The sequence below is a fragment of the Embiotoca jacksoni genome, unplaced genomic scaffold (assembly GCF_022577435.1).
Source record: "Embiotoca jacksoni isolate LCO1_2020_lvr unplaced genomic scaffold, fEmbJac1.0.p SCAF_88, whole genome shotgun sequence".
NCBI classification, from domain to species: Eukaryota; Metazoa; Chordata; class Actinopteri; family Embiotocidae; genus Embiotoca; species Embiotoca jacksoni.
Window position 1 is genome coordinate 612,751 of NW_027185445.1, and position 144,179 is coordinate 756,929.

Genomic DNA, 144,179 nt, shown 5'->3' on the forward strand with positions numbered 1-144,179 from the left:
CTTCACTGTGGTCTGCTGGGGGAGCAGCATTGGAGCCGGAGACACCAACAGACTTAACAAACTGGTTAAGAAGGCCGGCTCCATCATCGGCTACAATCTGGACAGTCTGGAAAAGGTGGTGGAGAGGAGGACGCTGAGGAAACTATTATCCATCTTGGATAATCCTGACCACCCTCTCCACCTGCTGCAGGGACAGAGGAGGATGTTCTCCAAAAGACTCATCCAGCTGCTGTCACAAGGACAGATACAGGAGATCATTCCTGAGACAGGAGATCATTCCGGATACAGGAGATCATTCCAGATACAGGAGATCATTCCAGATACAGGAGATCATTCCAGATACAGGAGATCATTCCTGATACAGGAGATCATTCCAGATACAGGAGATCATTCCAGATACAGGAGATCATTCCTGATACAGGAGATCATTCCAGATACAGGAGATCATTCCAGATACAGGAGATCATTCTTGCTCACTACAATAAGACTGTACAATAACTCACCTCTGGCAAAATCCATCACACAACAATAACACTGTTGACTGTGTTTCTTGGTTGTTTGTATATAATATATATAGATATATACTGTACTGTATATACTGTGCATTTTATATTTAATATTTTTTTACTGCTATTTTACTGCTATTTTATTGCTTTCTATTATTCTATTATTATCTTATTGCTTCCTGTATGCTGCTGTAGCGAAAAAAATTCCCCTCGGGGATTAATAAAGTAACTACCTAACCTAACCTAACCCAACCAAAGCACATGGCAAACAACAACAAATACACAAAGGAATGGCAGGACACATGAGGAGAGGAGATCTGGGGAACAAAGGTCAGAACACAGGGTCAGACAGGGATCCTGACAGCTGCACCGGCAGCGATGAATTCACAGCTGACCGAGGCGACGGGAGGATCGTGGAGGTGGACAGCAGCAGTCTGTGTGCTCACAATCAGATGCAGTCATCAAAACTCTTTGGAAGTTTCATCATTCAGGAGCACAGCAATCCTGAAACATCCAGTCTGAGGACCAGATCAGAGGTGGAAACTCCTCACCTCAGCAGAGCTGAAGGTGTTTGGATCACAGCACGGTTTGGATCTGAAGATACAAAATGCATGAAGCTGGACCCAAAACATAATCCAGACTCCGTGTTTGTTTTTTGTTTTTTTTACATCTGTGGTGCAGATGAGTCATGAAAGAGGGCACATAACCATCTGTAACAAGAGTGTAGGCATGGATCCACCCTGAGGCCCACAGGGGGAGGACGACCAAGACGATGAACGAGGTGAGAGACGAGTCACAGTGGATCTGAGGTGACAACGAGTCTTCATCTCTGTGACGTTCTGTTTAAAACCACAGCAGCTCTTCAGACTTCACCTGCTGAGAAAACATGATTAAGATAGAAACAGAACACCCCTGTAGGAGGTGGAGCACTGTTGGAAACCACAAATATAAAGAAGCAAAGGTAGATAAATAACAACAAAAAGAAACACAATGACCACAAAGAGAAGAGCGGCCATGTTGTGTCTTTATTTGCATTTCAAGACAGATGTTCGGTAATAGCACGAGATATTTATTCCAGACACGTTTACTATCACATAGTACATATACATAGAACTTAGTACACAGTACTTCGTACACAGTACATAGTACACAGTACACAGTCCATAGCACACAGTCCATAGTACATGTACATAGTACACAGTACATAGTACACAGTCCATCATACATGTACATAGTACTTAATACTTAGTACACAGTACTATGTAGCGGCCATTTTGAGCGTCTCACCATGAAACTAGGAGTTCCTTTAAATCTTTTGTACATGGACTGACCTTCTCCAAACATCACAGGTATGATAACAGCCCCACCCTGAAGACCCCTGTGGGGGAATATTCACTCATAGTCATAGCGCCCCCTGTTGGCCACTGGAAATGACACTTTTCATACTTTCACATTCTACGTCGAGCTGGTTGATCACATGAACGTAAAGTCGGGTCACAATAACCTAAACATGTAGTTCGACTTTGTCAATGGGCGTCGCTGTGACGATGCAGCAAAGTTGGATGTCTCGCCGTGACACAGGAAGTTGATGTTTAAGGTCAAAGGATGCTTGAAACCTCACGAAACGTGTGACATACGTTCGGCGTGGTGAGACGATACATCTGATGTGTTTTGCGAGTGGGCGTGGCCAAATGGCTCGCCAGCGCCCCCTGCTGGAGACAGGAAATGAGACAAAAATAGCAACAGTAAGCGGGTATACACGGTCCCTCGCCTGCTGCACATCGGGGCCGTACATCACTGCTTGCAGTTTTAATTTTTCTTGTTTTTATTCTTCTTGTTTTTCTTCTACTTCTTCTTCTACTTCTTCTTGTTTTTCTCCTTCTTCTTCTTCTTCTTCTCCTTGTGGGTGGAGCATCAGCGCCACCAACTGTCTCTGCGACTCAGTCGATGTGACGTATCTTCTGCAGAGGATTGTGGGTCAGAACATCCAGAGAGAGAACATCCTGGTCCTGGGTTAGGGTTAGGGTACTTCCCTCAGTCAGAACCAGCTGCAGGTCCAAATGAGCAGCTTTGATCTCAGTGGATTGACACACTTGGAAGGGTTAGTGTCAAATATACAACCGCTGCTATAATTAAATACAGTAAAAGGCAATCCTGTTGTGTTAAAACATCCACATATAACGAGGCATTCAGTGTCCTGTGTGAGAAAACAACCAGCTCATGAACTGGTGGACATGCTGGAAGCTTCCACGCATTAGCTGTCACACTAATCCAGCGAGCCGGCCAAGTTTGCATACTAAAGTCTTTTTCTAATTACAGCCCTGTGATCTGATTTGAGAGCCTTGGTCCTCGGCTGATGTGTTAGTGACCGTCATGGCAGCCGTTCAGGCTGAGGAAACACTTCTCACACACATGACACTCATATGAAAAAGTAGCGGTCTGTCCTACCGGCACACAGCTGGTCTGAGAACAAATTCAGTATTTACATTTTGGTGCATTTTGGTGCAAGAAGCTTGTTTGTTTGTTTGTTTATTTAGTGATCTACCATCGGTGAAACTCCACCGGGTGTCACATTGTTATTTACACACTGAAGGTTCGAGTAGTTTACTCACTGCAGCTGCAGCCATTTAATTAATGATGGGAACGTAAAATAATAAATGAGTTGCATCGGTAGCTTTAAATGTGAATACTTTACTCCTGTTCACTCCTCAACATGGTTTCAGATCCTGACTTCACTGCATTGAGGAGTGTTCTTTCTTCACATTTAATTAATGTCAGTGTTTATTGGTCTTCTATCATTGAACCTCTTATGGGCAGCGGTTCTCAAAATACCAGTAAAGAGTTCTTTATAATATTAGTTCCCTCTTCACAGCTGTTTAACATCATCATGGTGGAGGCCGACTGCAGCACCATAACTTCAGAGATCAGAGCCTGAACCTCCAGACCAGTCTGTCAGGTTCCTCCTGGTTAAAGTCTGCTGCTTCTTCTCTCTTTACAAACTGACAACACGCTGCAGCTCAGAGGTTTGAAGGAGGAGAGATGATCTGATTGGACATGATTGGAGCCAGCTGTGACACCTTCTGATTATTGGCTCCTCCTACTTTACTGAGCCAGATATGGATGGTTGGATGGATATATACTTTATTAATCCCGCAAAAGCAATTTTTTTTTCACTAAAGCAGCATTTATAGATACAGGGTATCTATTTGAGAAAAATATCAAATATAAAAATGCACAAAACATACAATACAAATAGAATAATATTAAACTAACTCAACAATAGCGCAACGATTTGAACAAACAAACAACCAACAGTGCAACAGTGTTATTGTTGTGAGATTGATTTGGCCAGAGGTGATTTATTGTATAGTCTGACAGCAGTGGGCAGGAATGATCTCCTGTATCTGGAATGATCTCCTGTATCTGGAATGATCTCCTGTATCAGGAATGATCTCCTGTATCAGGAACGATCTCCTGTATCTGGAATGATCTCCTGTATCAGGAATGATCTCCTGTATCAGGAATGAGCTCCTGTATCTGGAACGATCTCCTGTATCTGGAATGATCTCCTGTATCTGGAACGATCTCCTGTATCTGGAACGATCTCCTGTATCAGGAACGATCTCCTGTATCAGGAACGATCTCCTGTATCTGGAATGATCTCCTGTATCAGGAATGATCTCCTGTATCTGGAACGATCTCCTGTATCAGGAATCATCTCCTGTATCAGGAATCATCTCCTGTATCTGGAATGATCTCCTGTATCAGGAACGATCTCCTGTATCTGGAACGATCTCCTGTATCTGGAATGATCTCCTGTATCTGTCCTTGTGACAGCAGCTGGAGGAGTCTTTTGGAGAACGTCCTCCTCTGTCCCTGCAGCAGGTGGAGAGGGTGGACAGGATTATCCAAGATGGATAATAGTTTGTTCAGCGTCCTCCTCTCCACCACCTTTTCCAGACTGTCCAGTTTGTAGCCGATGATGGAGCCGGCCTTCTTAACCAGTTTGTTAAGTCTGTTGGTGTCTCCGGCTCCAATACTGCTCACCCCACCCCCCACACCCTCACCCCAGCAGACTACGGTTTGTTTGTGTTCAACACATTCGACACCTTCAGAACTTGGACCTGGATTCGTGCTGCAACTAGACTGATGAAAATAAACCTGTTGTTATGTGAAGTGTTAAATTGAATAAAGCAGGTGTGAAGAGTGATACTTACTTTATCACCTGCTAATTCCTGTTTACATCTGATTTTACAATCATCAATGAACTCTCCTGCTCAACATGATCTTCACTTTTTGCTCCAGGTGTGACTGCTGGAAGAGAGGAGAAGTGAAGAGCTGGTTCTCCTGGTTCCTCTGCAGTCTGACAACAGAACCAGACCCACAACACATCCTGGTCCAAGTCCTGGAGGGACCCATCATTGGACCCATCATCGGACCACAGAGTTCAGTGACTCCCAGCATCATGATCTTCAGAGACAGGAGAGCATATTAACAGATCTTCTGGTCATCCTCTGGGAATATATTGGATTTCCAACCCTTCGTCTGATGCTGACCTGCAGAGTAGACCAAGCGTTGGATGTATGTCCGTCTCCAACCTGGAAGTAAGCAGCTGTTTGGACTTTTCACTCTGTTTTTATTCACAACGATACTCCCTGATGATCACAAGGGAATATGTCACTGTATTTCTGCTGTGCTCCTGTGTGCTGTTGGACTACAGCTCCCAAATCCCCCTGCAGACTGTGCTTCAGAGCAGAACTCATAAGGGTGCAGTGATGTCATGGAGGGGAGCGACAGGAAGTCCGAGTGGGAGGCCGTCTTTGGGGGAAGTGACATCACTGGAAGGCGGGATGAGGTTTAAAAGACATGGGAGGCCGAAGGTGCAGCGGATTAAAAGAGGCTGGGTGTGGAACCAGTTCTTCGTCCTGGAGGAGTACATGGGATCAGAACCTCAGTATGTCGGGAAGGTAAGCACACCTTCATCCCCTCTGACCTCTGCTGGGTTTCTGGAGTCATGCTGCTGGAGGCAGCAGACCCACTTTGTCATCAGACTTGAACAGGGAGACGGTAGCTGGATAAGATTCAGATCTGAGTGTTACCACACAAGAAAAACAGCCCACTGATCGTCATGTGAACCAACAGAGTCCAGTGGTGTGTCGGACACACAGACTTCAGCTGTAGGCACCAAAACCAAGTGGTCAGGTTCAGGAAGTCATCAGGATTCAGATTAAAATATTTCTATTCCAGTTTGCTAAGGAGGTGTTCTAACCAGCAGCAGGTTACTGCTGCCCTGCTTGGTGATGAAATAGTCAGCTGAGAGACTTCTAGTTATTGAGGTATAAGTGAGCATCGTTCAGTGGCTGGAGGAGGCTGTGTGTTATTAACGGACATTAAATTAGTGCCTTTTTCACAGAACATGTCTGCACAGTGTAATCATGGTGTAATTAATAATAATTCCCAGTAAACACCGAGACATTTTTCCCTCTAACCACAGAGATCCCAGCTGTGAGACGCACTTTAGACTCCACAGGACGTTTGTGATGCAGAGCAGAGTTCAGATGTGATCAGTTTGGCAGATGGATGTTGCAGCAGCCAGGAGACGGGCAGCAGGTTTCCCTCTGCAGGGTGTAGCTGGCAGGATCAGACAGAGAGGGTCACAGCACAGACCAAACATCCTGGATGTGTGTCAGAGCGCGTCAGCGTCACAGGTGGTCCAAACAAAAAGACATCAGCCCGTTGTGATCCTGGAACAACATGTCTGCTCACACAGCGTTGAGAGCAGTAAACAAACAATACTCATTTTTTCATCAATTGAGTTTTCATGTCTGTTGATGAAGAAGAATAGTTTTTGTTTCTGACAATTTTTCCGTGAATTATAGATGATGAATATTCAATATCAATATTTGTTTGACTCTGCGTGGGAACTCGGTGTGGGCTCTGTTCTGGTCATCCATTACTCATAAAACCCATCAGAAACGCATCGCTGTACAGGTAACCACACTCAGTTAGTGGTACAGACTCGGTGTTACGAGGTCTGATTAGTTCATCACGTTAGACTGGTAATATTCCCTCTGAGCCTCTGTGCCGCTGCACATTAGATGGACGGTTCACAGTTACATCATGAATTGAAACTCTTCAAAGACTTCACTTTGTTTCGTGATGTGGTTTTTACCTGAAGCTTTGCTGTCTGATGTGAGGAGCCAACATGTTGAATTCACCCTGACTTGTTATCTGTGATCAGCTGCTGCTGTAACTCATGCTGACAGCTCAGACCCAGTTTATGAAGCACTTCATTCTCATGGGAGACGCTCAAAACAAACGAATCATTCAGATTTACAGAAGTATAAAATGTCTTTGAAGACGAAAGGTTTCGAGCTGCAACAAGTCCCATGATGCACCTTGATGATGTCTTTGAAACTCCAAGTTCAGTTTGTAATTTGGGACAGGATCATGTTCACCACTGAACTGAATGTTCACCACTGAAATATGAGTTCATGTGAACTCATATTTAATTACAAATACACACAATACAATGTTTAAAATGTTGAAACTGAGAAATGATGTTGTTTTATAAAATATATTTTCTCATTTAGAATCTGTTGCAGCATCACGTCTCTATAAAGTTGTTCCAGGATCATGTTCACCACTGAGCTGCATCACCTCTTCTGTTAACAACACTCTGGAAACGTTGGGGAACTGAGGAGATCAGTTTCTGGAGTTTTGAAAGTGAAATGTGGTCCCATTCTGGCCTGATAGAGGATTTCAGCTGCTCAACAGTTCAGGGTCTCCTTTGTTGTATTGTTCATGTCCTGATGCTCCAGATGTTTTCAATGATTGACAGGTCTGGACTGCAGGAGGCTAGTTTATCAACGGACTCTTCTACTAGAGAACCATGCTGTTGGAATACGTGCAGAATGTGGTTGGACGTTGTTCTGCTGAAATAAACAAGACCTTCCCTGAAAGAGACGTTGTCTGGATGGCAGCATATGTTGCTCCAAAACCTGAATATATCATTCAGCATTAATGTTTCCTTCCAGATGTTCAAGCTACCCATGCCATGTGCACTAATGCATCCCTGTACCATCACAGATGCTGGCTGTAGAACTGAGCTGATAACAAGCTGGATGGTCCCTCTCCTCTTTAACCTGGAGGATGCAGCGTCCATGATTTCCAAACAGAATCTCAGATGGTGATCCATCAGACCTCAGGACAGTTGTCCACTTCACCTCAGTCCATCTTCAATGATCTCGGTCCAGAGAAGGCGGCGGTGTTTCTGGATCATGTTTCTATCTGGTTTCTTCTTTGGAGAGTTTTAACATCATTTGTGGACGCAGCGATGAACTGTGTTCACAGACGATGGTTTTCACAAGTGTTCCTGAGCCCATGCAGTGATTTCCACTCCAGAATAGTGTGTTTTTAATGCAGTGCTGCCTGAGGGCCCGAAGATCTGCTACACGCCGGATTCACTGTTTGTCTTTATTAACAGTGCTGCAGCTCAGAGTGCAGCAGGAGAAACAATGAACTGAACTGACAGAGCAAAGTGTGTCAGTCATGCTAATAAGTTTAATACAATACATACTCACAGACAAACACACACACACACACACACACACGCACAGCATATCAAGCATCAAACCAGCAGCACTCCTTTCTGTCATCATGTTACTGGAGGTAACAGTGAGCGTCTTTCATACAGACTGAGACAGAAAAGTAAAGAGCAAATAATACATGAGAAAAAGACGACTTCTATTTAAAGTGGACGTGACTGCACAGTTGTTGTTCCTCTGGTAAGATTTAAGAAGTGACTACGCCTGCATTTAACAGACACTTTATACTGAAACATCACCTTGATATCTCCTAATAAGCCTAAATAAGCCATCATCTTTTTATTTCCAATCATGTTGCTGATCTGTTGCCATGGCAACCTAATTAGTTGTCAGATGTTCCACCAGATGTGTTTTTCCAGTCTTTTGTTGACCCTGTCACAACTTTTTTTTTTTTTTGTGACGTGTTGCTGCCATCAAATTCAAAACATATTTTGTTGTCTTTGGTCCACTTTCAATTAAATAAGGGTTTATTTTAATTGCAAATCATCATATTCTGTTTTTTATTTACACTTTACACAGCATCACAACTTTTCTTTTGAAACCAGGTTGTACTGTGAACGGACGTGGTTTAAATGCAACCTCAACTTCCATCAATTGTTGAGTCCATGAACTGCTTTCACACAAACACAGGCTGATGGATGTGGTTTTTCGGCTGTTGCTGTTTTGCTGAAACCTTCTATGCTAGTTGTAAGTAAAGTCCTCTTTTCTCTGTGCTCTGCTGGCACTACTGCAGGCAGCAGTTGGAACACGTGCCGGTGTTAACCAGGCAGACTGAAGCTGTCAGGCTCCACTGGTGCCCAGCCAGAAGGACGTGTGCCCAGGGGTTTCTGATTAATCTGCTGCTGGTGCTAATAGCAGGGTCACAGCTTGATTATCAGCAGAGGAGGCAGGGCTGCGTGGAAGGAGGGGGAAGAGGGAATCAGATGACCTCGTGCCACTTGGACTTTCAGTCAGCTTTTAGTTTTAAAAGCCCTGCTTGCATCTGTGGAGGCCGGCAGGTTTAGAGGCTTAAAGCAGAGCAGAGTCCAGCTCGGACCGAAGGAGCTACAGCTCAACACGCACATCTTATCACTCACCGAGCAGCAAACAGGCCTCACACGTTGTCCTCCACTGGTCCTCCTCTGAGGTCGTCCTGAAGACACAGTGTCCCCGTAACACCGTTCCACTTTAAGAAGACATGTTCTTTTTCCCACATTGACTTTCTTGCTGATGATCTCCTATAAAGCGTTTTGTTCTTGTTATATTTATATTTCTTAATTTCAATGGGATCAGATTTCCTTTTCCTTTTGCAGTCGCTCTGTTTTCCATTGCTGGAATCACTTTAACTCACAAACCCTCATTTAAATACAGAGATTTGCACCTGATTTCAATGAAGCAGTTACTCAGTAAATCACCCACAAAACAGGTGCAAAATAAATGTGCAAACTTTTAGAAGGAACACACAATTTAGTTCCTTTAGTTGACATCTTAGTCAATCAGGCCCTGAGTGTGTACTTCTGTTCCTTCAGATACCGATAAGCCTAAAAATATTTAACATGAAGAAACACAAAGATCATCATCCAGTGTCTCTGTAAACAGGATTTGTTTTGGTGTTTGTGAAAGTTACAAAGTTCACTTGAACAGGAAGTAACTGTCTTCCAGAAGGTCAATTTGTCAGGAGTTCAGTTTTGTCCTCCGTTTTGCCCCCGATCACCTCTCCTCCTGTGTCCCCTGTCTTTGTCTGTGGCCACGCCCCTCACCTCCCGTGGCCACGCCCCTCACCAGTCCCAGCAGATGCAGCCACTCACCCCTGATCACCACCTGCAGGTGTGCTGCATCTCCCTGATCACCTCCCCAGACTATATGTAACCTGCCCCTGCACAACTCTGGTTGTCGGTGCATTTTTGTTAGCCACCCGTCCGTCCTCCGTCTGCTCCCCGTCCGTCTTCCGTCTGCTCCCCGTCAGCTCTCCGTCAGTCCTGTACCTGTTCCCGTTCCTCCGGCCTCTGTGTCTCCTGCGGATATCCCCGTCAAAATCACCAGTCGGTTGAGTTGCCCTCCCGACTGGACGTAAAGTGGACACGCTCGGTGCCACATTTTGGTTTGTAGTTTTTTGTTTGTGTTTTGGACAATAAAGACTGTATTTTTGGAATTTGAAAACCTTGAGTCTGTGAGCTTGCATTTGGGTCCTGGAAAAACACCCCACCACATAACACAATTCGAGAAACTTTTAGAAGGAACACACAATTTAGTTCCTTTATTTGAGATCTTAGTAAATCAGACCCTAAATGTACTAAAATACACACTGATCGCTTCTCCTGTTACTACTGTCAGGTTTATTAAATATCATTGCGGGTACTAAATTTATGTATTTGTATTTCTCCTCCCAGTATTTTAAACATTCAAGTAAAAATGCCCAATATGACATAATGTGTTCATTCAAAATATATATACACCACCAGCCAAAAGTTTTGAGAATGACACAAATATGAATTTTCACAAAGTCTGCTGCCTTAGTTTTTATGATTGTAATTTGCATATACTCCAGAATGTTATGAAGAGTGATCAGATAAATTGCAATTAATTGCAAAGTCCCTCTTTGCCATGAAAATGAACTTAATCCCCCAAAAAACATCTCCATTGCATTTCAGCCCTGCCACAAAAGGACCAGCTGACATCATGTCAGTGATTCTCTCGTTAACACAGGTGAGAGTGTTGACGAAGACAAAGCTGGAGATCACTGTCATGCTGATTGAGTTAGAATAACAGACTGGAAGCTTTAAAAGGAGGGTGGTGCTTGAAATAATTGTTCTTCCTCTGTTAATTTTTTTTAATTTTTTTATTTCACTTTATTAATCCCCGGTTACCTGCAAGGAAACATGTGCCGTCATCATTGCTTTGCACAAAAAGGGCTTCACAGGCAAGGATATCGCTGCTAGTAAGATTGCACCTAAATCAACCATTTATCGGCTCATCAAGAACTTCAAGGAGAGAGAGGTTCATTTGTTGTGAAGAAGGCTTCAGGGCGCCCAAGAAAGTCCAGCAAGCGCCAGGACCGTCTCCTAAAGTTGATCGAGCTGTGGGTTCGGGGCACCACTAGTGCAGAGCTTGCTCAGGAACGGCAGCAGGCAGGTGTGAGTGCATCTGCACGCAGTGAGGCGAAGACTTTTGGAGGATGGCCTGGTGTCAAGAAGGGCAGCAAAGAAACCACTTCTCTCCAAGAAAAACATCAGGGACAGACTGATATTCTGCTAAAGGTACAGGGACTGCTGAGGACTGGGGTGAAGTCATTTTCTCTGATGAATCCCTTTTCTGATCGTTTGGGGCATCCGGAAAAAAGCTTGTCCGGAGAAGAAAAGGTGAGCGCTACCATCAGTCCTCTGTCATGCCAACAGTAAAGCCTCCTGAGACCATTCATGTGTGGGGTTGCTTCTCCGCCAAGGGAGTGGGCTCAGCCCTGAATAAATCAGACAGGATTCCACCATATTTCACAGGATGTGGAGACTCTGTGGCTCGTCGACCTCTCCAGGTCTCCGTCTAACCATTAGACCACCAGGTGTTGGGCAAAGCTGAACATTGGACTCCTCAGAGAAGATGACCTTCCTCCAGTCCTCTCTGGTCCAATCCTTCTGGTCTTCTTCAAACCTCAGCCTGGCTCTTTTTTGCTTCTCATGATGAAGGGCTTTTTTCTATCTTTGCCCGACTTCAGCCACCAGCAGCCTGTTTCTAACCGTCCTCACCGTCCTCTTCACCCCAGCTGCCGTCTGCCATTCTTTTTGGAGGTCACTTGATGTCATCCTACGGTTGTTGAGTGACATTGGAATGAGTTGGTGGTCATCCCGGTGAGCGGAGTCGTTTTGGTCCTCTGCTGGTCTGTAGCTTTGTTGTCCCTAATGTCTGTAGCTTTGTTGTCCCTAATGTCTGTAGCTTTGTTGTCCCTAATGTCTGCTGCTTGACCTCATTCTTCTGAACCGTCGTCTTTGACATTTGAAGGATGGAAGCAGCCTGACGCTCACTGTATTCCTCTGCCAGTAAAACCAGAGTTGAACTCTTTTTCTCACTCAGAACTTTTCTTTTAAACTCTTTTGGTAAATAGTCACTTTTTTTTTTATTCCAATTACATTAGAAGGTTCTACTAGCACCGTTTCTGCCATCCAGCTGGTCCTATTGTAAGAGGACAATGATGACCACAGCACTGGTTTTATACTTTTCTTCATTAAATAAGTTTTGGTTCAGGTGATCACCTGATCAGTACCTCATTAAGTAGAATCAGGTGTTCCTGTATTGGAATTCAACAGACTGGAATGGAACGGCTGCCGTACACGTAGAGATGCTGATTTAAGAACAATTTGGAGTGGTCTCTTAATTTTACATACACTGCTCCAAAAAATAAAGGGAACACTTAAACAACACATCCTAGATCTCAATGAATGAAATATTCCAGTTCAAATCTTGATTCATGACATAGTGGAATGTGTTGAGAACAAAATAACAGAAGAATGATCAATGGAAATCAGAATCATTATCCATGGAGGTCTGGATTCAGAATCATACTCCAAATAAAAGTGTAAAAATCAGATCACAGGCTGATCCAACTTCTGTGGAGATTCCTGAAGACAAGTCCAAATGAGTCTCAGTAGTGTGTGTGTCCTCCACGTGCCTGTATCACTCCCTACAACACCTGGGCATGCTCCTGATGAGACCACGGATGTTCTCCTGAGGAATCTCCTCCCAGACCTGGATCAAAGCATCGGTCCACTCCCGGACAGTCTGCGGTGGACGTGGCGTCGGAGGACGGAACGAGACGCGATGTCCCGGATGTGTTGGATTGGATTCAGGTCTGGGGAACGATGCCTTCATAACATCGATGCCTTCATCATGCAGGAACTGCTGACACACTCCAGCCACATGAGGCCGAGCATTGTCCCACATCAGAAGAACCCAGGACCCACTGCACCAGCAGATGGTCTTCAATGGGTCTGAGGATCTCATCCCGGGACATAATGGCAGTCAGGGTACCTCTGGCTAGCACACGGAGGGCTGCGCTGCCCTCCGAAGAAACGCCTCCCCAGACCGTCGCTGACCCGCCGCCGAACCGGTCCCGCTGGAGGATGTTGCAGGCAGCAGAACGTTCTCCACGGCGTCTCCAGACTCCGTCACGTCTGTCACATGTGCTCAGTGGGAACCTGCTCTCATCCGTGAAGACCACAGGGCGCCGACGGAGAAGCTGCCGATCTTGGTGTTCTCTGGCAAAGTCCGATCGCCCCGCATGGTGTTGGGCTGTGAGCACAGACCCCACTTGTGGACGTCGGGCCCTCGTACCGCCCTCATGGAGTCTGTTTCTGACAGTTTGAGCAGAAACATGCACATTAGTGGCCTGCTGGAGGTCATTTTGTAGGGCTCTAGCAGCGCTCCTCCTGCTCTTCCTTGCACAAAGGAGCAGATAGCGGTCCCGCTGCTGGGTTGTTGTCCTCCTATGGCTCCCTCCACGTCTCCTGGTGGACTGGCCCGTCTCCCGGTATGTCCTCCGTCCTCTTGACACTGTGCTGACAGACACAGCAAACCTTCTTGCCACAGTGTACATTGATGTGCCATCCTGGATGAGCTGCACTACCTGAACAACTTCTGTGGGTTGGAGACACCTCATGCTCCCTCTAGTGGTGAGGACACTGGCAAAATGCAAAAGGGACAAAAATCATCCAGAAAGGACGAGGACAGAGAAACAGTCTGTGGTCACCACCTGCAGAACCGTTCCTTTATAGGGTTGTCTTGATAATTGCCTCATTTCCACCTGTTGTCTGTTCCATTTGTACAACAGCAGGTGAAACTGATCCTCAATCAGTGTTGATCCTAACTGGACAGCTTGATTTCACAGAAGTGGGATTGATTGGAGTTACAGTGAGGTGTTTAAGTGGTCCCTTTATTTTTTGGAGCAGTGTATAACTGAGTATCTGGCCTAAGACTCCCCTCTTCACCTTCAGTGATTGTTGATGATAAGATTCAGCATTAGTTCTTCACTGAGAGGAATAAAGATGTGAGTTTGTAGTTTTCAGGGAGTGAACTGTTGTTGGATCAGATGAAGCTACAATTTGTCATTTGTGTGATTCTGATCATATAACTTCTGCATGGGTTTATCTTGTATGTTTGTTTGTACTTTATGATGATGATGATGATTTCAGTGAGACGACCTGATTACATAATGTCACCGGTCAGTGGCCATAGTGTGAGAATATGATCAGGCAGAATCTAAAAACAAGTACAGCAGTGTGTGTGTTTGGAACTTCTTGTTTACTATACTGACCAACTTTCACCAAAAAATGTTGACTCCAAAATGTCTACAATAAAAATATCTACTAGGAAACAACCTAATGAAAGTGAAACACAAACTTCTTTAATATGACTCATCATTTCACATAAAGATGAAGTTTTTATGTTCAGCTTTTTGAGGCAAATATCACATCAAAATCTTCTAAATAGATGATATGATATACATATACTTGTACAGTACAACAACAATCCCCATGTGACCTATGTGATACATTGAACCATCACATCATTCTAGTTTACAGAGTAAGATCAAAGCAGTCTGTAATTTACTGAACACATACACAACTTACACATGAAACACAGCGTATTATATAACAGTTCAGTGCACAACAATGTGATCTATTTACTACCTCTATGACTCCAACATGCTGAACGTGATCTGTCTGTCAGATTATAATTTTACTTCCTTCGAAGATTAGGAGGTCAGGGTCGGTGTTTCTGGATGGAGACACTCACGTCTGATGACAGATGGCTCACTTAGGCTTATTAGGAGATATCAAGGTGATGTTTCAGTATAAAGTGTCTGTTAAATGCAGGCGTAGTCACTTCTTAAATCTTACCAGAGGAACAACAACTGTGCAGTCACGTCCACTTTAAATAGAAGTCGTCTTTTTCTCATGTATTATTTGCTCTTTACGTTTCTGTCTCAGTCTGTATGAAAGACGCTCACTGTTACCTCCAGTAACATGATGACAGAAAGGAGTGCTGCTGGTTTGATGCTTGATATGCTGGGTGTGTGTATATGTGTGTGTGTGTGTGTGTGTGTGTGTGTGTGTGTGTGTGTGTTTGTCTGTGAGTATGTATTGTATTAAACTTATTAGCATGACTGACACACTTTGCTCTGTCAGTTCAGTTCATTGTTTCTCCTGCTGCACTCTGAGCTGCAGCACTGTTAATAAAGACAAACAGTGAATCCGGCGTGTAGCAGATCTTTGGGCCTCTCAGGCAGCACTGCATTAAAAACACACTATTCTGGAGTGGAAATCACTGCATGGGCTCAGGAACACTTGTGAAAACCATCGTCTGTGAACACAGTTCATCGCTGCGTCCACAAATGATGTTAAAACTCTCCAAAGAAGAAACCAGATAGAAACATGATCCAGAAACACCGCCGCCTTCTCTGGACCGAGATCATTGAAGATGGACTGAGGTGAAGTGGAAAACTGTCCTGAGGTCTGATGGATCACAATCTGAGATTCTGTTTGGAAATCATGGACGCTGCATCCTCCAGGTTAAAGAGGAGAGGGACCATCCAGATTGTTATCAGCTCAGTTCTAAAGCCAGCATCTGTGATGGTACAGGATGCATTAGTGCACATGGCATGGGTAGCTTGAACATCTGGAAGGAAACATTAATGCTGAATGATATATTCAGGTTTTGGAGCAACATATGCTGCCATCCAGACAACGTCTCTTTCAGGGAAGGTCTTGTTTATTTCAGCAGAACAACGTCCAACCACATTCTGCACGTATTCCAACAGCATGGTTCTCTAGTAGAAGAGTCCGCTGATAAACTGGCCTCCTGCAGTCCAGACCTGTCAATCATTGAAAACATCTGGAGCATCAGGACATGAACAATACAACAAAGGAGACCCTGAACTGTTGAGCAGCTGAAATCCTCTATCAGGACAGAATGGGACCACATTTCACTTTCAAAACTCCAGAAACTGGTTTCATCAGTTCCCAAATGTTTCCAGAGTGTTGTTAAAAGAAGAGTTGATGCAGCTCAGTGGTGGACATGATCCTAGAAAACTTTATAGAGACGTGTTGCTGCATCAGATTCAAAATGTTTTAAAAAAACAATGAAATTACTCAGTTTCAACATGTGATACGTTGTCTTTGGTCTATTTTCAATTAAATATGGGGTTACATGATTTACAAATTCTCACATTGTGTTTTTATTTATATTTCACTTTTTTAAAGTGACATTCATTAAACAATCTGTGTTAACAGAAATGTACCGTAAAATAATAAGTGCTTGTGATGGAGCTGTGATGAAGCTTTCCATTTCTTGTCTTCATATATAACGTTCCCTCCCTGCTGCTGACAGTGTGTAGAACTCGCATCTCCCAGTCTGTCCTTCTGCTGACCTTCTGAGGGACAGACGTATCATCTCAATACATGTTTACCTGACATCTGCAGTGCACCTCCATCTGCCACACCGGCTGATCAACTAAATTACTGCTGGACAGCACAGTGTGTGGTCATCAGGTTCAACCAGGAAACAAGACTCTGATAAGAGATTTAATATTGAACACTGAAATGAATGGATGAATGTTGTAATGAATGGATGGATATTGTAATGAAAGGATGACTGTTGTAATGAAAGGATGAATGCTGTAATGAAAGGATGGATGTTGTAATGAATGGATGGATGCTGTAATGAATGGAGGAATGTTGTAATGAAAGGAGGAATGTTGTAATGAATGGTTCGATGTTGTAATGAATGGATGAATGTTGTAATGAAAGGATGGATGTTGTAATGAAAGGATGACTGTTGTAATGAAAGGATGACTGTTGTAATGAAAGGATGGATGTTGTAATGAAATGATGGATGTTGTAATGAAAGGATGACTGTTGTAATGAAAGGATGAATGTTGTAATGAAAGGATGAATGTTGTAATGAAAGGATGAATGTTGTAATGAATAGATGGATGTTGTAATGAAAGGAAAGGATGGATGTTGTAATGAATGGAGGAATGTTGTAATGAATGGTTCGATGTTGTAATGAATGGATGAATGTTGTAATGAATGGATAAACAGTAATGAATGGATGAAGATTAATGGATGGATGAATGTTGTAATGAATGGATAAACAGTAATGAATGGATGAAGATTAATGGATGGATGAATGTTGTAATGAATGGATAAACAGTAATGAAGGGATGAAGATTAATGAATGGACGAATGTCGTAATGAAGGGATGAACCGAAATGAACGTGAATACAGTTCATCAGGGTGATTACAGCTGAAGATCGAGTGATGTAAGTTGGGGGAAGAAGGATGGTGTTTGTGCTGCTGTGCCGAGCTGATGTCATGATTCTTTAATGCAGTGATCCGTTTCTTTCAGAGTCACTGAATCCTGGAAGCAGAGCAGTGTTTCCATGAAGTTTATCTGGTTGATGTGGACGATACAACGTCAGCTGGTCAGATGAAACTGTTAAGCAGGTTATTATTGTTGGACAGATCATCAGATATTTAAACAGCATTGCATTGTTTTGAATCCCTTTGTGGTTGTGTTTGGTCTCTTTGTGATTGGATTTGGTCTCTGTGGTTGTTTTATATCTCTTTCTGATCACCTTGTCAACATTTTGTGCGTCTCTTTGCTTTGAATTTAATTTAATTAAATTTTATTTGTATAGCGCCAAATCACAACACAGGTTATTTCATGGCACTTAACATGTTAAATTCCTTCCAGCAAGACTTTATGATATTACACAGAGAAACCCAACAATTCAACAATTCAACAATTCCCACATAAGTTAGGAGAGAAAAAACTCCTCTTTAAGGGAGAAAAACCTCCAACAGAACCAGGCTCAGAGGTGGGCGGAGCATCTGTCAACAGAACCAGGATCAGAGGTGGGCGGAGCATCTGTTAACAGAACCAGGATCAGAGGTGGGCGGCCATCAGCCTCGACCGGTTGGGGTGAGAGGAGAGCAGAGAGAGAAAAGGACAGCATAGAGATAGAAGAGAAGAACTGTTGGTGGAGACGACAATCACAGAGCAGAGACATGCAGATCCATGACGGGACATCTGGAAAAGAAAGAACAGAAACTACACGAGTGAAGGAACTGAATGGAGACAACAGATAATAAGAAGAAACTATGGGAGAGAAGAAGATGGTGAGGTATGAGTCAGTTAAAGAGTAGGAGGAAAGAAAAGAAGCTCAGCATGTAACGAGGTCCTCCAGCAGCCTCGGCCTATAACAGCATAACTAAGGGTTGGTTCAGGTCTACCTGAGCCAGCCCTAACTATAGGCTTCATCAAGAAGGAACGTTTTGAGTCTAATCTTAAAGCTAGAGAGGATTTCTGCCCCTCCAACACAAACTGGGAGCTGGTTCCACAGGGGAGGAGCCTGAAAACTGAAGCTCCGCCTCCCATTCTACTTCTGGAAACTCTAGGAACCACAAGTAGACCAGCGTACTGAGAGAGAAGTGCTCTGCTAGGATTATATGGTTCTATAAGATCTCTAAGATATGATGGAGCCTGGTCATGTAGAGCTTTGTAAGTCATCAAGAGAATTTTAAACTCTATTCTTGATTTCACAGGAAGCCAGTGAAGAGAAGATAAAACTGGAGAAATATGATCTCTCTTGATAAATCCCGTCAGTACTCTTGCTGCAGCATTTTGGATCAGCTGCAGGTTTTTAATGAGTAATTTGGACATCCTAACAACAAGGAATTACAATAATCTAGTCTAGAAGTAACAAATACATGAATGAGTTTTTTCTGCGTCACGCTGAGGAAGGATTTTCCTGATTTTATTAATATTACGTAGATGAAAGAAGGCAGTTCTGGAGATTTGCTTTATATGGTCTCCCACTGATGTTCCTCATTTTCCTCACCACATCTTGCAAATGTGACGAGGTTAGAGGACGCGGCGAAGCGGCCCACGTGGCATATATGTTGCTTTCTCATACTACAGAAAACGAGCCAGCGTGTACTGGTGTCCCATTCTGGTCTTCAGTAGTGCTCCACCTTCCCGTCTGGCTGAGTTGGGGTGTGAACCTCACTTCCCCGAAGGCAGCATGTATCTGTGCATACTGTAGTTGAGACCGCAGTGATGGCTGAGATCTCCGACATATCTTCAACTTCTGACGGCTTCACTGGCAAGGACACTGTCAGACAATTATTGGTCACAAAACCAAGTTTACTCTGTCCGAGCTTTTTTTTGGCCGGCGGCTCATTCATGTTTTTTTTAACTTGCTAATCTGCATTTAGTCTACAATGTATAGCGACAGTACGCTATGCTAGCAAAGACAACAATCGGGACGTGTAGTTTGACAAACACACACACACACAGATACAATCCATAATTCTCTTTATTGGATGTCAGATCACTTAATTACACAATGATTGGATTTAAAGTTCCAACATGATAGAAGCTATTAGCTAAGACATCGCTGACGTTCTATCTCCGGGGTTCTGACGTAATACTTAGCAACTATAAAGAGAACACAAAAACGCTCTCTAAACAGAACTATGGCACATGTGGTGTCCACAGCTTTCTGTGTGTGTGTTTGAGAGACATTTAGACGCAGTTCATTAACATATCACTTGAAAGTATTCCGGCGCCAGTGCCTGTTCAGAGGAGAGTCCGTATGGATGGCGCCCTCTGGTGGTCGTCACCACGTCTGCTCTCTTCATCTTCTATCAGCCTCCAGTTCACCAGTTGACACGTGTTTGCTGATGTTTCCAGAAAGGTCAGAGGTCATGGAGGTTTATGTCCGGTTGGATGTTCAGCTGATATGTTGTAGTTTTAGTCACGTAGAGTTTGTCTTCATAACTTAGATAACAGCCTCCGTCTGAGGAACATGTTGATCATCTTTTCCCTCTTTGTATTTCCTGTTAGCTTGATAAACTGTTAGCCTCTGGGGTTTATAGATGCCGTCCATGTTGCTGTTACTTAACAACGATGTTTTTACATCTTACAAACTGATTAGATTGGTCATCGTTAACACACTCACACTACAGCGACACATCCTCGTGTCAGAATCTCCTAATAATCCTCACAAATGCTCCTTCACTGATTTTAGAACACTGATGACTTGGATTTGCCTCATGAACAGGTAATGAGCCTATTCATAATCGGTCCTTCGGTAATATATGAAAACCTGAGACAGATGGTGACTAAAGGAAGGCTGCGTGGTTATTTAGCTGATGTGTAACAGAACAATCCATCTGTCCATGTGATCACCGATGCAGCAGTACGTAGCAGCGTGGTGCAGATGAATATGAGAGCTGGATCATCGTTGGGTTCAAAGTGAGCGCAACAGGATTAAACACATGAAGAATGCTTCCCTACTTTTAATGAGGAAACCAAATGTAACCTGAATCTTACATTGTCAAACAAGCTGTTGTTGGATGGATGGAAACGAGTCTGACCTGCTGCTGCCATAAGAAGATGTTTCCATAAAGACTCACTGTGTTGAAACATCTCCAAACACGAAAAGTGAGCGAGCAGCGGACTGTGTAGAGATTTCAAGCCTGAAGGACCTTTAAGGCATCATTGAACGTTTTCAGTGTTCTCCAACGAGCTTCAGCCGCCTGCCGGCCGTTCAAACGTCACTTCTCTAAATAAATGTGACTGAAGAGGAGCTTTGGACCCATAAACATCCTGCTGCATGCTGTTTATGTGACAGACTCAACACATGTCTTGTAACCCCTCTACTGCGTGTACCGGGCATATGCTTTCTCATTTCAAATATACATTAAGCTATTAATATTTCATGAGCTATGAGCTAATGTTTGGAGCCCTGTAAAGAAACATAATGAGGTTTCTGTTGGGGTCCAGAAGGTAAAAGGTTCTCTTCCAGATGTAACAACATGTGGTGGATCCGTTTGGAGACAGCAGAAAGAAACCTTAACTCTATTTAATCAGGAACTCTGTTGTTCTGTTTTAATTGGTCTGATCATTGATCTGATTGGGAGAGAACAGTGGATGAGTCCAGAGAGTTTCTGCGTCCTACAACCCATCATCATGTGTCCACTGTGAGAGGACTGAGGAAGGACTGGGGAGGGGGGGAGGGGGGGGGTAAAGAGGTGTGAAGCTGCTGCATGTATCTGGACAAACAAATATAATCTAATAGCAGAATATATGCAGATACAGACTCTGGTGACTCTGTTTGTAACATGAAACAGAACAAATGTAGATTTCAGTACTTGTACACAGGCCATCCTACTTACTCCTTGATCCTGGAACCACAACAGAACCGAGAGCAGTGGTTGGGCTCACACTGATTAAACACGGGCCGGTTTGAATTCTGAGCTGTGATTTCCAGAAACGTTGCATTAATAAATCATATCTGTGAAGTGCTGACCGGTTGATGAGTTTTTCATCAACTCCCTGCTCTACATGGTGATTTATTATCATTTCTACCATATCAAGTTATTAATAACGGACAGCATGACGGACTGTATCACAGAATACATCAAATTCTGTGAACACACCACCGTACCATCCCAGACTGGACACTGCTTCCCCAACAACAAGCCGTGGATCACCAGTGACCTGAAAGTTCTTCTTAATAAGAAGAAAGCAGCCTTCAGGTCTGGGGACAGGGAGGAGCTCAGGAGAGTGCAGCGCCACCTGAAGGAGAAGATGAGGGAGTGCAAGGACTCCTACAGGAGGAAGCTGGAGGCCAAACTCCAGCAGAACAACGTGAGGGAGGTGTGGACCGGTATGAAGGAGATTACTGGGTTCAAGGGGAGAGAGAGACAACCAGGGGGAACCTGGAGAGGAACAATCAGGGGGAACCTGGAGAGGAACAATCAGGGGGAACCTGGAGAGGAACAACCAGGGGGAACCTGGAGAGGTCAAATTAACTAAACTGTTTCTTCAACAGGTTTAGTTCACCGCCCTCATCTGTCTCCTCCACACCTCCCAAACACCTCTGCTGCCTCCCCCCCTCCCCCCTCTGCGCCCCCTGGTGAACTGCATAGAGCCCTCAATCTCAAAGGGCTCTTCCTCCATTGACACCATGACCCCCCCCCCCCCCTCTCTGTGACGACTGGCCAGGTTAGGAGACAGCTGGAGAGAATCCACCAGCGCAAGGCTGCAGGACCTGACGGCATCAGCCCCGGGGTCCTGAAGACCTGCGCCGTCCAGCTGGCTGAGGTCCTACAACACCTCTTCAACCTGAGCCTGAAGCAGGAGGAGGTCCCGGTGCTGTGGAAGACGTCCTGCCTGGTTCCAGTCCCCAAGAAGACGACTCCATCTGGCCTCAACGACTACCGACCGGTTGCCCTCACATCTCATGTGATGAAGGTGCTGGAGAGGCTGGTCTTGGCCCACCTCAGGCCGCTGGTGAAATCTTCTCTGGACCCTCTGCAATTTGCGTACCAGCCTCATGTGGGAGTGGACGACGCCATCATCTACCTGCTGCAACGAGCTCAGTCTCACCTGGATGGAACCGGTGAATCTGTGAGAATCACTTTCTTTGATTTCTCCAGTGCATTCAACACCATCCAACCACTGCTGCTGAGTGAGAAGCTGCGGGTGGTGGGGGGGGTGGAGGGGGGTGGACACGTCCACTGTCTCCTGGATCACTGACTACCTGACAGGCAGACCACAGTTTGTCCGTCTGGACAGTGTGCTGTCTGATACGGTGGTCAGTGGTACTGGAGCTCCACAGGGAACTGTTCTGTCTCCTTCCTGTTCACCTTCTACACAACTGACTTCCAGAACAACTCAGAGTCAAGACATCTGCAGAAGTTCTCTGATGACTCTGCAGTGGTTGGTGTATAAGGGATGGACGGGAGGAGGAGTCAGTGGTCGGTGTATAAGGGATGGACGGGAGGAGGAGTACAGGGCAGTAGTGGAGGACTTTGTGGAGTGGGGGGGAAGGAATCACCTCCTCCTGAACGTGGCCAAGACCAGAGAGATGGTGGTTGACTTCAGAAGGAAGATGACGGCTCCACAACCGCTGAGAGTTCTGGGAGAGGAGGTGGACATGGTGGAGGAGTACAAGTACCTGGTGTCTCCATGACAACAGACTGAACTGGAAGACCAACATCAACGCTGTCTACAAGAAGGGGATGAGTCGACTCTTTTTCTTGAGGAAACTTCGATCCTTCAATGTGTGCAGCGAGATGTTGGAGATGTTCTACCATCTGTTGTGGCCAGTGAACTGTACTTCGCTGTGGTCTGCTGTGGGAGCAGCATTGGAGCCGGAGACACCAACAGACTTAACAAACTGGTTAAGAAGGCCGGCTCCATCATCGACTACAAACTGGACAGTCTGGAAAAGGTGGTGGAGAGGAGGACGCTGAACAAACTATTATCCATATTAGATAATCCTGTCCACCCTCTCCACCTGCTGCAGGGACAGAGGATCACTTTCTCTAAAAGATTCCTCCAGCTCCGCTGTCACAAGGACAGATACAGGAGATCATTCCTGATACAGGAGATCATTCCTGATACAGGAGATCATTCCTGATACAGGAGATCATTCCAGATACAGGAGATCATTCCAGATACAGGAGATCATTCCTGATACAGGAGATCATTCCTGATACAGGAGATCATTCCTGATACAGGAGATCATTCCAGATACAGGAGATCATTCCTGATACAGGAGATCATTCCAGATACAGGAGATCATTCCTGATACAGGAGATCATTCCAGATACAGGAGATCATTCTTGCTCACTGCAATAAGACTGTACAATAACTCACCTCTGGCAAAATCCATCACAGTACAATAACACTGTTGACTGTGTTTCTTGGTTTGTTCGTATATAATATATATAGATATATCATGTACTGTATATACTGTGCATTTTATATTTTATATTTATATTTTCTACTGCTATTTACTGCTATTTTATTGCTTTTCTATTATTCTATTCTATTCTATTCTATTCTATTCTATTCTATTCTATTCTATTCTATTATTTTATTCTATTATTTCTATTATTATCTTATTGCTTCTGTATGCTGCTGTAGCGAAAAAAAATTCCCTCGGGGATTAATAAAGTAAATACCTACCTACCTACCTACCTAATATCCCATCGAAGAGCCAGAGTCCAGAAGACAAATCACATCTGAGCCGTCAGCAGATTACAAATCTCACTTTATATTTTTCAGACTGTGGTGCAGAGTATCTACACTACACACTTCATTCACCTCAGTCATTTAGAAACCACTTAAACACTGGTTCTGGTGTCGGGACCGGACGTTCACCTGCTTCACAATGAGGTGTCAGCAGTGTGATGGTCCTGTCATACATCTCCTGACGCTCTGGTCCAGCTCTGACAAACAACCTGCACAGTTCACAGGAGGTTCATTTTCACACAGCAGCAGGGATGAAAGGAAATGAAACAAGAACTACTTACATGCTGATGAGTGGAGGATCTATGTGTTTGTATAAAATATTGATTGCACTTTGTACTGCAGTTTGATAAATTCCCTTTCAGTAGAGTGAATAGAGTTCTCCTTGAACAGTCACATCAACCTACCAAAAAAAAAATAGCCCACTTTATTAAAATTATGTTTTATCTGCAGTAGTCAGAATCTGGATTAAGGTTCAAAAACAACCTTATTATTTATTAAGAGTTTATTAGTTAATCTGCTTCATGTTTTTCCAACTTCAGAGAACTTTCAAACCTTGAAGAACAACACGAGTACAGACATATGTCACATGATGAAAACAGGTTTCATGTGTTCATGTCTGTTGCTCATAGAAAAGGGACAAAATGGGTGTGCAGGTCCTTTATTTTTTATTCAAAATTTTATTTGGAACAGAACTGAAACATTATATTAAAAAAAACATGATGTTCCCATTTTAACAAGGATGAAAAGGGAAAAGAAATTAAAAGCAAACAAATTAAAAGTACACACATATGTAAATAATACCTATTAAATAAGTAAAAGAACAAATTAACAATCACAAAATTAGAAAATATGAACATTGAACAGAGGAGCAGCTACATGGACCATTTTGGATTACATGAAATCTAAATGCATAATCAATCCAAGATTGCCAACAGCTTTAAAAGTTTTCTTCTTTAAGTCTTAAAACTAAAGTTATTTTCTCCATCATAAAAACATTGTGGATCACATGAACCCGGTCCTCAACGGTGCCAGTTTCAGTTGTCATCCATTTTCTCATGAGAGCTTTCCTACAGTAAAATATTAAACATATATCTGTTTTCAGGACCCTGGACAGCGTCTGGTCTCTTATGTTGGCACAATGTCTTAAAACAAGAGTGATGAACAGCTCCAGAACACCTGGCGGTGATTCACCTTTTCTTCTCCACAGGACCTCCAACATGAAAAGTTGTTCTTTAAGAAACTCTGCTGTGCTGCTGTTTAAAAAAACAAAAACAAACAAAAAAAAAAACTTTCTAGATTCTTCCTCACATTTTCTCCAGCAGTGAGCACATGTGCTTCTCCTTTGTTGTTTGTTCATTTTTTCCAATATTTCCAATTGTAATGTTAAATTTCCTTCCTTTTCTCATTTGTCCTTCATACATGTTGTGTTCTCCCCGTACCTCCCACTTAGCTCAACCAACCCACTGTATAACTGAGAAATAGTTCCAATATCTGGGTGTGCAGGTCCTTTAAAGGAGCTCCTCTTTAAACCACGATGAACTAAATCAGTCACACTTTGCTCATTCATTATGACACAGTGATCGCAAGAGTTTTAAATACCTAATTGATTTATCTTTATATAATCTACATATGAAAGCAGCTTTGGTTTTCAGTGTTTTGTAGATTTTTTGTTAATGAATTTTCAGCTTGTACTATCTTTGAAGAAGCTTTTTACTCACAACAAATGCTGGAAATTACCATAATGTATTTACATATTCATGTAACCCGCCTGAATACATAACACTGATTAAAAATGTGAGTCTGTCCTATGAAGATAAAGATAAAGAGATTTTAAAGTTTTCATGTTGTCGTGTTTCCTTGGTGTTCAACAAAAACACTTTCAACAGGACAGAGGACTGTTTTACAGTTTTGTTTTACACATTATTTAAACTGCTGTGATGAACCTGAGAAACAAGTTGTGTTTTATGATGACTGTTGGAGCCTCTGAGCAGTCATGTGACTTCCTGTTCCTGTCCTGTCCCCCTGCAGCTCCACACAGACATGGACCACGGAGACAGCGCAGTGAAGTACACACTGTCAGGAGAGGGGGCGGGGTCTATCTTCACCATAGACCAGATCACAGGAGACATCCACGCTCTGATGGGGCTGGACAGGTCAGTGACTAGCAATGAATGACACCCAGTGATGCTGTCATTAATGTGGAGCTTCGAATAGAAACATTACTGGCATCAGTAGACACATATTATCATAGGAAGTGAGAGAAGGTAAGAAAAACAATTTCATTTCTGGTCTGGAGGTGTTTCAGTTGCAGCGATGGTCATCATGGACTCTGATACACCACACAGGAACGTACAGTTGTTCCAGTTGTCAACTTTCATGTCCAACCACAAACTGTATTGACGTACATCTGTGTTTGTCACGGCTGCTGTGGAGGACAGAGAGCAGTGATGCAGATCTGGATACTACACACCTGTGGAGGTCAGCGTCGTAATGTTGCTCCCATCCAGAAGTGAGATGTTCCCATTGCCTCCATTGTTTGGTTTCTGTTACTGAAGCGTCGCCTCTGCAGATACAAACCAGCAGAAGATGTTCACATGCAAAGGAATCCTGGTTTCTTCTGGAGTTCAACACCTTTCCAGGTTTCTGAATCAGGATCTGATGTCTGCATGTTCAAACACAAAGATGAGATAAGTGAATGTGTCTCAGTCAGATCTGCCTCACAGCAAATCATCAGCTTTCTTCTAAAGCAGAAACACAAGCTGACATGAGAATACGTCCACAAATACCCTGAGAGGTCTGAGAGACTGCAGAATGTTTATTGGAGTTATTATCATGATATGATGTGTGTAAGTGTACCGCCTGGATGTTTTCCAGAGAGGAGAAGTCCTTCTACACACTGAGGGCCCAGGCGGTGGACCTCCACTCAGGGGTCCCTCTGGAGCCGGAGTCGGAGTTCATCATCAAGGTGCAGGACATCAATGACAACGAGCCCAGGTTCCCAGACGGGCCGTACAGCGCCAGTGTGCCCGAGATGTCCCCGACAGGTACGTCTTCAGAGAGGAGGCAAGGACACCGCAAAGTGTCTCAGTTTAATCAGGACTTTCATCTGGAAAACAAAGCATTGAAAGGACATTAATATGTTATTACTCATGTAACAACATAACAGCAACATTTCACTGTTGACCTGGTTCATGATTTATTACACAAAACACAGGTCAATGCTTCCTGCTGCTCCGACAGACTGACGGTTCTCTCTGAACTTTGGGATCAATCCTTAAATAATGACAGCTGGTCAGCTGGTGTCTGACTAAAGGATTCAGTGAGTGTGTGTGCAGCACTGAAGATGATGACTCAGCAGTAATATGGCACTGAGGAGGTTCTCAGAAGTACCTGGGCTAAAGTGTCAGTCAAGTAGAGCTGAGCTGGTGCCAACCATAGAGAAGCAGCGTCACTAAAATCCAGATAACAATAGTTCTTAATAAGACCGTGTATTTATGCTGAAGGTCTGTGATCAGATGAAGTGTCCAGACAGCAGGTGGAAACGAGTTCATAATTAGTGGAAATCTGCTCAAAAGATTTTAAGAATTCTTGTGAGAAAAATATAATAAAACCATGCTGTGATTTAGCAGCTGGAAGAATGGCGAGAGGCACCAAACTATCAGGAACATGTTCCCTGAGTGTGAGTGTAGAGTATCACCCTGAGGATGGCTGGTGGAGAAACATTGACGAGTTGTGAGACAGTTGCAGTTTAAATACTGACGTTTCCTGTCAATTAAAAACATCCTTTTTATTGAGTTATTTGACATCACTGAGTGCAGCAGCAGCTCCATCAGCTCAGGATGAAGGAGGACAGATGAAGGTGGTGAGATTAGCAGATCTCAGTCGATGACCCTCAGATTGAATTTAATGTGATTAGCTGCCTTTAAATTTAGATTTACATTTATTTCAGTCAGCAGTGAGTGAACAGATGTTTGTGGGACTGAAGTCACAGGGAGGCTGGTGAGTTTTATCCTGCAGACTGTTTGGACAAATTAAGTTGTGTCACGTAGACACACACACAAACAAACACACACACACACACACACACACACACACACACACACACACAAACAAACACACACACACACACACACACACACACACACACACACACACACACGGCTCACTAATCCTTTCTTAGTGTCCATCTGTCTTTCATTACTGTGAGGTAATTTAACAGTGCAGGTCTTTAGGCTGTAAGCTGTTAATGCTCTTGTTGAGGTCTGAGGTGCTCTGAGACTTGAACCCCCGTCTGTCTCTGCTGCATCACACCGAGCAGCCAACAGCAGGATGACACGCTGCTAACAATAGACACCATCATGTTGTCTTGTTGCTCAGCAGGAGGTTTGTTTTCTGTGGCGTCGCTGACTTCTCCCACACTTCCTGACTCTCTTTGAACTTTTACGTCAGACTGCACATCCACTCATTCTGTTGGAGTCGAGCTCCGTCGGCTTTCTACTCAACAGAAGCGTTCACGTCTGATCTGAACTCTTCTGAGCTGAACGAAGTGTTGAGTATAAATCAGTGTGCAGATGAGACTGCAAACCTCCTTCACTTTGGAAAATATGACACTAAATGGAGGGCACCTTTGTATTTGATTTAATTCCTCCTCATGAAACATCTACAACTTTACCTGCTGCAGGACAAAGAAACTGCAGATGTAGTTGAGGGAGTTTATTCATGTACTGATGTTTTATTACAGAATAAGAATGAAATTGATCCATAGACCAGGCTTCAGCACGATTCAATTATGTCGTTATTATAGAGGAAGATGGCTCAGTCAAAGTTAAAAAAAAAAAACAGTTCTGGATAACGATATCTTATTTTAGTTCCAACAAAGAAGTGGATCCTCGCTGTAAAACTGATTTACTGCACGACAGATCAAGTACACTTTAAAACGCATCATTTAACTGTCAGTGACAACAAATCAATTTACACAATTAAATCGTTGACTTAGTGGAGGAGAAGAACTCATGTTGTTTTATTAAGGGTGGAAAGAAAGCCGTGACTCTCTCACTAGTTTAAATATGAAACTCATTCAGTCAAGAATATGAGGATTTAACTTCTCAGCAGGTGAAACTGATGTCCTCCACATCACGTCCTGAAGAACTGCCGCGTCTCAGTCCGTCTGTCCATTTATTATTACATCATCAGGACAGACAGATAATGTCTGTGAGTGGAAGTCAAACACAAACTATTGTCTGATATTAACCTGTGTGTGTGTGTGTGTGTGTGTGTGTGTGTGTGTGCATGTGTGTGTGCGTGCGTGTGTGTGTGTGTGTGCATGCGTGTGTGCATGTGTGTGTGCGTGCGTGTGTGTGTGCATGTGTGTGTGTGCGTGCGTGCATGTGTGTGTGTGTGTGTGTCTTCAGGGACCTACGTGACCCAGGTGACCGCTACAGATGCAGACGACCCCACGTATGGAAACAGCGCTCGTATCGTCTACAGCATCCTCCACGGTCAGCCCTACTTCTCCGTGGACCCAAAGACAGGTGAGAGGAGCGTTCATCACACCATGAGTCCATCATGCAGCAGCAGACTGACTCCTCCATGAGCTCACGCTCCCCGCTGCGTTCACTGCCCTCCTGAGAGTGTGAAACTGAGCTGGCCATGACTCAGCGAAGACTTTCTCCTCAGTCCTCCACCTGAATGCTTAAAGAAGCTCCAAAAGGATGTAAAGCTTGTCAGTCCTCTGACAGGCTTCTCTGTGGAAGAGTAATTACTCTGAATACGGACTGTCATGTTTCATTTTCTCCCTGAGAAGCAGCAGCTTCACCATCTTGCTGCCTGATCAGGACCGACGGTAAATATTCAACCAGTCAGTCTGCTGGGAGGATCATTTCAGAAAGATGCATTCAGATGTAGTTCTGTCACTGAAATGATGACAATAAGGAGAACCTGTCGACCTCAGTGGACAGAAGGTGTTCAAAATGAAACATTCAGATTTACGCGACCCGTTGGCCTCCCAGCAGTTCACCGAGAACACAGATTTATTCATTTGTGCACATTATGAATTTGAAACTGGATATTCAACTTGCTGTCAGAGCGTGTTTGAAGCTTCATTGTACTTCCCTCATTCCCTAAAGTCAGAAGTAAGGTCAGAAGTTTGACTCCTGACTTTAGGTTTCGGTTATGCATGAAGGAGTTCCTGATTCAGCACACAGCAGCTCACCAACAGCATCGACTGGACAAAGAGGAGATGAAAAGCTCCCGGCGTGACTCTGTCAGTGCAGAAAGGCAGCATGAGATCATACAGTGTTCCCTCTTCCCTGGTGCCGTGCAGTGCTTCCCTCTGGAGGAGATGTTTCCTGACCTGAGACCTGTCCTAGTTCACCTCTTTAACCAGTTGTTGTGTGGCAGTAGCAGCTTTCCATCCTTACTCGCTGAGTTCACAGCTTCTCGGTGCTCTGTCCATCCATCATCGTAGAACCACAAAACTCCTGAGCCAGCATTTGATCCGGTTGTTAAAACCACGTTTAACTTCTGGACTGACCAGTTGACCAGAGAGGGCTTCAGGCTGACGGTTTAGAGGTGATATGAACAACGTGGCGTCCTCAGAACCACAATTGTGCTTTTAAGCAAATGGAAGGAGTTTGTTTTTTATTGTGCTCACAAGATAATGAAGTATAAGTTTTTAAAGAGATTTTATATTCACTGAATATTACTATTTATATTCACTGTCTGACACTGAAATCCTGATGTTCTTTGTAATCTATTTTGACATGACAACATGGAGGAAAATCCATCAATGTTAAAGTCGAGCTAAAATCAGATGATTTTCGTTTTCAAATCAGACAGAAGATATTCATATTTAATATCTGTTAGTTTGATGATGGCAGACCTAGTTTGGAAACGTCATGCAGACAATCACATCTTCATGTGTTTTATCACAGTGAACTGAACATAACATGATGCCAGACGTCTGAAACTGAACGAACCGTCACTGAAAATACGTTCTGATGTCAAGATAATTATCTGATCTGCTGCAGCACTTTGACAACAACACACTGCAGCAACAACACACTGCAGCAACACATTGCAGCAACAACACACTGCAACAACACACTGCAGCAACAACACACTGCAGCAACAACACACTGCAACAACACACTGCAGCAACAACACACTGCAACAACACACTGCAGCAACAACACACTGCAGCAACAACACACTGCAACAACACACTGCAGCAACAGCACACTGCAGCAACACACTGCAGCTACAACACACTGCAGCAACACACTGCAGCGACAACACACTGCAACAACACACTGCAGCAACAACACACTGCAGCAACAACACACTGCAACAACACACTGCAGCAACAATGCACTGCAACAGCACACTGCAGCAACAACACATTGCAACAACACACTGCAGCAACAACACACTGCAACAACACACTGCAGCAACAACACACTGCAACAACAACACACTGCAACAACACACTGCAGCAACACACTGCAGCAACAACACACTGCAGCAACAACACACTGCAACAACACACTGCAGCAACAGCACACTGCAGCAACACACTGCAGCTACAACACACTGCAGCAACACACTGCAGCAACAACACACTGCAGCAACAACACACTGCAGCAACAACACACTGCAACAACACACTGCAGCAACAATGCACTGCAACAGCACACTGCAGCAACAACACATTGCAACAACACACTGCAGCAACAACACACTGCAACAACACACTGCAGCAACAACACACTGCAGTCACAACACACTGCAGCAACAACACACTGCAACAACACACTAAACAACAACACAATGCAACAACAACACACTGCAGTCACAACACACTGCGGCAACAATACACTGCAACAACACACTGTAGCAACACACAGCAGCAACAACACACTAAACAACAACACAATGCAACAACAACACACTGCAGCAACAACACACTAAACAACAACACAATGTAGCAACAACACACTAAACAACAACACACTGTAGCAACAACACGCTAAACAACAACACACTGCAGCAACAACACAATGCAATAACACTCCATCAACAACACACTGCAACAACATACTGCAGCAACACATTGCAGCAACAACACACTGCAACAACACATTGCAGCAACAACACACTGCAACAACACACTGCAGCAACAACACACTGCAACAACACACTGCAGCTACAACACACTGCAGCAACACATTGCAGCAACAACACACTGCAACAACACACTGCAGCAACACATTGCAGCAACAACACACTGCAACAACACACTGCAGCAACAACACACTGCAGCAACAACACACTGCAACAACACACTGCAGCAACAACACACTGCAGCAACACATTGCAGCAACAACACACTGCAACAACACACTGCAGCAACAACACACTGCAACAACACACTGCAGCTACAACACACTGCAGCAACACACTGCAGCGACAACACACTGCAGCAACAACACACTGCAACAACACACTGCAGCAACAACACACTGCAGCAACAACACACTGCAACAACACACTGCAGCAACAATGCACTGCAACAGCACACTGCAGCAACAACACATTGCAACAACACACTGCAACAACACACTGCAGCAACAACACACTGCAACAACAACACACTGCAACAACACACTGCAGCAACACACTGCAGCAACAACACACTGCAGCAACAACACACTGCAACAACACACTGCAGCAACAGCACACTGCAGCAACACACTGCAGCTACAACACACTGCAGCAACACACTGCAGCGACAACACACTGCAGCAACAACACACTGCAGCAACAACACACTGCAGCAACAACACACTGCAACAACACACTGCAGCAACAATGCACTGCAACAGCACACTGCAGCAACAACACATTGCAACAACACACTGCAGCAACAACACACTGCAACAACACACTGCAGCAACAACACACTGCAGTCACAACACACTGCAGCAACAACACACTGCAACAACACACTAAACAACAACACAATGCAACAACAACACACTGCAGTCACAACACACTGCGGCAACAATACACTGCAACAACACACTGTAGCAACACACAGCAGCAACAACACACTAAACAACAACACAATGCAACAACAACACACTGCAGCAACAACACACTAAACAACAACACAATGTAGCAACAACACACTAAACAACAACACACTGTAGCAACAACACGCTAAACAACAACACACTGCAGCAACAACACAATGCAATAACACTCCATCAACAACACACTGCAACAACATACTGCAGCAACAACACACTCCATTAAAAACACAGTCCATCAACAGGACATGCAGCTACATCGTTGATTTGTTTACTTCATCCACTCTGACAGCCTGCCAGCAGTTTTCAATCAAACACAGACAGGGACACGCCCTTTCAGAGAGCAAAAAATAAATTCTGACATTACCTCAAAGACTATTTTCTTCCTTTTGTTAATAAAACCATAAAAACATGACTGAATGTGATTTTCAGTGGATTCAGACAGTGATCAGCTGAGATCAGACCTCTGCTACATGTATTCCAATCAAAAAGTTGTATTGTTGTTTTATTGTCCCTGTTGGTTCCTCGGTCAGGAATCAACAACCACATCTCTGACCGGTTGAGTCAACCTTTTTAAACTTGAAGAACTTTTAGAAATGCATCAAAAAAAGCACAGTTAGTATGAAAAACTCTGTTCAAATGTTGGCAGGAAACATTGTTCACGAAGGGAACCACTTCTCAGAGCAAGAAGCCTTTTCAATAGAACATCTGTTTGAAGGTGTCTACACTCAGTCAATGAAGGCTCCTCAAGGGTTCCGGATCAGATGCAGTAACGGAGCAACAGGGGGCAATTATACCGAATCTATAATGTTAGGACCATAAGGAGACATCAGTAGCTCTAATTTAACCAGATTATGTCTTTAAAAGGAACATTAAAATCATAATGACCCTTCACCATCCCCTCCTCCTGCAGGAATCATCCGGACAGCTCTGGCCAACATGGACCGCGAGGTCAAAGAAGAGTACCAGGTTCTCCTCCAGGCCAAGGACATGGGGGGTCAGCTGGGGGGGCTGGCCTCCACCACCACCATTAACATCACCCTCAGCGACGTCAACGACAACCCGCCACGCTTTGCCAAGAGTACGTAGGTCTCAACGACGATGTGTGATTTGCTGATTATTTGGATGGATGGATGGATGAATGGGTGGGTGGGTGGATGGATGGATAGATGGATGGATGGATGATTAGTGTTTGGATGGATGGAGGATTGTTTGGATGGATGGATGGATGGATGGATGGATGGATGGATGGATGGATGGATGGATGGATGGATGGATTAGTGTTTGGATGGAGGATTGTTCAGATGGATGGATGGATGGATGGATGGATGGATGGATAGATGGATGGATAAGTGTTTGGATGGATGGATGGATGGATGGATAGATGGATGGATAAGTGTTTGGATGGATGGATGGATGGATGGATGGATGGATGGATGGATGGATGGATGGATGGATGGATTAGTGTTTGGATGGAGGATTGTTCAGATGGATGGATGGATGATTGTTTGGATGGAAGGATGGATGGATGGATGGATGGATGGATGGATGGATGGATGGATGGATGGATGGATGGATGGATGAGTATTTGGATGGATGGATGATTGTTTGGATGGATGGATGGATGGATGGATGGATGGATGGATGGATGGATGGATGGATGGATGGATGCATGGATGCATGGATGGATGGATGGATGGATGGATGAGTGTTTGGATGGATGGATGAATGTTTGTATGGATGATTGTTTGGATGGATGGATGGATGGATGAATATGTGTTTGGATGGATGGATGAGTGTTTGGATGGATGGATGGATGGATGATTGTTTGATGGATGGAGGATTGTTTTGAAAGATGAGTGATTGGATGGAGGAGTGTATGCATGATTGTTTGTTTGGATGGATAAATGGATGGATGATTTTTTTTTTGGATGGATTGGTGGATGTTTGGATGTGTTAGGATGGGTAGAGGAGTGGTTCACCTGTAAATAATTAAAATCTGTCATTCCCTTCTTTAACCATCCTCTCAGGTATCTTCCACCTGCGGGTGCCGGAGTCGGCCTTGGTGGGTTTGGCGGTGGGTCGGATTCGAGCCCACGACCCGGATGCTGGCAGCAACGCAGGGGTGGATTACACCATCGTCCCAGGAGATGAAGGCCACATGTTTGACATCATCACTAATGGCCAGAGTCAGGAGGGAGTAGTGCTGTTGAAGAAGGTAACTTCCCCCATCATCAGATGGATGGCAGACAGCAGAGCTCTGCTGCTGCAGCTGAATGTTCCTGATGATGTGGTGGCCGTGTGTTCTCTCTGTATGACCCGGGCACTGAACGGTTACAATCTGTTAGATCTCAGTCTTTGTTGATTTGATGTATCCAACAAATATGTTTTAAAAAGCTCTGGAGTTCAGAGGAAAGCGACTCTCTGCCAGAAATTCTCCAGCATCAGTTGGTTGGTTGTTGCTACCAGTAAGTATTACTGGAGTACATTCATTTTTAGGTTTTCTGTAAATCACTGCTGCTCAGTGGACTCAATGTGGATTCCTTCACAATAAAAACTCCTTGATTGGAGCGGGATTTATAATGTAAAACTTTGTATTACTAGTTTCGTGTTTTCCTTACAGTAGTGTTACAGTGGTCATAAACTGGTCACTGTTTGGTCCTGTCCAGTACCATCCTGTTGTGGTGGAGGGTTTCATTCGTCCCTGTGACCCTGAGAGTGGTCTTGTCTGGGCCAGCAGCTCCCTGTAAGGTTACCTGATGAACATTTGTCCCATTGGAGGAACCAGGCCCAGAGTGATCGACGGGCTCTGAATCAGACAGGAAAGGGATTTATCATGTGAAAAAGAAAAACCAGACCCCTTTCTGGCTCACAGAATCTGAACCTACTAGCTGGGCCTGGAGCTGTACTACTCGGAAGGTAGCACCACCGTGTGGTCCCACCGCCTGCAAGGAAATATTGCTCTAAGCTGGGCATGTACCCATCCACTATGAATGAATGAAGCCTGTAAGCAGCACAACTGGATTATGTAAACTTGAATCACAGCAATATATTCTCAACTCTACATTTTAACCCATTTAATCCATCAGTGTTCTGCTCATCGTTTTACTGCATGTCTGCACTCACCACCAACCTGACAGAATCTCCCAGGCTCCACCTAGACCAGTGATCCTCTGGGAGAAGTGAGGTCTGAGACACGATGTCTTTCACCACCTGCTGTGTGTCAGCTGCAGGTCCGACTATTAAAATCAGTGAGTTTCTCTTTGATAACGACAACAGTGTTGAATCTCTGAGGTCTGACAGGTGATGAGCTGTAAATCAACTGTTGTATCTGACAGTGTTCTCCCATTGGTCTGAACCTGCAGCTCATTTTGCTGACAGCAGCGTTTCTCCATGGGCGTGCTGTCAGTGATGTGAGTGTGGGAGGAATATGCTGATCTGGCTGTGATCCCCATCACTCTGCCTGTTAACCTCCCATTGAACCAAGCCATCAGACTAGATAATGCCTTACACACACTCACAAACACGCACTCTAACACACATAAAACGGCTTTATTCTGCTGAGTCAGCCGTTGGATTCCCCTGATTACAGAAGATCTGTGGTGTGTATCGGAGGGAGGGAGAGGAACAGAGGTGCAGAAGGAACAGAGAAGGAACTAAGGAGGAGGCAGGAAGTGGAGAGATTCTGCATCACTTCTTCTTTCAGCATGAACATGGAGCAGGAGCAGGAGTGGTTGCATGAGCACCAAACTAGATTGAGAGTGAGGCTCTCCCAGAAGGACTCATGTAAGGACTTAAGAAAAGTTTAACTCTCTTAAATGTTCCGTCTACAGAGAAACCTCCTCATATCACACACACACACACACACACACACACACACACACACACACACACACACACACACACACACACACACACACACACACACACACACACACACACTGGAGTACCCAGCCAACATGTCACATCACATCAAGCAGTTTAACATTAGATGCTGCAGAGGCTTTTATTTCAGACTCTCCTCTAAACCAGAGCAGACACGACAGCTACTTTGTGAGCACAAAACTTAGCCAGCTACGTCTCCTATTTCAGAGATGAGAGAAGTCATGAATCCGGGGCTGACACCCTGTCCCCGCTCGCCGCTGGAAGACAAAAAGGCAGCTCAGGAGCTTTTTTTAATGCAACTGACTGAAAGATTAGACTTTTGGTTCAGTGATGTTTTAGCACGCAAGTTCAGATCTAAACTAACTTTTAAAACGGTTGTCTCTAAACTGGTCCAACGTCAGGGACAAAAATCTAAAAATATTGAATTCATGTTCAATAACAGCCAAAATTACTGCAATATTTGATCATGTTTAATATTTTGTAAGCATCATTTCAAGCTAACTGCATCCTGGAGGGTTTACTGTAAACTGTGCAGTTAAACTCGTTTTAGTATTTGCTGCAATCTCTCATCGGGTATATCCAACAAGTCTGTTTCTGTGCTATGATGAACTCTAAAGACTGAACATCTTCAAACAGATCATTCCTTTGTAAATGATCACAAAGTTGATTTGAAACAACTTTTTCAAGGATTTTAGAAATAAACGTCAGGTTGTAAATTGGTCTGTAGTTTCCTAAAACAGCTGATCAAGAGTCGTCTTTTTAAGTAAAGGTTTAATTACAGCCACTTTAAAAGCCTGCGGTACACAGCCGGTTATAATAGATAGGTTGATCTGATCTAATATGGAAGTATTAATTAAAGGGAAGACTTCCTTAAAAAGTTTAGTTGGGATGAGATCTAACAGACAGCTAGAGGATCCAGATGAAGAAATAATTCTAGTTAACTCAGAGAGCTCAACAGGAGAGAAATGTTCCAAGTTTACATCTGGTCCTACATTTGCTTTCAGGGCTGCTGTTGCTTAGCAACACATCAGTGATGGTGTCAGGAAGGGTCGGCCCGATTCTCTCCCTGATAGTAAGAATTTTATTAGTAAAGAAGTTAATGAAGTCATTACTGCTGAGAGCTGAAGGAATAGAGGACTCAACAGAACTGGGACTCTTTGTCAGCCTGCTACAGTGATGAAAAGAAACCTGGGGTTGTTCTTGTTGTCCTCTATTAATGATGAATAATATAAAGTTCTGGCCTTACCAAGAGCTTTCTTATATAATATTAGACTCTCCTTCCATGCAGGTGAAATTCTTCTAAATTAGTGGAACTCCATTTCCTTTCCATCTTTCTAGTCGCTGCCTAGCAGAGCGTAGTTCTGAGTTGTACCATGGAGACAACTTCCTCTGGTTCATGACTCTCTTCTTCAGAGGGGCGACATCATCTAGAGTTGTAGCAGAGATACTGCAGTGTTTTCTACCAGATGATCCACTAGTGTGGGACTAAGATCAACGTAGATGTCTTCCACTGCTTTAACACACGGCATCGAAGAGGATAAACATGTAACTGCTTCCTTAAACTTGACCACGACATCATCTGACAGACATCTACTGTAGTGGGATTTATTCCCACATGCTGTGTCGTCCATTATTGGAACTTCAGATGTTAATAAGAAGTGGTCCGACAAAACAGGGTTTGGAGGAAATACTATTACATTTTCAGTTTCCATCCCATACGACAGAACCAGATGGAGAGTGTGGTTACCACGGTGACGGGGTTTATTTATATCCTGATAAAAGCCTATAGAATCTAATAATGAGCTGAAAGTAGAACTGAGGCTGTCGTTGTCCACGTCAACATGAATGTTAAAGTCTCCCACTATCATCACTTTATCTGAACTCAGCACTAAATCTGATCAAAAGTCAGAGTTCAGTTAGAAACTCTGAATAAGGACCAGGTGGGAGATAAACAACAACAATACAATCCGTTTCTCTGCTTTCCAGTTCGGGTGAGAGACTAAGAGTCAGACTCTCAAATGATTTATAACTAAGTTTAGGCTTTGGATTAATTGATAAACTTGAGTGAACGATTGTTGCCATTCCTCCTCCTCCTCCTCCTCCTCGGCCTGAATCTTTATTGTTATTATATGTCCATATATTATATCTCTAACTGTCCTTTATTAAGTATTATTATAATTCACTGTCTCAGTCATGAGGAAATATGTTGCATCCATCTGTCAGATAGTCACCTGTGTGTTTGTCAAATTGCTTTTAAGAATAAAAAACATTAATTTTTAAGAGTGCAGGAGGTTTTTATAATGAAATCCTCCATCTTTTTGTGGAGTGTTTTGCTCGTAGTCTCATGTTTTACTCCAAGTCAGTACAGCATATCATTCAGTGGCTCTTCATGCAAATCGGTGGTCTGCAGCTCGCTGCAGTAGAGGAACAGGTGACCACCTGGTGCAGGTGTATTTACCTCCTGCCACTCGGTTCATGTTTCACCTCTTTCAGAGGGAGGGAGGTGACCGAGGAGGCCTAAGACATGGATCTTTTCCTTGGGCAGCGTGTCACATCTGATGTGAGAGATAATCGGGTCACGTCATTGGGTACTTAACATGCTAGCGTAGCAGTTAGCGGTGGTTTCTGTCCCTCTGCTGCTCACCTGTTTGTTCCTCCACCTCCTGCAGAGATAATTCTGCTCGCAGTCTTTCCACATGTTGGAGGTGAGGAACTGAATTAGAAGCTCAGCTCCACACGATGACAAATAACCCGTTAGCTGCAGGAGCTAATCGTCTCCCAGCAGCCTTTGTGTGCCGACCCAAAGTTTAATGTAATTAAACATAAATATAGCAGGTTTTATGGAAGTCAGTGCGAATAACACAAGAGAGTCCCTGGTTTACTATTCCTCATCTGACCAATGGTGACGTTGTGTCTACATCAGCTGATAAGAACGGCACCACTGATCTCATCTGACTGGACAGGTGTCAGTCATCATCAGACACTAATCAGACTCACTATATATACTGAACTACTGATATGGAAGTCAATGATTACATCAATAACTAAAACCAATATCACATATCAACAGCTAGAAAACGCTAAAGGACTTTGGCCGCATTCACTTTTGTTCAACATTGAATGTACAATCAAATACAAAGTGATCAAATGAACGACAGGGTGTCATCTAGTGTGTATGTGTGTGTATGAACACATGTCAGGTGTGGAACAGAGATCATGTGACATGAAGCAGGAGCAGTGAGTCAGTTTGGAGTGTGTGTGGTGCTGATGGTTAGGAACCAGGAGGGATGGGTCACCCTGTGTGTGTGTGTGTGTGTGTGTGTGTGTGTGTGTGTGTGTGTGTGTGTGTGTGTGTGTGTGTGTGTGTGTGTGTGTGTGTGTGTGACTGTGTGTGTGTGTGTGTGTGTGTGTGTGTGTGTGTGTGTGTGTGTGTGTGTGTGTGTGTGTGTGTGACTGTGTGTGTGTGTGTGTGTGTGTGTGTGTGTGTGTGTGTGTGTGTGTGTGTGTGTGACTGTGTGTGTGTGTGTGTGTGTGTGTGTGTGTGTGTGTGTGTGTGTGTGTGTGTCTCTCCTCCTCATGGTTTCAGTGACAACAGTGTCCACTGTCTCCAGCAGCTGCAGGTAAACTGCCTGTGACGTGTGTGTATCTGAATGTGTATCGGTACAGTGTGTGTTTCCGGTGTGTTCATAAGCAGATGAAGAATGGAAATCCAACTTCCTCTGTGTCCGAAGTGTTCAGAGAGCTGAGCGTTCATCACACTGACTGGACTTCAGGAACCAAACATGCTGCTTTTGAAGTCTCTGCTGGGAGGAATTAATATATGAAGTAGTCACCGTTTCTATGCAACAATCAGGCAGGTGATCTTTGCATCATGCCTGAGATGTAGAAATGGAATTATTGAATGTGTGTAGATATACAGGATGAGGTTACAGAATCCTCTCAGTGCCAGCACTAATTATTGTGTCTGCTTCATTCACCCACTAACTGTAACTGTCATGTCGTTCCTCCATAGTGGAGCAGGATGAAGCTGAATGTGACTACAGTACATGTGCTTCAGTCACTTATTTATGTTTATAAGCTTGTTTTCAGCTTGAACAGTGTGGGAGACAACTCAACATTATATTTAAATTAAAATAATATTTAATTCGGGTGTTAATGGGGTTCTATTAAAGTCAGCTGTTTTTAGTTAAATATGAAGCACTGAGCAACAAACATGGAACTGAGGTGGCATCACACTCGCTTTATCTTTTCATGGTAACTTCTATGACCTCCATCTCAGAATCAGGTGACGGGACCTCAGTCTGTGACGAAGATCCTGATCTTCGTCACAGACTGTTAAATCTACTTCCCAGCCAGTAAACCTGAGCAGGGCTGTAATCTATGACCAACCGCTCGGTCTTTGAGATGTAACAGACGGTGGTCAAAGGTCACTGTGTGATCTACCTGTCTGTCCAGCTCTGTTGTCTTTGGGTTTCATCCCTCCTTCTCTCTTGTCTTTGTTCCTGTGTTTCTTCAGACCCTCGACTATGAAACCAAGAAGTCGTACATGTTTAAAGTGGAAGCGTCCAACGCCCAGCTGGACCCCCGGTTCCTCCACCTGGGCCCCTTCAGGGACTCAGTGACGGTCAAAGTCAACGTGCTGGACGTGGATGAGCCGCCTGTCTTCACCAAACCGTCTTACTCCATGGACGTGTACGAGGACACGCCTCCAGGAAGCATTATCGGCTCGGTGACGGCTCACGACCTGGACGCGAGCAGCAGTGCTGTCCGGTAACAAGCTCTTCTTCAGCTGCAGGAGGAAATTAGAGCAGATATCATAAATATGTATAACATGTATATATTTAACCGGGTTATTTAATGTGTGGTCCTGGAGGGCTGATATGAATGCAACATGCTTTATTTACCCTCCAGATGAATTACCTTCACACTCATGGATGTTCTCTGTGCTTTTGTAAATCACCCTTTAAACTGAAGCTCTCTACCTTCACTCCAACATCGACATGTGTCACAAACACAAGAGCTCTCCTGTGATTGGTTGAATTAAACATGTTGGAGTCCCGGGTCTGTACATTTTTGGTACAGCAAACAAAACAAATAAATAAGTCAAAAAAAGTGAAGAGCAATTCAATTTTTCCGACTTGAACTGTTTGCTGTCAACTATAAAAGGCATAAAATAAATATGTTAAAATATTAAGACAAGTGAAAATGATTCCTAGTTAACCATTAACCCTGCTCAAAGTATGTCTGTCCGTCTCTTTGTCAACATGAGTAAACACGGTTGACTTAACGTTTGTCAGAATTGTCTGTGGATAACATGACCAGCAGCTCAGTGAGAGTACTGATTAAAACTTAATTAAAATAGCATGAATTAAACACTGAGAGTGTGTTACACTGAAGGAAAACGTCTGCTGCCCTGTCAACATATTGCAGGTGGAGATCCAAGTTGGTCTGGGATTACAGGACATACTGTAAATAAACTGATAGAAGCTGTTGGTATGAACACATATACAGTTGTGTGTTCCTCTGCTGCACTGAAAGAACTTCTTAGATCTCATGACACAGATCAACACCTGTCCTCTACTCTTGCCTTGTCTCTACAGGTATCTGTTGGAGTGGCAGACGGAAGCTGACAGCTGCTTCGACATCGACAATGTGGAGGGAACCATTTCTACCAACGATTACCTGGACAGAGAGACAGCTGTTCAACACAACATCACCGTGGTGGCAACCAAACTCAGTGAGTACTACACACCAACAACATCACCATAACAACCAAACTCTGAGTACTATTCAATTCAATTTAATTCAACTTTATTTATATAGCGCCAAATCACAACACAGGTTATTTCATGGCAATTAACACATTAAAGTATTTACAGCAAGACTTTATAATATTATACAGAGAAACCAACAATTCAACAATTCAACAATTCAACAATTTAACAATTCAACAATTCCCACCTAAACTAGGAGGTAAAAACTCCTCTTTAAGGGAGAAAAACCTCCAACAGAGGGAAGACAAACTCCCTTTAACAGGAAGAAACCTCCAACAGAACCAGGATCAGAGGTGGGCGGAGCATCTGTTAACAGAACCAGGATCAGAGGTGGGCGGAGCATCTGCCTCGACCGGTTGGGGTGAGAGGAGAGCAGAGAGAGAAAAGGACAGCATAGAGATAGAATAGAAGAACTGTTGGTGGAGACAACAATCACAGAGCAGAGACATGCAGCTCCATGACGGGACATCTGGAAAAGAAAGAACAGAAACTATACGAGCGAAGGAACTGAATGGAGACAACAGATAATAAGAAGAAACTATGGGAGAGAAGAAGATGGTGAGGTATGAGTCAGTTAAAGAGTAGGAGGAAAGAAAAGAAGCTCAGCATGTAACGAGGTCCTCCAGCAGCCTCGGCCTATAACAGCATAACTAAGGGTTGGTTCAGGTCTACCTGAGCCAGCCCTAACTATAGGCTTTATCAAGAAGGAACGTTTTGAGTCTAATCTTAAAGCTAGAGAGGATTTCTGCCCCTCCAACACAAACTGGGAGCTGGTTCCACAGGGGAGGAGCCTGAAAACTGAAGCTCCGCCTCCCATTCTACTTCTGGAAACTGGGAACCACAAGTAGACCAGCGTACTGAGAGAGGAGTGCTCTGATAGGATTATATGGTTCTATAAGATCTCTAAGATATGATGGAGCCTGGTCATGTAGAGCTTTGTAAGTCATCAAGATAATTTTAAACTCTATTCTTGATTTCACAGGAAGTCAGTGAAGAGAAGATAAAACTGGAGAAATATGATCTCTCTTGATAAATCCCATCAGTACTCTTGCTGCAGAATTTTGGATCAGCTGCAGGTTTTTAATGAGTAATTTGGACATCCTAACAACAAGGAATTACAATAATCTAGTCTAGAAGTAACAAATGCATGAATGAGTTTTTCTGCGTCACGCTGAGGAAGGATTTTCCTGATTTTATTAATATTACGAAGATGAAAGAAGGCAGTTCTGGAGATTTGCTTTATATGGTGTCTAAAGGACAAATCCTCATCAAAGATGACTCTAAGGTTCATCACAGTTTTGCTGGAGGCCAAGACAACGTCATCTAGAGTAACTAAGTGATTACAGAAAGAGTTTCTGAGGTGTTTAGGACCAAGTACAAGAACTTCTGTTTTGTCTAAATTTAGAAGCAGGAAGTTTTTGGTCATCCAGGCCTTTATGTCTTTTAGACAGGCTTCAAGTTTTACTAACTGATTAGTTTCATCTGGTTTTATAGAAAGATCTAGCTGAGTGTCATCTGCATAACAATGGAAGTTGATGCAGTGCTTCCTGATGACATCTAATGGAAGCATGTACAAAGTAAAAAGTATTGGGCCTAACACTGAGCCTTGTGGAACTCCATAACTAACTCTTGTTTGTCTGGAAGACTCATTGTTGACATGGACAAACTGGAATCTATCTGATAAGTAGGATTTGAACCAGTCTAATGCAGTTCCTTTAATCCTCGTAACGTCTTCTAATCTCTGTAATAAGATCGTATGATCAATCGTATCAAAAGTAGCACTGAGGTCCAGAAGAACAAGTACAGAGACGAGTCCATTATCTGAGGCTAATAAAAGGTCGTTAGTAACTTTCACCAGAGCTGTTTCTGTGCTATGATGAACTCTAAAGACTGAACATCTTCAAACAGATCATTCCTTTGTAAATGATCACAAAGTTGATTTGAAACAACTTTTTCAAGGATTTTAGAAATAAACGTCAGGTTGTAAATTGGTCTGTAGTTTCCTAAAACAGCTGATCAAGAGTCGTCTTTTTAAGTGAAGGTTTAATTACAGCCACTTTAAAAGCCTGCGGTACATAGCCGGTTACAATAGATAGGTTGATATGATCTAATATGGAAGTATTAATTAAAGGGAAGACTTCCTTCAAAAGTTTAGTTGGGATGAGATCTAACAGACAGCTAGAGGATCCAGATGAAGAAATAATTCTAGTTAACTCAGAGAGCTCAACAGGAGAGAAATGTTCCAAGTTTACATCTGGTCCTACAGTTGCTTTCAGGGCTGCTGTGTTTAACATCACATCAGTGATGGTGTCAGGAAGGGTCGGCCCGATTCTCTCCCTGATAGTAAGAATTTTATTAGTAAAGAAGTTAATGAAGTCATTACTGCTGAGAGCTGAAGGAATAGAGGACTCAACAGAACTGGGACTCTTTGTCAGCCTGCTACAGTGATGAAAAGAAACCTGGGGTTGTTCTTGTTGTCCTCTATTAATGATGAATAATATAAAGTTCTGGCCTTACGAAGAGCTTTCTTATATAATATTAGACTCTCCTTCCAGGCAGGTGAAACTCTTCTAAATTAGTGGAACTCCATTTCCTTTCCATCTTTCTAGTCGCTGCCTAGCAGAGCGTAGTTCTGAGTTGGACCATGGAGACAACTTCCTCTGGTTCATGACTCTCTTCTTCAGAGGGGCGACATCATCTAGAGTTGTAGCAGAGATACTGCAGTGTTTTCTACCAGATGATCCACTTGTGTGGGACTAAGATCAACGTAGATGTCTTCCACTGCTTTAACACACGGCATCGAAGAGGATAAACATGTAACTGCTTCCTTAAACTTGACCACGGCACTACACACCAACAACATCATCATAACAACCAAACTTAATGAGTACGACACACACACACACATACGCACACAAACACATATATACAAACACACAGACACATACATACACACACACACACACACACACACACACACATACACACACACACACACACACACACACACACACACACACACACACACACACACACACACCTGTCGCTGAGGATCATCTTAACATGTGATGCATACATGACTCCATCTATTGGCCACAGCTGAAGTTACATCTGGATCAGCAGGAGAAAACAGCAGCAGATTTAAGTCAGTTTAGTTCTGAAAAAAGACATTAAAAAATACATCTTTCCTCTGTAAGATATTTAATGTTTTACAGCTCATGTTATAAATACTTTACTACGTCTGTATCTGTCTGTCGGTCAGTTCATATTTCAGGATCAGGGTCACTGCAAGAATTATAGGGACATTAAAGTAAAGTCCAAACCAACCAAAACCCTTTTGGTACCTCATTACTTGGTTGTTTCTCTTTGTGAACTTCTCCCAGGACTAAATAGGACATCAAGTACAGCAGTCACAACTCTTTTATTGTATTTTTTTTTTTTACCATTTTTAGTGACGTTGTACTTGTACTGGCCCTGTGACAGGTGAATAGTGCTTCAGTCAGCGGTCCGATTGGTTCCTTCACCATCCGCCGTCAGTGCAGGTCTCTTGGTCTTTAGAGGATGTGTCTCTGTCCAGTGTGCTGAAAGTTACATTTGAAATGTTCATGACTTACAGATTACTAGTTACGCTGTTACAAATGTAATAATAATTTAACTATTTTTATTACTTCATCAAAGTAACTTTTTACATTTGATTCGACTGCTTTTCTATCAAATATTTTAAACTGGGAAATAAAGCTGAACATTCTAAAACGAGTGTGTAAACCTCCCGACAGAAGTCAACACTGACTAACTTTGATCTTTTATTAACTTTTACAAACCCATGTGTGGGGGGAAGTACCGTGGTTCAGTGGTTAGCATCGTCGCTTCACAGCAAAAAGGTTCTGGGTTGGAATCCGGGCTGTTCTGTGTGGAGTTTGCATGTTCTCCGTGTGCCTGCGTGGGTTCTCTCGCTACTCCAGCTTCCTCCCAACATCCAGAAACATGAACCTCAGGTTAACTGGTGGTTCTACAAACTGCCCTGAGGTGTGAACGGTCTTTGTTTCTGTCTGTCTCTATGTGTCCCTGTGATGGACTGGTGACCTGTCCAGGTGAACCCTGCCTTCGCTCAAAGTGAGCTGGGATAGCCCCCCCTCCCCCCATGACCCTGTTCAGGATAAAGCGGGTGTAGATAATGGATGGATGGATGGGAACCCATGTGTAACTCGCTTTGATAAAGCGATGAAATGTATAAAACTTTGTCTTCATGGTTCTTCCTTCCTGCTGCTCATCGTTCAGGAACAATCTCTGAACTTACTGATCCGCCCTCGTACGTCAGGTGTACTTTAATTACAGATTTATTCTCATTAACTGCAACTGATTACAATTAACTTAATTTTGTTATTTAGTAAGGTAACTCTCGTGTTAGCCTTGACTTTAGCTCCTTCATGCTGTGCGGTCACTTCCTGCTTCCCTAGAGGACTTCCTGTGTACCGCTGCAAAGGAATTTAGTGAAGCATCTACGTTTTGCATCTGGTACCTGAAACCACACGTGTCTTCAAGTTGTTTTCTGCAGACATCGTTCATCTGCAGGTGTTTTTAGCAAACTAGATTAGTTTGTTTGCCCATTATGGTGTTAACTGAAAGCCGACAGCGGTGTGGTTCAGACAACACAGTACAATCCAGGGACATCTGTGCACAACCCAACACACTGAGTTCGATGGTACTGCGTAGTTAAGGGTTTGTTCTGTCCTGAAGAGTCTGGACCCGAACAGAGGAGCTGATGAAAGAGTTGGTTTGTGAGTGACATGTTAGAAACGATGTCCACATCACTGTCAGACTGGATGTATGTTTGATGAACGTACCACGCTGTGTCCCTAACACCTGACTGTGGCTCCTCAGACAACCCTCTGCTGTCCACCAAAGTGTCGGTGAGCATCAACGTGTTGGATGTGAACGAGTTCCCTCCCGAGCTGGCGGTTCCTTCAGACACATTCGTTTGTGAAAACTCCAGAATTGGACAGGTAAACTGAATCTTCAGATTTTATACCAAGAGCAGTGCAAACACCAATAAAGCGATTCTACACACAATACTGCCATTAAGTTGAGAATCACTTCCTGTTTTATCTGGGCTCTCTCCTCAGAGAGGATTCAAATGGTTCACATTCCTTCAGTCAGGAAGAAAAACAGCCACTTCATTCAAACTGGCTATGTTTTAATCACAAGCAATATTTCACGAGAGGGAGTTCTTTAACGCAGGGGTCTTCAGGCCAAGGACCCCCAAACTGATAAAGAGATGGAGCAGGGACCCCGACGATAGATACTGTATAAAATAGTGTTTTATATTAAACTGGAGCAGTGCAGGAGGCTTGAAAGGACAGGTCCAGGAATGGAGGGACAGGCAGGTCCAGGAATGGAGGGACAGGCAGGTCCAGGATTGGAGGGACAGGTCCAGGAATGGAGGGACAGGTCCAGGCTTTGAGGGACAGGTCCGGGCTTGGAGGGACAGGTCCAGGAATGGAGGGACAGGTCTAGGCTTGGAGGGACAGGTCTAGGCTGGTCTCCTGCTGAATGTACATTTCTGACTGAAAGATAACATCTTCTGCCTCCATTCATCCATCCGCTACAACATGTTGGATTCATGTTGATGTCTATTTAAAGACATTTAAATTTGTGGGGAAAAAAAATTGGGGGAAAAATTGAAAAATTCTCTAATCAACCAAAAATTTCACAGACCCCCTGCAGTACCTCTACGGACCCCCTGGGGGTCACGGACCCCCTGTTGAAGACCTCTGCTATAACGTCATTATTGGCACGACAGTGATGTGGTCAGGACCGAGTGTAATATTATACAAGTTACCAACTAAATTAAATATGTATCTAAATGTGTTCATATTGTGGAGCAATTCACTCTAAAATATAAAACACTTTGTTAGTGTGATCTCCGTTTCCGTGGTAACACATGGGGTATCACTAAGAACTTGAAAGCAATCAGTATCCTCAACAGACTCTTATGTAACGAATGCAATGTTTACTACGCGAGAAAGTAGTCGGACCCTTAGCAACCACCTAGCAACAGAGAGGATTTCTAGTCTCCAACTGAATAAATACAGAACATAGAAACACTAAACTGATCAGCTAGTTCAGCCTGGTTGGAACAAAGATATCTGATGAACAAAGATATCTGATGAACTAAGATATCTGATGAACAAAGATATCCATGTTCTCATGTGTTTTTAACATTTTAGCTCCGTGTCATGTGTTCAAACCAAACCGGTCCAGCTAGCCTCCTCTAGGATTGTAAGTGCGTGACTATCCGTGGTGTTACGGTACGGGTGCTCGGAGCGACCAAAAAGGACCAAAAGAGACCCGACTTCACCAAATGGGTCATTTAATAGACCTAGAACAAGTAGAAACTACATTATATTATATGAAACTCTATTCTAATTCTATATTCACATTGAGGAGGTGGAGGGATATTTCTCGTGATGAGCAGGATGTGATGTCATCATGATTTGTTCCAAATGTACAGTTGACCAATCAGATCTCTGGGGTGGAGCTACTGGTTGTATATTCACAAGCAACTAAACTTATCTGTCTGTTCTTATTTAGGTACCATGATTTCATGTCAAAGCATGTAATATACCTGCCAGTCCACTAGAGGGCAGCTTGTCAATGTCACGTTTTTGCATCATGTCCTAAAACAATCATGTGGTTAATATTACACACCAAGAGTCCACAACTTCTGTCCTGTTCTTCATCAGATGACCTCTGTCACATGAGACAGGTCATGTGACATGCACCGACTTCTGACCCAAGTCAACACAAACCACGCCCTATCTTTAGAAACTCTTATTCTACAGTTCAATCTTTTTTTTCTCCATATCAGACCTGAAGCCGAACTATGAGAAATGTTGTTTTCTTGGATCATTAAAATATCAAATTTTTGTCTTCCCTGCCTGGTTCCAATTAAATAGTCAGATGGCCCTTTAAATCTTTTGGGATTTCACAAAAGATCAAAAACCTTTAGTGAAGCTAACTTAGATATGAAACAAAGTAGATAAAATTATCCAGGTCTGGGAAGGTGAATATGTATAAATATATGGTAAAGTTATAATAATGAACTCCTTGATAACGTCACAGTTTACTGACTGTGTTTTGTCTTTGCCTTCTCCTGATGCTACTTTTCTTTGAGAAAAGAAAATCCTCAGGTTCATTTGGAATAATAAACCTGAATAAATAAATAACAATACAAATAAAAATAAAAAAAAATAAAAACAATAACCCTACCTGGTTCTCATCCAGGTTGTTTTTGGTTAGAAAAAACGAATTTGTGGTGAAATTTTATCCCCTTTTTCAATTATCTCAGTCCTCTATAGAAACTGTAATAAACTTATTTTTAAATCTGTTCCCATTCTGTCGAAACTCAATGATGCTCCGGTTTCAATTATTCCACCAAAAACTTCAGACGAAGCCAAACAACAGTAGTTGTGGCTAAATGAAAACATCTGTAGTGATGAGAAATCTTTATATTGGCTTTTATTTATGAACAAGCATATTAATTTTGTGAATGATATATTGGATGTCAAAGGATGTTTTCTTGGATATGACTACTTCATTTTAAAATATGGTGCAATTTGTACAAGACATTTCTAAATGCAGCTATTATCTGCAATTCCTTTGGTGTGGTGAAGTCTGATTAAAAAACATCAGGACAATTAAAATCATTAATGGATGGTGAACTTTAAAATTACTTCTGATGTTCATATCTTTTTTTATGTCCTCTAAAAATATAATGTCTCTTCCAAATCGCTCCTATACATATTGGGAAAGTATGTTTGATGCTCTTCTTCCTTGGACAAAAACCTTCTGCATTTATTCTGTTAATGTTGCATTATTTTGGCAGCAGGTGGCAAATCTGTTAACTGAGCAAGCAATATTTTTTACCTCTATCTCCTTTTAATAGTATTTGGGGATTTCAGGAAAACAAAAACCTGTTATTGAACATTGTTGTATTACTTGGCAAAATTTACACATTCAACTCCTCAAAAAAGCTGGCTTTGAACTCCTTTATTTTATATCTTAGACATGATTACATTGAGGAAAAATGAATTATGAAAGGTAAACATAACTTGAGTATAAATAAATGGGTTTGGTTGGAAATGTCAAAGACTTGAGACACTGAGTTATGATTAATTCTGACATCCCTATGACATCGCATTAACTTTTAGAAGCTGTGGCATTTAATTTGATTTAGTATGTTAGTATTACATTACTAGGCTTGACTTAACATGTATGTACATGCATGTGTGTGTTTGTGTGTGATGTTATGGTTTTCTTTTAAATTGTATTACTGCATTAGTTGCTGTTATGTGAATTTGTTTGTTTTGTGGAAACGTTTTGTTTTGTGTTTAATAAAAACACAAACAGTCATAAACACCTGCTGCCCTCTAGTGGACTGCTGAGTGCAGTACAAGAGACTGGGCTGGATTTATGCTGAACAGATGTTTTTTCTGTATGCTACCTGTCCAGGTGATTCAGACGGTCGGTGCGGTGGACAAAGACTGTCCTCCTGTTGGCCAGAGATTCTTCTTCAAGTCTCCCAAAGAGCTCCGTAACAGGAACTTCACTGTTCGAGACTTTGGAAGTAAGTCAAAGAGACATTAGAGGAAAAGACCTATAAACTGAATCTGCAGCTCTCGTCAGTTTTATGGAGCGCGATAGTGAGTGTCAGGTCATTGTTCAGATGTCAGGCCTTTTTCATTATTCTGAGTTGGTGAAGACCAAAAACAGCTAAAAAAAAAAATGAAATATTGGATTTAAAACCCTGTTTCCAAAAGAAGTAGTGACGTTGTGTAAAATGTAAATAAAAACAGAATGTGATGATTTGCAAATAATATAAACCTATGTTTTATTGAAAATAGACCAAAGACCACATATACAATCTTGAAACTGAGAAATGTTATTGGTTTATGAAAAATGTCTGCTGATTTTTAATCTGATGCAGCATCACGTCTCTATATAGTTGTTCCAGAATCATGTTCACCACTGAGCTGCATCAACTCTTCTTTTGACAACACTCTGGAAACGTTGGGGAACTGAGGAGACTGGTTTCTGGAGTTTTGAAAGTGGAATGTGGTCCCATTATTGCCTGATAGAGGATTTGAGCTGCTCAACAGTTCAAGGTCTCCTTTGTTGTATTGTTCATGTCCTGATGCTCCAGATGTTTTCAATGATTGACAGGTCTGGACTGCAGGAGGCCAGTTTATCAGCGTACTCTTCTACTAGAGAACCATGCTGTTGGAATACGTGCAGAATGTGGTTGGACGTTGTCCTGCTGAAATAAACAAGACCTTCCCTGAAAGAGACGTTGTCTGGATGGCAGCATATGTTGCTCCAAAACCTGAATATATCATTCAGCATTAATGCTTCCTTCCAGATGTTCAAGCTACCCATGCCATGTGCACTAATGCATCCCTGTACCATCATAGATGCTGGCTTTAGAACTGTGCACTAATAACAAGCTGGATGGTCCCTCTCCTCTTTAACCTGGAGGATGCAGCGTCCATGATTTCCAAACAGAATCTCAGATTGTGATCCATCAGACCTCAGGATAGTTTTCCACTTAGGGTTAGTCATTTCTACACTCATTTGTCGACCTTATGAATGCTGAAAAAGGTTTTGCTTGTGGTATCATCATCACAGAGATCCCTTCTCGAGTGCTTTCAGTGGCTCATTATTTATCAAATAGGCACCCAATTAATTTAAATGAGAGGGACCAAATATCACAGGTCATCATTGTAAATGAGAATTGGTTCTCAATTGATATTACCTGGTTAAATAAAGGTCAAATAAAAATCAGCGGTATTGTGGCTGATCAGTGTGAATGAGCTCGGGACAGGTTTCACCAATCACACCGATCAACTTAAGTGGTTAATCGTGGAGAAGTCTGAGGCCAAACAAATTCATATGAATCCACAAACCAACCTGCACAAAGTAGGACGTCATGGATGTGTCACACACACGTTCAACCAGACACACAGATTTAGATTTCAGATCAGTCACACACTCAGGATTTGAAATATTATCACAGTCTGTCTGTCTGTCAATCAGGTATTGAGCTGTATGATGAACACAATCTTTTTTTGTACAAAACATTTTAATATCACAGTGAAATTGACCGTTTGCATATAAAAAGTCTTCAGTTCATCATTTTATTCTGTAAAATATATATTTTTATGATGAGTTTATGAATTCATTGGTTCACGAGAAATTTAAAGAATATTTCTAATCCTCGATGTTACGACCAATTTATTGCATTTCACTCTGCTTTATTTTCAGTCTTGCCTCATATTTCTATCATTTTACAGATTTCAGTGCATCTTTCAGCAACCAGGAGAACAACATGCCTCAGCTTCCCGCTGCATGCACATTAGTTGAAATGCAACAATCAACCTGAACTCTGGGTCTGAGCAGGTCTTTGCTGGTATTTGTAAAACCAGATCTTTTTAAACATCACCTACCACAGAACGTTTTCTCACATACGGACTCCGGCGAGCAGCTTCAGCAGATCCTCCTCTGACACCTGCTTCTCCCTGCAGCGCCTCATGCTTTGTTATATTTGTGTGTTTGTACCTTTACAGTCAGCATCACGCTTGATTGGGTCCGACACACCGGCCTGAAGCCACCGAGGGAACTGGAGTGTGTGTGTGTGTGTGTGTGTGTGTGTGTGTGTGTGTGTGTGTGTGTGTGTGTGTAAAACTGAAGAAAGGTGCTTTAATGGTCTACCTTGTCAGGCCTCATCTTCGTCCAGCAGGGGGAGGATAGATCTGTTCTGACATAAACACGCGCGCATGCACACGTCAGGCTAAAAGGTGTCTAAATCTGTATTTGGGAAGAAGGAAAAAAAAAATGAAACACCACTGTGAAATGTTAAAGGCTGAACTGGCTGCTGTGTGATGTGAGACTGAAGGGAAGCCAGATGACTGCTCCACCGTCCAAAGCTCCTCTTTATTGTGTTTTTTTTTTATTGTGGACTTTATTTCACCACTGAAAATAGTCCCAAACAAATGCTTTGTTTCCTCCTGCTCTGTTTCAGGAATAAATAAAGTCAGTGAGAGATGTCTGACACTGATGTTCTCTCCCTGGTCTGTAGTACAGGATACCACCAGCCATGTCCTGCAGGGTTAACTCTGATTCATAAGTTATCGTTGTGTTTCTCATTTGAAGATGTGATCTTTGAGGTGTGACCACATGTTTCAGATGTTGGTGTGATGGCAGTCAGTCGGTAAATACATTTCTATCTGTGATAATATAGTAACATGCTCCTTGGTTGTTCACAGACAACACGGCGGGCATCGTGACTCGGCGCTCGGGCTTCCAGCGGCGGCTGCAGGAGGTGTACGTCCTCCCTGTGGTGGTAGAGGACAGCGGGTACCCCGCCCAGAGCAGCACCTCCACCCTCACCATCCGAGTGTGCTCCTGTGAGGCCCGAGGCTCGCTGCTCACCTGCTCGGCCGAGGCCATCTTCCTGCCCGTGGGCCTCAGCACCGGAGCTCTGATGGCTATTCTCCTGTGTGTGGCTCTGCTGATCGGTGAGTCCTTCTGCTGTTACATAACTGTCACACAGTGACATCTACCAACACTGTTGATACAACTGAAAGCAGCAGGTTAGATAATAAAGTCTCTTGTTATCCCAGCTCAGGCTCACTCCTCATGATTCATTTCTGGTGTATTTTAACTGCACACTGACATCATGTCTCTGTTACAGCCTGTTGACCAGATTATCATTTTAAAGTGGCATATAATTGAGACTCTTGTTATATTTGTATAATGATGATAAAGGGAGACATTGAATGAGTGCTAATGATGAAACAGTAGGGGGCGCCAGCAGCCCATGACCTATGACAGGATGGTGCTGAAGAGAGAGGCATCTTCTCTCTCCTCCAGCCTCTCATTCTGTTACACAGAACCACAGTTACATAACCGCCACTGAACAGGCAGCGACGCATGTATACAGCTCCCATTGTGTGGCTCAGTGTGTGTGTGTGTGTGTGTGTGTGTGTGTGTGTGTGTGTTCCATTAAAACACACATGAAGAGAAAGCAGGTTTTATACTAACCCTTTTAACTGATGCACCCCAACAATACATGTAGGTCTCAGTGTGTCAGAGAAGAATCACAGCCTCCTGAGGGTATCGCGCCTCCTTCATTGTGCTCCTCTGTAGAGCAGGAGGAGAACTGAAGGAGGATATGAGGTGGTGAGGGGGGGGGGGGGGGGGGGGGGGGGGGTTGGGTTAATACATCAACTTTTCTCCTCATGCCTGACAGACACACATTTCTTTATGTACTGTATGTTGTGGAGGCAGAGAAGGGAGAGGAGGAGGAAGAGGAAGAGGAAGAGGAGGAGGAAGCTGGCAAATTCCTCCACTTTAATGCATCAGGGAGTGACGATGTGACAGAAAAACCAACAATGTCCCCCTGCTCGTCCTCCTCCTTTTCCTCCTCCCCTCTTCCTCTTCCTCCTCTTCATCCTCCTGCTCCTCCTCTCCCCACTGAATAAATCACCCTGTAATGCTGACTCAGCGTTATTCTCCCACCTGCAGCATGCTCCATCACTGCTGCTGATGCTGCTGAAATGAAGAGCTCTATTTTGCTGTATTGTTTGTTTGGTGTAATTTGCTACCTGTAGAAGTGTTTAGTGAATCGCTGCAGTAAACAGGATGTTAGATTAAACCTGCAGCAGACAGACTCTCTGTTATACTTTTATAAAGTCTTTCTGTTGTTCCATCCTGAGAGCTAATGTTGCATCTGCATGTAAAGGTTGTAGATTTTCTATTGAGGACTTTAAAGAGGACATGGGAGGAAAAGATCATATGTTCATATAATCATGAGATCTTTGCTTATCGGACCCTCTGACTTCAGTCTCTTCTACTGATGTTCCACTGATGAGCTCCACAGAATAATCCGTGTTTTCCTCTCTGTGAATGGAGACCAGTGATAACAGGACAAAACATGAAGGCAGTTCTAATCTGGGTCCAACAGTGCTGAAACATCCTCTCCAGTTTAAGTAGGTGTAATCAGACTGTACTAGGAGAGTAGTAGATATAGTACACAGGATATAACACAATGCAGTACATCCACATATAACATATAACACAACATGACATACAACATAACACACCTTCAGAATAAATATAACACAATTAAATAACTACCATCACACTCAAATCATTAGCTGGTGATGAGTCAGTTACCTTCAGTCTGTCAGCTGTTTGATCCAATCAGGTCACCATCTGATCATTTATATGATGCAGAACTCATGAACCCAAAAAGACTTTCAGAACTTTATTTAATCTTCCTGTTTGTTATGACAGGAAAAATACAAATTATGTTTGTCTATAAAGAAGAAGAAAAAAAAAACATGATGTAAGTTGTGTTCAAGAGAATGAAGTGGACTGAAGTGGTAAGAAGTGGACTAAAGTGGACTGCAGTGGACAGAAGTGGACTGCAGTGGACAGAAGTGGACTGCAGCAGTGGTTGAATGAACCTCATTGATTGTGTGGTTAAAGCAGCTGCCTCTGTGGCCCTGCTCCTTTTGATTCTATCCTGCAGCACAGTGGATGGATACATTCTCGAAGAAGTGAGTTAAAGGTAGAGAAAGAACAGAGATTAATCCATAACTTCACCTCCCGCTGTTTCACAGGACAGATTCAAAACAGATATACACACATTATGATTGTATGTAGAAACTTTTGAAGAAACAAGATTTTCACAGATAATCTTCAGACCCCCATGCGTTTATGTGTTGATTCAAATTTTAATTAGCACGGCTAAGTTTACCAGAAATCATATTCATGTATTTTTTTCATCAGTGCGGTCGGCAGCTTTAAAACTACAGTTCCCATGAGCCTTAGCTGTGAATGCAGTCTGAGCTGTAGGGAGTTCAAATTGCTTCAAATTTGTTGAATGTAGGAAAAAAAAAAAAATCACACTGACATAATAAGTGAAGTGATCCAGAATTAAGGTCAAATTTCAATCTGTAAGATTTAATTTTCAGATTGAGTTATACTGCTGTGAAAAGCTTGCTGTTTAAATCTCTGTGTACGGTGGGCCTGCAGGCCGGCTGCTGTGTTGGCTGGTTCTCCTGCTGTCTGCCTGCGTCTCCTCTGTGCTCCTGTTTCTATAGTCCACATACAGATCAGGTCTGACTGACTGAACCGCCCACAGGTGTGAATGTGAGCATGAAAGCCTGTCTGTCTCTATGTGTCTCAGACTGAATGTCCACACTGTTCACTGCCTCCTGCATAAGGTCAGCTGGGACTGACTCTGCCCCCCAGCAACCTTCTGAAGGTCAGGAGGGGAGGAAGGATGGATGGATGGATGAATGATTAAAGGATGATGGATGGATGGATGATGGATGAATGATTAAAGGATGATGGATGGATGGATGATGGATGAATGATTAAAGGATGATGGATGGATGATGAATGATGGATGGTTGATTAATGGATGATTGATGCATGATTGATTCTTCTTCTTCTTCTTTGCTGTCTTTAAGCTGCTCGTGTTTAATTCGGTCAGTTTGTACCCGTCACATGACTGTTCCAACTAAAGGCAGAAGATCTGCCATCGGGATCCTTTAACTTGTCTGTTATAAAACTATTAAAGCAGATTATTAAAAAGAAGTTGTCAGTAAACAGACTGAGAACACTGTTTGAACTCCGTTAAAACAAATCAAGTTATTTTATTTTACTTTTGTGAAATTGTCCCTGTGCACCATCTTAAAGGAACACAGATTTCCTCTTCATCACCTGTATTGTGGGACACGAGAAATACAAAGATTTCAACTGGACAAAAGTAAGCATGACATTTAACATACACCTCATTATTTTACATGTGAAACATATTGTCAGTAGCTTGTGTCCCTCCAGTAATTTATACTTCTGAAACTGGAACACAGATAATATTATAGTAAATTAAACATGATGATTGAAATGACTGAGGATGTGGAAACGTGCTGCTGCTGACTCATCAAAACTGTGCTGTTTTACTAAACGTATTACTACCCGTGTGTTCCAGAGCATCTGTTTCTGTCTCCAGGTCCGACCGGGTCTGTGTACTCTAACATTCGGCCACATCAGAAACACTGGATTCAGAATCAAACCTGCAGCGTAAAAGTTTGAGGAGCTTCTGTATAAGAGAACATCTGGATGCACAGCTGCTGCTTCATACTGGACATCATGTCCTCCCTTCTTATGAACATAATACATATAATGCTCAGTAGCTCCAGTAAACTCACAGAGAAGAAGATCCGTTTCCTGTTTTAGAGGCAGAGCGGCTCTCACACAAAACTCTGATTTTATTTTTTTATTTTTTTGTCTGAAATGTATTAAGTTCCCTCAATTCAATAAAAACGTGGCATTCTGTTGGATACCTCTACTGTTCATGTCTAAAAGTGTCCCAGAGGTCTACTTGTTCTGTTGAAGCACAACTGACGCTGTTAAAGTTCCATTATTAAAGTAATCTTTAATAATGGAACAATCGAGTCCAACCAAGTCCAAACTTTGTGGTCATGATCATTTGACAGATGCAAAAATCCCTAAAACTGTAAAACAGGTTTAACTTGAGTGGAAATCTAAAGAGGAAATTCATGTTTTGAGACTAACCCATCTGTATGTCTGTGTTGCAGTTATGGCGGCGTTGTACATGGGTCAGAGGCGAAACAAAGAGAAAGACACGCTGATGACGTCCAAAGAGGACATCCGTGATAACGTCATCCACTACGACGACGAGGGCGGCGGCGAGGCCGACACTCGCGCCTTCGACATGGGAACTCTGCGCCACACACACTCGCAGCGCACCAGCACGCACAGCAGCTCCTCCAGGAAGGAGAAGAACGGCTACGGAGACGGAGTCCTGCTGCACCTCAGCAGCCGTGGAGACGACGTCAGGTCACCCGACATCCACCGACAGACGGCCAGTGTCATCGCCGCCGTGAACAGCGAGGCTCCATCGTCCCCGCGGGGCAGAGTGACAGAGGGCGACGCCGAGATGATCCGGGAGTTCATCCAGCACCGGCTGGAGGAGAGCCAGCAGGGCTACGCTGCGCCGCCCTACGACTCGCTGGCCACCTACGCCTACGAGGGCGATGGCTCGGTGGCCGGCTCGCTTAGCTCCCTCGAGGAGTCGTTCGTTATCGATGACTCGGGGGATTTCAGCTCCCTCGGAGACTGGGGACATCCGTTTAAAACTCTGACCAGCATCCTGGACAGACAGCCGCCGTCTCCGTCTGAGGTGAGCTGAGGGGAAGCTGCAATGGACGCTCACTTTTCTAGAGCTGTTTTTCTACTGTGACGGGCACTGGTTAGACGGGAGGACTCAGAGGTGTTGAAGAAGATCTAGCTGCAGCTGCGTGAAGAGTAAACTCAGTAGCTCCTCAAAGTGCCTGAGGTACTATATGTTTACATGTGTTTTAATTCACGTTACTTAATAAAAAATATATTCAACTGAAGTGTGGATGTTAATATTTATATATATATATATATTAGTGTCCTCACACTGTGTTTGTGTGGACTCGTATCTGAGTCAGTGTTTTCATGATTTCCAGCGTGTCATCAGAGTCATTCATTATCGGAACCCAAAAAAATCATTGCAGCGACTGACGGAACCACCGAACCAGAAACCAGCTGTAGCCGTCGATGCTCTCAGCGTCAACTTTCTGCTGATGAGTCGAATTAAGCTGCAGGTTTCACTTCTAGTGACATCCTGCTGTCACTTCCTTCAATTTCAGCTGGCAGCCAGACTCAGCTTTATCTTTTATCTATCTGTTGGACAGTGCAGTGTTGCGGGGGTTAGGGCAGTGATGCAGTGTAGTGGCGGATAGGGCAGCGGTTAGGGCAGTGTTGATCTAGAACAGGGGTGGGCAAACTTTTTGGCTCAGGGGCCACATTGACTTTTAAAATTTGACAGACGGGCCGGGCCAGCACCAGATGCATACATATCAAACATAAACATAAAAAAGGCATCACAGTGTTCATACGTACATTCACTTTTAGTGGGAACAGTGTTGTTGATCACCTTCTCTGTCAGTGCATCGAAGTCTGGTGTTAGTTTGTTGTGTTCTCAGAACAGATCTGAGGTGTTCGTCACTCAGCTGGGATCTGTGAGGTGCTTTGTTGGTGTTCATCACACTAAAAGTCTGTTCACACACAGTAGAGACAAACAACACCAGCATCTTCTGGGACATCTTCTGGGACATCTTCTGGGACATCTTCTGGATGTTTGGAAATTTGGCTGCTTTAATGAAGCATAAAACTCATCCAGTTTAAGAGAGTTGAACTTCTCCTTGAAGACGGTGTCACATTGGAGATCAATCGGTTCACACTGAAACTCCTGTGGCGCCGTTTCAGGGTCTTGTGTGAAGGGACATGAGACCAGCTGGAGGGACATGACACCAGCTGAAGGGACTGAAGGGACATGACACCAGCTGGAGGGACATGACACCAGCTGAAGGGACAGGGACACGACACCAGCTGAAGGGACTGAAGGGACATGACACCAGCTAAAGTGACACCAGCTGAAGGGACATGAGACCAGCTGGAGGGACATGACACCAGCTGAAGGGACACGACACCAGCTGAAGGGACATGAGACCAGCTGAAGGGACACGACACCAGCTGAAGTGACTTGTAAATTTTTCCAAAATCAGAGAACCGATGGCAGAATCCTCCGTGCAGGTTGTCCAGTGATGTCCTGTATGTCTTCATGTCGAGGACGTCTTTCAGCGTAGCCAGCGTGGGGAAATGAGCAAATGACTTGTTTGACATTTGCTTTGAGAATAAAGCTAGCTTGGTTTTGAAGGCTCTGACGTTTGTGTACATTTCATGCACAAACTGGTCTTTCCCTCGTAGCTTCACGTTCAGCTCATTCATGTGTGTCAGTACGTCCTCAGCAAAAGACAAATCACAAAGACAATCTGTCACTCAGCTCAGGAAAATCGTCAGCTTTCTGAAGTAGCTCCAAAAATGAGATAATCTCCTGTTTGAGCTCCAACACTCGTTGACATACTTTCCCCAAACTTAACCAGCGGACGTTGGAGTGATGAAGCAAGTCCTGGTGATCAGAGTCAGTTTCTTCTAGAAACTTAATAACCTGATGGTGAAGTCCCCTCGCTCCAATAAAGTTCACCACTTCTACAACTGGCTTCACTACGTGGTCGAGCTGCAGGACGGATTTACAGTGTAAGAAAATGTCCTCCTGCTCAGGGTTGTCCTCTTTCACCCTCTCCTGGATTCTTTTGAGCAACCCGATGTTTTTTCTAGTCAGATTTGTCGATCCGTCCGTGGAAACGTTGGCGAGCTACTCCGAGGTAGCTGGAGCCTCTCGATGACCCCCGACACGTCGTCATACAAGTCCTCTCCCCACGGTGTCCCTTCAGGGATTCCACGGCCAAAAACTCCTCCGTTATCTCAAACTTGTCATTAATCCCTCTGATAAAAATTAAAAGCTGAGCGGTGTCCTTTATGTCGTTACTTTCGTCCAGTGCCAAGAAATATCATGTAAATGACTCCGCTGTTTTGTTTAGCTTGCTAGCCAAGTCTTCGTCAATCATCTCAACACGGCGAGTCACCGTCCTGCGTGATGAGCTCATGTTTTCTAATTTGTTCTTCTCTCAGGACACAAGACACCTGCTGTCTCTACCAGCACTCTTTGAGAAACTCCCCTTCGGAGAAAGACTTGATCCTGTAAACTATCTGCCGACCTCCGAGCGGTCCGTTCCCGCGTTGACTGGTTGTTAGCGCAGTTAGCATGCTTGGTGGAAAAGTGACGTCTGATGTTGTATTCCTTTAAAACTGAAACGGTTTCTTGGTAAATCAGACACACGGCCTTCGACTGGACTTCAGGGAACAAGTATTCAGTCGTCCGTTCCTTATGAAACACTCGGCGCTCGCTGTCGACTTTTCTTTTCTTTGGCCCGTTCATTGTTCCAGATGTGTTCAGAGCAGCAGCAGAGTAACAACAGAGAGCAGCCCGGCCTAGTGCGCCACCTGGTGGACCGCCAGGTATTACAGGACAAGGTCAAATAAATGCAGTCATAATTATGATATGATTTGATTTGGGCAATTCTGTACCAATCTTCGGCGGGCCGGATTAAAAAGACCAATGGGCCGGATGTGGCCCGTGGGCCGTAGTTTGCCCACCCCTGATCTAGAACATGCCCTCTACCTTCCCTCTCTTCTCCAGCTGACATCGTCAGACCCTCTCATCTCTCTGAAGCGCAGCAGGTTCAGTAGTGCTGGTGTGTGTGAACCTCCACGTCTCTCTGAGGAAAGTACAAACTGTTAAACAGTTGGGAGACCATTTCGTTTGTCCCTCGGAAATTACCCAATCAATCCCTGTCTATGTGCATCGAATCCATCTCCTCCTCTGCGACTGCTGTGATGGAAAATAGATTTTGTTGATTGCTACGGCATAACGGATCGCATCAGATGGCTGAGATGACCTTCACTATGTCAGCCTCCATCTCAACTGTACAATGGATAACACTGAGCCCGGCAGCACAGCGTCAATTCACTCACTTCATTTTGATCTGGAAGGTAAATTATGTTGCGCTGTGATCGCTCCAATCAGAACATGCCAGGATGGGAATGATTATATTGAATGTGAGAGGATTCTCGATTTATATTGAAAATGGAAAATCTATTTCAGTACGTAGTGCAGCTGCCCTCGCAAAGTATATACTGTTACATGTAGTATGTACTGTTACATGTAGTATGTACTGTTACATGTAGTATGTACTGTTACATGTAGTATATACTGTTACATGTAGTATGTACTGTTACATGTAGTATGTCCTGTTACATGTAGTATATACTGTTACATGTAGTATATAATGTTACATGTAGTATGTACTGTTACATGTAGTATATACTGTTGTTGCATGACATCAGGAGGTCATTATAGTCTGTATTACGACATATAATGTGTGCTGGGTTTAAAACACTGACCACAGCATCCTCTCCTACCACCATCTAAACACCACATTTATTTATCTCTAAAGTTTAATCAGAAGATAAACCCTCTGTTTTCCCTTCTTTTTTTTTGTATCTCAAACACAAAAATACATAAAAATTAACTGACATTCAATAATTTAAAAAAAAGGAAATAAAAATAATATAGCAACACAAAACAACCATTATAATAACAAGAAGTGGGAGCAGTGTTTGTATGTGTGGTGCTACTGGAACATCATCACACACACACCTGTTAATATGTGGTTGTTTTAGTGGTTTAAAACTTCCCAGTGAAACTCAGCTGCCTGGTAACTCTCGTCTGTAAGGAGATGCTCTTACTGCTGCTCACCATTCTTAACCGTCCTGATCAGAACCAGGTCCACGGTTCTGATCCACATCTTCAGCATCGTCCTTCCCTCTTACTCAACCCGCCCTCCTTCAGAGGTTATTCCTCCAGTGTGGAGGTGAGTGTGGTGTCGGCAGCATCTGTTTCCTCTGCTGCTCGTATTGATCTGTAGCAGTGGACAGACCTGCTGGTCTAAAGGTGAACAGAGGAGGAGCAACTTCTGTCTGTCGCTGCAGCTGCTGTGTGTGTGTGTGTGTGTGTGTGTGTGTGTGTGTGTGTGTGTGTGTGTGTGTGTGTGTGTGTGTGTGTGTGTGTCCAGACTGTTCATCGAGCTGCTGCCACGCTGCATCTCACACTCTCTCTGTTCTGTTGAATCTCTCCTGCAGTGGCTCCAACCCTCAGTCAGCTCCTGGTTTACTTCATGAGTCTTTGAACAAATGGTGAAATTGTGGACTAGATTGATTGGAGGTTTTCTAGCTGGAGGAGAGGCGGATAAACCGAAGTGAAGAGGCCCTTCAGAGTGATGGAGAAGAGACGAGTGGACGAGGGAAGCTGGAGGGAATGTGGGCCAATGAACACAGGCTGAATAACAGATGTAGGACACGTAGAAATGAAGCAGCCGGAGGGGGAGATGACAGGAGGAAGACATGCTTTTACTCTGAATGTACTGAGCTGTTATATGAGAAGCTAATAAAATGTTTACAAAGACTTACTGAGCTTCAGCCGGAGGGACTGGCCCGTTATAACCACACATTCTGTTGGTCAGCCTCAGAGCGTCACATCCACATCAAAATTATGACAATCAATAATTGTCCCTTTTGATTTTTCAATGTTAACAAATTCACAATGAAAAACTCAAATTATGAACAGATATTTTCAAGTTGCAACAGTTTGATGAAGACAGGCAGTCATTCAGTCATGTTTTAGTTTGAATTCATCATCCTGGTCATCTTCCTGTTTTATCTGCAGTGATACCACCTGAGTCGAAACTTCGCACCCCTCACCTGCATCCTCCTCCCTCATCAACCCCTTCAGTACACTCATGCTGCGTTCAAATGGACCTCATGAGCTTGTGGTTAGAACTCAGGTGCACCGTATGCTCGGTATGTCTCTGCTTTCTGCCAGTTAAGCTTGTTTAGCTTCATACTGTATATTTATTTGTGTTAAAACCTCTGAACAGAGACGTTGTCAGTAATCCGATCACCCTGGACCACCCCTCTCCTCCTTCATGTCCTTCACTGCTTCTACAGCCGATGACCTCCACACGGTGTCCGTCACATCCATCACACTTGTTCACAGGAATGGGTTCATCATCATCTTCATCACCATCGTCTCCCACGCAACCCTCACTCACATGATTGCTCTTGAACACCCCCTCACAGAAAACACACCCGTTTCTAATGTTTCCCACATGTGACCACATGTTGCAACCTCTGTTAACATGAGAAAGATATGGAGAAAGGTTTTCTACATGCACCTCATCCCAGTAATCAGGACCTCTATATGTACTCAGATCTGTCAGCTCATCAGTCCATCCCATTCAGAGCTCCAACAGTCCAGACTGAGGTGGAGAGGGACAGTTGAGTCTAGTGCAGATGGATGAAATGATCAACAGTCATTTGCACATTTCTGTCTAACAGGCTGATCTGGTGATTTAATATCCCCGAGTTCAGACTTCACACTCAATCTGAAAAGATCAAAAAACAAAGTCCCCCTCGGTCAGGAACATCACCCACTGCACACGACATACACATACCTTCACTGCTGAGGGACTTTCATTCATTCTGTGTTTGATCTCATGTCAGTGAACCGACAGCTGGCCATGCTGCCCACAGTGTGATAATGTGACAGAATACTGTGATCATGTGACTGAATACAGTGATCATGTGACCGAAAACCTTGAGGTGACCTTGAGGTGACAGTTGTGCCCAACATTGTGAATTTTCTATCCAGTGACACCAAGCCCTGTAGTGGGTACTCCCCACTCTGTGTGGATTTTATTTTAATCATGTTGATTGGCAGACCAAAACATACGAGTATGAATGTGCAGGCTGAGTTGATATTTTAAGATGAGAATAATTGTGAAATGAGTTATAATAAAAAAAAAATTCAGTGAATACATGACCTTGATGAAAAACTCCTGTCTGTTTGGAGCTCCAACTGGACTGAAGGAGCATCAGAGCTGCTGATTGTATTTGCACGTTTCTTTTCCTGACAAAAACACCAACGTCTGAGTTCTTCTTAAAAACCCTGAACAAAAGCCTGAAAGTTTAATCCCACAAAGACAGTGAGGATCATTGAAGCGTGAGAGAAACACAGTAACAGTATGTATGTAATATTTCCATGTTATAAAAGTATATATGTAATACTCTCATGTTGTTACAATATATACGTAATACGTTCATGTTATAACAGTATATGTGTAATACTTTCACGTTAGAACAGTATATATGTTATACTTTCATGTGATAACAGTATATACAGTGACACACAGTGATGCAGTAACAAGTGATGATGCATTAATGATAATGTGTGTTAATAATGATGTGTGTTAATGATGATGTGTGTTAATGATGATGTGTGTTAATGATGATACTGTATGTGTTAGTGATGATGTGTGTTAATGATGATGTGTGTTAATGATGATGTGTGTTAATGATGATGTGTGTTAATGATGATACTGTATGTGTTAGTGATGATGTGTGTTAGTGATGATGTGTGTTAATGATGATACTGTATGTGTTAGTGATGATGTGTGTTAGTGATGATGTGTGTTAGTGATGATGTGTGTTAGTGATGATGTGTGTTAGTGATGATGTGTTTTAGTGATGATGTGTGTTAATGATGATGTGTGTTAGTGATGATGTGTGTTAGTGATGATGTGTGTTAGTGATGATGTGTTTTAGTGATGATGTGTGTTAATGATGATACTGTATGTGTTAGTGATGATGTGTGTTAGTGATGATGTGTGTTAGTGATGATGTGTTTTAGTGATGATGTGTGTTTATGATGATACTGTATGTGTTAGTGATGATGTGTGTTAGTGATGATGTGTGTTAGTGATGATACTGTATGTGTTAGTGATGATGTGTGTTAGTGATGATAAGAGTTAGTGATGATGTGTGTTAATGATGATGTGTTTTAGTGATGATGTGTGTTAGTGATGATGTGTTTTAGTGATGATGTGTGTTAATGATGATACTGTATGTGTTAGTGATGATGTGTGTTAGTGATGATGTGTGTTAGTGATGATACTGTATGTGTTAGTGATGATGTGTGTTAATGATGATAAGAGTTAGTGATGATGTGTGTTAATGATGATGTGTTTTAGTGATGATGTGTGTTAGTGATGATGTGTGTTAGTGATGATGTGTTTTAGTGATGATGTGTGTTAATGATGATGTGTGTTAATGATGATGTGTTTTAGTGATGATGTGTGTTAGTGATGATGTGTTTTAGTGATGATGTGTGTTAATGATGATACTGTATGTGTTAGTGATGATGTGTGTTAGTGATGATGTGTGTTAGTGATGATGTGTGTTAGTGATGATGTGTGTTAATGATGATGTGTGTTAATGATGATGTGTGTTAATGATGATACTGTATGTGTTAGTGATGATGTGTGTTAATGATGATGTGTGTTAATGATGATGTGTGTTAATGATGATGTGTGTTAATGATGATACTGTATGTGTTCGTGATGATGTGTGTTAGTGATGATGTGTGTTAGTGATGATGTGTGTTAGTGATGATGTGTGTTAGTGATGATGTGTGTTAGTGATGATGTGTGTTAATGATGATACTGTATGTGTTAGTGATGATGTGTGTTAGTGATGATGTGTGTTAATGATGATACTGTATGTGTTAGTGATGATGTGTGTTAGTGATGATGTGTGTTAATGATGATACTGTATGTGTTAGTGATGATGTGTGTTAGTGATGATGTGTGTTAGTGATGATGTGTGTTAGTGATGATGTGTGTTAGTGATGATGTGTGTTAGTGATGATGTGTGTTAGTGATGATGTGTTTTAGTGATGATGTGTGTTAATGATGATGTGTGTTAGTGATGATACTGTATGTGTTAGTGATGATGTGTGTTAGTGATGATGTGTGTTAGTGATGATGTGTTTTAGTGATGATGTGTGTTTATGATGATACTGTATGTGTTAGTGATGATGTGTGTTAGTGATGATGTGTGTTAGTGATGATGTGTTTTAGTGATGATGTGTGTTTATGATGATACTGTATGTGTTAGTGATGATGTGTGTTAGTGATGATGTGTGTTAGTGATGATACTGTATGTGTTAGTGATGATGTGTGTTAGTGATGATAAGAGTTAGTGATGATGTGTGTTAATGATGATGTGTTTTAGTGATGATGTGTGTTAGTGATGATGTGTTTTAGTGATGATGTGTGTTAATGATGATACTGTATGTGTTAGTGATGATGTGTGTTAGTGATGATGTGTGTTAGTGATGATACTGTATGTGTTAGTGATGATGTGTGTTAGTGATGATGTGTGTTAATGATGATAAGAGTTAGTGATGATGTGTGTTAATGATGATGTGTTTTAGTGATGATGTGTGTTAGTGATGATGTGTGTTAGTGATGATGTGTTTTAGTGATGATGTGTGTTAATGATGATGTGTGTTAATGATGATGTGTTTTAGTGATGATGTGTGTTAGTGATGATGTGTTTTAGTGATGATGTGTGTTAATGATGATGTGTGTTAATGATGATGTGTGTTAGTGATGATGTGTGTTAATGATGATGTGTGTTAATGATGATGTGTGTTAATGATGATGTGTGTTAATGATGATGTGTGTTAGTGATGATGTGTGTTAGTGATGATGTGTGTTAGTGATGATGTGTGTTAGTGATGATGTGTGTTAATGATGATGTGTGTTAATGATGATGTGTTTTAGTGATGATGTGTGTTAGTGATGATGTGTTTTAGTGATGATGTGTGTTAATGATGATACTGTATGTGTTAGTGATGATGTGTGTTAGTGATGATGTGTGTTAGTGATGATGTGTGTTAGTGATGATGTGTTTTAGTGATGATGTGTGTTAATGATGATACTGTATGTGTTAGTGATGATGTGTGTTAGTGATGATGTGTGTTAGTGATGATGTGTGTTAGTGATGATAAGAGTTAGTGATGATGTGTGTTAATGATGATGTGTTTTAGTGATGATGTGTGTTAGTGATGATGTGTGTTAGTGATGATGTGTTTTAGTGATGATGTGTGTTAATGATGATGAGTGTTAATGATGATGTGTGTTAATGATGATGTGTTTTAGTGATGATGTGTGTTAATGATGATGAGTGTTAGTGATGATGTGTGTTAATGATGATGTGTTTTAGTGATGATGTGTGTTAGTGATGATGTGTGTTAGTGATGATGAGTGTTAGTGATGATGTGTGTTAGTGATGATGAGTGTTAGTGATGATGTGTGTTAATGATGATGAGTGTTAGTGATGATGAGTGTAAGTGATATGTTAGTGATGATGAGTGTAAGTGATATGTTAGTGATGATGTGTGTTTATGAAGATGTGTGTTAGTGATGATGAGTGTTAGTGATGATGTGTGTTAATGATGATGTGTTTTAGTGATGATGTGTGTTAGTGATGATGTGTGTTAGTGATGATGAGTGTTAGTGATGATGTGTGTTAATGATGATGAGTGTTAGTGATGATGAGTGTAAGTGATATGTTAGTGATGATGAGTGTAAGTGATATGTTAGTGATGATGTGTGTTTATGAAGATGTGTGTTAGTGATGATGAGTGTTAGTGATGATGTGTGTTAGTGATGATGAGTGTTAGTGATGATGAGTGTTAGTGATGATGAGTGTAAGTGATATGTTAATGATGATGTGTGTTAGTGATGATGTGTGTTTATGATGATGAGTGTTAATGATGATGTGTGTTAATGATGATGAGTGTTAATGATGATGTGTGTTTATGATGATGTGTGTTAGTGATGATGAGTGTTTATGATGATGTGTGTTAGTGATGATGAGTGTTAGTGATGATGAGTGTTAGTGATGATGTGTGTTAATGATGATGAGTGTTAATGATGATGTGTGTTTATGATGATGTGTGTTAGTGATGATGTGTGTTAATGATGATGTGTGTTAATGATGATGTGTGTTAGTGATGATGAGTGTTAGTGATGATGAGTGTTAGTGATGATGTGTGTTAATGATGATGAGTGTTAATGATGATGTGTGTTAGTGATGATGAGTGTTAGTGATGATGAGTGTTAATGATGATGTGTGTTTATGATGATGTGTGTTAGTGATGATGAGTGTTAGTGATGATGAGTGTTAGTGATGATGAGTGTTAGTGATGATGTGTGTTAGTGATGATGTGTGTTAGTGATGATGTGTGTTAATGATGATGAGTGTTAATGATGATGTGTGTTAATGATGATGAGTGTTAATGATGATGTGTGTTAATGATGATGAGTGTTAATGATGATGTGTGTTTATGATGATGTGTGTTAGTGATGATGAGTGTTTATGATGATGAGTGTAAGTGATATGTTAGTGATGATGTGTGTCTGTGATGATGTGTGTTAATGATGATGTGTGTTTATGAAGATGTGTGTTAGTGATGATGAGTGTTAGTGATGATGAGTGTTAGTGATGATGTGTGTTAATGATGATGAGTGTTAATGATGATGTGTGTTTATGATGATGTGTGTTAGTTATGATGTGTGTTTATGATGATGTGTGTTAGTGATGATGTGTGTTAGTGATGATGAGTGTTTATGATGATGAGTGTAAGTGATATGTTAGTGATGATGTGTGTCTGTGATGATGTGTGTTAATGATGATGTGTGTTTATGAAGATGTGTGTTAGTGATGATGAGTGTTAGTGATGATGAGTGTTAGTGATGATGTGTGTTAATGATGATGAGTGTTAATGATGATGTGTGTTTATGATGATGTGTGTTAGTGATGATGTGTGTTTATGATGATGTGTGTTAGTGATGATGTGTGTTAGTGATGATGTGTGTTAGTGATGATGTGTGTTAGTAATGATGTGTTTTAATGATGATGTGTGTAAATGATAATGTTTGTTAATGATGATGTGTTAGTGATGATGTCTGTTAATGAAGTGTGTTTCTGATGATGTGTGTTACTGATGATGTGTGTTTATGATGATGTGTGTTAATGACAATGTTTTAACGATGTGTGATAGTGTATCATCTTATTCTGGGAACATTACAATTATTCTTAGTATTTTATCATACAATATTTCTGGATGTTTTTAGAGAACATGAATCTCCCTGTAAGATTTTCTTCTCTATCTCTCTAAAGTCTTGGAGATGTGAAAACTGCAGAGCACAGATGGAAATGTGTTAATTGGATTTTAAACACTGAGTGCTCACTGAGTTGGAGACTAACTTCAGAGACATGTTGTAACCACAAGCTCACGAGGTTCATTTGAACCCAGCATTAGCTCCAGTTTTCTTCTCTGTGATTACAGTCTTAATGTTCACTCAGGGGGTGGGAAATGATCTGCTGCATGCTGACTGGTTAAAGGCTGCTCCGACAGTTTCAACTCCACGTCTGCTCCCAGGAGGATTCAATGAGTGGAAACCAGTCATGTTCAGTTTCAGTGTATCATCCAGGCACGTTCACTGCATGTTTCTACACCTGTTTGCATGAACGTACTGATGTTTTCAGAATAGAAGAAAGTCATTTCAGAAGTATTCCATGTGGAACAGTGACAGCGATCCTCAGCCAGCGTCTCTGTCTGTGTGTGAGATCACCTGAGTGGAAACAGGTGATCTCATTACCATCATTAGACTTTCAATAAGTACGCAGATCTGCCAGTCTGGACGGTCTCTCCTCATTTTACTCCAGCTTTCTGTTCCTCTATCTGCAGCTGGTCTCTGTCTCTCTGTCTCTCTGTCTCTCTGTCTCCAGACCCTGACCCTGCCTCCTCATCCTCCCTGACTCCCTTCTTTGTGCTCCTGCTCCTTGTGTGCTTCTTGTCTGCAGCACAAACATGTATTTTAACACACTGACAGCATCACATTTCCTGTTTGCACGATGGGAAATGTAGTTTCAGTGTTTCCTCCCACTTTGCCTGATGAGTGGCATTTGTTTCGAGGGAGAGATGTGGAGAGGAACCATCACCGAAATAATTTATTCAATGCGGGGACTTCTTCAAACCTTCTATTTTATTATTGAAGGTTCAGGCTGCCGACATGCTGTAAATACAAACAAGGACACAAAACACTGAGACAGCAGAGAGATGAAGCGCAGAAGGGCAGATTGTTGATGGAGATGTAACCCAAGCAAACACACAGAACTAATGAAGAGGAAGAAGAGGGAAGTGTGCCTGTCAGGTCCTCTGAGGTCAGAGCTGAGAGGAACATCTGCTGTAGAGCTGTTAGTTATTTGTACTGAAGTCACTACAAATAAATGTGCAGCTCATTTTCTTGAAACTATATTTCAGTAAAAGTTCTGCTCAGCTGTTTGTTAATGAATGCTGCAACTTAAATTTACTGTTAGATCCACACATGTTGGAGTCTCAAATCTGTGAGATATAACTTATATTTGTATATTCTGTTAATATTTACGTAAAAATAGGAGAGCACAATAGAAAAAAAATCACATAACAGTTGATTTTTTTTTTTCATTTTTCGGTAAAAGTAATGTAAGCGGTTGTATTGAGTCTTCCAGACAAACAAGAGTTAGTTATGGAGTTCCACAAGGCTCAGTGTTAGGCCCAATACTTTTTACTTTGTACATGCTTCCATTAGGAGATGTCATCAGGAAGCACTGCATCAACTTCCATTGTTATGCAGATGACACTCAGCTATATCTTGCTATAAAACCAGATGAAACTAATCAGTTAGTAAAACTTGAAGCCTGTCTAAAAGACATAAAGACCTGGATGACCAAAAACTTCCTGCTTCTAAATTCAGACAAAACAGAAGTTCTTGTACTTGGTCCTAAACACCTCAGAAACTCTTTCTGCAATCACTTAGTTACTCTAGATGACGTTGTCTTGGCCTCCAGCAAAACCGTGAGGAACCTTGGAGTCATATTTGATGAGGATTTGTCCTTTAGACACCATATAAAGCAAATCTCCAGAACTGCCTTCTTTCATCTACGTAATATTAATAAAATCAGGAAAATCCTTCCTCAGCGTGACGCAGAAAAACTCATTCATGTGTTTCTTACTTCTAGACTAGATTATTGTAATTCCTTGTTGTTAGGATGTCCAAATTACTCATTAAAAACCTGCAGCTGATCCAAAATGCTGCAGCAAAAGTACTGACGGGATTTAACAAGAGAGATCATATTTCTCCAGTTTTAGCTTCTCTTCACTGGCTTCCTGTTTAATCAAGAATAGAATTTAAAATTCTTTTGATGACTTACAAAGCTCTACATGACCAGGCTCCATCATATCTTAGAGATCTTATAGAACCATATAATCCTAGCAGAGCACTTCCGCCCACCTCTGATCCTGGTTCTGTTAACAGAGGCTCCGCCCACCTCTGATCCTGGTTCTGTCGGAGGTTTCTTCCTGTTAAAGAGAGTTTTTCTTCCCTCTGTTGGAGGTTTTTCTCCCTTAAAGAGGAGTTTTTACCACCTAGCTTATGTGGGAATTGTTGAATTGTTAAATTGTTAAATTGTTGAATTGTTGAATTGTTGAATTGTTGAATTGTTGGTTTCTCTGTATAATGTTGTAAAGTTCTGCTGTAAGGACTTTAATGTGTTAAGTGCCATGAAATAACCTGTTTTATGATTTGGCGCTATATGAATTGAATTGAATTGAATTGAATTGAATTGAATTGAATTGAATTGAATTGAATTGAATTGAATTGAAGTGAAGTGAAGTGAAGTGAAGTGAAGTGAAGTGAAGTGCAGTGAAGTCCCAGCAGCTGATCGTGATCGTGTCATCAGGTCACAGACACATGACATCTTAGTTATGTTAATAATACTCCAAACAATACATCTGCATTCAGGGAGCATCTTTCAATCTGATCTGGATCATGAAGTGAAAACTCCTCAGCTTTAAATCTTCAAGTCTCCAATCAGCCGATGAGTTCAAGTCTGCTGCTCGTCTTTTCACAGTGCAGCTACAGTATCATTCAGACCGGTCAGAAAACAACACTGTAGAACCATGAAACATGACATGCTGCTTTGTTGTTCTAAAATTAACGTAATATCTAAAGAGTGAACAGCAGACGTACAGCTTGTGTTTACAGTAAGCTTCATCTCAGTGTTCATTTTAATAACTCTCCTGTGCTGCTTCTTCCTCAGCAGCTCCCGTTGCCCTCTCAGAAGGACTTAACATCGCTCCTGGCATTTATTTATTTGTTAGTATGTTTGTTTATTTATTTATAAATCTTTCCTTCTGTCTTGGGAGTCTCTCAGCCAATTATTGTGACAGTACACTCAGCATAAAATCTCAATCCAGAGCAGAGCCTCGACAGCAGTTGATATGTGCTGCTTCAGCAGCAGCGAGGGAAACCATGTTGGGCAGAATATTAACAATAATAACGATGTGGAAGGATGATTAACAGCAGGAGGCCTTCTGCACTCACAAACACTGTGTGTGTGTGTGTGTGAGAGAGAGAGAGAGAGAGAGAGAGAGAGAGTGTGTGTGTGTGTGTGTGTGTGTGTGTGTGTGAGAGAGAGAGAGAGAGAGAGAGAGAGAGAGAGAGAGAGAGAGAGAGTGTGTGTGTGTGTGTGTGTGTGAGAGAGAGAGAGAGAGAGAGAGAGAGAGAGAGAGAGTGTGTGTGTGTGTGTGTGTGTGTGTGAGAGAGAGAGAGAGAGAGAGAGAGAGAGAGAGAGAGAGAGAGAGAGTGTGTGTGTGTGTGTGAGAGAGAGAGAGAGAGAGAGAGAGAGAGAGAGAGAGAGAGAGAGTGTGTGTGTGTGTGTGTGTGTGTGTGTGTGTGTGAGAGAGAGAGAGAGAGAGAGAGAGAGAGAGAGAGTGTGTGTGTGTGTGAGAGAGAGAGAGAGAGAGAGAGAGAGAGAGAGAGAGTGTGTGTGTGTATGTGTGTGTGTGTGTGTGTGTGTGTACTTCAATATGAGCACAGTGTTTGGAGGAACTGTGAGTCTGTATCTGACCTGCAGACTGCAGAATACGACCAGATGTAGTAGAACATCCTGGTACTGTATATACCATGTACTATACCATGTACCATGTATGTACTATATTTAACGTACTGAGTACTGGGACGTACTAGATATGTTTCTGGCATACGAAACAGGATGTTAGTGGATGATGGAACGCAGGGTTAGTGTTTTATCTTTGTTGTCAGTGATGTCACTTCCTGTAACATGATTAGATTCAGGTGCTGTTACCTCAGTGTGAGCCTGTTGATGGAGGATGAATGTTGATGTAGATTCGTGCTGACAGTTGGTGTCTCTTTCTGGCTGTAGCTGCTGTAAATGTTGTCGATGACAGATGCTGCGTTACGCTGAACATCTCTGAGTGCTGATCGTTGAGGAGGAAAGACAAGCTGAGAGTGATAGAATGAGCAGGTCATGTTACTTTAAGTGATTCAGTGAAGTCATCTAGAGACGTGACAGCATCTTCTGTTAAACTGGTCCTGTAAAGGTTTCAAACACAACACCTGCAGCTTTCTTTTAACATCTGTAGTGTTCAACAACCTTCAGGACATCATCAGCTTTACATTAATCTGGATGATGAACACTTCCTGATCAATCAAGTCACCGTGACATCAGAATCAGATTCCTTGAAAGACCAAGAAGCTTCATCAATACTGCTTTGTATTTAAACCTTCTGTCCCTAAAGCACACACGCAAATACTGCTAGTACTACAAATACTGTTAGTACTACAAATACTGTTAGTACTACAAATACTGTTAGTACTACAAATACTGCTGGTACTACAAATATTGTTGGTACTACAAATACTGTTAGTAATGCAAATACTGTTAGTACCACATATACTGCTAGTAATACAAATACTGCTAGTACTACATATACTGCTAGTAATATAAATACTGCTAGTAATACAAATGCTGCTAGTACTGCTGTCCCTGTACAAGTACTGTGACCAGAAATGAGCAGAAACAGTTTCTCATTCTTTTAAGAGTTCAATTATGAAAAGTTAAACAAGGAGCCTTTAGTGAACAGGAAGTGGAGGTGAACCGCTGCCTGACATGTTGTCATGATATACCAGTTACTCATGATTCTTTTCAATATGGATGGATGTACCTGTCACAGCTGGTAAAACACTTTACAGCTTATATTCCTAAGAATGATTGTGAGCATCCTTCTTTCCATTGAAGCCCAACAGTTCCGATTTCAAACCTCTTCAGTGATATCAGTGGGTTGAAGGTTGATTTCTGCCTGCATGAGTGTAAACTGTGGTTGAAAACAGATGGGAGGAAATGTAAACCCCCTGCTCTGTCTAGCATGACCTACATTAACCATGAACTGACTTATTGTTGCACTGAGAGAGTATCTCTACCTTTTACTACAAACGTTATCATGCCGAGTGATGTCACACCGACTTCTCTGAACACTCACAAACCTCACACTTTCCGATTGGGAAACTCCCAGTTGGACAGGCGTTCAGGTGATTTCTAACGCCCACTAAGTTTCCCACTTCCCAGTTGGTAATGAACGCACCATTAGACTGTTTTAGATAAATGTAACAATTAACTAGCACCTGAGTGCAGGTTAGAATAAATTCAAGCAAAGAGGGATTACAGGTGGCAGCTGTATGACTGATGCTGTTGTCAGAGCAACATGGAAGGATGAATTCACCCCTGAACATAGTTCCCGACCACCGCACCTCCTCCTGGTGGAGTAACATTTAATAAAACAAATATTCACAAGTATTTTTAAATTAAACCTTCTGTGAGAAGATGTTCAGACAGAGAAGCACAGCACAGCGAAGTATTGAAAGACACGCTTACATATTATTGAAATTAGTTTTTTTTTTTTTTTTTAAAGAACATTTATTTCAGAATTGTGCATTTTGGCACTTTGTGTATTATGAAACAGTGCAAAAGCAGCGTTATATTTTACACAGAAACATTGCTCAATAAAGTAACTCAACCTGTAACTAAACATGATTAAATGAATTCCTAACCCTAGTTTACATGACTTTGATGTGACAGTTTTAATAAAACGTCATCTCTGTCCCAACATATGGTGTGGTGTTGCGTCACTGCTGTCGTCAGACAACATAACACCGCTGGACTCACAGTGACAGAGATACGAGGACGGAGGAAGAAGAGGAGGAGCACAGCCATCAGGTCAGAGGAAGAGCCCATCCATCACTCCCTAATGCGTCTGACACCAGAATATCAGGAGGAAAGTAAAGCAGAGCTCTGAGAGGACAGCTGTCATGTCTTCACACTGCTGCCACCCTAAAGGACACGTGTCACTCTGTGTGGAAGACAGACATGTGGAATCTGTCCTCCTCCTCTCCTTTCAAACATATCTGTGTCCATCATGTTTATTCTCTCAGTGAATGATGCACCAGCCTGATGGGATGTTGGATTTCAAAACCTTCCTTTAATTGCTCTCTTCCTCCCTCCTACATGTCACTGTCACAGTTAATAAGCAGCTTTGCTGATAACAATCATTTTTGGGTGCATGGCGTCTGAATCCTTTTCCAGTAAAATATAAAGACAAGATAATGTTGGAGCAGCAGAATGAGAATGAAATGCAGAGAAGGGATGTCACGTTAGTGGAAGGAGCCGGGCCTCTGTTGGTAATGTAACTGACGTATAGGCACATTAAAGCAGAGCGAGGGCTGACAGGAGCTGAGAGGAGCTGCAGATAAGAAAGAGAAGGAAGGAGGGACGAGGACACTCCAACGTCTCCTCAGCAGGACGAGCTCTGAACTCTGAAGGGATTAGAAAACCTCATTCTGTTTGAGGCCTTCACATTTGTGATGTAGAAAAGAAAATTCAGGCAGTTTTGTGTTATTTTTTCCCATTAGAAAAAGATGTGCCACAACTTCATCCTGTGCTGGCGATGAATGTTTGATTTGTTAATGAATTGCTGTCAGCCAACAATACAGAGCACCGTCCCACTGAGAGCAGCACAACGAACTCTAGTCCTAACATCCAGTTTACTACCACAGGCTCTCCTCTAGAAACGGCCTGCTCGCAGCCTTGCTATGGTTGCTATGATACCGACTATCTGCAAAAGTAACAGTTAATTTATGTGTTGAAAGAAACTAATTTAACAGATAGTTTGTGTTATCAACAAACACTGAGTGTCAAAATGTCAAAAAAGGACTAACAGATGAACCAGTCTGTTGCAGAATAGTTCTATCTATGGCCATGAAGATGTCTGCATCTCTATCCAGCTAAAAACAGAGATAAGCAAGTAATAATGTAAACTGTACTCATTATATTTGTTAACTGATCCACATCTGTGTCCTCACTAACTTTAAAATCATCAGATCTAAAAAATAAAAGTCATCGACGGACAACCAGCATGCCGAGATACACAGAATTCAATCAAAGTGACCAAACTGACTGCATGCAGACTGGGAGGATGCTGCAGACTCGGTGCTGTACATAAACAGGTTTCATACGACTAATTATAATTATGTTAAAGGAGCAGTGTGGAGGACATAGCAGCATCACTCGCTCTTCTCACCGTCCCTTCCTTCATTTCAGAGAAATTTGGTGGCAAAGAAAGTGATTATAAACTAAGAGGATGAGTGTTTGGTTTGTCTTCTCTGGTCTGATAAACATGAAGAGGACCAACTGAATATGTACATATACATGAATATGATATGATATACACACGTGGACAAAATTGTTGGTACCCTTCCGTTAAAGAAAGAAAAACCCACAATGGTCACTGAAATAACTTGAAACTGACAAAAGTAATAATAAATAAAACATTTACTGAAAATGAACTAATGAAAATCAGACATTGCTTTTGAATTGTGGTTCAACAGAATCATTTAAAAAAACAAACTAATGAAAATGGCCTGGAAAAAAATGATGGTACCCTTCACTTACTATTTTGTTGCACAATCTTTTGAGGCAATCACTGCAATCAAGCGATTTCTGTAACTCTCAAGGAGACTTCCTCACCTGTCAACAGGTATTTTGTCCCTCTCCTCGTGAACTAACTGCTCCAGCTGTCTCAGGTCTTCTCCAGACTGCATGTTTCAGCTCCTTCCACAGATGTTCAATAGGATTTAGATCAGGGCTCATAGAAGGCCACTTCAGAATAGTCCAATGTTTTGCTCTTAGCCATTCTTGACTGTTTTTAGCTGTGTTTTGGATCATTACCCTGCTGGAGGACCGATGACCTGCGACTGAGACCAAGCTTTCTGACACTGGGCAGCACATTTCACCCCAGAATGCCTTGATAGTCTTGAGCTTTCATTGTACGCTGCACAGATTCAAGACTCCCTGTGCCAGATGCAGCAAAGCAGCCCCAGAACATAACCGAGCCTCCTCCATGTTTTACAGTAGGAACAGTGTTCTTTTCTTTATATGCTTCATTTTTGCGTCTGTGAACATCGAGCTGATGTGACTTGCCAAAAAGCTCCAGTTTGGTCTCATCTATTCTCCCAGAAGCTTTGTGGCTCGTCAATATGCATTTTGGCAAATTCCAGTCTCGCTTTTTTAATGATTTGCTCAACTGTGGTGTCCTCCTCGGTCGTCTTCCATGAAGTCCACTTTGGCTGAAACAGCGACGGATGGTGGTGTCTGACACTGATGTACCTTGACCTTGGAGTTCACCTCTAATCTCTGGAAGTTGTTCTGGGCTCTTTGGTTACCATTCGTATTATCCGTCTCTTCAATTTGTCATAAATTGTCCTCTTGCGGCCGCGTCCAGGGAGGTTGGCTACAGTCCTGTGGACTTTAAACTTCTGAATAATATGTGCAGCTGTAGTCACAGGAACATCAAGCTGCTTGGAGATGGTCTTATAGTCTTTATGTTATGATGTGAGGTGTAACAGGACCCAAACACAGGATCACAGACTCGGGTAGAAGTTCAGAACAGTCTTTATTGAACACAGGTGGTACCTGCAGAGTCTATTTCCTCATCTGACGTCACGGTGAGCGTATTGCATCACTTCCTGTCTACAAACATTGTGACTAGTGTTACTTCTGTTATTTCAGCTTCTCTTCCTGAATTCTACGTATCTAAATCTCTATCTATATATATCTATATATATATATATACGTATCTAAATCTCTATCTATATATATACGTATCTAAATCTCTCCACTTCTTCTCATCTCAAGTTAAAACTCACGTTTGCTCTTCTTGAACAATTCTGCTGTTAAATCTTTGACCAACGTTCACTAACTTGGTGTTTTGGTGCTGCTAGCTTAGCAGTTAGCAACGTCTTCCCTCTCCCTCCTCCTCTTCTGGTTTTTCCTGCTCAGTGTGACATGTTTAGTTACAACCCTGTCTCCTTAATGAGGAGGAGGAGGAGGAGGAGGAGGAGGAAGAGGAAGAGGAAGAGGAGGGGGAGGAAGAAGAGGAGGAGGAGGAGTAGTGTAGTTAGGGCTCTGGAGACCAGGGTCACCGAGGAGGAGGAGGAGGAGGAGGGAGAAGAGGAGGATGATGATGAGGAGGAGGAGGAGGAGTAGTGTAGTTAGGGCTCTGGAGGGTCACAGAATTAGAATCACTGCTGTGGACCATGCTAAACAACCAGCCAGCTGGAGGAGCTTCTCAGGGAGGAGGGGGGGGGGTAAGGGGTGTACAGCTGTCTTCCAGGGGACATAGTCGGATGTCTTCCAGGGGCCAGAGTCGGATGTCTTCCCGGGGACATAGTCGGATGTCTTCCCGGGGACAGAGTCGGATGTCTTCCCGGGGACATAGTCGGATGTCTTCCCGGGGACATAGTCGGATGTCTTCCCGGGGACAGAGACGGATGTCTTCCCGGGGCCAGAGTCGGATGTCGTCCCGGGGACAGAGTCAGATGTCGTCCCGGGGACAGAGTCAGATGTTTTCCAGGGGACAGAGTCAGATGTCTTCCAGGGGACAGAGTCAGATGTCTTCCCGGGGACATAGTCAGATGTCTTCAGAGTCAGTTGTCTTCCAGGGGACAGAGTCAGATGTTTTCCAGGGGACAGAGTCAGATGTCGTCCCAGGGACAGAGTCAGATGTCTTCCAGGGGACAGAATCAGATGTCTTCCAGGGGACAGAGCGGGCGATATTGAATCAAACCTGAAACTGCTGACTAAGGCTAATCATAAATCCAGTCAGATTGTTATTAACGTCGGCAGTAACGACACCCGGTTACACCAATCGGAGGTCACTAAAGTTCATCTTGAATCGGTGTGAAACTTTTGAAAAACAACGTGGGACTCTAGTTTTCTCTGGACCCCTTCCTAACCGGACCAGTGATGATATGTTTAGCCGTACGTCTTCACTTCACCGCTGGTTGTCGAGGTGATGTCCCGCTAACAATGTGGGCTTCATTAACAACTGGAATACTTTCTGGGGAAAACCTGGTCTGATCCGGAGAGACGGCATCCATCCTACTTTGGATGGTGCAGCTCTTCTTTCTAGAAACATGGCCATGTCTCTTAACAGCCCTAAAACCTGACATCCAGGGTTGAGGCCAGGACGCAGAGCTGCAGTCTTACAGCTCCTCTGCAGCTTCTTTAGAGCTGTCACTCACCCAAAACCTTCAACATCCTGTAGAGGTTGTGTCTGTACCCAGACCACCGATATTTAAACAACTCAACAAAAGATATGTCAATAAAAATGGAATAAAAATGGATCCTACCAAATTCATGGATCAAAAAAAAAAATTACAATTAAAAGCGGATTATTAAATATGACATCTCTCTGGTCTAAATCTCTGTTAGTAAATGACTTGATAACTGATCATCAGATTGATTTACTCTGTCTCACAGAGACCTGGCTGCAACAGGAAGAATATGTTAGGATTAATGAAGCAACTCCTCCCAGTCATATTCATTATCATATTCCTAGAGATTCAGGAGGAGGAGGAGGAGGAGGAGGAGGAGCAGGAAGAGGAGGAGGAGGAGGAGGGGGAGGAGGAGGAGGAGGAGGATGAAGAGGAGGAGGAGGATGAAGAGGAGGAGGAGGAGGAGGAGGAGGAGGAGTGGCAGCAATCTTCCACTCAAGTTTATCAATTAATCCAAAGCCTAAACTGAGTTATAAATCATTTGAGAGTCTGACTCTTAGTCTCTCACCCAAACTGGAAAGCAGAGAAACGGATTGTATTGTTGTTGTTTATCTCCCACCTGGTCCTTATTCAGAGTTTCTAACTGAACTCTGACTTTTGATCAGATTTAGTGCTGAGTTCAGATAAAGTGATGATAGTGGGAGACTTTAACATTCATGTTGACGTGGACAACGACAGCCTCAGTTCTACTTTCAGCTCATTATTAGATTCTATAGGCTTTTATCAGAATGTAAATAAACCCTGTCACCGTGGTAACCACACCCTCCATCTGGTTCTGTCGTATGGGATGGAAACTGAAAATGTAATAGTATTTCCTCAAAACCCTGTTTTGTCGGACCACTTCTTATTAACATCTGAAGTTCCAATAATGGACGACACAGCATGTGGGAATAAATCCCACTACAGTAGATGTCTGTCAGATGATGTCGTGGCCAAGTTTAAGGAAGCAGTTACATGTTTATCCTCTTCGATGCCGTGTGTTAAAGCAGTGGAAGACATCTACGTTGATCTTAGTCCCACACTAGTGGATCATCTGGTAGAAAACACTGCAGTATCTCTGCTACAACTCTAGATGATGTCACCCCTCTGAAGAAGAGAGTCATGAACCAGAGGAAGTTGTCTCCGTGGTACAACTCAGAACTACGCTCTGCTAGGCAGCGACTAGAAAGATGGAAAGGAAATGGAGTTCCACTAATTTAGAAGAATTTCACCTGCCTGGAAGGAGAGTCTAATATTATATAAGAAAGCTCTTGGTAAGGCCAGAACTTTATATTATTCATCATTAATAGAGGACAACAAGAACAACCCCAGGTTTCTTTTCATCACTGTAGCAGGCTGACAAAGAGTCCCAGTTCTGTTGAGTCCTCTATTCCTTCAGCTCTCAGCAGTAATGACTTCATTAACTTCTTTACTAATAAAATTCTTACTATCAGGGAGAGAATCGGGCCGACCCTTCCTGACACCATCACTGATGTGATGTTAAGCAACAGCAGCCCTGAAAGCAACTGTAGGACCAGATGTAAACTTGGAACATTTCTCTCCTGTTGAGCTCTCTGAGTTAACTAGAATTATTTCTTCATCTGGATCCTCTAGCTGTCTGTTAGATCTCATCCCAACTAAACTTTTGAAGGAAGTCTTCCCTTTAATTAATACTTCCATATTAGATCAGATCAACCTATCTATTATAACCGGCTGTGTACCGCAGGCTTTTAAAGTGGCTGTAATTAAACCTTTACTTAAAAAGACGACTCTTGATCAGCTGTTTTAGGAAACTACAGACCAATTTACAACCTGACGTTTATTTCTAAAATCCTTGAAAAAGTTGTTTCAAATCAACTTTGTGATCATTTACAAAGGAATGATCTGTTTGAAGATGTTCAGTCTTTAGAGTTCATCATAGCACAGAAACAGCTCTGGTGAAAGTTACTAACGACCTTTTCTTAGCCTCAGATAATGGACTCGTCTCTGTACTTGTTCTTCTGGACCTCAGTGCTACTTTTGATACGATTGATCATACGATCTTATTACAGAGATTAGAAGACGTTACGAGGATTAAAGGAACTGCATTAGACTGGTTCAAATCCTACTTATCAGATAGATTCCAGTTTGTCCATGTCAACAATGAGTCTTCCAGACAAACAAGAGTTAGTTATGGAGTTCCACAAGGCTCAGTGTTAGGCCCAATACTTTTTACTTTGTACATGCTTCCATTAGCAGATGTCATCAGGAAGCACTGCATCAACTTCCATTGTTATGCAGATGACACTCAGCTATATCTTTCTATAAAACCAGATGAAACTAATCAGTTAGTAAAACTTGAAGCCTGTCTAAAAGACATAAAGGCCTGGATGACCAAAAACTTCCTGTTTCTAAATTCAGACAAAACAGAAGTTCTTGTACTTGGTCCTAAACACCTCAGAAACTCTTTCTGTAATCACTTAGTTACTCTAGATGACGTTGTCTTGGCCTCCAGCAAAACTGTGAGGAACCTTGGAGTCATCATTGATGAGGATTTGTCCTTTAGACACCGTATAAAGCAAATGTCCAGAACTGCCTTCTTTCATCTACGTAATATTAATAAAATCAGGAAAATCCTTCCTCAGCGTGACGCAGAAAAACTCATTCATGTGTTTGTTACTTCTAGACTAGATTATTGTAATTCCTTGTTGTTAGGATGTCCAAATTACTCATTAAAAACCTGCAGCTGATCCAAAATGCTGCAGCAAGAGTACTGACGGGATTTATCAAGAGAGATCATATTTCTCCAGTTTTATCTTCTCTTCACTGGCTTCCTGTGAAATCAAGAATAGAGTTTAAAATTATCTTGATGACTTACAAAGCTCTACATGACCAGGCTCCATCATATCTTAGAGATCTTATAGAACCATATAATCCCAGCAGAGCACTTCTCTCTCAGTATGCTGGTCTACTTGTGGTTCCTAGAGTTTCCAGAAGTAGAATGGGAGGCGGAGCTTCAGTTTTCAGGCTCCTCCCCTGTGGAACCAGCTCCCAGTTTGTGTTGGAGGGGCAGAAACCCTCTCTAGCTTTAAGATTAGACTCAAAACGTTCCTTCTTGATAAAGCCTATAGTTAGGGCTGGCTTAGGTAGACCTGAACCAACCCTTAGTTATGCTGTTATAGGCCGAGGCTGCTGGAGGACCTCGTTACATGCTGATCTTCTTTTCTTTCCTCCTACTCTTTAACTGACTCATACCTCACCACCTTCTTCTCTCCCATAGTTTCTTCTTATTATCTGTTGTCTCCATTCAGTTCCTTCACTCGTATAGTTTCTGTTCTTTCTTTTCCAGATGTCCCGTCATGGAGCTGCATGTCTCTGCTCTGTGATTGTCGTCTCCACCAACAGTTCTTCTCTTCTATCTCTATGCTGTCCTTTTCTGTCTCTGCTCTCCTCTCACCCCAACCGGTCGAGGCAGATGCTCCGCCCACCTCTGATCCTGGTTCTGTTGACAGATGCTCCGCCCACCTCTGATCCCGGTTCTGTTAACAGATGCTCCGCCCACCTCTGAGCCTGGTTCTGTTAACAGATGTTCTCCACCTCTGATCCTGGTTCTGTTGGAGGTTTCTTCCTGTTAAAGGGAGTTTTTTTTCCCCTTTGTTGGAGGTTTTTCTCCCTTAAAGAGGAGTTTTTTTTCCCTCCTAGCTTATGTGGGAATTGTTGAATTGTTGGTTTCTCTGTATAATATGTAAAATTCTGCTGTAAAGACTTTAATATGTTAAGTGCCATGAAATAACCTGTGTTGTGATTTGGCGCTATGTAAATAAAGTTGAATTGAATTTCATCCCGAGTCAGGAGGGCAACTCAACCGACTCTCACCGGGGGGGGAGGAACACTGGCAGGACTGCTGGTAGGACAGCCGGCGGGAGCGTTGTCCGGTAGCGCTGGCTGGTACTGGAGCAGGACCGGGGACGGACGGACAGACTCACTGGCTCCGACAGGCGATTCTGCAGCACCTGGTATTCCCAGGTGGTCTCCTATCTAACCAATCTATACTAACCAGGTCCGACCCTGCTTAGCTCCGGAGATCAGCCGAGATTGGGAGCACTGACTGATAGCACGGACTGGAAGCAGAATGAGAGCAGGAGCAGGAACAGGAGGAACGGGAACAGGAGGAACGGGAACAGATGGACGGGTGACTGGCGGTGACTGGTGGTCCTGGCGGTGACTAGCAGGAACTCTCAGTATGGACCGACCCCCGATGACTGCAGGACAGATATAGTCTGGTGAGGTGATCAGTGGAATCAGACACCTGCAGGTGGTGATTGGGGAGAGTGGTAGCAGCTGCTGAGACCGGTGAGGGGCGTGGCCATGGGAGGTGACAGGAGGCGGGGAGAGGAGGACACAGGACACATGGGGACACAATAACAAACAAGGGAAAGACAGAAAACATGAGGAGAGGTGATTGGGGACAAAACAGAGGAGCAAACAGGAACCCTGACACTTTACCTTTAACATGCTCTCTCCTTAGCTTTCTGTGATCCATGTTCAGTGTGGTACACACCATCATACCAAACGGCACAGTGACTGCTTTTCTCCCTTTAAATAGGCAGACTGACTGATTATAAGTTTGAAGACACCTGTGATGCTAATTAGAGGACACACCTCCATCTAACATGTCCCTATGGTCAAATTATTTTCAATATTTTCTAGGGGTACCATCATTTTTTTCCAGGCCATTTTCATTAGTTTGTTTTTTAAAATGATTCTGTTGAACCACAATTCAAAAGTAATGTCTGTTTTGCATTAGTTCATTTTCAGTAAATGTTTTATTTATTATTACTTTTGTCAGTCTGAAGTTATTTCAGTGACCATTGCGGGTTTTTCTTTCTTTAACGGAAGGGTACCAACAATTTGTCCACGTGTGTATATGAAGGTCTGGTGATTATAAACTGTTGAAAACATGATACATGAAGTCTTCATAAACATAATCTGACTCGTTAGTGTGTAGAAGAGGTTACATATGTAAGCAGGTTCTATGAGATCTGTCAATGATCAATCTGCATTGTGTGTGAGAGTACTACTGCATAATCAGGAGGTTAGTGGGGCCTCCTGATTGGTCAGAGAAGTCCATCCATGGTCTGAAATATGGATGAGAGGACCAGCTGATTGATGTTCTACATTTTGATCAACGAGGAGACGCTCTGAGATATTTAGTGTGAGTCTGCTGACAGAGGATGTGTTGGATTACTGACATCTGCTGCCTGTTTGTCCATCTAACAGAGACTTCTTCTTCTACAGCAGAAAAACACAGATCTGGAATCAGCTGGGTTTTATTATATCTTTATTTGATATGGTGTTTAAAATGTGTCCTCAAACATTTCAAATGAAAACTCTTCTGATTAGTTTATCTGAGTTGATGTTGACTTATTATTGAGTAACTATTTCCAACTATAGCAGTGATTGTTTGTGCAGACTGTAAACGGATGTAAACGCCATTATATGCATCACCTCAGTCATAAATATATATTTCAGCACAGATATGACTAAAATAAAGGAAAAAGGGTTACTACAGGGAGAGAGAGGGGGGAGACAGGGAGAGAGAGGGAGAGAGAGAGAGAGAGAGAGAGGCGTGTTTTATTCTGCTACAGACACAGAGAGCTGCTGGTGAGGCAGCAGATAGAATAGAGAGAAACAGAGAAACAGAGAAACGCAGCGTGAGGACAGACTCTGAATACATCGATCTGCAGGAGGTAAATACTACCACTCCATTCATCCTCCTCTCCTCCTTCATCCTTCTCTCCTCCTCCTTCATCCTCCTCTCCTCTTTCATCCTCTCCTCCTCCTTCATCCTCCTCTCCTCATTCATCCTTCTTTCTTTGCTGCTGATGAAATACTGTTCAGCTGCTGTTGCTACACTGTGAGTACTTGTGTCTTTGTGTTTGTGGAGGTGAAGAAAAAGCCGCTGCTTTTGGCTGAGAGAATATTTATATGACTGCACATATGTTCACAGTTACCACACACACACACACACACACACACACACACACACACACACACACACACACACACACACACACCATATCAGTCGGTGTGTTGAGGGTTGGACTCCAGGCAGAGCGAAGCTTAAAGGAAATCATTTGTGATCAATTCTCTACAGTCTGCATCAGAGCAGATCTCTGACAGAGTAAATCTGGAAACTTTTCTCCAAGACACATATAAGTCAAACGTATAAATCTGTCTGGAGAGGAAGGTTTGTGTTTTCATGTGGAAATGCTGCCAGTTCAGATCCTGTGAGAAGTTTTTCAGAGCTGACCAGTTAACGTGGTCATCGCCATCTGCTGGTTCCTTTGCCTCCATCTTTGGCTTCTGTCTGTGGTGTTTGTCTGGTCATAAAGAACTGTTCCTCCCTGAGAACTAAGTTCTCAGGGAGGAACAGTTCTTTATGGTTCTTCAGACATAAAACTGTGGTATCTACTCATTTATTCTTTTGTATAAATCCAGCCTTTATTTCTGGATTCCTCCATCTGATTTCTAACAGTAGTCAGTGCCTCAGAGCAGAGCTTTATTTCTAGTTTCATCTTCAGTAGTTAATCCAACTATGTTCTTTATCCTGATCATTTCAGTGCAGCGTTCACAGATCTGACTGCACTGATGTCTGTCTGGAAGACAAACATCTTGTTTTCATTCGTCTTTCATTCTGTCCGTGTGACGTTTCCATCGCTGACACGTAACACACCTCCGTGCTCATGGCAGCATTTCATGTGAGTTAATCTTGTACATCACAGATATCTGTGTAGTCCTGAAAATGAGATAGAGCTGAAGAAGTTTAAAGTTTTCTAATAAATACATTCCTGGTCCCCAGAGGGAGATCCTGCTCATCTCTGCATACAGATGCATAATATCTGTTACTGTTACATTTTTACATTTGAGCATGTGCAGTTATTTTTTATGTGTAATCAGGAAATATGTTATTAGTTTATATTAATTTTTACAGATTTCTAAAGGTCTCATGTTGTATTAAATCGTATGTCCTTTTTGAAATATAGTTCCCACATTACATTACATTTCATTTATCTGACTCTTTTATCCAAAGCGACTTACAATAAGTTCATTTCAACCATGAGGGTACAAAACCAGAACAACAAGAATCAAGAAAATATAATTTCTTCAAGAAAGCCAAACTACAAAGTTCTATCAGTAAGTTCTATTTTAAGATACTAAAGTTCTACTGTTCAAGGTAAAGGAGGAAGAGATGTGTTTTTAGTTTGTGGTGGAAGATGTTCAGAGTTTCTGCTGTCCTGATGTCGGTGGAGCTCATTCTACCATTTAGGAGCCAGGACAGAGGAGGAGGAGGAGGAGGAGGAGGAGGACGAGGAGGACGAGGAGGATGAGAAGGAGGAGGAGGAGAAGGAGGAGAAGGAGGAGGAGCGGAGTGAACGGGCTGGGATGTAAGGTTGGACCATGTCCTGGATGTAGACTGGACCCGATCTGTTCACAGCATGAACATGAATATGTGACAGAATCAAAACACAGGTGCAGTTGGAGCCGGAGGAGCAGGTGGAGAGAACCTGTTCTCTGATGGTTGAAGCAAGAAGACCTAAAAACAAACTACTTCTCTATGAAGGAACCTATTAAAACTCTGTGCAGGAATAAAAGTACACAGAGACTCTGAACTCATCCTCTGTAACATGAACTGAAAGGAAACTGCAACTCAGTGATGAAGAGCTTTGATTGGAATCAGATCTGATGACTATAAGCGTTGTGTGACGTAATATGATCAGGATTATTACTGTTGTTGTGTTTCATATTTACTGTGGCATCATTGGTTAGATGAAGTCTGTGGGACATTATGTGGGTTTTCTGTAGTCCACCGTCAGACACCGTCAGACACACACACACACACACACACACACACACACACACACACACACACACACACACACACACACACACACACACACACACACACACACGGGTGAAAGAGGTGTGTTATAATAATCCCTTATCTATGGTTAATGTCCAGCAGCAGAGAAAAGATCACATCTCACGTTACTTTCTGTTGTTAATCAGCTGTTGATCCTTCAGTCATCTAGAAACGTTTTCGTTGAATGAGTTAAAAAACATCAGCAGCTCAGTCAGATCATTTCACCTCGTAGAACACTTTGAACAGAGAGATCACGTCTGCAATAACAAAGAAGATATTTTAGGTCAATCAAAATAATCTTCAAAGTTAACCTTGGTAACCTGACCTGAATCCAAGTCTGAGTATCAGGATTAACGCTAACAAGTGTGAGAGTGTGTGAGTGTGAGTTTGTGAGTTTGTGAGTTTGTGGGTGTGAGCATGGGCGTGGGTGAGTCTGAGTGTGGGTGTGGGTGTGAGTGTGTGTGTGAGTGTGAGTCTGAGGGTGAGTGAGTCTGAGTGTGAGTCTGAGGGTGAGTGTGATTGTGGGTGTGAGTGTGGGTGTGAGTGTTAGTGTGAGTGTGAGTCTGGGTGTGAGAGTGGGTGTGAGTCCGAGTGTGGGTGTGAGTGTTAGTGTGAGTGTGAGTCTGGGGGTGAGAGTGGGTGTGGGTGTGAGTCTGAGTGTGGGTGTGAGGGTGAGTGAGTCTGAGTGTGGGTGTGAGTGTGAGTGTGGGTGTGAGTGTGGGTGTGAGTGTGAGTGTGAGTGTGGGTGAGTCTGAGTGTGGGTGTGAGTGTGAGTGTGGGTGAGTCTGAGTGTGTGTGTGAGTGTGAGTCTGAGTGTGGGTGTGAGTGTGGGTGTGGGCGTGAGTCTGAGGGTGAGTGTGGGTTTGAGTGTGAGTGTGAGTGTGAGTGAGTCTGAGTGTGGGTGTGAGTGTGGGTGTGGGCGTGAGTCTAAGACAGCGGTTCTGGACAGTTGAACTTCTTTCTGCACAATCAGTTGAACTTAACGTGACATCGCTGCAGAAGTTCTCACATTATAGATTTGTGGGAATCAATGAAACTAACTGAGATCCCATCGTGACATTCAGAGCCTGCAGTCCTGTTTTCAACCGGCTGGTTTACATGGAATTCATTTATTGACCTGCATGTAAAGAGTCTCTCAGGTTACAGGTGTCTGTGGACTCATCCATTGACTGGAGGGACATCTCTTAGCATGTTTATAAATCTATAGTGTAGTTTGAACTTTGAGCGATGTTGAAAGTCAAAGAAGAAATTATTAGATTGAATCGGATGTTAACGTATTAACATTATTATTAATTACTAATATTTACCCTGCTTCAGATATCTTCCTCCTTGCATTAGGTGACTCTCATGGTGCCCCATCTTGGACTGACAGTTCGTACTTGGGGTTTGATTTACTGAATGTCTGCATGTGTAAAATCACGTGCAAACTCCACATTACCCACACCCGGGTTCTGAATGTGTCGCTGTCCCAGGTCCTGAATGTGTCGTTGTCCCGGGTCCTGAATGTGTCGCTGTCCCAGGTCCTGAATGTGTCGTTGTCCCGGGTCCTGAATGTGTCGCTGTCCCAGGTCCTGAATGTGTCGTTGTCCCGGGTCCTGAATGTGTTGCTGTCCCAGGTCCTGAATGTGTCGCTGTCCCGGGTCCTGAATGTGTCGCTGTCCCGGGTCCTGAAAGTGTCGCTGTCACTTCCTGAATGTGTCGCTGTCCCAGGTTCTGAATGTGTTGCTGTCCCGGGTCCTGAATGTGTCCCGCAGAATTCACAGGTAGCTTCATCAGGTTCACGAGACCTCCAGGAACTCAATGAAACATCAGCTGCTCATCACAGAAAGATCTGGACCTGCTGATCTCTGTTTGTTAGAAGATCTCATCCACCGTCCTCCTCTTTTATTTACCCACATTTTATTATGAAGACTTTTTTTCTCCTTTTTGTTTTTCCCACATTGACTTTCTTGCTGATGATCTCCTATAAAGCGTTTTGCTCTTGTTATTTTTATATTTCTTAATTTCAATGGGATCAGATTTCCTTTTTCTTTTGCGGTCGCTCTGTTTTCCATTGCTGGAATCACTTTAACTCACAAACCCTCATTTAAATACAGAGATTTGCACCTGATTTCAATGAAGCAGTTACTCAGTAAATCACCCACAAAACAGGTGCAAAATAAATGTGCAAACTTTTGGAAAAAGCACGCAATTTACTTCCTTTATTTGAGATCTTAGTAAATCAGGCCCTGAGAGTATTATCATGGGAGTGATGAGTGATCGGTGAGTGTGTGGATCCGTGTTGTGAATGGATGTCATGTGTATGAATATGAAGTGGTGAACATATTGCAGTTGTACCCAGGACGTTTTACCAGCCAGCAGGTGTTGAGGTTGTCGGTGTGAGAGTGTGTTCTGCCTGTGACAGCAGTAGCAAGGCATCAGTGGTCCCTGGAGGTCTCTGACGTGTGGACAACCTGCAGCCATGTTCCCTTGAGCAAGGCATCTGCCTGACTGGTCTGTCTCAGACTCCCCCTGAGCTCCTGCTAGCTCCATTGAGTGCTTCCACGTGGTTCTGACTCCCTCACGTCAGATGGTGCTCAGTGTTCACTGCAGCATCAGAATTTCAGACCCGCCTGCTGACCCAGTAGACGTCCCGTCAGACACACAGCTGCTGCTCCTCTGCAGACTATTAGGAGGAGTTGAACTGCTGCAGAGAAAATCTACTCCAACTAGAGCTACAGTGAAATATGAAGAGAGCATCTCAGATCCATCCGTCCATCCATCCAGCCGTCTCTCCATCCCGTCGGCCTCCTCCAGGTCTCCATGCCGACAGGACACAGAGCTTCACATTCAGATCCAGACACATGGAAACATGTGCTACAACGCTCCATTTACCGTCAACGTCAAGCATGAAACACATTCTGTTCGTAGTGATTTCTGTTGCTACAGTCGGATGTAACCCGAGGACTCTTCAGAGGAGGCGTAAAAATGTAGGAGACAGTGTTGGAGGGAGATTGTGCTCTGCTGGATGATGATATGAATCCACTTATTAAACCAGAGAACACATTTAGATTTACAGCAGCAGAAGATTTCACACAGGAACACACTTCATGTTGAATGAAGGTCAAATCAGATGTTCTGAGGTTTTACTCACCGGTTCTGAACCCGGTTCTCCATGAAGCTGGACCCACACAGAGGAGCAGCTTTGGGATCCAGTTCACAACCTTTGACTGAGTTATAGGTCGGAGGCTGGTCAGAACCAGATCCTGTTGTGTCGAGCAAATGAATATTGATGATAAGTAATGAGAGCGAGCTGAGTGGGACACGTCACCGACCCAGAGATGATTATTATTAATATAGAACCCAGTGAAGGTGTAGAAGATGTATGAATGATGATGACAGGTTTCCTTCTGGAATAACAACAGCTGCGTCAGCTTGTAGCTCGATCTGCGTTTTATTTCAACAATTAAACTTTATTTCTAGCTGCAGAGTGTGTAAACCCTACACACACACACACACACACACACACACACACACACACACACACACACACACACACACACACACACACACACACACGCAGGCAGTTGAAGGAGATGTCTGGGATGTTCTGAAGACCCGGTTGATCACAGTCAGATGTCCGGTCCCTGAGCCGCCCATTCAGTGGAGTGTGTGTTCCTGTTTCTGGAGAGACTCGTCTGCTGTGTGTGTATTGATTATTAGAAAGGTAGAAATGTTTTAAATCTGTCAGTATATGTCCATTGACTCCCACAGAATTAAAGCCTTAGAAAACAGCTGAGTCTCTGCTGACAGCAGGTCAGGTGGTTTTCTTGTTCCCTAATGAGCAGGTGGTATCAGTACTGATGCTCCCCATCCAACCTGATGGAGCTGGAGATGTCCTGCAAAGAAGAACGGGAGAAACTGCCCAAGAATAGGAGCCAAGCTTGTAGCATCATACTCAAAAAGACTTGAGGCTGTAATTTCTGCCAAAGGTGCTTCAACAAAGTATTGAGCAAAGGCTGTGAATACTTATGTACCTGTTATATTTTCGTTCTTTATTTTTAATAGATTTGCAAAAATTTGAAACAAACTTTTTTCACATTATCATTATGGGATATTGTGTGTAGAATTTTGAGGAAAAAATGAATTTAATCCATTTTGGAATAAGGCTGTAACATAACAAAATGTGTAAAAAGTGAAGCGCTATGAATACTTTCCGGATGCACTGCATGAACAATGCACCAGTGAACGTAGTGCAGAATAAGACTGCCAGCAAGTAATCATGATGATGTGGCACGTAATGCCTGTGGAGATGTTATATAAGAAAGGGAACGCATTCAGCATGCTTGTTGGACGATACTTTTAGGCAGAAATGTAGAAGGGACAGAAACTCCACCGGACGGTTTCAGGTTTAAGTTAAAACTGTGGTCACATCAAATGAATTATGTGGTTTGTTTTACTAAGTAACTGTTCTAGTTTTTCATGTTCTTTCTCATTTTAACTTAATAATCTGTGGACATGAAGTACTCGTGGCTTCTTCTCTTAATTGGAGCTCATTAGATCCTTGAAGGTTGAAATGAAACTGAACTGTTCATATCAGTTATGTAATGGCAGTAATGCAGCAGTGTGCAATCAGGTCTGACAGAATATATAAAGATGTATTATCTTTGAGGGTTAATGTGGTCACCGGCTGCTCAACAGATATAAACTCATGTTTTAACCCTCCTGTTGTCCTCGGGTCAAAATGACCCGCAGCCGTGTTCAACCAAGTTCCATTTTATTTCTATATTTTTATATTTTTTTGGGATCATTGGTCATCATTCTTTAAAGAAACCCTCACAGCCTCCTTGTCACTAATGATCCCACAAAATCTGAAAATAAAATAGAACTTGGTCGAACACAGCTGCGGGTCATTTTGACCTTATGACAACGGGAGGGTTCATCTGCAATGTAGAAAAAAATAAAAATAAAGAAAAAACATTGAATGAGAAGGTGTGTCCAAACTTTTGACCCAAGGACAACACGAGGGTTAATATTTTATATAGTTCCAATTCATTGATATGTTTAACATTTACACAATGAACACATTCATCAGATATAGGAGCGATTTCTGTGTTAGCTGTTGTTGTATCATTGAAGGAGAACTTGATGGAGAGGAATCAGTTTTAAGGACTGGTTTTCTGGGCCTCGAGGTATCATTCATATTATTTATCCTACAGGATAACAGTTACACAAGTAGGAAATTAAATTTGCAATCCAAACTCCAACATCCATTTTTAGATGAAAGTGGAAATCAAATTTAGTGTACTTGTGGGAGAGAACTAAAACCAGGTGATTTTAAAAATGATTTCTCCCATATTCCATATCCACATTAAGTTGGCACCGTCAGTATATTAAGTGTTTCACCTCCTGCATGTTGTGATATTGTAGATGAAGTTGCTGCAGCTGGAGGGTGAAATCATCTATCTATACAAAGAAATCCTGCAGTCTTCACGACATCCTGCTGACGAGGACAGAAAATACACAACAGACCAAGCAGCAGCAGCCTGCAGTCGTCCAACACGCTCTTCTGTTGAAACCTTTGTTGGCTGCTCTTCTTCACAAGTATGCTTTTCTTCTAAAATATACTAATTTGTTCACTGTAACAACACAAAGAATGAAACGGATATGGAGGACCAGAAGATCCAGTAAACAAACAGGAATGTAATCCTAATGGTTGAATTGATTGACAGACTGTGATATTAGTTTGACCGGCGTGTGTGTAGTTTAATGACCAGCTTAGAGACAGCTGGGGTAGGAAGCAGGAAGTCCAACAGGATGCACAGCGTGATGACTGCAATGAGCAGAATACTAATCTCTCACTTGGTTTTGGTGCCTCCATCTCATAATAATGTAAAATGGTTTTGTGCTGTCTTCTCCTTCTTTAAAGGCTGTATTACAGTGATTGATGTAATTTTATTAACTCATCACTTTTAGTTTTCTATTATGTCACTTTACCCAGTTTGTCATTTTAGCCACATTACTGATGTGTGGCGTGCATCTTCCTCCCACGGGTGGGTTCTCCCAGCACGAACGACAATAGTCGGCTGAATTCTGGTCTCCAAGGTGTTTATTTCCACCACATACATGCACACTTTCTGTGTATTGGTCTGTCTCGTAGCCACCCTGCTACTCCGTGTCCTCTCTCGTGTCTGGTGTCCTGCTGCTCCCTTTTATCAAGCCAGAGAGGGACAATCAGGGATCAGTTTCAGCTGAGAATTAACCCTCTCCCAGGAATCGTTCCCTGAGCCACGGCCCCAATCAGTCCCTCCTGCAGCTGAGCCAAACCACACCCCGCCACCACAATTAGTTATCAACAATCTCTTTGTGGAAAGCACTAACAGTCCACCCCACGATATAGTCATTGATATTTGATATAGAGGTATTTGGTGAAGAATATGGTGATATTAGATATTGTGATCGATGGCTGCAAGTTGATTTATTTGAACGAGCCTGTGATGAGTCATTAAAATCCACCTGAACGCTGCTTCAATGGAAGGAAACGACTTGGACCTTCGTACAGAGGAGTTATTCTGATCGATGACTGATCTGCTTTAGTTTCTCTGATGACTTAAAGCTACTGCATGCATGGACGTCACCTTTGGATGGAAAAATCCAAAGAAACCCATGATCCTCTTTACAATTAGGAAGTGGTGATGTGAAATGAATGGGCTTAAGATGAATGGACAACCTGCTCTTTAATCAGAGCTCAACTGTGAATCCTGGTCTGATTTGACAGAACGGTTTTAGGAGCTCATTAATTTAAAGCAACATTGCTGAGTTGTACAGTTTCTTGACATTAACCGTCTATAAATAACAGATTTTTAGAGGCGTTTCTGAAGACACTGTAAATTAGTGCTTTGTTTTGTATGTTCTTCACAGTTTATTGGCGCTTTTAAAAGTTTAAGAAAAAGAAAAGACGTTTATTTCCACCTTGTCTCTTTCAGGACGTGCAGACCTTCGATGAGCTCCGGTCTGATCAGCTGTTCACTTCCTGCTGTCAACATGAAGAAAAAGGACTTCGGCTTTCAACCATAATAGATATTATGTGTTAATGTAGCACACGTTTGCTATGGACTTTATTACAATTATATGGATTACTTGTACCTACTCGCATGTTATTTCCCGGTCTGAATTTCCTTGAATAATCCTGAATGGTGGGACAATGTTGGATGGAAGGAAACCAGCACATCCTGAGGACAATCGAATGTTCACACAGCGTTAAACACAGTCAACTACATTATGGAGTTCTTCTTGATATTTCCGAGGAATCTATACAAAGTTCTTCTCTGCCCGGCACCATGTGGACCATCCAGGCCGCCCTGCAATGTGAGGAGGACTGCACACGTGTGTGTTTGAGTGTGTGTTGGTGTCTTTGTGCATGCCCGTGCTGGCAGCACACAGTGGAGGTGAGCGAGAAACACATTTCCACACTGTTCTTTCTTTACAATGAGAGTTCCAGCCACTGTGGCTGCCGTCTCCCGTCTCGGTCCTCTGCTGGTCCTCCTATGTGTCGTCTCCCACAGTTGTCATGGGACCCAGGTCAGTCTGAGCCCTCCTGTTATCCCCAACCCGAGGGTCCAGTCTCAGCCTGACCCGACCCCGATCCCCAGCACCAGTCCAAACAAACTGATGTCTCCACTGACACTGGGCCAGCTGCCGAGCACCAGCCAGAACCTCCGGGGCAGGTCTCAGTTAAAGGCTCAGCTGGACACTGAACCCCATCTTACAGACAAGCACAAGTCTAACACCAACGCTCCACCGGCGGACTCCCGACCTGCATCGGGCTCAAACACCAGACAGAGGCTGCAGCATGCTGAGAGTTCTGATTCTAGGCAAGGGTCCAAATCAAACTATAACCAGACTGCAAGAAATACCTTAAACAGTCCCAAACAACCTTCAAAGATGAGGACCAGAATGGATCAAAGATCCAGGTCTGGATGGCTGACACAGTCAAAGCCCAGGGCGGTCCCCAGCTCTAAGGCTGTGACCGGGCCGAAGAGCAAATCCGAGTCAAGCCCAAACACTAAACTATCCTCACTGTACGGTCCGATTGAAAGGGTTAACTCATCCGGCCCCATGAACCCCCGGAACTTCTCCAACGCGAGCCCGGCTTCACTGTCCAATCCTAAAACCCAGTCCAAACTCAGACCTTCTTCACAAAAAAATACTAACACCAGAACCGACTCCAGGATCTCCGGCCCGAACTCCAGGACATCCATCAGAGCCCAGAGGAACCAGACAAAGCTGTTGGACATGGACAAGGATTCACACCATCGGCCCAAAAGAGGCTGGATCTGGAATCAGTTCTTTGTTCTGGAGGAACATATTGGACCAGAACCACAATACGTCGGGAAGGTAGGAAAGATATTTTCATGTTCTGTTTCAGGAGCTGCTCTTTGTTTCGTGAAACCTGTTTTTTCTTTCTAAGCATTTGTTGAAAACAGAACACTTAATACCAAGAAGTGCTGACATTTCCTGAACTCACTTTTCATGTCTTCTTCAACTAATTACTAAGTTTCAATTATTAACAAAACTGCTGCAGCCTCTTACACACTAATGCATGTTAATGCTTCAGGGAGTACATTTATTTTCTGTTATGATTTTAAAAGTATTTCAACTGACGGAGTAGCAGCACGCAAAGCTGTCTGTCACTGGACATTCTTGGTACCACCACTAGCAGGCAGTCATTTCACAACTCAAGCTAAACAACAGAAACTTTCTGAGTGAACATTACAGACCCATGAAAATCAGCTTCGTCCACATATTTGTGTATGTATTAATGTATTATAATGTGTGTGTACATACACATTATAATACATTAATAATAAAAACCTTCATTTAAAAACTGCATTTTGTGTTTACTTGTGTTATCTTTGACTAATATTTAAATTTGTTTGATGATCTGAAACATTTAAGTGTGACAGACATGCAAAAAAATAAGAAATCAGGAAGGAGGCAAACACTTTTTCACACCACTGTATATATATATATATATATATATATATATATACAGTACCAGTCAAAAGTTTGGGCACAGCTTCTCATTCAATGTTTTTTTCTTTATTTTAATTTGTTTCTACATTTTGATTAATATTGAAGACATCCAAACTATGAAGGAACACATGGAATTATGTGGTAAACAAAAAAATGCTCAACAAACCAGAATATGTTTTATATTTTACATTTTTCAAAGTAGCCACCTTTTGCTTTGATGACAGCTTTGCACACTCTTAGGATTCTCTCAATCAGCTCCATGAGGTGTTCACCTGGAATGGTTTTCCAACAGTCTTGAAGGAGTTCCCAGAGGTGCTGAGCTCTCGTTGGCTGCTTTGCCTTCACTCTGCGGTCCAACTCATCCCAGACCGTCTCATTGGGTTTAGGTCGGTGATTGTGGAGGCCAGGTCATCTGACGCAGCACTCATCACTCTCCTTCTTGGTCAAACAGCCCTTCCACAGCCTGGAGGTGTGTTTGGGGTCGTTGTCCTGTTGAAATACAAATGCTGGTCCCACTAAGCTCAAACCAGATGGGATGGCATGTCGCTGCAGAATGCTGTGGGAGCCATGCTGGTTAAGTATGCCTTGAATTTTGAATAAATCACCAACAGTGTCTCTGAGCTGCTCAGAGAAGTTTTAACCTCCACAGGCTGCCACATGTCACATCACTGAGTTAACATGTGCTGATGCACTGAATCATTCAGTGTTTGTAGCAGCAGTCTGAATACTGAGTGCAAACAGCTGATTCTGACCAGCAGCAGCACACAGAAATAACCAGGTTACCTTCCTCAGGTCGGCTGTGGTGGAAATGAAAAACCTTGTTACTGTAGATGTCGTTGGGGATTAGAGAAACCTGATGGCACAGAAAGAGATAGTTCCTGGCAGGGACAGTTTCTGTCCTTCCAAATGGCTCCCTACCAGTCTGCATGTGTGTGACAGGGACCACAGACAGGAAGTAGCAGCAGACAGGAAATAGCAGCAGAGAGGATGGGTGGAAGCAAAGATAATTTGTTCCTCTATTTCCATTAATTTCAGTCAAAGTTCCTCCAAAACAAAAACGAACACACTGGAGCTCCCAAAGGCCCAAATTAGTCTCCTGCACTGCACATCTGAACTTGTTGCATTCAGTTGGGACGAACATTTTTGCTACTGTGTGTGTGTGAGAAACCTGAATGAAAGAATGAAACCTGACTGAATGAATGAATGAATGAATGAAACCTGACTGAATAAATTAATGAATGAAACCTGAGTATGTGTGAGAGAGTGTGAGTGCACGAGAGTGTGTGAGTGTGTGTGAGAGAGTGTGTGTGTGTGTGTGTGTGTGTGAGAGAGTGTGTGACAGAGTGTGTATGAGAGTATGTGTGCGAGAGTGTGAGTGTGTGTGAGAGTGTGTGTGAGTGTGAGTGTGTGAGAGTGTGCGAGTGTGTGTGAGAGTGTGTGAGAGAGTGTGAGTGTTGTACCATATGGTTGGCTGACTGTAGTTTGAGACAACACACAGCCCACATGGAGATGGACTGAGGCGTCCTCTCTGAGTCGGTGTTTCTGACTGCTCTGACAGCTGTGCTGAGTTTCCTCTCAGACGACGCCTCGCCTTCTATTGATTGCTCTCAGCATAACAACAGGCACGGCACGCATTTTGAAAACGTTGTGTACACGCACACTGTGAGTGTGCTGACGTTGACTGATGGGCTTTTGTGCTTAGAGGAGGGAGATGGAAAAGCTCAGGTGAAGCAAGGTGAGTCAGTAGCAGGAGCAGGAGTGTGGAGCTGAGAGGAGAGCTGAGGCACAAATAAAAATTAGAACTGAGAATTCAAGGAGGGAACACAGAGGAGAGCTGGGAGGAAGGACGACATCACATCCACACTGAGGTGAAATATGACACCAGCCTTTAATATAGAAGGTGTCGTCTTCATCTTCAGTGGGTCCACAAACGCAGCCTGTAAAAGTTAACATGAATATTTCCTGTTGTCAACAAACAAACCTTCAACCTGTTCAGTTGTTCAGAATGTCTCCCTGAAGGTAACTACAGCTGACAAGATCTGAACAGGATCAGAAACAGGATCATTAGCAGGATCAGAAACAGGATCATTAACAGAATCTGAACAGGATCAGAAACAGGATCAGAAACTGGATCTGAACAGGATCAGTAACTGGATCTGAACAGGATCAGAAACCGGATCTGAACAGGATCAGAAACTGGATCTGAACAGGATCAGAAACCGGATCAGAAACCTGGATCAGAAACTGGATCTGAATAGGATAAGAAACAGGATCAGAAACTGGATCTGAACAGGATGATCACTCCAGCAGCGGGTCCGTTTTCAGCTCTTGCGCTATGAAGGTCGGACCATCTGCTGGGATATGAGACCTCTGACCCGGATGTTGTGATGAACATGGAGGGAGGATTAGACCTCCCTGTCTCTGAGTGCTGGGTTCCTTCTCAGAACCCTCTTCTATGATTGGTCAGGATGTAGCCGTTGACCCGGTGGTCATTGTAAGTCATCTGTTGTAGAACTGGATGGTGGCGATGATGCTGCGTGGTCTTTTAGTCTCCGGAGGTTTTGGGATGCGGTGCGGCCGATCCTCCGTCATGTTCTTCCCCATGTAACTCTGTTATTATCTTCCTTCCTCTTCACTCTCCAGTCAAACTATCTGGATTTCCCCTCCAGCATCCTTCCAAGTCATCATTCTTAACTAGAAGCCTTTCGTTGAACTTCTCCTCTGTCAGACTCGTGGTCTGAACCGTGTTCCTCTGCAGCACCATTCTTCAGCTCACTGTAATCTGATTACTCATGAGAGGCTCTAGTTTGTCATCAAGCAGGTTGAATCTCTAATTGATTGATTGGATACCTTTTCCATATGCACAGTAATTCTTCCTCCAAACCAGACACCCAACCTGCAGCCGTGTCACAGAGTTTAATGTGTTCAGTCTTGCGTGTGTCAGGCATGTTTGCAGTTTGTTTTGGGGATTAGTTTAGAAGTAATTGTTGCAGAACACCACAAATTTCTTCAGAAAGGTTTTAGGATTTGACAGCACAATTCATAAAATAGAGCTTTGACCACTGAGCTGGTTAATAGAGTAAATGAGTATCCACTTCCCTGGTAGATGACAGCGATATGAAGGATGTAATTCTACCCGAGCTTCATCCCCTCCATCACTGCACCCGACTGTTTCCAGCCTGAACACTGTTTGTGCAAGGAACGAGAAACATCCTGAGGAAAGAAGGAGTGGAAGCACAAAGAGGAGAGGAGTGTTGGAGGATAATGAGAGGCTGGCAGAGAGAGAGAGAGGGGATGAAAGCAGGAGAGGAAGATGAAAATGAGAGCAGAGGAAGGTGATGTGAGGTAAAGAGAGGAAGAGGCTGATGAAAGGAGAGGGCTGCAGAGAGGCAGGACGTGGAGAGAGATTAAATGAAAGAAGAAAGTTGTGTCCAAAGATTCCTGCAGGGTTGAACATTAGACACTTTTCCTATGAATCCTGACACTCTGCTCTGTAATCACAGCTTTCTGAAGTGGTGCTTCACCGCTCCTCATCCTCCCTTTCACACTAGTTCACGGTATGCTTCTTCACGACCTCGGCTCCTGTGCACAATCCACTCGGATGCTTTTTCATTGAAAAGCAGAATCCATCTGCAGACGTCCGAGAATCTTAGTTTCGGAATTGATCTCAGCCCACACAGACACGCCTGAAGACTCAGGTCTCATGACCGCTGAATATAATGCATGTCAATCAACAATGTACATGTCAACCAACACTGGACATGTTACCAACACTGGACATGTCAACCAACACTGGACATGTTACCAACACTGGACATGTCAAACAACACTGGACATGTCAACCAACACTGGAAATGTTACCAACACTGGACATGTTGCCAACACTGGACATGTTGCCAACACTGGACATGTCAAACAACACTGGGCAATGTCAACCAACACTGGACATGTCAACCAACACTGGACATGTTACCAACACTGGACATGTCAAACAACACTGGACATGTCAACCAACACTGGAAATGTTACCAACACTGGACATGTTGCCAACACTGGACATGTCAAACAACACTGGACATGTCAAACAACACTGGGCAATGTCAACCAACACTGGACATGTTACCAACATTGGACATGTCAACCAACACTGGACATGTCAACCAACACTGGAAATGTTACCAACACTGGACATGTCAAACAACACTGGACATGTCAACCAACACTGGGCAATGTCAACCAACACTGGACATGTTACCAACATTGGACATGTCAACCAACACTGGACATGTTACCAACACTGGACATGTCAACCAAGATGCTAAGCTTGCTAAGATGCCGCCGTGCTAGCGGCAGCCTGTTACAGCAGCTTCCCCCGAGTGTGTTTTATTTTAAGTATTTTTCTTTCTTTCTTCTCTCTTCGGAGTTGTTGTTTTCTTTTCTTCACGTGTGTTAAGTTAACGGTCCGTAATGGACCGTAATTTTTCCACGTTTCTGGATGGGGGCATTGTTATTGTTTACTCTCGTGATCAGCTAATCACACTGAGTAGACCTCTACTGCTGCTGCCCGGAGCGAGGCCTGAAATCCCGGACGAACTTCGGAGAAGACGTCGGGGTTACAGAGCTGGAGCTAAGCTGAAGGCGAAGAGGAGGAAATATAAACCAGCGGTACCGGAGCTCTTAATGGGGAACGTGAGGTCGTTGGCCAACAAGACGGATGAGCTCGGCGCTGGTAAAGACCCAGAGGGAGTACCGGGAGTGCAGCATCATGTGTTTCACCGAGACATGGCTGCACTCACATCTCCCGGACCACAGCGCGGCCGTACCGGCTTCAGGACTGTTCAGGGGGGACGGAGACGTTGTTCGGAGCGGCAAGAAGAAAGGTGGAGGGATTGCAGTCTATGTGAACGAGAGGTGGTGTAATCCCGACCACGTGTGTGTGAAGGAACGTTTCTGTAGCCCGGACATTGAACTGCTAGCCGTGGGGATGCGCCCTTACTATTTGCCGAGGGAGTTCACGTCCGCCATTGTTATCACTGTGTACGTTCCTCCATCAGCTGACGTAGAGGCAGCAGTGGACACCATCAACTCCACTGTGGCTAAACTGCAGACTCAGCATCCCGGTGCATTTTTGTTAGTTACTGGAGACTTTAACCAGTCTGGATAAAGTACTGCCAACTTTGCACCAGTATGTGAACTGCCCCACCCGGAACAATAAAACTCTGGACCTACTGGATGCTAATGCCATGGATGCATACAGTACTACTGCCCTTCCCCCCCTTGGTAGATCAGACCACAACCTGGTCCTGCTGACACCAAAGTATGTTCCCCTGGTGCAGAGGCAGCCTGTGACCACCAGGACTGTGAGGAGGTGGACACAGGAGGCTAAAGACGCCCTGCAGGACTGCTTTGAGTCCACGGACTGGAATGTGCTGTGTGGACCACATGGGGAGGACATCAACAGCATGACAGACTGTATCACAGAATACATTAAATTCTGTGAACACTCCACCGTACCATCCCGGACTGAACACTGCTTCCCCAACAATAAGCCGTGGATCATCAGTGACCTGAAAGTTCTTCTTAATCAGAAGAAAGCAGCCTTCAGGTCTGGGGACAGGGAGGAGCTCAGGAGAGTGCAGCGCCACCTGAAGGAGAAGATGAGGGAGTGCAAGGACTCCTACAGGAGGAAGCTGGAGGCCAAACTCCAGCAGAACAACATGAGGGAGGTGTGGACCGGTATGAAGGAGATTACTGGGTTCAAGGGGAGAGAGAGACAACCAGGGGGAACCTGGAGAGGAACAACCAGGGGGAACCTGGAGAGGAACAATCAGGGGGAACCTGGAGAGGAACAACCAGGGGGAACCTGGAGAGGAACAACGAGCTAAACTGTTTCTTCAACAGGTTTAGTTCACCACCCTCATCTGTCTCCTCCATACCTCACACCTCCCAAACACCTCTGCTGCCCCCCTCCCCCTTCTGCCCCCCCTGGTGAGCTGCATAGAGCCCTCAACATCAAAGGGCTCTTCCTCCATCGACACCACTCACCTCTACTAGATACATCTGTACTGCAGTTACACTTGTACTTCAGATACACCTGTTGTACTACAGACACACCTATACTAGATGCACCTGTACTGTAGAAGCACCTGTACCACAGATGCACCTGTAATACAGATATACCTGTACTTCAGGCGCACTTTTACGATATATACACCTGCATTTCAGGCACACTTGTACCAGAGTATTATGCTGACCTGCAGAATGCAGATGTAGAACATCCTAGTACTGTTGTAATACTACATTTCTCATACTGTGTACTGGGACATACTGAATCTTTTCCTGTCACACTGAGCAGGATGCTGGTTTGGATACTTGAACGCAGCATGTTGCTTCAATCCTGAGTTTTCATACTAAAATGACGTCAGCAGCGTTTTTTAAAAAGTCGTAGTTATCGCGATTAAATGTGCCGGAGCAACGTGGATGCAAACGTAGCAGAAGTTACATGTTTAAAACAGAAACAGATGATTGTGATGGAGAATCAGAAGTGTCGGTGTGATGAAACAACACATGTAAAGACTACTTTACCCGGTAGCTGTGAGCTGAACTCATCTTGTTATTCTCTCGATGACTTCATGTTCTTCTCCTCATGATTGATCCTGGCTGCCTCTGAACAGATTTATTGGAAAAGAGGGACACAACTGCTTTTTTGATTTGGCATCCTCACTCCATCAGGACTCCCTGATAACATGGTTCCTCTTCATTCACTGAGATCTCGATGTGATCACTGCCTCTGCAGCAGCCAGAGGTAAGGCCCACCTTTGAGGGACAATAAATGGTAAACGGTCTGTACTTGTATAGCACTTTATCACCTTTCAGTCTCAAGGCGCTTTAACATGGTTTTCCATTCACACACTAATGGTGGTGCAGTGGTTAGCATTGTCGCCTCACAGCAAAAAGGTTCCGGGTTCGAATCCGGTCCTGGGCCTTTCTGTGCGGAGTTTGCATGTTCTCCCTGTGCTTGCGTGGGTTCTCTCCGGGTTCTCCGGCTTCCTCCCATCACCCAAAAACATGCACCTCAGGTTGGTTGGCGCCGCGGTCGTGGCAGCCTGTTGCAGCAGCTCCCCCTCGGGATGCTGCTGTAGCGAAAGGATTTCCCCTCAGGGATTAATAGAGTACAATTAAAAAACAAACAAAAATTAATGGGACAGATCACCATGCAAGGTGCTGCCATCAGGAGCACATTCACACACTGATGGTTCACCATTGGGAGAAACTTAGGGTTCAGTGTCTTGCTCAAGGACACTTAGGCATGTGGACAGGAGGAGCGAACCACCAACCTTCTGATTAGTGTTCAATCCACTCTACCATCTGAGCCACAGCCTCCCATGAAATAAGAGGCATTAAGGCAGGACTCTTCTAACTGCGGGATGGTCTCACTGAATCTCCCACAGACGGACAGAGGAGGCCGCAGGTAGCAGCACATTTAAACAGGGTGATAGATGCTTGACCGTTAAATGGAGATGCTCTGTGGTTATACATAACAATAATAACTCCTCACTGCCTTATTCACCTCTAACTTTGTCAGTGAAGGAACCTTAGTTTCCCTGTGTGGTCAGTACTTTAACAAAAACAACATTTTCCGGTCAACAGTTCACTGACACTAAATGTGAACCAATTTTAACACAAGATAAATGTAGATTTGAATCTGCAATGATTAGTATTATACTGTATATAGTGTACCAATAGGGAAACAGATGTGTAATGTGAACCTGTTGTTTCCTGGTGACAGATACATACAGAGTTTATGGCACATGTAGTCTGTTTCAGTCTCACTTCTAAAACCCACGTTAATCAGTCCCTCCATGAGATCAACAGTTTTTTCTGATTGTTGTAATTAAAAATGTTGGATTTTTAGATGGATTTCCCCACAAATTCATTCAAAATTTGTTTAGTTTTAAGTGAGTTTTTTGCAGTAAATTTTAGTTAAATTTTTGACTGAATTGTGACTGTAAACAATTTTGTGCTTTTGTAATGCTCCGTGATCATCAACAACAACATGACCACAGGAAGGTTTGAGGCCCAATAACACTGCAGTCAACACATTCAGGTGCTGTCAGATGTCAAAATACAGTTGTGGTAAGAAACCTGTAAATAAGTGCAGGTTGAAGATGAACACTTGAACTCTCCAGTGATGATCTCAGCATGTCTGCATGTGAGATAGGAGCGATGTGAGCAGCTGGTAGTGGTTAACATACAGATTGATGGTGAACATACAGATTAGTGGTGAATATACAGAGTTGTGATGAGAGTTGTGGTGAACATAATGGTGAACATACAGAGTAATGGTTTGGTTTCCTGGAGTCGCTCCACATCGTTGACTACAATAAGAGCGACTGTTGTTGATGCCTGATGTGATGTGATGTTGTGGAAATGTTGTATGAATAATGCAGCTGGTTCGGATGTAGCTTCATGTTGAGTGTGTGACCGGTGTTCTCCTCCTGCATTAAACATTGTCCACGTCTAAACGCAGACTCTCTACATGTGTTCATGTGTTTATCATCCATCTCAAATTATCTTCTATGTTTCTCCTTTCTGACCCATCACTCATTTCTTTAGTTCAGTCTTAATGTCAAACACACACACATCTTCTCTTCACTGCTTGGCCTCCCTTTCACTGCTTCCTAATAATAAAAGCAGTATGGGAGACACGAGTTTAGAAAACACTGAGGGACAGTATGTGATAGGTAGTAAATGTAGTGAGGCTGAAATAACACCAGAAGGAAGGTTGAACATTATAACAGGTGAGACGGAATAAGTCATGTTGGAGGATGACTCCATGTCTCAGTTTTCTGACATCGTATCACAGGACGACAGGCAGGCGTACTCTGTACAGAAAATACATGTTTTCCCTGATGCGTCTGAATAACTGATTTCTTTCCCGATGTCAACAGATTCATAAATTCTGCACTAAAAATCAGAAGACAGGTTGGCTACGAACAGTTAAATAAACAAAAAAGGTTTTGCTCTAAAAAAATACTGACAAAACTGAGGAAAGAAATGCAGTGAAAGTCTCCTCTAAAGACTAAATAAAGATGGGTGAAGCACTAAGGGTGGTCCTCTTCTCTGCTTTACTGTCCTCTTTCTACTCTCTCTGCTCTACATGGAAGCTCTTCAATTTGGGACTTTAAACATGGATGGAGGCAGGAATAGGAACAAGAGAGCAGTGCTGACTGAGCTGAGCAGAAACAAGGACATCCATGTGCTCCTCTCACAGGAGGCACACAGCTCAGTGGACAATGAGACTGAATGGGGAATGACCTGGGGAGGACAGATGTCCCTCAGTCATGGCACCAACTTCAATGCAGGTGTGGCGATCCTGTTCTCCTGTGATGTAGAGCAGGGCAGGTTTCAGGTAATAGAAGCAACCATCAAAAGAGACACCCTTTGTCTTTAGAAATATATATGCTCCCAATTCTGGTGCTGACAGAAGATATTTATTTAAAGATGAAACAATGAACTAAAAGAATACAACAACAACTCCATAGTGGTGGTTGGAGGAGACTGGAAGTGCACCACACATGTTCCAGAGGACAGGAACGCAGGAGAACCTCATCCACCATCAGCCTCCCTTCTGTCCAGTGTAGTGAGAGAGAACGGCTTCACGGATGTTCGAAGGAAACTGCATCCATCCGTTAAGCAGCACACATGGGTGAAAGTGAGTGAAGGCAGTGTGAGAGCAGCCAGATTGGACCGGATCTCTACAAACCAGACTTACAACAATAGACTAACTAAAGCCATAATATCAGCCGTCGCTTTCTCAGATCATCATTTGGTAACAGTAGACATTTCATTACTAGTCCAACCTCAGCGCTGTCCCTACTGGCACTTTAATGTCCAACTAGCACAAGATGAGGCCTTCTGTCAGGCTTTCTCCAGTTTCTGGAGCCAATGGAGACTCAGAAAGAACAACTTTGACAGTCTAACTCAATGGTGGGAGGTCGGGAAAACAGATCAGAATTCTTGGTCAACAGTATCTATTACACACAACAGCCATAGAAAAAAACACATTTTCAGGAACTGGAGAGGGAAGTCAGCATATTAGAAGATGAAATCCTTAATGGGTCAGATAACATCACCAACACATGGGAGAACAGGAGGAAAGTGCAAGAACGATTTTTAAATGAAAAAGCAAAGGGTGCTTTAATTAAGAATAAACTTTCCAACATTCAAGAAATAGATGCCCCGACTCGATTCTTCTTCAAGTTGGAAAAGCAAACCAGGGAGCATAATCAAATGAACCAAGCTTCAAATGGAACTATAACATCTGACTCATTGGAGATGAGGAGGCTGTCAATAAGCTTCTACCGTGATGTGTTCAGTGCTGACGCCTGTGACCCTGAATGAGTGGCTGAGATCCTGGAGGGACGACCTCAGCTGGATGAAGCTCAGTCAGTCTCATTATTAAAGTGACTCACAAACAGACTCAGAGTATATGGACACAGTTGTGCATGTCAGCCAGACATACTGTGTTCCCAAATGGACTATTATGGACAATCTTTGTTTTAATTTGGGACATTATTGATATGTCCAAACTTAAAAATTTTGACATTGGACTTTTTTCTATTGACCAGGAAAAGGCTTTTGATAGAGTGGATCATTTTTTATTTATTTAGGGTCCTTAAAAATGTTGGTTTTAGTAAGACGCTTGTTTCTTGAATCCAGTTATTGTACTCAGGAGCCACTGTTCTGTTAAAGGTGGGAGGTGGACTAAGTCGTCTCGTCCCTGTTCAGAGAGGCATCAGACAGGGATATCCCCTCTCTGGGATGCTTTATGCACTGGCTATTGAGCCTCTTTTAAATCCACTGAGGCAACATCTCCCAGGTTTAAGCTTTGCAGGAAACATTAAAAACATAGTTAGCTTGTCAGCATATGCTGATGATGTCACAGTTTTTAATCACAGGTCAAAACGATATTAGGATTCTATAAACAGAAATAAACACAATACGAACATGTTAGGTGGTGGAGTATAACAGGACCCAAATGCAGGCACACAGACTCGGGTATCAGTTAAAAATACAGTCTTTATTCCAACAAACAAACAAACACACCTACAGTGTCTATTTCCTTCCAAGTCGGGAGGGCAACTCAACCAACTGGTAGCTCTGCAGCAGGAACAGGAGCAGGGGGAACGGGAACGAACAGACGGACGGACAGACAGACTAGCGGTCCTTGTGGTGTTTAGCAGAAACTCGCAGTCCAGAAGTCTATAGTTGTAATGCACCAACAACCAGAAGAGTGTCGGGGCAGGGTACATATAGTCCAGGGAGGTGATCAGGGAAATGCAGCACACCTGCAGGTGGTGATCTGGGGTGAGTGGCAGCAGCTGCTGGGACTGGTGAGGGGTGTGGCCACGGGAGGTGAGGAGAGGCAAGGAGAGGAGGACACAGAACACATGGGGAAACAAAACAAACAGACAGGGGAATGACAGAAAACATGAGGAGAGGTGATTGGGGACAAAACAGAGGAGCAGACAGGAATCCTGACAGAACAGGCCTCTTCTGCAAAGGTTAACTGGTCTAAATGTGCCGGACTTTTACTGGGGGATCGGCTCAATAAAGAACTGCCAACTTTACCAGCTGGACTGCAGTGGAGCAGAGAAGGGTTGAAGTTTTTGGATGTTTTTCTGGGAATCGATGACTTTCAAAAGAAGAATCGCAATGTCTAGCTGAAAAAAAATCAGTGCCCGATTTGGATGGATGTGGGTCCATCCTTAGTTGTCTTACAGGGGGAGGACCTTGGTCGTCAACAACTTGGCCACCACTATGCTCTGGCACCGGTTCACTGTTCTCGAACCTCCGGACAGTCTCATCCAGGACATACAGAAGACGCTGGTGAACTTCTGGGGAGGATGTCACTGGCTCAGAAAAGAGGTGCTATTCTTGCCTGTGGTGGAGGGGTGGGTTGGGTTTGGAAGTGTTGGGGAGGAACCTCTGTTCTACAATCCACTTCTACAAAGCAGGCTACTCGGCTCTCTGAGCATACAGAGGATCCTCCTAACAGCTGGGGTGACAAAGCTGGCAGGTCTGAGATCAGTGGGGCAGTGAAATCTGCTGCCAGGCTCAGTCAGGAAACTGGGATTAAATCAAGGTACAATGTACAATCCCTGTACAAACCTCCCATAGAGAAACGCAGTGCGGATCTCCAAACAGACATGTGGCACATGCAGACCATTGATCTGAAAGTCATTGTGTGATCTGACAGGCTGAGGAAACCCTCCAACATCTCTGCTCAGCTGTCCCAGACTGGCCCCGCTCTTCATGCTGCTGCAGCGCTGGCTCGGCAGTTTGGGGTGCACATTAGAGAGCAGTGTTTTTATTTCTGGTCCCAGATACTTTGCAACACAGGTCAAGCAAAACTGAACATTTGGCATACAAGAAAAAACAAAATGAAGGGAACAGGGTCAGGGGATGTGGAAGTCATGTTTAAAGGTTGGGTGGCAACACACCTCAAAATAGAATTTGTGTTTTATAAAATGGTGGATTTGGAGGAGTTTGTTTCGATCTGGGGTGTTGGTGGTGTTTTGTGTTGTGTAGATCAGGATTCACTTGTTTTGAGTTTTTGAAAATGAGAACAACCCTGTTATTAATATTTTATTTTGTTGGTGTGAGTTGACCGATATCATGCAAATTTGGTTTATAAGTATTAGAGATATAGACCACCTTCTGTGAAAAATATATGTAGCACCTTGATTTATGACCTGTCAAGTGATTTATGACCCCTAAGCCCTGCCCCCTTTTATGACCCAGGAAGTAAGTAAGGAATTTATTAACCTTGTTATGATTGGTGACCTTTGACCTGTGGTCAAAAAGTGGTTTATGACCCATTTCATTGCTCAGGAAGGGAGGAATGTATGGCCCCTTTTAGGGTTTATGACCCTTTAATGATGTTCATCGTGGTTTATGACCCTTTTTATGACCCAGGAAGGAAGGAAGGAAGGAAGGAAGGAAGCAATAACCTCTTTTATGATTGGTGACCTTTGACCTGTCAAATGATTTCTGACCCTCTTTGATCTTAGCTGACCATAGCCCCCATACACACTTTCCCCGATCACGTGTCCCAAGAAGTAGAGTTTAAAACGAACCAATGAGAGTGGAGTAGGTCGGCTTTATACGGAGCGAATGGATTCATATGCTCAAAATAAAGTCGCCGCTCTAAGCACCACCATGACAACTGATAACTAAAACGTTAAACCATCCAAGTCTCCAAATATCTAATCCATTGCCCCAGAATCAAACAATATCCATGCAAGCACAGTTTAGCAAACATTTAGGGTATCGTGTCAGACAGTCAGCCTTCAACCACAGAGGACACAGATCTTTGTAAGTCACCAAGTTAATGGCAGCAGTCAAAGCACAACTGGAACATATTGAGCTAGCAACCACATTGCTATTAAATTTCCCAGCTTTTTTTTCCAGTTCAGCTTCACTGGACTCCCCACAAGTCTTCTGTCTCTAGTTTTCTTATCTTACCTTGAAACCCTTACCACAGAGATTTACACCTGAAACAGCAAACATTTCAACAGTTATTAGGTTTAAAATGTTCACTTCATCACAGTTGTACTCACTTTAAATGGACAGTATGGATATATGTTGCTTTGTATTTTGACATTTTGCAATCGTAAACTGGAAGTAATCGACATTAAGTCACCACAATCATGAGAGAGACATTAAGACGTCACTTTCTTTCACTGCACACATTAGCTGAACATTTCACGATGCAGAGGACACTTCTGCATGCTGCCACAAATTATGATCTCTGTTTATGACAGTTAACGTAAAACAAAGGAGCAGAGTGTAATTTAGTATAGCCGACACCAATCAGTTAAATAAATGCTTTGATGACACTGATACCAATCTTGGAGATCAGCTCGGGATGTCAGTCACATCACTCAACCTCAGCCAACATGATGCAGAGGACCAAAACAACTCCCTCATTTCCTGGTGAACGTCTTGAAAGCAGGGACCTGCTCTGTTTCATTAAGTCCTTTTTGGTGTTTTGTGGGATTAGAATATCCATATATAATGTGGTGGTCAATTTTGGGAGACAGGTCACAGATGAGGATGGAGTCGAAGATCACTATAAAATAATTCTTTGAACATGCATCATGCGGAGAAGTTCTACCCCTTATACAAACACGAATACCATTTATATAAACTTACTTTGCAGAGATGTGGGCTGGGACGTTATTTCACAGAATCCATACATAGGTCCAGATATGGATAAGTGCCGAGCACATACATCCAGCTGGTTTCACTCACATTTAATGTTTTTTACAAAAACACGTTTGTGATAAGTAGGAAGTGGATACAGTTTCAGTTCTGCCATAAGTCACTTTAATGGTCTCACAACAGAGTGAAAATATATAAGCTGATATGATAGTATGTTATGCTATGTTAGATGTGTTAATAAGATATATTAATAATATGTAATGTTATAAATCATAACATGTATATGAACAGGAGATATGAAATATCTCCACAATAACTGCTTCACAATTAGCTAGTTGCCACCAGTGCACCTGAAGCAGCTATTACTTTTTCCGTTTCGGTCTCAGACCCAGTGGTTTTAATACCCTGTGGTCACTAAATGCAAATTCTTGTACCATTACTATTAAATGACTTTGTTAATTATTGCACAATCCATTCACACATAATGAGAGGCATAGTATAGGCCCCCATTAGCTGTGTTGTATTAATAACGTTTGTCAATATTTTTGTGTCCAATAAAAACTGGTTTACAAAAGGCCGATGAATCGCACACTGGAAAGTACAAATGTGTGTTTTAAAAAAAAAAAAGTGTAAACCTATAGTCCTAAAAATGATCACACTAAGCTAAAACATTTGGTAAGTGATCACCAGTAAGTCTGTTGGTTCAGATGGCCAGGGTAATGAGTCACCGGCGGAGCCCATGTGGGGACAAGATCCACCGGCAGAGCCCTTGTGGGGACAGCACTTTGGGGATCGGGGATGGGGGGAAGGAGGTGGAGGGTTATGGAGATCAGCTCTTGGGTCTGGGAGAGTGCGAGACGGTCTGCAGCAGCTCAGCGTTTGAACAGTGGGACTCCTGTTGGGAAGACCTCACCAGGTACTGGATTATTTAATATATCTTATTTTTAAATCAAGTTAAAATTACAGATTGTGTTTCATCTTTCTTCAAACAGCATGTTTATTCATTATGCGTGAATGGATCGTGCAATAATTAACAAAGTCATTTAATAGTAATGGTACAAGAATTTGCATTTAGTGACCAGAGGGTAGCAAATCACTGGGTCTGAGACCGAAGCGGAAAAAGTAACAGCTGCTTCAGATGCACTGGTAGCAACTAGCTGATTGTGAAGCAGTTATATATGGATATTCAAATCCCACAAAAAAACAGAAAGGACTTAATGAAACAGAGCAGGTCCCTGCTTTCAAGAAGTTTACACCAGGAAATGAGGGAGATGTTTTGCTCCTCAGCAATGATAGATAGATAGATAGACACTTTATTAATCCCACAAGGGGAAATATTAAATATGAAAATGCACTATATATACACAATAAAATAGAATCATGTCAAATTAGGTAGGTAGGTATATACTTTATTAATCCCCGAGGGGAAATTTTTTCGCCACAGCAGCATACATACAGAAGCAATAATAGAACAATAGAATAAAATAATAGAATAGAATATATAATAGAAAATTAGACTAACTAAACAATAGTGCAACAATTTAAGCAGCAAAACATACAACAATGAGTTATTGTATAGTCTGATAGCAGTGGGCAGGAATAGTCTCCTGTATCAGGAATGATCTCCTGTATCAGGAATGATCTCCTGTTTCTGTCCTGGTCACAGCACCTGGAGGAGTCTTTTGGAGAACATCTTCCTCTGTCCCTGCAGCAGGTGGTGGAGAGGGTGGTCAGGATTATCCAATATGGATAATAGTTTGTTCAGCGTCCTCCCCTCCACCACCTTTTCCAGACTGTCCAGTTTGCAGCCAATGATGGAGCCGGCCTTCTTCATCAGTTTGTCAAGTCTGTTGGTGTCTCCGGCTCCAATGCTGCTCCCACCCCCCACCTCTCCCCTCCAGCAGACTACTAGAAGTACAGTTCACTGGCCACAACAGATGGTAGAACATCAACATCTCGCTGCACACATTGAAGGATCAAAGTTTTTTCAAGAAAAAGAGTCGACTCATCCCCTTCTTGTAGACAGCGTTGATGTTGGTCTTCCAGTTCAGTCTGTTGTCATGGAGACACCCAGGTACTTGTACTCCTCAACCATGTCCACCTCATCTCCCAGAACTCTCAGCGGTTGTGGAGCCGTCGCCTTCCTCCTGAAGTCGACCACCATCTCTCTGGTCTTGGCCACGTTCAGGAGCAGGTGATTTCTTCCCGTCCACTCCACAAAGTCCTCCACTACTGCCCTGTACTCCTCCTCCCATCCATCCCTTATACACCGACCACTGCAGAGTCATCAGACAACTTCTGCAGATGTCTTGACTGTGAGTTGTTCTCCACCACCCGCAGCTTCTCACTCAGCAGCAGTGGTTGGATGGTGTTGAATGCACTGGAGAAATCAAAGAAAGTGATTCTCACAGAGTCACCGGTTCCATCCAGGTGAGACTGAGCTCGTTGCAGCAGGTAGATGATGGCATCGTCCACTCCCACATGAGGCTGGTACGCAAATTGCAGAAGGTCCAGTGAAGATTTCACCAGGTGGGCCAAGATCAGCCTCTCCAGCACCTTCATCACGAGATGTGAGGGCAACCAGTCGGTACTCATTGAGGCCAGATGGAGTCGTCTTCTTATGAACAGGAACCAGGCAGGACGTCTTCCACAGCACCGGGACCTCCTCCTGCTTCAGCCTCAGGTTGGAGAGGTGTTGCAGGACCTCAGCCAAATGGACGGCGCAGGTCTTCAGGACCCCAGGGCTGATGCCGTCAGGTCTTCAGGACCGATGCTGTCAGGTCCTGCAGCCTTGCGCTGGTGGAGTCTCTCCAGCTGTCTCCTAACCTGGCCAGTCGTCACGGAGAGGGGGTGGAGGGAGGTCATGGCATCGATGGTGGATGAGCCCTTTGATGTTGAGGGCTCTGTGTCCATGCAGCTCACCAGGGGGCACAGATGGGGGAGGGGGAAGGCAGCGGAGGTGTGGAGGAGACAGATGAGGGCGGTGAACTAAACCTGTTGAAGAAACAGTTTAGCTCATTGTTCCTCTCCAGGTTCCCCCTGGTTGTTCCTCTCCAGGTTCCCCCCGGTTGTTCCTCTCCAGGTTCCCCCTGGTTGTCTCTCTCTCCCCTTGAAGCCAGTAATCTCCTTCATCCTGGTCATCACCTCCTGTTGTTCTGCTGGCGTTTGGCCTCCAGCTTCCTCCTGTAGGAGTCCTTGCACTCACTCATCTTCTCCTTCAGGTGGCGCTGAACTCTCCTGAGCTCCTCCCTGTCCCCAGACCTGTAAGCTGCTTTCTTCTTATTAAGAAGCACTTTCAGGTCACTGATGATCCACGGCTTGTTGTTGGGGAAGCAGTGTACAGTCCAGGAAGTTATGGTGGTGTGTTCACAGAACTTAATGTATTCTGTGATACAGTCCGTCATGCTGTTGATGTCCTCCCCATGTGGTCCACACAGCACATCCCAGTCCGTGGACTCAAAGCAGTCCTGCAGGGCGTCTTTAGCCTCCTGTGTCCACCTCCTCACAGTCCTGGTGGTCACAGGCTGCCTCTGCACCAGGGGAACATACTTTGGTGTCAGCAGGACCAAGTTGTGATCCGACCTACCAAGGGGGGGAAGGGCAGTAGCACTGTATGCATCCATGGCATTAGCATACAGTAGGTCCAGAGTTTTATTGTTCCTTGCGGGGCAGTTAACATACTGCAGCAAAGTTAGCAGTGCTTTATCAAGAGTGGTTGAAGTCTCCAGTAACTAACAAAAATGCACCAGGATGCTGAGTCTGCAGTTTAGACACAGTGGAGTGGATGGTGTCCACTGCTGCCTCTACGTCAGCTGATGGAGGAACGTACACAGCGACAACAATGGCGGACGAGAACTCCCTCGGCAAATAATACGGACGCATCCCCACGGCTAGAAGTTCAATGTCCGGGCTACAGAAACGTTCCTTCTCACACACATGGTCGGGATTACACCACCTCTCTCACATACATTTCAATCCCTCCACCTTTCTTCTTGCCCCTCAGTACAACGTCTCTGTCCACCCGAACGGTCCTGAAGCAGGGAACGGTCTTGAAGCCAGTACGGCTGCACTGTAGTCCGGGAGATGTGAGTGCAGCCATGTCTCAGTGAAACACATGATGCTGCACTCCCGGTACTCCCTCTGGGTCTTAATCAGTGTGCCGAGCTCATCTATCTTATTGGCCAAGGACCTCACGTTGCCCATTAAAATCGCCGGTATAGATGGTTTGTGTTTCTTCCTCTTCAACTTAGCTCCAGCTCTGCAACCCCGACATCTTCTCCACAGGCCGTCTGGGATTTCAGGCCTCACTCCGAGCAGCAGAGGTCTACTCAGCGCAATCAACTGATCGCGAGAGTAAACGATGCCCCCAGTCCACTGTGCATAGCTCTCCATTACAAAGAGGGAAAAAAAGTAACAGAAAAGCCACCGGAAAAGAGGAAAAAAGTTACGGTCCATTGCCTGACCGTCACGTAACAAAACGTGAAAGAAAAACAACTTTGAAAAAAGACTAAAACAAACTAAGACACACACACGGGGAGCTGCTGCAACAGGCTGCCACTAGCACCATTTTACAACCGCATCATGTTGACTGACGTTGAGTGATGTGACTGACATACCGAGCTGATATCCAAAATTAGTATCAGTGTCATCAAAGCATGTTTTAAACTGATTGGCATCGGCTATAATTCAATTCAATTGATATAGCGCCAAATCATAACACAGGTTATTTCATGGCACTTAACACATTAAAGTCCTTACAGCAGAACTTTACAATATTATACAGAGAAACCAACAATTCAACAATTCCCACATGAGCTAGGAGGTAAAAACTCCTCTTTAAGGGAGAAAAACCTCCAACAGAGGGAAGAAAAACTCCCTTTAACAGGAAGAAACCTCCAACAGAACTGGGATCAGAGGTGGGCGGAGCATCTGTTAACAGAACCAGGCTCAGAGGTGGGCGGAGCATCTGTTAACAGAACCAGGATCAGAGGTGGGCGGAGCATCTGCCTCGACCTGTTGGGGTGAGAGGAGAGCAGAGAGAGAAAAGGACAGCATGGAGATAGAAGACATGAACTGTTGGTGGAGACGACAAGCGCAGAGCAGAGACATGGAGCTCCATGACGGGACATCTGGAAAAGAAAGAACAGAAACTACACGAGCGAAGGAACTGAATGGAGACAACAGATAATAAGAAGAAACTACAGGAGAGAAAAAGATGGTGAGGTATGAGTCAGTTAAAGAGTAGGAGGAAAGAAAAGAAGCTCAGCATGTAACGAGGTCCCCCAGCAGGCTCGGCCTATAACAGCATAACTAAGGGTTGGTTCAGGTCTACCTGAGCCAGCCCTAACTATAGGCTTCATCAAAAAGGAACGTTTTGAGTCTAATCTTAAAGCTAGAGAGGGTTTCTGCCCCTCCAACACAAACTGGGAGCTGGTTCCACAGGGGAGGAGCCTGAAAACTGAAGCTCTGCCTCCCATTCTACTTCTGGAAACTCTAGGAACCACAAGTAGACCAGCGTACTGAGAGAGAAGTGCTCTGCTAGGATTATATGGTTCTATAAGATCTCTAAGATATGATGGAGCCTGGTCATGTAGAGCTTTGTAAGTCATCAAGAGAATTTTCAATTCTATTCTTGATTTAACAGGAAGTCGATGAAGAGAAACTAAAATTGGAGAAATATGATCTCTCTTGATAAATCCCGTCAGTACTCTTGCTGCAGCATTTTGGATCAGCTGCAGGGTTTTAAATGAGCAATTTGGACATCCTAACAACAAGGAATTACAATAATCTAGTTTAGAAGTAACAAACGCATGAATGAGTTTTTCTGCGTCACGCTGAGGAAGGATTTTCCTGATTTTATTAATATTACGTAGATGAAAGAAGGCAGTTCTGGAGATTTGCTTTATATGGTGGCAACAGGACAAATCCTCATCAATGATGACTCCAAGGTTCCTCACAGTTTTACTGGAGGCCAAGACAACGTCATCTAGAGTAACTAAGTGATTACAGAAAGAGTTTCTGGGGTGTTTAGGACCAAGTACAAGAACTTCTGTTTTGTCTGAATTTAGAAGCAGGAAGTTTTTGGTCATCCAGGCCTTTATGTCTTTTAGACAGGCTTCAAGTTTTACGAACTGATTAGTTTCATCTGGTTTTATAGAAAGATATAGCTGAGTGTCATCTGCATAACAATGGAAGTTGATGCAGTGCTTCCTGATGACATCTCCTAATGGAAGCATGTACAAAGTAAAAAGTATTGGGCCTAACACTGAGCCTTGTGGAACTCCACAACTAACTCGTTTGTCTGGAAGACTCATTGTTGACATGGACAAACTGGAATCTATCTGATAAGTAGGATTTGAACCAATCTAATGCAGTTCCTTTAATCCTCGTAACGTCTTCTAACCTCTGTAATAAGATCGTATGATCAATCGTATCAAAAGCAGCACTGAGGTCCAGAAGAACAAGTACAGAGACGAGTCCATTATCTGAGGCTAATAAAAGGTCGTTAGTAACTTTCACCAGAGCTGTTTCTGTGCTATGATGAACTCTAAAGACTGAAAATCTTCAAACAGATCATTCCTTTGTAAATGATCACAAAGTTGATTTGAAACAACTTTTTCAAGGATTTTAGAAATAAACATCAGGTTGTAAATTGGTCTGTAGTTTCCTAAAACAGCTGATCAAGAGTCGTCTTTTTAAGTAAAGGTTTAATTGCAGCCACTTTAAAAGCCTGCGGTACATAGCTGGTTACAATAGATAGGTTGATCTGATCTAATATGGAAGTATTAATTAAAGGGAAGACTTCCTTAAAAAGTTTAGTTGGGATGAGATCTAACAGACAGCTAGAGGATCCAGATGAAGAAATAATTCTAGTTAACTCAGAGAGCGCAACAGGAGAGAAATGTTCCAAGTTTACATCTGGTCCTGCAGTTGCTTTCAGGGCTGCTGTACTTAACATCACATCAGTGATGGTGTCAGGAAGGGTCTGCCTGATTCTCTCCCTGATAGTAAGAATTTTATTAGTAAAGAAGTTAATGAAGTCATTACTGCTGAGAGCTGAAGGAATAGAGGGCTCAACAGAACTGGGACTCTTTGTCAGCCTGCTACAGTGATGAAAAGAAACCTCGGGTTGTTCTTGTTGTCCTCTATTAATGATGAATAATATAAAGTTCTGGCCTTACAAAGAGCTTTCTTATATAATATTAGACTCTCCTTCCAGGCAGGTGAAATTCTTCTAAATTAGTGGAACTCCATTTCCTTTCCATCTTTCTAGTCGCTGCCTAGCAGAGCATAGTTCTGAGTTGTACCATGGAGACAACTTCCTCTGGTTCATGACTCTGTTCTTCAGAGGGGCGACATCTAGAGTTGTAGCAGAGATACTGCAGTGTTTTCTACCAGATGATCCACTTGTGTGGGACTAAGATCAACGTAGATGCTTTCCACTGCTTTAACACACGGCATCAAAGAGGATAAGCATGGAACTGCTTCCTTAAACTTGGATATGGCATTATCTGATGGCATTCCGGTCTGCTGCCGCAGTAGATGTTGTGATGTACCTCTGACAGGTAGGAGTTCCAGTTCTGATAAAGCCTGGATGAAGAGAAATCTGTTTTACGAGAACAGTTTTCTATCTGTAATTAACTGGATAAAAGGAGTCCATCAGAAAGCAGAAGTCTCATCTGAACCTTCATGGTTTGATTCACCCAGCTGGCTTTTTGACGATCGCACCATGACGTCAACATCATCAACAAACTGGATTCAGAGAAGAATCTGCTTCTGGAATAGAAAGTAGTACGACAGGGAAAAGTGCAATATAGATGGAAAGGTGGTCATTTGAAGCCTCACTGTATGAATTAAATAATATATACAGTGGTGTGAAAGTGTTTGCCCCCTTCCTGATTTCTTATTTTTTTGCATGTTTGTCACACTTAAATGTTTCAGATCATCAAAAACATTTAAATATCAGTCAAAAATAACAAGTAAACAAGAAAATGCAGTTTTTAAATGAAGGTTTTTGTTATTAGCAACAACTGCAATCAAGCATTTGCGATAACTTGCAATGAGTCGTTTCCAGGTGTGGAGGAATGTTGGCCCACTCATCTTTACAGAGTTGTTGTAATTCAGCCATATTGGAGGGTTTTCCAGCACCAACCTCCTTTTTAAGGTCATGACACAGCATCTCAATAGTATTCAGGTCAGGACTTTGACTAGGCCACTCCAAAGTCTTCATTTTGTTTTTCTTCATCCGTTCAAAGGTGCACTTGCTGGTGTGTTTTGGATCATTGTCCTGCTGCAGAACCCAAGTTGGCTTCAGCTTGAGGTAACAAACAGATGGCCGGACATTCTCCTTCAGGATGTTTTGGTAGACAGTAGAATTCATGGTTCCATTTATCACAGCAAGTCTTCCAGGTCCTGAAGCAGCAAAACAGCCCCAGACCATCACACTACCACCACCATATTTTACTGTTGGTATGATGTTCTTCTGAAATGCGGTGTTACTTTTACACCAGATGTAACGGGACACACACCTTCCAAAAAGTTCAACTTTGGTCTCGTCAGTCCACAGAGTATTTTCCCAAAAGTCTCGGGGATCATCAAGATGTTTTCTGGCAAAAATGAGACGAGCCTTAATGTTCTTTTTGCTCAGCGGTGGTTTTGGTCTGGGAACTCTGCCATGCAGCCATTTCTGCCGAGTCTCTTTCTTCTGGTGGAGTCATGAACACTGACCTGAACTGAGGCAAGTGAGGCCTGCAGTTCTTTGGATGTTGTTGTGGGGTCTTTTGTGACCTCTCGGATGAGTCGTCGCTGCTCTCTCGGGGTAATTTTGGTCGGCCGGCCGCTCCTGGGAAGGTTCACCACTGTTCCATGTTTTCTCCATTTGTGGATAATGGTTCTCACTGTGGTTCTCTGGAGTCCCAAAGCTTTAGAAATGACTTTAGAACCTTTTCCAGACTGATAGATCTCAATTACTTTCTTTCTCATTTGTTCCTGAATTTCTTTGGATCTCGGCATGATGTTTATCTTTTGAGGATCTTCTGGTCTACTTCACTGTCAGGCAGGTCCTATTGAAGTGATTTCTTGATTGAGAACAGGTGTGTCAGTAATCAGGCCTGGGTGTGGCTCGAGAAATTGAACTCAGGTGTGATAAACTACAGTTAAGTTATGTTTTAACAGGAGGGGGCAAACACTTTTTCACACAGGGCCATGTGGGTTTGGATTGTTTTTCTCCCTTAATAATAAAAACCTTCATTTAAAAACTGCATTTTGTGTTTACTTGTGTTATCTTTGACTAATATTTAAATTTGTTTGATGATCTGAAACATTTAAGTGTGACAGACATGCAAAAAATTTTGAAATCAGGAAGGGGGCAAACACTTTTTCACACCACTGTATAATGATGCCTCACATTTAATATGACTTTTTATCTCATGTTAAATAGAGCCACTTTTGTGAAGAGGTGGTGTTTACCAGGACCCAAATGCAGGCTCACAGACTCGGGTATCAGTTCCAAAATACAGTCTTTATTTCAGTGAACAAAAACAAAACAAACAAACAAACAAACAAAAAGGCGGTACCTACAACGTCACTTGGCTTCCCAGTCGGGAGGGCAACTCAACCGACAGATCCGGGGAGATGCAGCCGGCAGGACATCGGACAGAACAGCGGACAGGTCCGTTGGAAAAACAGAGTCTATATCCTCCAAGTCAGGAGGGCAACTCAACCGACTGGTGACTCCGACAGGTAGCTCTGCAGGTGGAACAGGAGCAGGAGGAACGGGACAGACGGGTGACGGCGGTCCTTGCGGTGCACAACTCGCACTCGCAGTAACTCACCGTCGTCTAGCTGTTGCTAGTAGTAGGAGTACTAACTAATGCACCGACCACCAGAGGAGTGCAGGGGCAGGGTACATATAGTCCGGGGAGGTGATCATGGAGATGCAGCACACCTGCAGGTGGTGATCAGGGGTGAGTGGCTGCATCTGCTGGGACTGGTGAGGGGCGTGGCCACGGGAGGTGAGGAGAGGAGGACACAGAACAAGCAGACAGGGGACTGAGGAGACACAGGAGGAGAGGAGAGGAGGACACAGAACAAGCAGACAGGGGACTGAGGGAACACAGGAGGAGAGTGGATCGGGGGTAAAACGGAGGAAAACAGGACTCCTGACAACTTTGTCATAAACATTCAAAGCATCCATGTAGCTCTAAAGTGTCGCGCTGCCGGAGCGAGCGCTCTCCGCACCACTTCTTTATCCTGGTGAGGAGATAAAGTTTTCAGTTGTCTTGACCCGGTGGAGATTCATTTACATCTTTTAGTGCTTGAAGATCTGATTGTCTCTGCAGCATCTCTCATACAGGAGAGCAACAGCGACAGCAGCTCAGCCATCATTAGGGAGGTCGAAGTCCTGCTTTTATTTAGTGAAGGTTTGATCTTCTCCTGCTCTGTTACTGCTGCCCTCATTAAACCAACAGCACACATCTCTCACACATAACTAACTAAATACATTAACCCCACCTCCAGACATATTGAGGTGTTGTGTAAAATGAAAATAGAAACAGAATGTGATAATATTTCCTCTCCTCGTCATCTCCTGCTGCAGAGGACAGATGGTGGACTGCAGTAGAAAATGCTTACCTGCCGTAAAAGATGACTCAGCAGAGAGCCGAGTTATCACGTCAACACACGGCTTAAAAACAGCAATGCTTCTGTGAAAGGAAATTAATGATCTGCAGTGAAACATCCTTCCCTGGGATGTCAGGACAGGAGTGTGTGTTCTCATGTTTGTTTTTCGAAGGATGCATTCACAGAGGAGGGCACTTCGTCAACAAGTCACAAATATTTATTCATAAAGAACGGTTCATACAAATAAAATGTATTGAAAAGTGCTCTAGAGTAAAAACAAAGAAAATACACACACACACACACACACAAAGACATGACTTTAAAAAACTGGATAAAACAAGAAGAGAGCAACTAGGAAACAATTAAAACTGATCTAAAGTACTGTGTAAAGATCTGCAGTAAAATCCTTCTAAAAGTATAAATAAATCGAAAAATTACATTAAATATATATTTAAATTAAATCTGCAAGCAGTGTTATGCGGGCCCTCGCCTACTCGCAAAACACACATCAGTTATATGGTCTCACCACGCCGGATGTATGTGCCACGTTTCATGAGGTTTCAAGCATCCTTTGACCTTAAACATCGACTTCCTGTGTCACGGCGAAACATCAAACTTTGCCGCATCGCCATGGCGACGCCCTTTAACAAAGTCTAAACAAAATTTTCAGTATATCATCAACTACATGTTTAGGCTATTCTGACCCGACTTTAGGTTCATGTGATCAACCAGCTCAACGTAGCATCTGAAAGTATGAAAAGTGTAATTTCCAGTTGCCACCAAGGGGCGCTATGACTATGAGTGAATATTACCCCACAGGGGTCTTCAGGGCGGGGCTGTTATCATACCTGTGATGTTTGGAGAAGGTCGGTCCATGCACATAAGATTTAAAGCAACTCGTAGTTTCATGGCGAGATGCTCAAAATGGCCGCCACACCACAGGCACACCGATCGACAAAAACTCATTGTTTTAACAACTTTTAATCCCAAACATGTTAAGAGTGGACCGAAAAAATTTCAAGTCGATCCGACAAAATCCCTAGGAGTTTGTTAAAGTACATGTGCGAATCGCCCAAAATGGCGACTAAATTCAAAATGGCGGACTTCCTGTTGAGTTGACGTAATGGTGCAAAGTAACTTTTTTGTACGTCTAGGTGTGATACACATGTCCACTGGATTTCGTGCATGTAGGTAAATGTAGCCGCCGGGGCATCTCTTTAGGAGGCAGTAGCAAGCCATTTAGCCACGCCCACTGGCGACTCCACTAGAATACGACATTTTTTGCCGGGAGGTTGCCGGGTAATTGCCAACTTTCATGTGTTTTTGAGGAATAATAAGGAACAAAAATAATTCCTTGGATAACAATAGGTATTTCACACTGTCGGTGCTCGGGCCCGAATAAAAAATAATAGTCTTAAGTTTGATTTTAAAAACAGTTCTTCAGGAAGGTCTCCATAGCCCGTCACCATAGTAACCAAATGATGTTCCACCACAGTGTTTTATTGTTAAAAGGCTGGCACCAGATGACCTGCAGCTCTAGAGGCTCATATTATCAAATTAAATCTGATACATCAGACCGACCAGGAACATTAGGAGCTTTAGAAATCAATAAAAGGATGTTAAATTCAATCTGAAGCCGACGGGTTGCCGATGTCAAGACTCTAAAACTGGTGCAGTGGTGCTCTTTTTCTGAACCTGAGTTTTGAAGCAGTTGTAGTTCTGGTATATAATTTTTAGGAAGAGCAGAAAGATGATCGTTACAATAAAAAGCTTAGTTAATTTAAAGTTTGCAGTAGTTGCTGCATAGAGAGACTGTCGCACAGTGGTGATGTTCTGCAAACATGGGAGGAGGGCGAAGGGAGGTGTTTTCCCAGTGATGGTGTTGTCCCGGTGATGGTGTTGTCCCGGTGATGGTGTTTTCCCGGTGATGGTGTTGTCCGGTAGTGGTGTTGTCCCGGTGGTGGTGTTATCCCGGTGATGACCCGTTGCTCTGCCCTGCTATGCTACATGTCTCTCTCTCTGTGAGTGAGAGTGTGAGTTTCTCTGATGGCCCAGACCAGCTTGGTCCTCCCTGTCATTAGAAACCTGCTCTGAAGGCGGAGCCTCGGTTCCTCCGCAGCTTCTGATTGCAGTGTGTTGTGATGGTCTAACAGACAGTAATGCTATTTATGCACTTGGAGGAACACACTGCAGCAGCAGGTTAGTGGGTGGAGTTAGGACTGGTTGGTGGGCGGAGTCAGGACTGGTTGATGGGTGGAGTCAGGACTGGTTGGTGGGTGGAGTCAGGACCGGTTGGAGGGCGGAGTCAGGATCGGTTGGTGGGTGGAGTCAGGACTGGTTGGAGGGCAGGGTCAGGACCGGTTGGAGGGCGGAGTCAGGACTGAAGATTAAAGCACTGCTTTGATTTTATTTTCTGTCATCTGTCCTGTGTTCTGATAATATTTATTTATATATTTATTGCATATTTATTACAACCTGAGTCTTTTTTCTGAGACAGCTCCAGTGAAAGCTGATGTTGCGTCATGTCTGCTGGGTTTAACGGTCCTGCATGTTAGTCAGCTGTTTTAAGTTCATCACAGTGCTGCCCACAAAGTGGCCATGAAAACGGATTGATTTACAGATCAAACAATTTAAAAAAGCCTGCTCATCAACATTTTTCATAACATAAAGTAGTGGAGCAGAATATATTATATAAATAAATACAAATATATAATACAAATAAATCAATATTTGCAGTTTTAGATGAATATGTTGGTCCTTCACGCTTCATTGTTTAATGTTGTGTGTGTGTGTGTGTGTGTGTGTGTGTGTGTGTGTGTGTGTGTGGTCAGGTTTCTTAGTGAACGTTGTACAGTGCATCCGGAAAGTATTCACAGCGCTTCACTTTTTACACATTTTGTTATATTACAGCCTTATTCCATAATGGATTAAATTAATTTTTTCCTCAAAATTCTACACGCAATACCCCATAATGACAAAGTGAAAATAGTTTGTTGAAAATGTTTGCAAATCTATTAAAAATAAAGAACGGAAATATAACACGTACATAAGTATTCACAGCCTTTGCTCAATACTTTGTTGAAGCACCTTTGGCAGAAATTACAGCCTCAAGTCTCAAGCCTCATAACACAATTATGGGGTATTGTGTGTAGAATTTTGAGGGGAAAAATGAATTTAATCCATTTTGGAATAAGGCTGTAATATAACAAAATGTGGAAAAAGTGAAGCACTGTGAATACTTTCCAGATGCACTGTATCCTCCCATATTTCCTCCATCAGGCTGGTCTCCATCTGACAGGCTGCTGAGGACTGATCTGTGTTTCACATATGATTAATTAATAATATTAGTATGATTCAAAGAAATACTCACATCTGAGACCTGACTGTGATAAATACTCACATGTAAGACCTGACTGTGATACTCACATTTGAGACCTAATTCTATCATTAACATGGCAGCAGTTTGAAATGTTGTGTATATAAACTGATTCTCCTCCATAACACTTAAAACATTTTTTTTAGTAGTAAGCTTAAATTTTCTCTTGTTTATGCTGGATTTTGTTTTTGAACATCCGTTTTCTGTTGAAACAGGATTTCTGCAGTTTTTCCAATAAAGTGCCAATAAAACAGATTTCTTTTTTTTTTAACATTTGTAAAGGAACAGCAATAACAAGTCTGTGATATATGACGGACTAAATCTCTACTGGACATCACATAGACTCTACTGAACATCACAAAGACTCTACTGTACATCACATATCCTGCTGATATCTTTGGTCTTATTACGCTGAATGTTTGGAGGCTGATCCAGACTACAGGTTGGGTCGATGGGAGGAAACACTTTGCTGCTACACTGCTTCAACCTGCCTGACTTCTATCTCAAATAAATCTAAACCTCCTAGCTGGTAGAAAAGGAACAATCAATAGAGCTTTTCTGTCTGAAAGTGTTATGGGGTGCAGCAGGATAGGACCCAAATGCAGACACAGAATCGAGTTCATGTACAGAACAGACTTTATTTTCTGATGGAGGATGAGTCCGAAGCAGGCAGGCAAGCTGGATAGAGTGTGTGGTCTCCCGAGGTCTGACACAGGGCAGCAGGCTGTATAGTGTGTGGTCTCCCGAGGTCTGACACAGGGCAGCAGGCTGGATAGTGTGTGGTCTCCTGAGGTCCGACACAGGGCAGTAAGCTGAATAGAGTGTGTGCTCTCCCGAGGTCTGACACAGGGCAGCAGGCTGGATAGTGTGTGGTCTCCCGAGGTCCGACACAGGACAGCAGGCTGGATAGAGGTAGTCCTGGGCAAGACGACGGAACAGGTCAGATGGCTGGTAGCATCGACGACAGGTTGCGGGTGAGTGGACGTAGCAGATAGTATGGACCAACACCAGAAGACTGCAGGACCAGGGTTGATAGTGTCGGGAGGTGATTAGTGAGATGAGGAACGGGTGTATCAACCGGCAGGTGGTAATCAGCTGGATTGTCCGCAGCTGTGCAGCTTGATCAGGGGCGCGGCCATGGGAGGTGACTGGAGGCGGGCAGAGGAGGACACAGAATAAAACATGAAGCACATGGCAAAACAATAACAAACATAACAGAACACATCAGGAGAGGAGATCAGGGGAACCAAAAGGTTATCACACACAGGGTTAGACAGGGATCCAGACAGTAACCCCCCCCCCCCCCTTCAACGGGAGCCTCTCGGCGACCCAACTAGACTGGGTGGGAGGAGGGGGCCCGGAGGACCACAATAACAGATAACAACGAGCCAGGAAACCTGGGTGGATGGAGTGGATGGAGTGGCTGAACTGCCCCGGCGGACAGCCCTGGAGCCAGACACACAGGCAAGCTCCACTCTGGAGGACAGTCTTAAGACAGGACAGACTTGAGAAACTGCTCTGGAGGACGGCCATGGGGCAGGACAGACTTGAGAGACCTCTCTGGAGGACGACCACGAGGGAGGACAGAGTTGAGGAACCTCTCTGGAGGATGGCCATGGGGCAGGACAGACTTGAAAGACCTCTCTGGAGGACGACCACGAGGGAGAACAGACTTGAGGAACCTCTCCGGAGGACGGCCATGAGTCAGGACAGACTTAAGTAACTGCTCTGGAGGACGTCCATGAGTCAGGACAGACTTGAGTGACTGCTCTGGAGGATGACCACGAGGGAGGATAGACTTGATTACCCGCACCGGAGGACGGCCATGAGTCAGGACAGACTTGAGTGACCGCTCCGGAGGACGACCATGAGTCAGGACAGACTTGAGTGACTGCTCTGAAGGACGACCATGAAGCAGGACAGACTTGAGGAACCTCCGGAGGACGACTATGAGGCAAGACGGACTTGAGGGACCTCTCGGCAGGAAGACCCTGTGGCAGAAAAGGGAGCGGACCACGAAGGCCGAGAGTCACTGGGAGGACGGCAGGAAGCCAACAGTGTATATTCACTTGGAGGCCGGTAGGCGAGCGTCGGCTAAGGCAGAATCCCTTCGGCCACAGAGCAGGGGAGCATCAGCGGCAAAGTTGTAATCCCTCCGGACGCAGAGCTAGTGGCCCAGCATCGGTGGCCCGGCTGAAGACAGAAACAGGAGGGACGGCGTCGTCAACCCGGCCAGCAGCTGATGGCCCAGCATCGGCAACCCGTCCGGCGACAGGAACAGGAGGAGAGTCCGTAGCGGCTGCGGGGGCTGGAGAATCCATAGGGGCTAGAGAGTCTGTAGTCCTTGCCGTGGAATGCTTGGAGGTTGAGTCCTCAAAGACTGAAGCTAGAAAAGTTGCGGGGCCAGGAAAGGAGCCAGCAGACCGGCTGGACCGGTGAGCATGATGCCGCCTCCTCCTGGAGGGTTCCCAGAAGGCCAGGCGCGTTCCCTCAAAACCCGTTCTGGGTTCAACTTGGCCCGGTATACTCCGGCGGGCCAAATTGTCAAAATATTGGAACAAAGTGATGGTCTTAAGACCCGAGTCTGTGGCCGCTGGGTCCATACATGGTCGGTCCATTCTGTTGTCCTGTGTCGGGCCATGGGCGTCACACAGTTGACCTTCCCTGATGGGCTGTATTATTCCAAGGGAACCATACAGTCAACCTACCGGATAACCTGTTGTTTGGAAATAAAACTTCTTACCGATAATCCAACTGTTGTCCGTGCTGTATTTGGGTCCACTCTCACCACATACCTTGACAGAAAGGAATAATGAACAAAATAAGAGAGTGTGTAAAGTACGGAGGCGATAGCCTGCAGGAGCTGTACTGTAGTCTTTGGATTGAATCTTGTCAGATTCCACTGTTTCAGACATGTTCCTACTCCTGCTTTGTACAAATATCTTTGTCTGTCAGGTAAATATAGTTTAGCACTTCCTGTTACAAAGGACAGACAGACTGACTGCATCTGTACATGTCCACAGTATAGTCACTATACATGTGTTATCTATTGAGCTGCATTTAAAGAGTTTAAACCCCGCCCACATGACTCAGTCAGTAACACCTATCTACAGGGGGAGGAGCTACAGTAGCAGTGACAGCAGTGACAGCAGCTGCACCTGAGTCCACAGGATGTGTTCAGGGACACTATTGAGAGTAATTGTGTTTACGAAGTGTTTCTGAATCATTTGTTTTAAACAGCTGACGGATCAAAACGTGTCTGTTTCAGTTCTCCACTGGTGGAATACAGGAAGTACACACACACCTGCAGTCAGTGTGTGTTAAACTCTGAGCGCTCCCACAGGTTTCATACATTCAACACAGTACCTGAAGGGCTCCTGATGGAGCCCTCAGCTGCTGCTCTGCTCTGTGTTGGTCACATGATCAGATCCCGATACACAATCACTGCAGTTGTTGTCCACAGGATCTGTTGAAGAATAAGAATACATTCCATGTTTACAGCATACAAACAGGATGTGGTCTGTGTAGACAGCAGGACAACTGGACTGTGTTGAAGGTATAATCCCTCCAGACGCGGAGCTGGAGGCGTGGCGTCGACCCAGCCAGAGGCAGGAGCAGGAGGGACGGTGTCGAGGGCCTGGCTGGAAGCTAGTGGCCCGGCGTGTGGAGTGTCCTCTGTGGTGGCGGGGCGTGGTTATCTCAGCTGCAGGGGGGAGAGAGTGATGGAGTGGTTCAGGGAATGGTGCCGGGAGGATAATTGGTGCAGCTGAACTGAATCAGGGGAATTGTTGTCTCTCCTTTTGTAAGTAAGCAGGACCTGGTGAGGAGGAGGAGAGGAAGCAGCCTGGGAACGGACGCTCGGAGGCAGGGCAGGAGAGCGCCGACACCGTGTTCAGCAGAGTGTGTGCCGCAGTGTGGATTGAACAATAAAACAAAACCATAAACCGAACTTTGTGGCTCAGCGGGTCGTCATCTGTCTCAAAGGAACCCCCACGGTAGCTCAGACTTGCTACATCCTCCTCATCAGCTGATGTACCTGCTGGGTTGACTCACCTTCAGTAGTAGAGGGGAAGCTGGTTCTAAATGAGAGTCTGCAGGCCTGATGGATTCTGTGAAGCTGCAATTAGACCTGAACACACTGCCTGCCTAGTGTGTGTGTTCCCTTTAACGTGTTTCTCAGCAGCAGTGTGTCAGCTGCAGGTCCGACTATCAAAATCAGTGAGTTTCTCTTTGATAACGAACATCAGTGATCTCTGAGGTCAGACAGGTGATGAGGTGGAACCAAGAAGTAGGAATATAGTTTTTATTTACACACTCACACACACACACACAGACAAAGGAGAGATACAGAGCTACAGAGAGGGAGCAGGGAGTTGAGCCACGCCCCTCACCTGGTGAAGTGTCTCCATGATATAATTAGTCTGCTGTGATCATACAGTACAAATGTGATCTCAGATCGTTTCCTTTCCTCGTAGCTATTTTCAATTTGTCCTCTTCACTACAACTTTTAAAAAGAGGTCACGTCCTGTTTTGAGAGCAGTGCAACTTCCTTCGAATGTAAAGGGACTCAAAACTGTGCAGATGTTTCCAGAAAACATTGAAACTAATTTGGGTTTTAGTGACATTATAATGCAAACACAGTAATAACACATGTACATAAAGTCTTTAAAAATAAAGCCAGTTAACTAACTTCATCATCATGATTATAGTTCAAGCTGAACATTGAACACGTTCCTGAGAGACACATGATGGCAGATTCACTGGAAACTGGTCTGAACACTTACCAGAGCCAGAAGATGTCTGGTTAGAACCATCTGCCCACTGCTGGTCTGTTTTATTATTGGAAAGCACTTTGTGATTTTAAATCTCTGAAATAAATAATACAAAATAAATTAACTGTACATCTACCCATCATACAGAAACAGACTTCACCACACATGAACATTATCAGGAGAGGATCACCTGTTTACCAGAGTGTTATATACACCAGGAGAGGATCACCTGTTTACCAGAGTGTTATATACACCAGGAGAGGATCACCTCATCATGTCTCCTCTCACGGTTAGTTATTGAGCTCCGTGTAGCATGTCTTGTACGTCCCACCAGGAGGGAATTAACCAGTTTAAATTAATAAGCGTTTCTTCCTGCCCACCCACACTCTTTTTGATTGATATTTCACACCCTCAGCCTTTGTTCTTCGTGCACAGGGGAAATACTGCAGCCCCAAAATGTCACTCGCTGCTTCTTCCTCAGCAGCTGCTCCTTAGAAACTCTGCTGCTGTATTTGTATCCTCCTCCTTCGCCTCTATCTTCCTCCGTCTCCTCGTTTGGTTTTAAATCTTTTATTTTGTGCCAGGGAGATGGATTTCCTTTGTCCTTACACGGCAGCATTGTGTGTATGTTCTTTTCCAGTCACCGTGTGGCTTCATGGAGCTGTGTCAGGATGTGCCTCCTTTCACTCTTTGTTTGTGAGGAGGCTCACAGCTTGTTTGCATACTCCCTGTGTTCCTCGTGGCCTGAATAAAATCCTCCACCTTAGAAAACAAATCCCTGCATGAGAACAGAGGTGTTTCCTCCTGGGACTCCACCTCTGAAGGTCGGCTCTTATTTAATATGCTCAGGGATTCTGGGTGAGGCTTAGAGAGGAGGAAGAGAGCAGAAGAAGAACCTCACAAGAAGAACTGAGGGAAAGCTAAAGCGTCATTGACTTATAAAATAATATTTAATATAGGACACAGGCTCCATGTGAGTGGAGGCCTGAAGGCCTGAATGTATTCAGGAGAACTAGTCTCAAAGATGACACCACTCCCGAGTCATGAGTCCTGCTTCTTCAGGTGTTGCACATGTGCAGTAGGAACATTGGAAAACATGTAACACATATGCACATTAGAGTGTAGTTGTATATAATATATATAGATATATACTGTACTGTATATACTGTGTATTTTATATTTATATTTTTTACTGCTATTTTTACTGCTATTTTATTGCTTTTCTATTGTTCTATTATTATCTTATTGCTTCTGTATGCTTCTGTAGCGAAAAAAATTTCCCCTCGGGGATTAATAAAGTAACTACCTAACCTAACCTAACCTAGTTAGTTTTTAAGGTTGCCCCCAAAAACAGGTCTTTTTGAATCTTCTTTTCTAATGACTGAGGGATTATTTTCAGATGGACCTCCAGAAAACTAATAAGAAGGAGTGACTTTAGCTAACAACACCGAGATAACTGATGGACACATTTTATTCACTTTGGATTTGATGAGAGAAGTTGAATGGGAGTCTATGGAGCCAGAGGCTTTTTAGAGCCGACCTCTAGTGGCACTTTGTGGTATTGCAGGGTAAGGCACTTCTGCATTGGAGCCATTTTTCAGACCTGGAACACTTTTATATCCAGTCTGTGATTTATAATTGGTCTGTGGTTTATTTACAGTGTATTTTTTTTAATCTACAGTCTGTTTTATATCCAGCCTGTGGTTTATATCCAGTCTGTGTTTTAATATACGGTCTGTGTTTTATATCCAGTCTGTGTTTTATTTACAGCCTGTGTTTTATACCCAGTCTGTGTTTTATTTCCAGTCTGTAGTTTTATATCCAGTCTGTTTTATATCCAGTCTGTGTTTTATATCCAGTCTGTAGTTTTATATCCAGTTTGTAGATTTATATCCAGTCTGTGGTTTATTTATAATCAATTTCTTTATATACAGTCTGTATTTTATACATTGTCTGTGGTTTATATACAGTCTGTATTTTATATACGGTCTGTTTTTTATACAGTCTGTGTTTTATATAGTCTGTGGTTTATTTGCAGTCTGTGTTTTTATATAGTCTGTTTTATATCCAGTCTGTGTTTTATAAACAGTCTGTGTCTTATATAGAGTCTGTGGTTTATATACAGTCTTTATTTTATATACAGTCTGTGTTTCATATATTGACTTTATTTTATATACAGTCTGTGGTTTATATACAGTCTTTATTTTATATACAGTCTGTGTTTCATATATTGACTTTATTTTATATACAGTCTGTGGTTTATATACAGTCTGTGTTTAATTGTTCGATTATTATTAGTATTATTTGTTTGATACCCGTAAACTGTGAACGTCTGGCAGAGGAACCTGTCCGGGAGGTCTTCAACTCTCACCTCCAGAAGGACTTCTCACACATCCCGAGGGAGGTTGGGGACATGGAGTCCGAGTGGACCGTTTTCAAAGCCTCTATTGTGGACCGCGAGGAGTTGTGGTCAGAAGGTCATCGGTGCCTGTCGTGGCGGCAACCCCAGAATCCGGTGGTGGACACCGGGGATGAGGGAAGCTGTCAAGTTGAAGAAGGAGGCCTTTTGCACCTGGTTGGCTCAGGGGTCTCCTGAAGCAGCTGAGGTACCAGCAGGCCAGACGGGCTGCGGCTGCGGTGGTCCCGGATGCTGAAACTCGGGCATGGGAGCAGTTCGGGGAGGCCATGGAGAAGGACTTTCGGTTGGCCTCAAGGAAGTTCTGGCAAACCATCCGACGACTCAGGAAGGGAAAGCAGGGACTACCCCAGGCGGTTCTCAGTGGGGGAACTCCTAAACCCGACCACCATGCCACCTGGAGAGGAGGCCGTGTCTGAAGACTTGGGGGGCTCGCACCTATATCCCTGGCAGAGGCAGAGGTAGTCAAAAAGCTCCTCTGTGACAAGGCGCCGGGGTGGATGAGATCCGTCCTGAGATAGATAGATAGATAGATAGATAGATAGATAGATAGATAGATAGATAGACAGACAGACAGACAGACAGACAGACAGACAGACAGACAGACAGATAGATAGATAGATACTTTATTCATCCCACAAGGGGAATTTTTTTTCACTACAGCAGCATTGTAGGTACAAGAAAGGAATAAAACAACAGTAAAATATTAAATATAAAAATGTGCAGTATATACAATAAATAGAATAAAATAAAATAGAATAATTAAATTAAATTAAAACTAACTAAACAATAGTGCAAAGATTTAAACAAACAAGAAAACAGACAACCAACGATGTTATTGTTGCGTGATGGATTTTGCCAGAGGTGAGATGATGAAGGCGCTGGACATTGCTAGGCTGTCTTGGCTGATATGCCTCTTCAATGTCTCATGGGGGTCGGGAACAGTACCATTGGACTGGCAGACTGGGGTGGTGGTTCCCATTAAAAAAAAAAGGGGACCGGAGAGTTGCTCCAGCTATCGGGGTATCACACTACTCAGCCTCCCGGGCAAAACTTATATCAGGGTGCTGGAAAGGACTCCGACCATTTGTTGAACCTGCAGAATCTGTCCCACTCATGGAACAGTGGACCAGATCTTTACCCTCACAAGACTACCGGAGGGGTCCTGGGAGTTTAACCATCCAGTCTACATGTGCTTCATGGACTTGGAGAAGGCCTGTGACAGTGTCCCTCGAGGGTTTTTATGGGAGGTGTTGCAGGAGTTCGGGTTGTTGAACCCGTTGCAATGGGCCATCTGGTCTCTATACAACTACAGTAGGAGCTGTGTTCGTATTCTCAGCAATAACTCACACGTTTCAAGTGGGCGTAGCCTCCAGTGGGCGTGGCCTCCACCAGGGCTGTCCTTTGTCACTGATCCTGTTCGTGACCTTCATGACAGGAAATCTAGGAGCAGCCGGGGGGAGGAAAATGTCAGGTTTTGGGGGTCTTGGATCGCTTCTCTGCTGTTTGCAGATGATGTTGTCCTGTTGGCCTCTTCAGACTCCCAGCATGCACTGGGGCAGTTTGTGGCCGAGTGTAAAGCGGCAGGGATGAGGGTTAGTACCTCCAAATCTGAGGACATGGTTCTCTGCCGGAAACTGGTGGATTGATCCCTCCAGGTGGGGACGGAGTGACTGCCTCAAGCGAAGGAGTTTAATTATCTCGGGGTCTTGTTCACCAGTGAGGGTAGGATGGAGCGGGTGATTGACAGGTGGATCGGTGCCGCTGCAGCAGTACAACAGATGCTGCACCGGACCGTGTTGATGAAGAGGAGCTGAGCCGGAAGGCGAAGCTCTCAGTTTACCGGGCGATCTATGTTCCGATCTTCACCGATGGTCAGCAGCTCTCTGGGTCGTCACCGAAAGAACGAGGTCGTGGCTACAAGCGGCCGAAATGAGTTTCCTCCGTAGGAGGTCGGGCTCAGCTTTAGAGATCGGGGGAGGAGCTGGACATCAGGAGGGAACTTGGAGTTGAGGTGCTACTCCTTCGCATCTAAAGGAGTCAGCTGAGGTGGTTCAGCATCTGATCAGGATCCTCCTGGGCGCCTCCCTCTGGAGGGTTTCTGGACACGCCCAACTGGCAGGAGACCTCGAGGAAGACCTAGAACGTGCTGGAGGGATTATATCTCCCAGCTGGCCTGGGAACACCTCGGGATCCTCAGGGGGAGCTGGAAGATGTTGCAGGAGAGAGAGGGAAGTCTGGGTCAGCTTGCTTGGCTTGCTGCCACCGCGAACCGACCCAGATAAGTGGAAGATGATGGATGGATGGATAATACAAGTGTTTTATAGTAACAACACAGGGCAGTGTTGTGACTCTATAATCTACTGCCCTATTTGTGTTATTTATGTTATTTGTGCTGTAGTTTTGTGTTATTCATGGATTATTTGTGCTGTAGTTTTGTGTTATTTATGTTATTTGTGCTCTAGTTTTGTGTTATTCGTGTGTTATTTGTGCTCTAGTTTTGTGTTATTCGTGTGTTATTTGTGCTAGTTTTGTGGTATTTCTGTGTTATTTGTGCCGTGGTTTTGTGTAACTAGTGTGTTATTTGTGCTGTAGTTTTGTCGCATAAGAGAAAGAAACAGAGCTGTGTTTTCATTTGACCTGGATGCTTACAGAACGAGTCAGGCTTTAAATTTGAACTTTAACTTTAACTTTAAACTTTTTATTGTTTGAGTTGCTGAAGGGTCTAAAAGTTCACCGCAGACCGACTCAGATACCTCACAGTCGTGCTGAAGTACTGGTCACCAGCATCCTCCTGGTCCTAGTCTTGGTTCTGGTCCTGGTCCTGACCCTGACCCTGGTCATCCTGACACTTGGTTATTACTCTGCATTACATGTCCGACTCTCTGCCCCCCCCTCCCAACCTCCCCCCCACACGCACACACACATACACACACACACACACACACTCCCCCACCACCACCTCTCTTGTCTCCAGCTCCACTCCAACTCTGACAAGGGCGACGGCTCTGTGCGCTACATCCTGTCAGGGGAGGGGGCCGGCTCCATCTTCAGCATTGATGAAACCACTGGTGACATCCACGCCACCAAGAGCCTGGACCGCGAGAGGAGATCCCAGTTCGTGCTGCACGCGAGGGCAATCGACCGCCGGACCAACCACTCGCTGGAGGCGGAGTCAGAGTCAGAGTTCATCATCAAGGTCCAGGACGTGAACGACAATGCTCCCACTTTCCCCAACGGGCCGTTCTCCGCTGCCGTCCCTGAGATGTCTGATGTCGGTAAGACGGGAAACTGACACACTTTTTAATAATAATAATTTATAATAATTAGTCCGAGGACACGGTGGAACTGACTGTGATTCACATTACAACTCCTCATGGCTTCACTCTGCCTTTATGTTTCTATTTGTCTGTTTGGTTCCTTTCATCTTTATACTTTCATTCTTTTGTTACTTCCTGTTTTATTTTGAAGTCACTTCCGGTTTCAGCCGTTTTCATTTGTGTCCTTGCTGTGTGTTGGTTTCAGTTCCTGAACTCACTATGAAGCAGCTTCAACTCAGGCAGGATGTCTTTCATTTATCTGGCTTAACTCAACCTAACAAACACCACAGATAGAAAAGGGTTCACGTAAAAGAGGCAGAGTTTGACAATCACATACAAATAAATAAAGTTCTCCTCCTTTTTCTCCTCCTTCACTGTCCTCCTCCTCCTGACAGCTGCAGGTGCAGGTGAGCAGTAGAGAGTAGAAACACATTCATGATGTGAATAGATGGCGGCTGCAGAAGACAACTCTTTATCAGGCTGAACTCCATTTCATAAAGAGAAGTGTTTTTTCAGTCAGACCTCTGAATATTAGAAGCTGTGCATCAGGCTGAGTGTCCGAGGGGATTAAAACCTGAGTACATCCAGTGTTGAGGAACAGATCCCTTCGGTTATATAGAAGTATATCTACAGAACATGCTTTTATTGTGTTATCAGTATTATTCACTACAAATGTGTATATAGCATGTCAGGTTGTTGTAACTCAAACTCACTACTGTTGGTAGTTTGTTCCATTTTAAAATAAGTTGATATTACAGTATGTTATATATGACATGCACCCCCACCTTATACTATATGCACCCCCTGTTATGAGGTGGGGCAGGACTGGACCCAAAAGCAGACACAAACTCAAGTTCAGGTACAGAATAGTCTTTATTTTACTGTTGGCTAGGTGCCTAATGGCTCTTCTCCGCTTTCTCTCCTCTTCCCGAGTCGGGATGGAAACTCCACCGAACTCTCACCGGGGGGCGGGGCCAGCTGGTGGGGCCATGCACTCAGCTCTGATCCAGGCAGAAACGGTCGCAGGCAGGCAGGCAGGAAGGCAGACAGGCAGGCACCAGGAGTACTAACGAGGACTAGGAGCAGGTTCATCGTGTGGTCTCCTGAGGTCCGACACAGGAGCAGCAGACTGGAGCAACTTGTGTGGTTTCCCGAGGTCCGACACAGGGTAGCAGGCAGGGTGGCAGTAGTCCACAGCAAGTCGACAGAACAGAACGGAACAGAATGGAACAGGAACAGGAACAGGACGGATGGCTGGTAGCACTGGCGACAGGTTGCAGGTGAGTGGACGTAGCAGATAGTATGGACCGACACCTCAGGACTGCAGGACCAGGGTTGATAGTGTCGGGAGGTGATTAGTGGGAATGAAGAACCGGCGTGTCAACCTGCAGGTGGTAATCAGATGGGTTGGTATCAACCAGACACCAGAATGATGAGGGGCATGGCCATGGGAGGTGACTGGAGGTGGGGAGAGGAGGACACAGAACAAAACACAAGCACATGGCAAACAACAACAAATACACGAATGAAGGCACACATGAGGAAAAGAGGTCTGGGGAAACAAAGGTCAAAACACTCAGGGATCCTGACAGTACCCCCCCCCCCCCCCACACACACACACACACACACTCAAAGAGAGCCTCTCAGTGACCAGACTGGATCGGACCGGGGGCTAGGAGGGACGGAGGACCACAACAACAGAAGACCACGAGTAAGGAAACTTGGGTGGTCGGAGGACGGCCATGTGGCAGGACAGACTTGAATGACCGCTCTAGAGGATGGCCATGGGGCAGGACGGACTTGAGGAACCTCTCCGGAGGACGACCGCGAGGCAGGACGGACTTGAGAAACCTCTCCGGAGGACAACCGCGAGGCAGGACAGACTTGAGGGACCTCTCCGGAGGATGACCACGAAGCAGGACGGACTTGAGGGACCTCTCCGGAGGACAACCTCGTGGCTGTACAGACCTTAGTGACCTCTCCGGAGGACGACTGCAACATAGGTCAGACTTGAGGGACCTCTCTGGAGGACGACCTGCAGGACAGACTTGAGTGATACCTCCGGAGGACGACCCTGTGGCAGAAAAGAGAGTCATCCACGAAGGCCAAGAGTCACTGGGAGGACGGCAGGAAGCCAATGACGTACCTTCACTCGGAGGCCGGTAGGGGAGCATTGGTTAAGGCAGGACCCCGCTGGGCGCAGAGCAGGAGGTCGTTGGCAAAGGCGGGACCCCTTCGGCCACAGAGAAGGGACGCATCGGCGGCGAAGGTGGAACCCTTCCGGGCGTGGAGCTGGAGGGCGTCGACAGCGAAGACAGAATCCCTCCAGACCCCGAGCTGGAAGCGTGGCATCGAGACAGCCGGAGACTGAGGCAGGAGGCGTGGCGTCGACACAGCTGGGGACTGAGGCAGGAGCTGGGGGCGTGACATCGACCCAGCCGGAAACTAGTGGCCCAGGGTCGGCGACCCGTCCGGTAACTGGTGGCCCGGCGTCGGTGGCCCGGCATCGGTGACCCATCTGGAGACAGGAACAGGACGGACGGGAGGGACGGGAGGGATGGGAGGGACGTCCGTAGCGGCTGGAAGTCTTGCCAGGGTTGGCGATCCTGAGACTGACTTGGGCAGTGACGCAATTAAGTCCAAACCTGCTTGACACAGGTACTGCTGCAGAGCAGCAGGGTCAAGACCGGGCCACTCCTGCGAACTGCCGTCAAGAAACCCCACCAGGCATCTCCTTAGTTAGGACATGTTATTCAAAGTCTTAAAAACAGATGGTATAGCTGTCAGCCAGGGCTGTTCTATCACTACAGACTCCATCAATCTGAGACCCAACAAGTGGTAGTTACAGTCAGGGTTCGGAACATCGGAATAAAATCTTCCCAGGACGGACTTCACAAACAAGAGGTTGTCTGCGAAGTAAGTCTCAGGGGGTGGAGAAGCATGGCGGAGCTTGTTGGTTGCACCTTGAGGCAGTAGCACGGGGCGTGGCATCGACCCAGCCAGAGGCGGGAGCAGGAGGCATGGCATCGACCCAGCTGGGAACAGGAACGGGAGGGGGGTTGTCATCGACCCGGCCGGAGGCGAGTGGCCCGGTGTCAGTGACCTGTCTGGAGACAGGAACAAGAGAGACGGTGTCGTTGACCTGGCTGGAAACTGGTCGCCCGGCATTGGCGGCCCGTCTGGAGACAGGAACAGGAGGAGAGTCTGTGGCGGCTGCGGAGGCTGAAGAATCTGTCATCGTGGCTGCTGGGGCTGAAAACTCTGTCTCGGAGGTTGAGTCCACAAAGACCGAGGTTAGGTACGTAACAGGACCTGGACAGGAACCTGCCGAGCAGTGGGACCGGTGAACCCAATGTTGCCTCCTCCTGGGGGGTTCTCAGAAGGCCAGGCGGGTTCCCTCAAAACCTGTCCTGGGTGTCAACTGGGCTCGGTAAGCTCCGGTGGACCTGATTGGCCAGATAATGGTACATAGCGATGATTTGGAATATATATATATATCCATGCACCCCCACCTCCTCCCTGTGGCGCTATAGCTCCCTCAGTGGACTTCCTCCTGTGCTCCTGTTGTATTGACTACGGCCACCAGAGGGCGCGGTCAACAGAATGTAAATATTGTGTTGTTATGGGGCGTTGATTAACAAAAACGACTGTTGGAGGTTGCAGAAAAGTAAAGTGTAATTATGGATTACATAATTAAAGAAGCAGTATGCGGTAAACTTCAGTAGATCTGAATCTAGATTTGAGGAAGTGTGTTTTGAAGCTGAGGAGAAAATGCTGTCCTGCTTCACCACCAGCTGCCTTCAACAGGCTCTAACTTCAACTAACACTGGTCCACCAACAATGAACCCAACCAACAACAAGCCAGATGTTGTCTTTGAAAAATATCCAGACCATAATAGGTTGGTGACACCATTAAATATAAAACTATAATGCCAGCTGATAAGATAAATTCATATTCACAACAACAGACTTTTTCCTCTGCATGTTTTAGACCTGATTCTCATCCCCATCACATACACAGACCTCTATTTATGAAGTACTTCCATTTTTAAAAAGGCAAGGTATAATATTTTTACTTTAATACATCCAAAATATGCTAGAAGATGTATCATGAAAAACAAAAGTGTGACCGTCTTTAACACAGATTCAGCGTTCATCAGAGGGAGAGCACCACGTTTACTTCTAGGGAGATTCGGTATTTATCCAGGTAATCCGACACCTCTGTGGAAGGATGGGATGATGTCATGTACGATGTCTGAACAAAGGATGGCTTCATGGCATAAAATCTACTTTTATATTCTGGATGTAGAGTTGAGTTCCTCCTCAGAGGATCCTGGAAGGTGGACTGAAGGTGGAATTTCACAGTTAACCATTGTCTCATGATTGTATTTCAATACTTCCCTTAAAACCAAAAACCCAACAATAATAAAATCTTTGGTAATTTACAAAAGCCACATTAGCAGCTGAAGGGTTCTCCAGGAAGCCTCATGAAGACGATTGCAGTGTTTTCTGCTTCGTTTTCCACTAAAACCAACCTGCAGGTCACCGTGATGAATGAGAGGAGGAGCTGTTACATGCTACATGCTAATGGGCTGTCTCTGTGTGGAGCTCTGCTGACTCGTCTCTCTAAAAAACATCCATATAACAGTCAGTGTCACGACTCCCTGAGAGAATACGTCTTTAAACAGTGACGCAGGAAACAGCACTGCAACTATCGTAACATATGATGAAAGACATAGACAGTGAGTAACATACTGTATATTACATATTAATAAACATATAATTTTAGGATGAGTAAAGGAGACAGATTTAGAGACCCGTCACCCTGTTTAGGATCTCCACCAGCTCATTGGTCACGTTGACTCTTTGTGTATCACATGGTTTCATTTCAAACTTTTCTCTGACTTCTCTGACAAACATAATCACAGGAACCCTCCCCCTCTTATTTCCTGTTGTAGGGAAGCAGCGAGTTGATTGGTCAGCCAGTTAACGAGCTACCAGTTCAGCAATGGTAGTAACAACCACTACTTTTCATACAGTGCATCCAGAAAGTATTCACAGCGCTTCACTTTTTCCACATTTTGTTGTTACAGCCTTATTACAAATTTCATTTTTTTCCTCAAAACTCTACACACAATATCCCATAATGACAAAGTGAAAAAAGTTTGTTTAAAATTTTTGCAAATCTATTAAAAATAAAGACCGGAAATATAACACGTACATAAGTATTCACAGCGTCCTGGTGGTTCAAACTTCTTCCATTTACGGATGATGGAGGCCACTGTGCTCATTGGGACCTTCAATGCTGCAGAAATGTTTCTGTACCCTTCCCCAGATCTGAGCCTCGATACAATCCTGTCTCGGAGGTCTACAGACGATTCTTTGGACTTCATGTCTTGGTTTGTGCTCTGACATGTCAACTGTGGGACCTTATATAGACGGTGTGTGTCTTTCCACATCATGTCCAATCAACTGAATTTACCAGGTGGACTCCAATCAAGTTGTAGAAACATCTCAAGGATGATCAGTGGAAACAGGATGCACCTGAGCTCAATTTTTAGTATCATGTTGTGAATACTTGTGTACATGGTATTTTTTTGTTTTTTTATTTTTAATAGATTTGCAAAACTTTCCCAAATATGTTTTTTCACGTTATCATTACGGGGTATTGTGTTTAGAATTTTGAGGAAAAAAATGAATTTAATCCATTTTGGAATAAATCTGTGACAACAAAATGTGGAAAAAATGAAGCGCTGTGAATACTTTCTGGATGCACTGTATATTATATTATATTATATTATATTATATACTAGTTCTGGTTGGTGACTGTATACAGAGCTGACTGTTTGCTGCACAGTTTTTCCTCTTCTGTTAGGTTTTGGGACCAGTAACCACAGCAACCTCGTCTCACTGTCTCTCTGTCTCCAGTCATCATCTCCACTTTTCCTTTTGATTCAGCTCCTCTCCTCATTTCCCCCTCCAATAGCCAGCTCACTCAGATAACTAATTACTGTTTAATCTAGAAGAAAATATGAATAAATAAATAGCCTCCTACAATGTCTCCAGCATTTACTGATTTATGATTCATCTTCTGAGGAGTCACAGGACAACAGTTTGTTGTTGGGCCCCTGCTGACATTTGCATTTTGCTTTTTATCCATCAGAGAAAAGAAGTCACCGGTGGTCGACATCTAAAAGCATTAGTTAACTAATAAATAACTAATTGGCAGAAAAGGAACTGGCACAAATTTGGTAACAAGTAATAAGTTAACTTGGTCATCACTAAACCTTTTAAGATAAAAACACCCTAAATTCACTTTTATCTGCTTTTCCAATGTGAAGATGTTCAAAGTAAACTCAACATGTTTCAGTTCTGACTGTTGGTCAAGCAATAGAACTATTTGAATGTTATGTCATGTTCAGTTTTTAAGTGACTGAACAATCAGCTGGTTCAGCTCAGGTGGAATAAAATCTTCTGTTCACAACTCAATGAATTAAAGCAGTTTGATAAAACATAACTTCACCCTTCAGATTTTTAAAGTACACAGCAGAGGGTCCCGGTTTCTGTGCAGGGACGTCAGTGTTCCAGGTGACCGCCTCAGATGCAGATGACCCGACCTACGGAAACAGCGCCAAGATCGTCTACAGCCTCCTGGAGGGGGAGCCCTACTTCTCTGTGGACCCCAAGACAGGTAAGACTGCCTCTGTTCAGTCTGAAGGTTCCTTCTGCTGCTGAGGGAAAGTTCAAACCACAGTGCTGTAAACCATCTGATGATGCCAAAGAAAGCAGGCTGGGTTTATCTGAGTCCTCTGACTGTGTTGGATGACGGTGGGAAGAGTAAAAATCTCTATGATGATTACAGCATGTGGATGAGAATGTAAGAAATGGTTGAAACTCTGACGCTGAGTTCACTCAACTAAAAGCCCACAAACACGTCAAACAAGTCCGGGGACTGTTCACTGATCCATCACTACTTCCTTCCTCCACTGTGTGCAGGTGGTCAGCGTCGCTCTTACAGCTGATATTATTTTACTATTACTTCACTATCACTTCACTATTATTTCACTATTACTTCACTATTATTTCACGATCATTTCACTATTATTTCACGATTACGTCACTATTACATCACTATTATGTCATTATTACTTCACTATTATTGCACGATCACTTCACTATTATTTCACAACTATTTCACTGTTACTTCACTATTTGTTCACTATTTGTTCAATATTATTCACTATTACTTCACTATCACTGTACTGCCACTTCACTATTATTCCACTATTACTACACTATTATTTCACTCTCACTTCACTATTATTTCACTACTATTTCAGTGTTACTTCACTATTACTTCACTGTCACTTCATTATTATTCCACTATTATGTCACTACTATTGCACTATTACTTCACTGTCACTTCACTATTATTTCACTATCATTTCACTGTCACTGTTATTTCACTACTATTACACTATTACTTCACTGTCACGTCACTATTATTTCACTATTACTACACTATTATTTCACTATCACTTCACTATTATTTCACTACTATTACACAATTACTTCACTGTCACTTCACTATTATTTCACTGTCAC

The 144,179-nt window shown here is 43.6% G+C and overlaps 2 protein-coding genes across 4 annotated transcripts in view; both read left to right on the plus strand.

Moving 5' to 3' along the window:
• The first annotated feature begins 5,067 nt into the window (after positions 1–5,067).
• On the plus strand, positions 5,068–59,403 carry LOC138192521 (cadherin-12-like). The gene is made up of 12 exons (XM_069139959.1): positions 5,068–5,473; positions 26,222–26,346; positions 27,068–27,237; positions 29,605–29,724; positions 34,196–34,363; positions 35,313–35,500; positions 41,684–41,937; positions 42,768–42,904; positions 47,823–47,944; positions 51,453–51,567; positions 54,263–54,514; positions 58,610–59,403. The coding sequence occupies exons 1-12, from the start codon at positions 5,090–5,092 to the stop codon at positions 59,221–59,223; spliced, it is 2,649 nt and encodes an 882-aa protein (XP_068996060.1). The 5' UTR covers positions 5,068–5,089; the 3' UTR covers positions 59,224–59,403.
• A 27,181-nt stretch (positions 59,404–86,584) lies between these two features.
• LOC138192512 (cadherin-18-like) overlaps positions 86,585–144,179 on the plus strand; it is a 123,152-nt gene continuing 65,557 nt past the window's right edge. Inside the window, exons 1-5 of one of the 3 annotated variants that reach the window (XM_069139952.1) lie at positions 86,605–86,652; positions 94,236–94,409; positions 95,792–97,202; positions 136,232–136,532; positions 143,146–143,265. In XM_069139952.1, the coding sequence (XP_068996053.1) occupies positions 96,294–97,202; positions 136,232–136,532; positions 143,146–143,265 (1,330 nt within the window). In that variant the 5' untranslated portion in view covers positions 86,605–86,652; positions 94,236–94,409; positions 95,792–96,293. Of the gene's footprint in view, positions 86,653–87,607; positions 87,664–94,235; positions 94,410–95,791; positions 97,203–136,231; positions 136,533–143,145; positions 143,266–144,179 lie in introns of those variants that run through there. The other 2 variants (XM_069139950.1, XM_069139953.1) reach the window with 2 other exon arrangements.

Bases quoted from the DNA above. Each gene is read 5' to 3' on its own strand.
- LOC138192521 (XM_069139959.1), top strand. From the start codon at position 5,090: ATGTCCGTCTCCAACCTGGAAGTAAGCAGCTGTTTGGACTTTTCACTC. The intron at 26,347-27,067 runs GTCAGTGACTAG...GATGTTTTCCAG, and splicing joins GCTCTGATGGGGCTGGACAG to AGAGGAGAAGTCCTTCTACA. The intron at 27,238-29,604 runs GTACGTCTTCAG...GTGTGTCTTCAG, and splicing joins GCCCGAGATGTCCCCGACAG to GGACCTACGTGACCCAGGTG.